At 40.3% G+C, this 144,179-nt stretch overlaps 2 protein-coding genes across 3 annotated transcripts in view; one reads left to right on the forward strand and one right to left on the reverse strand.

Annotated features, from left to right (window-relative positions):
• The window catches only part of smad7 (SMAD family member 7), a 17,773-nt gene extending 7,865 nt beyond the window's left edge, over positions 1-9,908 (forward strand). Inside the window, exon 4 of the mRNA XM_051412646.1 lies at positions 8,994-9,908. Coding sequence (XP_051268606.1) covers positions 8,994-9,532 — 539 coding nt within the window. The 3' untranslated portion in view covers positions 9,533-9,908. The remainder of the gene's footprint in view (positions 1-8,993) is intronic.
• Positions 9,909-47,783: 37,875 nt separating this feature from the next.
• On the reverse strand, positions 47,784-101,089 carry ctif (CBP80/20-dependent translation initiation factor). Of its 2 annotated transcripts, XM_051412489.1 has the most exons (14): positions 100,882-101,089; positions 90,645-90,879; positions 90,242-90,313; positions 87,584-87,706; positions 86,339-86,412; positions 84,760-84,864; positions 84,488-84,566; positions 70,987-71,063; positions 67,140-67,220; positions 62,213-62,834; positions 60,916-61,215; positions 57,253-57,408; positions 52,241-52,294; positions 47,784-51,799 (listed from the first exon to the last, which is right to left on the reverse strand). In XM_051412489.1, the coding sequence occupies exons 2-14, from the start codon at positions 90,819-90,821 to the stop codon at positions 51,578-51,580; spliced, it is 2,142 nt and encodes a 713-aa protein (XP_051268449.1). In that variant the 5' UTR covers positions 90,822-90,879; positions 100,882-101,089; the 3' UTR covers positions 47,784-51,577. The 2 variants fall into 2 exon arrangements, with proteins under 2 accessions (XP_051268449.1, XP_051268450.1); XM_051412490.1 differs by lacking the exon at positions 67,140-67,220 and having other exon boundaries at positions 100,882-101,088.
• Positions 101,090-144,179: the final 43,090 nt, after the last annotated feature.

The following is a 144,179-nucleotide window of genomic DNA, read 5'->3' on the forward strand; positions in this document are numbered from 1 at the left end:
TTAATTGGTAAAGCAACCCTGCCTGCGGAGTTAGAGAGTGGAAAATTACTCAAAAGACATCCTCATTCATAAAAAAAAAAAAACAACACAGTGCAGGCGGAGCTGATGAGGTGAGGTTAGAGATACCATCATCCTCTCCTGTCTTTCCTTTTTCGTTCTCCCTGTTTATTCATCTTGGAAAAAGCCAAGACTATCCAGGCTGTAAGGAGTTAAGCGAGCTGCGACAGCGACAAGCACAAATGCAAACTAGGCTGCCTGCCAGGCTACCAGCTCCAAAGCTCCTCTCGCTGGCTCACGTCATCAGCTTGGAACAGAGCAGAGAGGACGGAAGAGAGGAGGGAAAAGAAGAGGAGAGGAAAAGAGAGGAGAGGAGGAGTGGGGGTTGATGGCTGGAGGCCTGGAGCTGGGTGTTGAGGTGCTGATCTTGGTTGGAGCCAGGGTGAGGGCTTAGCTCAGGGGTTTAAGTTCGCCCAGGAACCGAAGAGAGAGATCAAGAGAGAGATTTGGAAATGGGAGATTGGGTCAGGGTTAAGAGGGCGCTGGATTGTTGGTTATGAATCTGTGGAGTGTTAAGTAATATTTAAACTTGTTAGGGACTAGATTCTTAAGAGCGGCTCAGGTAGCACCCGTGTGGCCAAACGTCCATCTTGTCAAGCTCAAAGAGGTCAAGTTTTTTTTTGAGGTTTGTCTCAAATAAAAGTCCTCTTTGAGCTTGAAAAGACAGAGGTTCAGACTGTGGGACAAAGTGTGGGTGTGACTGTACGAGGGCTGGGTGCCATTTTAAAATCTATCTATGCTAGCTACGAAGTTTTGGTACACGTACCGAAGCAATACTTTGTCCGATATAGACAAGGTTTTCCTTTTGTCAAAAGAATCCAGATAATCTCATATTTTTGTGTTTTTTGTTGTTGACACTTTTTTTGATAATCAGTGATATAAACACATTTCAGTCAGAAGTAATAAGGTTTAATCCACAGCCATAGTGTGTACTTACCTGCAGTCTTCTTTAAAGCCGATTTATAGACGTCTGTTTGTGCCTAGCTCTTATTGGATGTACAGCATTGGTGTGTGTATGTCGGTGGCGTGCCTGCTGGTGCCATCGGGGACTGACCCGGAGTGCCTGTGTGTAAGAGGATCCAGTCGGGCACGTACGCACACACACGCGCATTTTCACACACACACACCAACACGTACACAACAAGCAGGCAGATAGAATGACCTGGTGCGAGCCCTGGCGCACGGCCGACTGTCACACAGGCGCTTCCTCCCACTGCAGGTTAAATTTAGGCTTGAGTTGTATTCTTATACCACCAGCCAGTCACCTCGCTCGACAGACAGTCGGCCAGCCCTTCAGTCAGTCAATTAGTCATCCAGTGAATCGGCTGGAGGTATAACCTTCATCAGGGGCTCTGACAGAGATTAAATTTAGTCTTGGCACCTCGGCTCATTAAATCAAACTAGTTCTGCTGTCATATGGAAGGCCCCAAAGAAACGGCCCATTTTTGGTGCAAACCCAGTGAGAGAAAGGGCCTGTGTGTTGCTTTTTTGAGGTTTAAATCGCTTATCACCAATGTTTAGACACAATTTTATAATTCTTTTGAAGGCGAACTTCCAGCGATCGACAGGTCCAGTCAGAAACAGAGCACCCTCAGTCCCCCTCCTCTCTCTCGGCATTCCTGCCTTGTTTGGGTTAGCAGGGAAAGGAAAGGGCTGCGCAGGATATGACCTCATGTCTTTGAGGAAAAGGCGAGCGGACAGGGAGGCAGCCGAGGCCTCTTCTTGACAGAAAACAAACACTGGAGTGCACCGGCTAGAAGGACGGAGTGTGTGAAACAAAGAAGAAAAGAAAGAAAGAAATTTAACATTTGTTTTACTTCTACAAAGATAGAAATGTATACAGTATGTAGCCAGGTGACCTGCTACTGTAAACTCATTTAAGAGACACTTAAACACCATAAAAACTGTTTCTGCTTTGGTTGAATCTTGGTTGAACAGTAAGAGGAAGGAATGAAGAGAGAGAGAAGATGGCGGCTTTGGGTGGAGGGAGAGATGGCCGGCAGCTCTGCTCTGTTCTCTGTAATTTGGAGGCTGTGTGTTCAGCCAGCGAGTTGAGCAGAGCAGAGCCTGGGCTGCTCCGTGCCGGGCCAGGATCTCTCATTACTCCCCACTTCCTCTCCTTGCGCGGCAGCCAAGCCGCCTTTTGGCAAGGGACTTAATTTTGGTTTTGGCCGTCCTCTGTTCCCCACCCTGTGTCATTATGCTGCACAAATCGAAAAAACAGCATGCGGAGACAGTGGAGGATGGAGAGAGGGGGGAAGAAAGAGAAGAGAGGATAGAGGAAAGTGTGCCCTTGCTTGCTTGTGTAGGGTTTTTGCTGAAGATTTGGTAGCAGAAAATAGCATGTACAGTTAAAAGCATTAGCCTACCTTTGTATGGCCAGTTGATTGAGAGGTGGGTTATGCAGATTTGGCTCCGAGCCAGAGCTGGAGGGAAGCCCAGAACAAGATGAACATTGTTTTGGTTTGCAGTCACTCTGTGGAAGTGAATTTTGACATTACCTCAATGTATGAAGATATGAAAGAGAGAGAGAGAGAGAGAGGGTGTGTGTGTGTGTGTGTGTGTGTAAAGGAGACAGAGGAAGGGAGGGAGGATCTCCCCCCTCCGCCCCCCTTTTAGCAGGATGAAGACGGAAATGGAAATAAGTGGAGACACATTCCTGTAAACCTGTGCGTGTGTGTGTGTGTTTCAGAATTCTGTGTGACACACAATACTGTAGTTTCCACCCTCCCGCCTGCTCATTCATGTAATCAGTTTGTCTTTTGTGTACTGGAGGGGTACGTATATGTGTGTGTCGTTTTTATCTCCACCCTGCCACTAGCCACATCTCTATCATCACAGACCACAGTGCTGGTATAATCACACACACATTCACAGACATACACAGGTACATAATTATTAATAACAGAGCAACAACAGCACAACAAAAGCTTGGGCGAACACAACTGGCTCTGCTGGTTATCTGCCTCTCTGTTTGTGGTGTTTGTATTATTTAGTTCCCACGGTGTTTTAGCGCCACAACAATGTGGGTGATTGTTTCAGCTTGTCTGTCCATCTGTCCGTAGCGCTGTGTGTGTATGCAAATGGTTTAGAGATACCAGGCGTGTGAGTGATCTTCTGACTTGTGTGTTTGCAAAAGTGAGCTGATGACATCATTACAGCCTGCCTGGCACCCTGTAGCCAACTAGCCTGTGTTTATTTGTCCCATCGCCCTGGGAAATCTGGGCTGCAGGGGATCATTGTGTGTGTGTGTGTGTGTGTGTGTGTGTGTGTGTGTGTGTGTGTGTGTGTGTGTGTGTGTGTGTGTGTGTGTGTGAGTGAGGGTCAGCATGATGAAGTGTTGGAATAATAACTCAGCAGGAGTAGGAAGGAGGAGTTACAGGGGGAGTAAAACGTCCTTCAGTGAAATGTCGAGTAAAAAAAAGTGAAAAATCGTGCTGTAGTTTTGTGATAATGTGGAGCCAAATGGAAGATGCTGCCCAATTCATTATGAAGCATTCCTGTATTTTATCTCAAACTGAGAAAAACACTGTGTCTGAGCGACATCAAGGCATGTGGATCATGTAATTATAGCAGAAACTTCCACTCAGACAAAATTATACTGTAGATGGAGGCATTAGGAAAACATGCGCCATTTCTTCTCCTTATCTCCTCCCGGTCGTGGCCGGATGGTTCATGTTAGAGATGGCGTGTCTGCAACTAATTTTCTCTATCTGTGTTTCTGCGAGGAGTCAGATCTGTAGATAGCGAAACTGTGCCACTCCCCTATGTGGTTTTCCTGTCATAAGGGCTCATTTAGGTTCCCTGAAGCAGGGGGGGAAGGACTTCTTACATAACCTGCCACCCTAAACAGGCACTTCCTCTGTCAGCTACTAAACCCACTGCCGTCTATCTGTCTATATATCTACCTATAGGGCTGAACAGTAGTCATTTCTTCTGCACAGTTGTGGTTTTACAAAGGAGGCACGTTAGTAAGGCAAATTAGATCCACCTAGCACACTTTTTTTAGATAATCTTGCTGCTTGATAGACAATGAAAACGGCCAAACATGGCTTGTTTGTGATGAATCTTAAAGGTGAGACTAGCAGCTTGAAGCTGCATTAGCCATCCATTAGCATAACCCAAACCAGACTGTGTACAGTCTTTGGGTTAAACTTACATGGCTGTGTTGTTGTATTGATGTAGGACAAGGACACTCGTCTGTCTTCACTACACAGAACAGCTGACATTTCTCTTTCTGAAGGGTCGCCTGTCATCGAATTTCTTGCAGCAAAGGAAAGTGAACACAACAGGCAACAAGCCTGCTGTTGAGGACTCAACAACTCGACTTCAAAAAATCAATCAGAAGAAATATTTTTTGTGAACACAGTGCGAGAAATGCACACAATGCTTTCACTGCAGACAGAAACACACATGGGGCTGAACATATACGGCATGGCAGAGAGAACAAAAGGAATGCCTTCAGGGTGACCCTTGACCTTTGGAATAGACTTTCTCCGGCTCGAGAGAGGGTGTTGACTTAGAAAATAAGGCACCATGAAGAGTCCTTCCTTCCCCCTCGAGCTGTTTTCTTCATGCCTTCCCCATTCCTCTCTTCAGCCGCTGTGTGTGTCTGATGATGACAGGGTCATTACACGTCTGAGCTGAGAGAAGCACAAACACACACACACACACACACACACACACACACACACACACACACAGGCCTCTCAGGGATCGATACGAGACAGTTCTCAGGAGCCTCCTCACTATTTACCGATGTTAATAGTGTTGTGTCCAGGAGTGAAGGTTGAAAATTGTGTGTGTGCATGAGGGTGTAGGTGTGTTACTGTGTGACTGCGTTGACTTCTAAGTATAGTAGCGACCTGGTGTGTGTGGAGTCAGACAGAGGTAATGATTAACCTTTCCAGACTGTGTTTCTGGCTGTGAGAGAAGCACCCAGTCTGTTGTCACCCCTCCCCCCCCCTCAGCTGCCCCTCCTCCCTTCAACCAAGTCCAATTGTCTCAGCTAGCGTGGCGTCTACTCTTTAAGACCGTGGACCATTAAAATCCACAGGGGAGCTAGCAGTGTATGTCTATTTGCCGAATCTGTCCTCCCCGTGCTATCGTTTAAATATTTTGCATTGCATAGGGGGTTTATTTAATCACAGATATTTACAGTCCGCCCCCACCACCCCCTACGTTGCAGACCATAAGCTGATCATCCATTAAATACCTAAAAAACAAGGAGCAATATGCTGTTTTTGTTTGCACAGTGTTGTTAATGGCTAACATCCACATTAGCTCTCACCAGCTGCTTCTTGCACTTTCTTACATTGCAAAAAAAAAAAATGCTTTTAACAAGGCCTGTTATCATCATCCATGATCACATGATGCGCCAGTATCTTTCAGTAATGCTCTATCAACATTTTAGCTCTCAGCTGCTTCATAGTCTAGCAGCAGGGAAAGTCCTTTTTTGTTTTGTTTTTTTGGATGGGGGTTTATGTGTGGGCCCCATGGGACAAACCAGACTGGGACAGACCAGCAGCAGACAACTGACTGGAGCAGAGCAGAAAGGGCCGGAGTGACAGATGGCCTCAGGCTGCCAGCTAGCCTGCTTATCTCCAGCAAGGAGAAGCCCGAGACACACAGGCTGAAAGGCTGCAGAGCAGACGAGCAGGTGGGGGCGGCAGACAGATAGACGGACTAATGCTTCGATAGGCAGACATCCAGAAGGCACACAGACAGATGTACAGGCTGCATACAGCTCTGTAAGTGTTCAGGGGGCCAGAGCTGATGGAAACACACCGCTCCGAGGACAGACGGACTCGGTGCAGACACTCAGTCGACACTGTCTGACACACACACACACACACACACACACACACACACACCTATGTGAGAAGCACCTGAAATAGTGTCAGACTGTAACATGAGGTGCACGCAGGCACACGTTGTGTTAAAAATTCAAATTCAGTTAAATGAGCCTTGCACTTGGAACAAGGTGTGTTGATACAGGGCCACTCACATTAGTGTGTGTGTTTATATTGTGTGTGTGTGTGTGTGTGTGTGGTTACGTGTTAAGCAGCATTACTCATGAGGTGTAAGCTCATCTGCTGTCAGGACAAGCTGTGAACACAGTCTTCACAAGGCTGCGGCCCACAGACGGAGGAGTCTGCCCGTCTCGCTTTCTCTCTGCTGACATACTGAACAGAAAAAGTTTGGTTTTGTTTACACAGTTTGAGCTGGACAGAATACTGTAACTATATTTATTCTCTCAAATTAGCTTTCAGTCGGTCTCTTATCTAACTGTTCCTGAGGAATGGGAAGAATTCACACTGCTGGACAAAAAAGCCCCAAAATCACTTGACTGCAGTGCTGGAAACTCAAGTACCACACTCAATTCATTTAATCAATTACAAAGTACCTTTACTTGAATATTTTCATTTTATGCTGCTTTATAGTTCTAAAAATGTACTGATAACCCTCAGATGATGTCATGGTGATTTCATAATGCATGGTTATTTCGGTTTGGTCTTGGAGACTTTAAAATTATAACAAAAAAAGTCTCTTTTACAAACCTGGGGGGCATGAAGTCTGAAAGACATTTACTAGTCAGAGAGGATATAACAGAAGAGGTAACTGAGACATTTGCATTGTGGGAAGTGTAGGGTCCGGTGCTTTTTGGAGCTTTACCCACATTATCGAGCATATCTCGGTCAATTACTGACTTTTTCTTTTTGTAATCTGCCTCTGGCAAGACGGCACTTGTAATGTAGTGTTTCTACGTTGCAACTTTTACATAAGAAAAGCGTCTGAATACTTCTTACGCCGCTGCTTTACTACCCTGCTGCTGACCCTTGTTTTTCTCCCTTCAACCCGTAGCTTTTATCCCTCTGTCGCTTTCCTCTCCTCTGTGGTTCTCACTTGCTACCACTCAGTTTCTGAGAGGAGAAGAGAAAGAGGAGAGGCGACGAGGGAGGGGAAGCGGGGCAGTCAGTGTAGTCCTGAATAGCAGGGTGTTTTCAGGCTGCAATGACAGGCTCAGACAGGCAGCCGCTCTAATGACCTCTGACGCCAGGCCCTGTCTCTCTCAGCAATAACAAACACACACAGGGCCCCACAGGTGAGCTCCACCAGCAGGCCCTCTGTCAGCTGTTAAGAAAGTCCAACGCATCTTTCTCCTTATCAACTCCGGCTGTTCCTGTACGTACATGTAAAACAGACCCAAGAGCAAAGCTCGGTCAAGATCGGGGACTCTGTCTGACATCAGCCCAAGACACAAAAGACACTTTCTATCTCTTATCTCAAAGATAAATGCTTTTTTTCCCTGCATTTAGTCTAAGGTAGATAGCTGGGTACTTAGTTTCCCCCAGCACCCCATGAGGACGGATTTACGATAAACTCCCTGAGGCTCAGCTCTGACCAACTTCAAAGAACACAGCCTCTCTTGTTTTATGGAAGGCATGCTTTAAGTCCCCCCCCCCTTTCCCCTCCTCTCTGTTTCTGTCTCTTTTCCCACTGTTGTCTTTTTCTTCCCTTTTTTCCCCCTCCTTCTTTCTGCGTCTAATGAAGGCTAATGACAGGCCGCGGTGAGTCCGCTCGGGCCGGCATAGATCCTGCCGCATTAACGTCGCAGTTTGTCTCAGACGGGACCTTCCAAATTACCGGTTACATTCACAGCTACTGCCAGATGAAACGAGGAAGGGAGGGGGGCAGGCCGGGGTCGGATGGGAACTGAAATGGCTCTGAGAGGGGCTCTGTTAATTTTTTTCCCTCACATATATTTCCCCTCTTCAAGTTTACTTAACCCTTGAATGTGTCTTTCATCGGGGCTGGATTTGAGTGTTTGTGTGTGTGTGTGTGTGTGTGTGTGTGTGTGTGTGTGTGTGTGTGTGTGTGCGAGAAGAGAGGAAGTATAAAACATTGTTGAGCAGTTGATAGGAGTTTCAGCAATTAGGTAACGACCCTAAAAGCACGAGAGGCGCTTAAAAAATTAGAAGAGGAAGCAAAGTTGCAAATATGTGAAAAGCATTCCTTCTCTTCCCCACCCCGCCCCCTCTTTCTTTCCTCTCGCGCTCTCTCTGTCTCCCTCTATTTCCCTTGCGCCTGACTGGCTCCCACTTTTCTAGCTGGGAGCCAGATTTCTGTGGAATAGAGATATGAAGAGGGAGAGGGACGGCGCAGGAGGCACACTAAAGGGAGACGGGAGAGGGAGGGGGCGCTTGGAAACTGGAGCATGGCCAATGCTACACTTCTTTTACGCTCAGGGGAAACTTTAGACTGGAGAGGCCTAGCTTGTCAACGATTCAGACACCAGGGTTTGAGAGTTAACGGCCTGCCTTACTCCCCAGCTAAACACCATGTGCTTCGCTGTAGACAGGGAATGGTTTATGTGTTTATGTGAAAGTCACTCGCTGTTGCTCAGTTACTGCGGCCTCGTATATTTGAGCATGAATTCAAAGATAGTTTTCTAATTTCCTCCAGCAGGGCGAAGCACGTTGCTGTGGAGAGAGCTGATCAGGGCAGTCAGTTGACGTCACTACATTGTTGGCTACGCCGCTACAAAAATACAGCGAGCCAGACAGAAGATAAGCATTTAATGCCTAGACAAATATTGTACTGCGTGTGGACACTTGCCTGCCAGTGTCTCTGAGTTGCTTCTCTTGTCTGAGGTCCAGGAATTCCAACATGGTTTTCCTGTATGGCAGAAATTGAGGATGACAGTTTAGTTTTGGCTCTTGACTAAAGCAAATTCTCTATTTCCCAAAACAGGGGTGAGGAAGTAGCGATGTTTGGTGTAGCCTTTGCTTTTGCACTCATCTTTTCCCCCTCTTCTTTCTTTTACTTTATTAATCTTTGCATTTGACTGTCTAATATTTCCGTGTCATGACGTCTTTACTTTGCACCTTCCCATATGTCTAACCGTCTCCTTCTCTCTCTGTTTCCCTCTTCAGATTCCCTGGCATTGCAGGAGTCTGGCGATCGGGCCCATTGGTGCGTGGTGGCATACTGGGAGGAGAAGACACGTGTCGGGCGCCTCTACTCAGTCCAGGAGCCCTCTCTGGACATCTTCTATGATCTACCTCAGGGGAACGGCTTCTGCCTGGGCCAGCTCTGCTCCGACAACAAGTCCCAGCTGGTGCAGATGGTGCGGGCCAAGATTGGCTATGGCATCCAGCTGACGCGTGAGCCAGACGGGGTGTGGGTCTACAACCGCAGCTGCTACCCCATCTTCATTAAGTCGGCCACACTGGACAACCCTGACTCACGCACGCTGCTGGTGCACAAGGTGTTCCCTGGTTTCTCCATCAAAGCTTTTGACTATGACAAGGCCGGCAGCCTGCAGAGGCCGAACGACCACGAGTTCACGCAGCAGCCTCGCACAGGCTTCACGGTGCAGATAAGCTTTGTGAAAGGTTGGGGACAGTGCTACACCAGACAATTCATCAGTAGCTGCCCATGCTGGTTGGAAGTTATCTTCAACACCCGATAGCAGCAGCCTTTCTCTTCTTCACCCTCCTGGCCTCTTCTGCCTCCCTCACAAACAGACTACACCCACTTTCCTTTTTTGTTCCAGAGGTTCAAACCGAGAAAAAAAAGAACGTTTTAAAAGAAGAAGAAGAAAGTATACGATTCTGACGGACTTTGTTTAATAAATGACTAAGATTTAATGAAATAAAATAAGAAGCGAAAAATGTATTTTATGTTATATATAAATATATTATTAATTGTAAATATGAAGACGTTTTATATGCATCATTATTTATGTATTGTGCAATGTGTTGATGAGAAAAAGAAAATAAGATGCACTTTGCTTAATATAAATGCAAAACAAAGAAATGCCAAAATAAAAATAAAAATACAAATAACATTTCTTGTCCAGTCTATTGATTAATCTTAGGGTTTGTGGTCAGTTCTTTCAAAGCTGTTCTGTTTTGTGCATAATCCAAATTTGATTATTTGTATCGATGCATATGTCAGTTCTCTCAGTTAATTTAGTTCTGGTGACACTGGGTCTTCATTATTACCAAAGTCAGCGCTGGCTTAACTTTGTGCCACTGAAGGACTTTGATGTCGTTGATGTTGTGGATCGTGAAAGCATTTCCCTTTGAGACAAAATGAGTCAGACTGTGACAGAGCCATAACTCACTGTCCCCGTTCTTACAGCCTCATTACGCCTTTTAAAATTGTCTGTTTTTTTGGAGTTATTTCGGGATGAATGTCCCTCTTCCTCTCTGTCATTAACTGACTGATGACATCACAGCCAGGAAGCAGTAATGACAAATTTCAGGAACCAATAAAGTCAACAGAGGGTCTGGCTTCCTGAAGGAGCCTCTTTATTGTAATGGCTGATAAAACAAAGGAATGTAAGGTATCAAACAATCACACAAAGAATCCAGTGCCACACCTGAGGAAATGAACACATACTGGAAAATGTACTGGAAGATTACAACTTCATTTAGATCTGTTAGACATCAGATCGGACGAATGGCATGAGTATGTGATTAGAAGCAATGGGTTATTTATGACCTATTGTATTTCTAAAAACTAGACAAAACAAAATAGATTTCCTTCTGACAAAACCTTTCGACTGTATGTATGTGTGTGCGTGCGTGCGTGTGTCTGTCTGGGCTTCGTCCTGTTGCTAGTCAGATGGGTGTCTGTGAAGAGGATTACAACTGTAAGCCTGCTTTACCCACACACACTGTCTCAAAGACCTACATTCACAAGACCCACTTTCCACGCCATCCAACCCCCATCCTCCGCTCTGTTTAATGGCGCTTTGAAAAAACCTTGAATTTTATCAAGAATAGGAGAGAGAAAACAACATAATTAGTGACAGTGACTCAGTGGTGGAGGCAGGACTGAAATGAAGCATGTATGTGTACTTCCTCCGGGTCCCTAACCATTTTTTTTATTATTAAAGAAGAACCTTTAGAAAAGCCTTTGTCCTTGAAATAAAAACTTCCCAGGCCCACTCTTATTGTTTATTGCCTGTATATATAAGTAATCGCCAAATCATTACTGAAAAAAGACACTATGTTACACTTTAATATTTGTATGGTATTAGCTGACACATATAATTAAATTATTCACACTAAGAATAATAAACAGAAATCCACACAGATTAATACGGCAGCCAATATTTGTGGTTTGAGTAAACGCTTGTCCAAGGACACATATTTATATTCTTTCCCTTCTGTTTTAATAATGATTGTGCCCAGCAGATACATTACTGTGTGTATCTTAGTGTTTACCATAAAATCCAGGAAAAAAAAAACTTCATCAACAAAGAAGATAAAGACTATTAAAATAAAGCTCACCAGAGGGGTTGGGCCACATGGTGGGACCCTGTTCCTTGACATCATGCACTTTAAACTCATGGGTGTCTGCATGCCGTTGCAACAATAATCCCTAACCCTGCTAATACAACTAAAGCGGCTCGAAGCTTTGTGTGTGTGAGTGTGTGTGTGCGTGTGTGCGTGTGAGACAGAGCGAGGAATGGCCTTATATCCATGACTTTTTTCAGACAGGGTGACCCTGATTCTGCCCAGTAATAATTCCATTAAAACTACTACAGATTTCACCAGCATCTCTAGTATGTACATGTAATTAGACATGAAAGCTGTTTTTATGAGCTGCTCCTAAGAAAAACACTTGAGTATTTCATAAGCTTGTTCCAGTACTACTTGACTCAAAATGTTTAAATTTGACTACTTTTAAGAAAGCATATGTATAAAGGTGCTAGCGTTTTTCGTGTTTGAATAAATGCAATTGTACCCCCTTAAATGCAATAGTATTTAATCCCAGAAACAAAGGCTGGCTTATTATTTAAACCGACAATCCCTGTCATTTCATAAAAGGGCATAATAATATTATTAACAGGCACTTACTTAGTTGTGGTGTCTTTAAATTGGCGAAACAGCGCCCCTCTCGATTGTAACGGCTGGTACATGTTGTTCAGTCTGTGTGGTGAGAAAGGGTATTACACTCCAAAAATTGGAGTCAACGGATGTGAAGCAGCCAGGTGAAGTTGGCATCCTTTGATTAGAAAATCTAGATGTCAACTATTAAACAATCCCATGCGGTCAAAATTACAATGGACAGATGTCTGGGAAATAAACTGCGACATGATGTTTGAAACAGCCACTTTTAGGCCTCACACAAGAACTAATTTAAGGGTTAAGCAACATTTAAATGTAGTTAACAGTTCGCTAGTTTTTCTATGTTGATATATGATAGCAAAGGAGAGAAAAAAGATGGGGAATCTCTCAGCAACCAAACAAAATGAATCACATGCAGCAAGTGCAATGGGACACGACTATCACCTGGATATTGACCACTTAACCTGCATGAATGGCGTCAAGATCAAGTAACGTGAGTCCATACACCCTCTCTGTGTCTCTGTCTGTGTGTTTTCTTGGTGCTGGCTTTGTGATGCTTAAATTTGCTATGTATGTGGTTGTTTGGTTTAATGCATTGCGCCTTGTTTGGACACAAAGGCTGCGGTTTGTGTTTCCGGTGACAGACACAATCTATTCAGTCACCTGTTGGCTGTGTGTGGCTGTTTGTAGTCAATACAGACTGACTGAGATGGTGGATGCATGTGAGATGTTTTTTATATTGCAAAAGTAACAAGAATGATGTGTAGTGTTTGTTTGTTTGTTTGTTTGTTGATATGAGGCATCAGCAGTGTGACGTGGACATGGGTAGATGATCATATGTATGTGGATGTTTTACAGTATTTACAATCTTTGAAGTATGAAATCCTCTCTTTGTGTTGCCTCTTTGAAAAGGTGATCTAGAGCTAAAAAGACTGTAACTGTGGAAGAACTGACATGATTTGCTGAAGACTCATACAAGCTTTACCTGAACTTGAAAATGTATTTTTTCTTTGCATGTATGAAGGTTTGTTTGACCCCCATCCCATACACTGCAGTCGATTTAGGCATGGATCACTCTGTAGACAGTATGGAAAGGAGGAAGGCTCAGACCAGTAACTCTTTCAATATCCATATGAGCATGTGACTATATACAATCAACCTGAATGTTTTCAAACCTATCCTTTTACATGAAATGTACTGCATATTAAGTTTGACAAAAATGCCACGTTTGTTTCACCATCTTATTCCACAATGTAATGAAATACTATGCATGCTGGACAGTCCTTTTGTAAGAAACCAACATGTGGTTTGTCTGTGGTTAACACACCCATGCAGTCTATAGCAGTGTGTTTTTATGTATATTTATATGTGTGCGTACCGACTGGGGGGTTGGGAAAATGAACAGCATTGTGCTCTGTAGGTGGGGCCTTTATAAGCCTGTCTACGTGGTTTTGTGTGTGTGTATATGCCCTGACCTTTTCACATCAGGAATTGTTTTTCTAATTAGAATGTCATCTGACATTGAATCTGATGTAAACATCCTCTTGTATGTTTAAATAATGTGTTATAGATGTGTCTGGAATGTGAGCGATCTTAAACTGCATTATTGTTTGAGACATCCTATATATGCAGTATATATAGATCAAAGGATTCTGTATGCTTTGTCCTTGCATTTGCATGCTGTGTGTCATATATTATTTGTGCGTGCAGGACTGTGTGGACATATACATGAGCGCACACACACACACAAAGTCCTCGTCTGTGCCGGTAGACACAAAGCCAGACCCCCCCATCCCCCTCTTCCTCTTCCCTGGGGGGGAGATAAGACAGCCTGTCTATCTGGCTGCTCCCAGCAGGAGGGGGGCTGGGGCTCGGATTGTAGGTTATGGAGGTGATGGGGTGGGGACAGTCTAGCCGTGTTTACAAGCGGGATGTGTCGGTTGGGGGTTTAAAGAAGGGGACAACCACTTCTGGCATTCTTATGCTTATTTCACCCCCCACCCCACCCCACCCGAATGGCCTGAAGTCATGTTTTTCTTAACCTCAATGAATCACAGGGAAGAAAAAAAATCACACTGCAACACAATATGCACACATACTCTGGCTGAAATGAATGTGCAAGCATAAAATGGGTATGTTAGACTGTCTTTGATCTCTTCTACAAATAACAGGCCCCCTTATTAGTATTATTATTTATAGGTCCAGTCAAAACTGCATTGTGGTTAATTAAAAGATTTAGATGTAGTGTTAACCACTGTAACCAAATTAGCTGACAGTAGCAAGAATACAGCAAGCTGATCGTCATTAGAAAAAATGTTCAAGTCCTGCATTTTCCATGTGTTTTGAGACAATATTGTTGTGCCATCACACATGTTTGCACAGAAAAAAACGTGTATAAAGAAAGGGTTGGAAGCCTAACTTTCTTGTTGCATTTGGCGAATTATTTTAGCAGACAAGTTAAGTTGCAACACCATTTCTAAAAAGGTTTATTGGTGGTAATGCAGATCCTCTATTGGTGTTATGTTGATGCATTTGGTCCAAAAAGAGATAATGCAGTAAATAACAAGTAACTGGCCCACTGCGCCCAGTATGTCAGTGTGCAGCCTTTTGACCAGAGTAGAATTTTATGCATTATTGGGTTCAAGAAGAAGTAGTACATCAATCACAATTTCCCTAAGGCCAAAGGAACATCTTCAAATTGCTTGTTTTGTCAGACCAACAGTCTAAACCCCAGAAATATTCAGTTTATTATCAGTAAAGAAAAATAAATGCATCAAATCCTCAAAATTAAGAAGGTAGTACCAGGGAGTGTTCAGTGTTTTTGCTTTGAAAAATGACTAACGATTAATCAGTGATCAAGAGAATTGCAAATTATTTTTCTTGTAATGCCCATATGTCAGTCGAAAACTCAAACGTGGCAGAATTGCAAAATTCAAAGAAAAGTTTCTGTTTTTGGTATGCACAGTAGACAGTAATGTGGATAATCACTGCCAGTTCAGATGTCTCTACTGAGAAAAGATGTTCTCTTCCTGTCTTCATCAAATGTTAAATGTTTATCAAATACATCACCCCTAGGATGAGCCCTCATACAATATCGAAATTTCATTGTTAATTAAAGCTGCTGTAGCATCTTTCTGGCAACATGCAGTCTTTCCCAATATTGACTTTGAAGTCTGTAGAGCTGCTTAAGTCATATGTGGTTGCCAAAGCTCAAATAGGTAAACAACCCCCTCCAACTCAATAATTGATCGTGATTTATTTAAGCAATCTAAGTTTCGTCAGTTCTTTCTTTTATAGATAAAAGAGAATGAATCTTTATTTCATTGAATATTTTGTCAACTGAAAATCTGTCTTTTGAGTATCAAACGCTTCCCCCCCTGTAGGTTTTACAGGCCGAAATCTGGTGGGTGCTTTGTTTAGATGTATTTTAATTAGTGCTGTCAAACGATTAAAATATTTAATCGCGATTAATAGCATTAATGTCATAGTTAACATTTTTATCTATTCTAAATGTCCCTTGATTTCTTTTTGTCCCATTGTCTCATTTTAATGCTCTTATCAACATGGAAAAGTGGATCGACCATTTGGCAACTTTTTAAAAGTAAACTTTCCATTCAGAATATTATTGTCATCCATTTCGGCATCTCGCGCTCGCCATCCACTCAAAACGTAACATCTACTACTCTTAAACAAGTGTGTGCGGCGTGCCTGTTGTTTTGTTTCCGGTCTAGCTAGATCCGGTGTGGTGTTGTAGTTTTTCTAACGTTACTAGTTGTTGCAACAGCATGTGAAAACAACAACAAAGTGTGCTAGGCCAAAAAGAAATCTCGCAATAAAAAAATTGATGCCGTTAAAATGGGTTTGCGTTAACACCGTTAATAACGCGTTTAACTGACAGCAATAATTTTAATTAAAAAGATGATTGTTCATGACCATATTCTTTATAGGCACCCCTATTTTATATATGATACCCTCAACACCGCCACATACATATCACATCACATTAAATCATCCCATATGGCTCCCGCTCCGATGCCCCTTTCCCTTTTCTGTATATTTATACGCATAGTATGTGCGTATTATTACTATGATAAATCAAGAGAAATGTCAGTGAACACACAGAACATGCCCTATGAAATATGATTGATAGGTGCAATATCAGCATGAGACAAGCTTGAGATGACTACAATATCCTTTCCCTTTTCTTTTTCAATTATGTTACACAAGAAGAGCCATTTCCTTGCCTTCCTCTTGATTATGAATTGCACTGTCCTCTGTCCTATTGGGCCTTACTCCCGGCGGCCAAAAACCCCCACAGAGGAACAATGTTGATGTCAGACTCACTGACAGAGAGCTGACTTTAATAAAGCAATGGGAAATTCATTTTCAAAGGAAGGAAGCAGCGTGTGGAGACAAGATGACTCTCAAGTACGAGGCTGAAGGCACGGCAACACACACAAGGCAGGATGCACCAGAGATACCCTGCTCCTGTTCACACACATGAGCACACAGATATGTGTGCAAACTCTGATGTCATGAATTTGTCTGCTCTATGTGAAAGTACATAACGTCCTGCTGCAGTATCACAGAAGAACTTTGCAACATGTGCCCGTATGAGCAGCTGATCGGGCGCCCTGTCTGCCGTCTGTAACGGCATTCCTTCCAGCAGGAGGGTAACAGACAAGGTCGAGGGCTAAACCACCACATTGCTGCTGCTCCCCTCACAGTTTGATGTGAGATGACAAACGCCTGCATGTGGATTACAGCATTTCTGGCATTTTACAACCAGGTTAGCACTACAGCGGCAACACAAACCTCAGCCACAGCCAAAGTTGTTGTCTAAACTTCCAAGTTGTGTTGCATTTTTGGAGTGACAGAGTTTGTCAAAGGAAGTGGGGAGGACGAATGTGGCAAATCGAAGAGCATGTTTTGAGTTAAAAGTTGGTTAATCAGTTAACTGGAGAGCAGTTAGATTTGTTGGTCCTGGTGTTTATGTGTGTGTCTGTGTGTAATGCAGACTTTGTAAGATTCCTGTGTGGACTGGAGTAAATGAGGGCTGTGGAATGTGAGTGGAGGGTAATCATGGCAGACCTACAGGAGTAACCAGATACCGACTGCCAGACTTCAGAGGAGCGGGAATCCCTCCACGCCGACACACCACCTCCTGCAGGAGACACTTTGGCTGGACCCCCCCCCCTTAACGTAAACCTGGCCTGTAGTGTCCAGCCTCCCGCCCTCACCCCAAAAATCTAAATTTTGCATGCTTGTCGTTGTTTGTGTGGTGTGTAAAGCTACAATTTAGCTGCAATTGTTAAACTAAGTTTTCAAGCAAAAACTACCTAACGGTTTCTTTTTCCAGATTCTCAGTTTTGAGGATTTATCACTTTTATTTGTCATAGGTGATAGTTTACTCAATATATCTAGGTTTTGTGATCTTGATCAGAAAAAACAAGACATTTACAATCATTGTCTTGGAATTTTAGGAAGTTGTGAAGGGTATTTTGTTCTAAAATGTTTTGTGCCAAATGATAATTAGTTAGTCTTGAAAAGCTGCAGCCCTACACATTTCTATTCATTAGCTTGGGCAGAGAAATGCCTCTTAGTTGTGCTGGCTCAACACTTTCTACTGCTTTCCGACATCATCAATTATATATTTGTGATAACAGAATTGACTGGATGTGTCATTTGTACTTCAAATGTACAGTCAAATTTAGAAAAGACAGTACCACTTCCAAATACAGCACAATACTAGAGATGTCAAGTTAAACAGCGACCTTGTCCCTGTGCTCTGAACTCCCAGTTTGTTTCAGACTGAGGATGAACTGGGGGCCAGTATAAGATAAATAAGGATGTTTTTGAAGAGTGAATCATGCAAAGTTATTGGAGAGAAGCTGGAAATGAGCATAATAGGTCGCCTTCAACATTTGTAGCACAAACATCTTCCATGGCAACAACAGCACTAATGTAGTTCAAACGGAGTATTTTATACATAATAGACATAATGCACTTTTCAGTAAACTTAAAAGACAAGGCAAACAGACAGAAACACACACACATACACACATATGATGCAAAGGAAATGGTTGATCTTTATCATACTTTCTGGATCAGACCGTGACCCTGCTGTCTTCCTCCTCAAAACATCCTGTCTGACTACAGAGAGACACAAACAAGATGGGGTAGATGATGTTATTTACAATAGCAAAGAGAAACACAAAATCTACCAAAATACCAGAAATAGTACTGGCTCTGATTACTTGAGAACATACTGTCCTTGCATGGCAGTTTACCACTTTTCTATGCATATCCTCATTGTTCATCGAAAAACACTGTTCAATTAGTCAACATTTCCCCAGTTTAAAAAGTTTCCCAAATCCTGAAATGGTACTTCATTTTGCAGAAAATACTGTACAGTTATAAAATGTGTTGATTATGGCAACAAAGGAATGCAAATCAGCATAAATACAGAACGGCCACTTTCTGTTATCAATTCTGCCCCAACTTCATGTTTACTTTTCTACAGTAATGACATTCAATTCATCACCTTCTGCAATGGCAATTTAGAGATGCTTAATTGGCACTTTCATGCCAATTAAGCATCCACAGAACTGAACTGGGAGAAAAAAATCACTAATAGACTGCAATATCCTCTACTAATAAAAGTGGAGTGAGCTTTTAAGAAAAAAAAAAACCCTCATGAAGAATTAATCCCCGAGGGAAAATTTGGCGAGTGTTTGACACAGGCAAGAAGATATTCAACACATACTTAAAGTATGTACACTCATGCACATATGTGCACAGACACACACACACACACACACACACACACACACACACACACACACACACATACGCATACGCATAGTCTATAGTTTGGACTCTTTCTACTGTCTTGTACAGTAGACCCTGGGGCCTTGTTATTTGAAAAGCAAGATCAAAGCAATAGTGCTGATCCAGGCAGGAGAAAGAGATAAAGAGAGCGACGTACAAAGACATGACTATAACTTCTGCTTTTACTCTAATTATCTTCTTGCTCAATGCCAGAAGAACACAAGTAGCACCGAAACTGCTGTCTATTCATCTTGAACACTCGACAGAGAGCTTGGTAAAGATCCAGTTTCTCTTGTGCTACTGACTTGTCTACTCAGACTACAGTAACAATACCAACAGTGCTGATTTACCTCTATGGTTTCTAGGCATGAATACAATTTATTCAATTTTATTCAAGTTATTAGCTTCAGCCCGATACAGTTGAGCTCAATGGACTTTTCATTTTGTGACGCTCTCATTATTGACAGTTAAAGAAATTACAAATTTCAATGCATCTTCTTCCAGAGACTGTGCCCTTAATACTGTGCACACATTGTTCTTTACTTTTTACTGAAAACAAATAGTTTGTCAGAAAAGTGTGAGTGATTTCTGTAGATTGTCCAGAGTAAACCACAGTTTTTGGAAAAAGTGGTCGCTGATGAATTTTTTAAATGGTTCAATGTTTCAGTGCTTCGAGCACCACTAATTAGATTCCATTCAACTCCACTGTATTGAGGTGGAGGCAAAAATATTAGTGACAGATTGCTCAAAACCAGGGGAAATAAAACAAAAATCTACAATTACTAGGGCCTGGTACCGAACTTCAATGCTTTTATGGCTCCGACCAAATTGTGTCGATACTACAGAGTATTGAAAAAGGTCTTGTCATTCGGTGTAAATTTTCAATATCAACGGAGCAAAACTCATCAGCGTCAGTGTGTCAATAAGTACGCAGCAGGCTATCTAACGTTATACCCACTAGAGGCGTGCAAGGAAAACACTACATTTATGCACAGAGATGGTATACACAGACAACTAAGTGAACTTTGTGCTGCTTGCTAGCTAGCCAGTGCAGTTTATCGTCTGTGAGTCCATTCACCACATCGTCCACTGGGATGGAAACCGCGGTGCATCCTCTCCTTGCCAAACCGAGGGGCAGACCGACAGGTAGATGGGGAGAAACACACCGAAGTGGACGCTGCATTGTTGTCAGACCCAGCTGATCTTTAGCACAGGTCTCATTCTGCCACTATTTCTCAGTACCATACACGTCCCCCACACAGTAATTCCCTCCTTCTCTAGTTCGTTTTTTGATTGAACTAGATGTATTGCTGACATATTGTTTGGTTATTTATGTTGCTTTTGACAGTTATTTATAGTTCTAATAGTCTAATGCTGTACAAATATTATGTTTTATTTCTTAAAAGTCCAGTTGTCCAGGTTGAGTAAAGTAAAAACAGTTTCTCCAGCTGCTCCAGGTCTCAGAACACTCCTTTGAAGTGAGTAATTGTACCATAGTGTATAATGTATTTCCTTTTGTTGAAAGGACTTTTTTGGTATCAAAAAAATATAATTCAGGATCCAGTATTGAATTAAAGGTATCGGTACCTGTATTGAAAATGTTTGAATGATACCAAGCCCTAACAATTACATATATTCTGAGCTGAATTGAGCGAGTAACACTGGTTCCTACTGGCGTGTTGTATTAAGGGTTATTTGTAGCCGTAATTTAGCTAGGCTAGTGAGTTTCTTCCAGTCCATTTATAGAGCGCCGTGTAACATCGTTTGCATCAATAGAGGAAATAAATTCCTATGAAGAAAAAAGATTGCCTGACTTTACTGCAGCAATTGACCGGGGGCAGAATTATCTGTCAAGCAGCTGGTGTTGCACAATGTCATGATGAGGTGCTTAAACAGGACAAAAAGACTGAGCTTAAATGAAAGTAGCAGAAAAACAGGTATTGGAAAAGGCAGGGTCAGGTTCTGTAATTGGGTGAGCTAACCCTTTAAGACATCCACTGTTTGGGTGGTTTATAAAGAGAGTTCAGAGCAATGAATCTGTTGAAGTGAAGCCCGAAGGAGCACTCAATAGACACAAAACAAAAATCTTTAAGATCTAATAAGTTATCAATGTCCTACACTGTGCATCGCCTCTCAGTCTCTTCCTCCTCTCCTTTCTCTCCGACGCAACTTCACCCTTCTCTCCTTCACCTCCCCTCCTGTCTCCTCTCCCTCTGAGTGGTCTCTTCCTGTTGCCTTTTTCTAAGCACGAGCCAACAACGCTGACGTACTTCCATGTCGTACCGGGCGAGCTGTACTCTCCAAACAAACATACTGAGGCCGATAGAAACACTGGCAGCAAGAAGATCAAGATAGAGAGAGAGAGAGAAAAAAATCCACCAGGGAGAGATTGTTTGTTAAAACAAGATGCAAGAGAAAGAAAAAGTCCTGAGACTGTTTGATTTAGTTGTGCTGTATGCACTGTACTAGTTGATAGAGATATTGTGGTAGATATTACGCTGATACATAATCGTCAGAACAGCCCTACAGTTTTTATCAAATCATATCGGAATAACCTCATTTTCATTCCTGAGAGTCTTCTTGAACGTTGTGCTTCTGTGCCACTGTACTGTAACTTTAATTTAGTGCTCCGCTGCAAGTCTTGCATAAATAGAGGAACTAGAGATATCGTCTTCGGGTAGATTTAGTCAGAATTTGAAATTCATTGTCCTTTTATGATCATTGTTCAAGATAAGTATGGCAGAATCTGACGCTGCTTTCAGAAGTTAGCGTGAAAAGTTGCCTCACTCTTCAGAGTCTGCTTTTGAGCAGCATATTGACAAACACCTCACTTTAGATTGCCTTGGTCACACTTGATGGAGCTAATCATACTTGAGCAACTGGGTGCTCTTTCATCTTAGGCCCTTTTTTCTCTCTATTACACATAACTCTCTGGTTTGTGCAGCGATGCCTGATATTGAATGGTACTGAATGAAACGTTGGGGAGGGGGGGACTTTTAGCTGAAGTGAAGCAGATGCTGGCTTTCATCCAGTACCTGCCATCATTCATCTGGGCAACAGGGGTTATTGAGAACAATCACAGATGGAGAGAGAAGTGTGCTGACAAGCTTTATATGCGTGATGATGTGTAGGTCTCCCTCTGCAAAGAGCCTGAGAAAATGTTTTTCATTCCAGCTTTCTGCCACTGTTAAGGTCTCACGTTACAGAAAAGTAGACATTTTTATTTGAAAGCCAAATAAGATAAAAACATAGGTCTACTGTTAAAAGCAAATCTTAATGCAATCAAATGCTGTTTTAAAGCGACTGAAGTACTGAAATATGTCTATCCTAAAAGAAGGACGTAAAGAGGAATCAAGACTTGGATTGGCTTGATCTTTTGGGGATGTTTTATATAAACCTCCTATCATAAAGTTCTAGTTAGGAATAGTTTTCATATCAACATTCAATCAAATAACTCTCTGTATTTGATTTAAATCCTTTGTGTTGAGTAGAAAAGCCACAGGGATGAAAACTGAGAGCTTTGGAGATGTTGGAAGGCACCTTTTGACTGCTTGCACTCTTTGAGCTAAGGTAGGCTAAGCATGTCTCAGACCTATTTCTGAACCGAACGCACAGAGATGAAATTGATATTGATCCTCTCCTCTAACTGGCAAACGGCAAACAAGCAGAGCCCTGTCAGAGCTTTCCTTCAAGAAAATCAATAGCTTCATTTCTTACTTGACAAATAGGTGAAAATGACACTTTTTTTTTTTTGCGATGATAGTATCGTCATACAATGTAATCTTAACTTCATTTGTGTACACGTTCAGAGATCGGGCTCTTTTGAGCGCTCTCGTAGACCTGTAATAACTGATGGCAATTCTTTGTTGTAAGAAATATGTGGCACTGGTGTTGACCTTGTTGCAGGTTGCTCTCTGTTTAGTCTGAGAGGAAAATACGGGAGGAGCTGATGGATGATGACGACGAGGACGGCTGTGTAGTAACATAAACTGTGGCAGCGTACAAGAGACACAGTTCCAACTATCACCTTCTTTGTTGACTTCTAATCATTGAAGAACAGTTTTTTCTATGGAGCCTCTTGCTCAATAGTCATATTAGCACGGCTAGTTGAATGTTATTTTCCTTTTTATTACTTTATATATGTTTATAAGAGTTTGACTGTTAATGACAGAAAACAGAGCATTTTAAAGAATACCGAACAAGTCATTTCACATTATACATTTATTTTTCCAGCCTTACCCCCTGTTCACACACAGGCTCAAGTGGCTCTGGTAGGGCAGTCATTTCTTCCCTACATTGTGTTGTGGGTTACTTTTGCCATCATATACAGCTGTTCCACTCTTAAGCCGCACTCACTCTCGTCTGGTTTTCCACTATGGATAATACCTGGTACTTTTCTTTTGGTACCACCTCGGTCAACTTTACAAGCAACCTGAGCTGAGAAGATAGTAAAAGGTGATGTGAAAACATTGCAGACCACTGACCACATGGGACATCCTGCTCATACCCCACATTTTTAAATAGCCAAGCCACCATCAATAGCAACCACAATTTTCTTATATTCACTTGAAAATGGCTGCCCGCAAAACCACGCCATGGTAAATTTGACAAAGTGCAGATGTATCAACCCTTCATATCCTCTGTTATAAGAGTAGCGGCTTTACTTTGTGTGGTGAATATGAGCGATGCAGAGGAAAAGTTGAAGTTGTCAATCTGGCAGTAAATATACAGTCCAGGTTACAGTTTGTCTATGAACAAAGGCTGCAACTTCTCGACCAAAGTAAAGCTCTCGTGTGTTTTTTCCTGGTTGTTTCCCAACTGCGTCACTCGGATGATCAGCTCTGCCTACACTGAGGGGGTACTATCCAAAGTACTATCTACAGTGGAAAATAAAGTAGAGGTTCCAAAAGCAAGTCGAGTCTGGCTGTACCATGTAGCATTAATCAACCTTGACCATAGAGGCAAATGGGCTATAGTCCCCTCATAATAAACACACAATCCAAATAAGCATGAGCCTGTTTTCATAATTACAACTATCTGTAATCTAATGGACAAAAGGGAGGAGAAGACATAGACAGAACAGAAAGGGCTGTGTAAATCTATTTATAATGGAGACAGAAACACTGAGATAGAGCGGCATAGTGTGTAGTATGAAGTTGGTTGTAAACAAGTCTCTGAAGCCCATGACTTCTCAAACAGAGAGCATGAAAACTTAAACATCAGAGGCAGACATGGTGAGATTAGTGAGCAGTGTTGATGAGAATGCGCTGGATTTACTGGACCACTCTAGGCTTGATTCGGTCCCTCCCTCTAAGCAGCGCAAGCACACGCACAGACACAAACACATACACACACAGCAAATCCTGTTCATGTAATGAAATCCCCTTTGTTAGCAGAGGAATTTGTCCACGGGTCCAGGGTCTATCTGGGCAATGTGAAGCCTTATCAAATATTTGGCAACACACCAGACAGAGCTTCTTTGATTGTGACCATGTGGAGAGCTGAAGGGAAGAAAAAACAGTTGGATGGATTAGGGATACGTGCCGGGACCTCAAAAAGGAAAAAAAAAAAAAAAACCCACTGACAGTCCCATCGTTTTCAGCCCCCACCTACGTACACTAGTCTCTCATGCACAAACACCCTTGGGGACTGTGATGTTCAGCAGAAGTTATTATAGTGATTAGAGCAGTGGACACAAAAGGCACCGAAACACACAGTCTCTTAAGCTTTACAGTCCCATCAGACATGAAATCAAAACATGCACCGACTTCCATCAGAGCAGAAACACACTTTTGTTATCTTATTGTGCTCTTGTGCATGCTTGGAATGTGTAAGGAAATAAATGCCCTGTAAAGCAAAGAACACAACACCAAAATATTGATTTATTATAAGTCAACATTTTAAGTGCATTTTTAATTACTCAGTTTTCTGAGACGGGGATTGTTCACAACCTTCCTTTCCTACAATTCAAACTGAATAAAACATGACAAATCATAACCAGAAAATTGTTTAATTTGAGGTTGTTTATTTGCTTAATCTTGTCTAATTCCTCTAAAGTGTATTTACAGAAACTAGAATTATTTCTGATCCTCAACTTAGGTCTAAGTCAAAGCTGGAATATGCAGAAACTAAACCAAAATGGATATTGGAGAGCTCTACTGTTGCTAAGCAACTGCATGCCTCAAAGTCCGTGGAATTTAAACAGTGGAAGGGATCCAATTTTCCTGGGGACTGATTTTAAACATCGCGCCTATGCTAGAGGTGACCTGGACGTAGGAGCGGAAGCCCGCCTGAACAGTTATGTGCGTGTCGGTTTGTGTAGATGTTTGAGTGTGTAGGTTGTATATGAGGTAAAAAAGAAAATCCCACTGCATTTCCATACTACTATATGAGCTAAGCTACAAAGACTAGTGGCCTTGTTACCACTATAAAACTCTCCAACTGGTGTAGAGGTGAAAGAAAAACAGAAGACTGGGAGCTGCTACGCCTTCATTAAAGCCAACTCCTCACATAGACACACACTGAATGACTGTGCTTGGCTCACTCTCCAGCTGGTTTAGCTTTTTAACTGCTTGTATTTTGATCATCTGATTGATAAAGGGCAAACAGGGTTGGAATTTCTTCTTTGTACATTTGTGGCTTGTGTTGCCTCCTCCTTAGTGATGTTTATATACATGAATGAACACATTCTTACCACTCAATCCTCAAGCTGAACTGAGTATATTGAATCATCAGTGTCACTGACTGAATCTGTGGATGTTTGAATTGGGGACTTAAAGCACACTTTTAGCTAAGCAGTAAGTTAACTTTCTCATCAGCTTTTTGAAAGAAAAAAAATCCACTGAAACAATCACGATGGTATAACACCACTGCAGATTACTGGTCATTGTCAATCTTTTTTTCATCGATCTTTTATAAACAGTTTTTAAACTGCATAGGTCTAGTTTTGTACTAAACTTTGAAAAAACCATCATAGGCCTGTTGGGATGACCGCAATATGGAAATACTGCGCTGTTTACGAGCCTTCCACAGCAGATGGCAGTGACACACATCATCACGTCATGTTCAGAATTAGTTTTTTAAGATGGATGAAAAGCATCCCAGTGCGGCTAGGCTGAAGAGACTCAACACAGCAGCAGTGCTGTCTAAAACACATTTCTGCTCCCTTAATTCAGAGCCCAGGATTACAAAAGCACTCAAGAAAAAGTCACGTGACTTCTGCCTCACTCGCACTGGAACCTGAAAACGCTGACTGGTCTGCTAACTATCTCAGTTCACCACACCTGTGGCGTTTGTGTCCTGTGGTTTGCCAGTGTTTTGATTTAACGAGTGACGACTTTTAGCTAAATATATTAACAAACTGTCGACTTTTCGCTGGGAGATATTTTGGGAAATATGCTTATTCACTGTTCTACTGAGAGTTAAATGAGAAGATCGATAACATTCCCATTTCTGTCCACTAAATATGAAGCCACAGCCAGGATATAGTTAGCTTAGCTTAGCATGAAGACTGAAAGCAAATGTGGCTCTGCGACTCTGCATAACTTGTGTCATTATACTTAGAGATTTTGTATGGATTAATAGATATAACATGTTAGTTATCGAGCTAAAGTGCTTGTAGTTTTTTTTTTTTAACCATTCTAACCTTTAAGCATGTAACTACATAGTCAGGGAAAACAAATCTTTGTCTTCAAATCAATTAGATGTATGTAAAATTTTATATTTTTTTTGCACCTTTACGCCTCCTTTTTCCGCCATGCACAATTGTATAATGCACACTTTCACCTTTTGGTAACATGTGTCAGTAAAGTGAGCTCTCTTCAGAATTCATGGTAATGGCGGTGATTCTGTGTCCTACCAGCTGAGCCACTGACAAATACCCCACCATTTACTGTGGCATGCTGAACTCTTACTGAACCAGTGTACCGTTAGTGGAGCTGAAAAGCACATCCAGTTCACAACATTGATTTCACTCACCCAGTCAATTAGCCGGCCAGTCAGTCATCCAGCCTGCCATCCAGTCATCCAGGCGGCTGGTCTGCCTTTTTTGGAACATTTCAGATGGGTGTTTGGGTGTGAGTGAGCATTAGGGATGAGATTTGAAGAAGATTACCAAGGACCAGAAAGCTGCCTTGGGGCTTCATGTGCTTTTCAACCGAACTGCCGCTGTCCCTGCTGCATTAGTGTTGGAAAGATGTGGTGTGTGTCACTCTCTTTCCCTCTTTCTGTCTCAGTCTCTCTCTCATTCGCTAAGTGGTTCAGACATTGAAAAACATGACTGCAGGGGCTGGCAGTGATATCTAGGTCTTCTCTTCTCCTCTCTTCTTCTTCTTTGATGATGTTTAACCATTTGTGGTTTGTGTGGCCACGACAACATCTTATCTGCACCTCTCCTGGCTTTGCCTTTGACTATCCTTTGCTTGCCTCTCATGAGGACATCCTCTGTCTGTCCGCATTGAACTCTGGGGAAGTAGCCGGGTATTGCTGGCCCAGAACAGGACATCTGGCCTAATTATTCATGCTGCTAATACCCTCATCTGGCCAGGGGAGAGTACAGTAGATTACAGTGGCAAAGCTCTGTGCCTTGGGGAGAGGTTTAGTCTGGGGTGACGAGTGTGCTGTTGTTAAAAGGCTTCTTCTTCCCTTCTCTTGTTAGTTATGTCGTGGTGTGAGTTAATAAAGGTGTGGCATTGTGAAGCATGTCATTAGTGGCTCTGTTGTTATGATCATAGGCTTGTGTATATGGGTGTGTGTGGTATCTGTTAAGGAAATGGAGCAACTAGCTGGGTCTAATTTGTTGTTTATTTGGGTGTTGATGTTAATTTGGGCTTGCTCTTCTTCGATGTTTGTACGTGTGTTTATTTATGTTTATGGCAACAGCGACTGTGGCCAGCATAAATACATGATGGTTACAATGGAGTCCAATGGTGGCTTGTACGCATGGCCGCAAAATGGTATCAACGCATCTGTGAAAACTCTTCACTGTTGAAATCCATTGTAACTGAGATTACATTTAACCTGCAAGAACTGATTTTGAGCTGATTGTTGGCAGTGATGAACCTACAGAGAATAATTACCCAAGTTTGCAGCTTCTCTTTGGGTTTATGGAGCTTTATAGTGAGTTTTAACTCCTTGGCTAGCTGTCCGGCACTCAACTTTTTTCAAACTACTGGTTTTGGCTCACTTTAACCACTCTCGTTTTCAGCCTCAGAACCTCTAAAAACCCACTGCACGCCTCCTGCTCAGAACCAAATGGCAGGCACACAGTTAACAAATAGCCTGTGAGCATTAATCAGCTGAAGAGTCAGATATTTCCCTCAGTAGTTGGTAGAGACAAAAACAGGCTAAAGGAGAGTGAATATTGGACTTACATTCATCAGGAGTCCAGAAACACAACTCCAAATTCAAGGTAATGTTTTTATGTAACAGCTGGATATGTAAATAAGCAACTGTTAATAATAATATGTCAATATTGTTTTCCTACTTGTTTCTGCTGGCCCCATGTGGCCAAAATCGTCAGTTATTGTAGGGTAAAGTGTTCAAGATTGTAAGTGTGGTTAATGGGGCAGATCCAGGTGACTTCCATGTGAATTTAAGTGTCCATAGAAAATCAGATTTTGTGCTTGTGTACCCCAGGTAATTTCTAAAAAACTATAAGCTGCGCAGAACCAATTTAGTGTAGACAAAAGCAGAGGAGTTAAGTCTGGTTCTGATTGTGCAAGATGTGACCAAAGCCCCCCACACAGGAAGTGGTGTATATAATTGAGGCAGCTCTTTGAAAATGTGCAGCACATCTCTCAAATTAACTGTTGCCAGTGGAGCGCACTTACCTGTCCTGCTGCCTTCAGATAAGATGACTGTTGGGGATTTAATCAACTGAAAGTGATGGGTCTCACACAGCATACAAACAGCTGTGGATGACAGATACCCCTCTCCCACAGAACAGACTCAGCCTGCCTGGCATTATGGCCTTAATCACACACTGATGTGTATGTAGTCGTGTCTTGCAGTTGAAGAATGTATCAAACTGACAAAGGGAAGCATTGATGTGATTTTGGAGAGCTATATGTGGGAGCATCTTTGTTAAGTAAAGCTGTTTTCACAGCTTTGGTTAGCATGTCTTTCTGTCTATGCTGAGACTGGGTTTGAGTATTTGGAGGAGCAAAGGCTGTGTTTATACCAAAATGACACTGATTGGTACCTTCATCCGTCTGAAGTGTCCTCCCTGCTCATTTTGGCACAAGAGATGTCTAGAGGAGTCATGAAATTACAAAAGAAAAGATGGGGAATCATTGCCATCTCGCTGGTCTTCTCTCTTGATCAGTTTTTGTTTATGAAAGAGGGAAGAATTGGCATTTATTCCATTTTTTGCATCTTATCTTATGTACATGAAAAGTGATGATATATGCTAACACTGATGAAAACAAACGTCCAAATCAGACGGACAGTTAACATGAAATCCAATATGTGGCGAGTGTGCCAGCTAACCCACAAATGAACCCTGAGTGTGACAGAGTGTGAGAGACAACGGAGGAGGAAGAGGGGGAGGAGGAGGAGGAGGAGGAAGATGTGGTGTGGGAGCGACAGAAAAAGCCTGGTGAGAAATTAAGTGGTGTGTGTGTGTGTGTGTGTGTGTGTGTGTGTGTGTGTGTGTGTGTGTGTGTGTGTGTGTGCGCGGGTGTGTCCATGTCACCTCCCCTCTCTGTGCCACAACTTGTGAGGGCGACAGGCTGTGAGAGAACAGGAAGCAGAAGAGACTGTGGAGGTGTGAGTGTGCATGTGTGTGTGATTTTGTGCGTGCGTGGGTAAAAGATGAGTGGACAGACTAGCAGCTAGCTGAGTGGACTAGCACTCTGCTCTTTTATTAGGATCAATATTTTGTAACTCAAGTAACATTTCGAGAAACTTTCCTTTAAACCATGGCAGACATGACTAGATTGATTGGATGATAGACACACGCTGTATTTGAAAATCCAATAGTGATTCCCTGAAGCACCTGGTTGTTCTCTATGGGATCAAACAGCTTTTCACAGAGGAGCCAAACTAACCTTCCCAGTTAAATATTAAAACCAAAATGTTTTGAAAGAAGTGGGCCTCTGAACCATTGCTGAGTCTCCACTCTGCTGTTTGTACAAATTCAAAAAAAGCTGTATTCTTTCAAGTAAAATCCTTGAGGTTATGATACATTTTATTCAGCATCAAATGTTGTTTATAACACTAAGAATATTACTCAGAATCATTTTTGTTAAAAGATGTTAGACAAAAAAACAATATAAACTTTCATTCAAAAAGCATACTTAATCAAACAGAAATCCTTATCAAAAGAAAACTTCAGTATTTCATTCCTTTTACCTATAGCATAGACTCACTGTACGCAGCATATGTGCACAGCATATGTGAACACATCACAGGTCTAAGAGAATTCTATAGTTTGGATTTTTTTTTTTTTTTACCTAAGGTGATCACATTATTGATGTAGGGACATTAACTGAGGCTGCGAGTCCTATAATTGGAGTACCCCTAGCCAGCTGGTTCCTTGTCTAATAAAGATGAACAGCGGCAGCAGTGAGGGCTGAGTTCACTGAGCATTTTAAGCCACAACACAACAAGGAGTAAGTTTTAACTATACTCCACACAGAAGAAAGCATCTTCTGTGTGTTTGTGATGCTTGACTCTGCTGTAGGCCGTCTGGGAGGACACAGTGGAGCCTGTTCACATAAACCACTGCCAAAATTATTGATTATAAGCTAATGCTGGTATCTGCTGCAGATATGGATATTGACATTTGAGAGTCTTTATTTATTTTTTAATAAACACATAACTTAAACCAGGGTTATAAGGCTTTTAAAGACATTTTTAATCTCACATAAAATGCAATTTAATACCTGTTTCATGATCAGGCCTTCTTAGCCAGATTGTTATTGTAAATGAGACTTGGTTCTCAATTGACTTAAATAAAGCCCCCCCCCGATGGAAAACCAGTAGAGATAATATGGCCTGGAATTATTTATTATATAAAATTTTTCCATTACTTCCCAGCAATATCTAACAATAATTCCTCATTATATCTTTAATTGAATTAATTCAAGACGGAAATGGATGTAGCGTGAAATGGATGGATTAACCAATTAAAAATAATTAATTCTCTTAGGTTCATGTGCTACTGTAGCATTAGTGACAGGGTTGGCTGCAGGTCCGATAGTGTTGACTGAAACGTGGCAAAAAGGATCAAACAGCCTCCTGCAAACACAATCCAATGTCGCAACAAGTACTTATAATTTTATAACTTTTATAACATTCCTGGCTGGGCATACCAACTGCTTTTGATTTGATTTTTTTGGCTGGCTCCGACTCAAGACATTTCGCAGTTCAAGAAATGAGGTGTACGTATGTTTATGTTCTTTTCTTCGAGTGTAGAGTTGTAAAATATCAGACTCAATGGTAAAATCCACCATAAAACATCATGTGGTGCTCAGAGAACTGCGATTCTGTATTCATGACCTGCTCCCAACCAGCAGACAGGATACCGAGCGCAGCTGGTAGCCAAGTGTTGATGTTGGTGTGTGTGTGTGTGTGTGTGTGTGTGTGTGTGTGTGTGTGTGTGTGTGTGTGTGTGTGCGCGCACATTGTGGCTGCATCTAAAGTAGCCCCTGTTGTACACTCATGGCACCATGATTCAATTATATAGAGCCAGTGCTTTGCCTGAATATTAATCTGGGGGCCCAAACTTAATTTGTCTGGCGATGGGGGACACAAGCCCATCTGGCTGTATGGTAAGTGTGACTGTGTGTGACTTTGTGTGTGTGTGTGTGTGGGGGGGGGGGGTTGTCTGTCTATTGTGAGACACAGAGGGACCTGTCACCCTGCTCTGAGGAAGACAGATCAGTTTGTAGGAGGCAGACAATCACTGGACGCAGAGAGGCGCACACATGCACACACACACACACACACACAGACTCTAGAGACTGGGGGAAAGAAAAAGAGAATGAGAAATTGTAGGGTAGAGGAAAGTAACAACAATTTTTCAATGCTACATATAAAACATTCATGATTTAAAATATGTAGATCTGGTAAGGAAGATGCAATCCCTATGGGCAAAAAAAAGAATACTGTTAGCATTTTATTTGTCTAAAGATGCTGTAAATTACAATAAACAGTGAACACATCCTCTCTAAATGTGAATCTGAAGCTTCATTTTCTGTCATTCGTGTCTTTAAACTGAACAAAATCTTGTAAATGTTACTTCTATATTCAGCATAGTGACAATATTAAACTCTTTATATACTCAGCTATTAGAAGCATACAGCTGTATGCATGTAAGCTGAACATCCACAACCCCCCCTCAGTCAAGTGGGAACCCCCCTGCTTCGTCCTTGTCACTTTGCCTGCAGTCCTTTGGGACCGAAGCAGCGCCCCGAGGCACGAACGCAACCTCTCCTTGACCTCCCTGTGTGCAAGTGACCTTCCTCCGACGTGTAAGGTTAGCTTTTATACTGGTGCCGAGGTCAAAGGCAGTGACTGAGAGGAAAGAGGCTGAATAGAGGGGAGGCAGAGAGAGAGAGAGAGAGGGGGGGGAGGAGAATGGGTTGAAATAGAGATGGAGATGGGGGAGAGAGCTGGGACAAAGAGCAAGAGTGTGCGTGAGAGACGGATGGGGGTGGGTTGAGGAAGTTAACAGTTCATCCAGCGTGTCTCTCACATTCTGCCTCAGTTATTTATTTTTTGTGCTTTTCTTGCATTGCTCGTCAACAGGAAGCCCGCAGGGCAGAAGAGGGGTGATGATGCAAAGAGACAGACAGAAGCGCACGCACACACACACACACACACACACACACACACACACACACACACACACACACAAATACTCATATTGCAAAGAAGCCGTCTAGGACTTCTTGCATATGTACTGCTAGTGTTTTGATTTTTATCTCTGTGTATGTGTTTCTGTGGGTGATAAACAGTGTGTTTTTGAAAAGGTGTGAAGAAGCATCTCAGGTTCATGAAGAGGTAGAAGTGTGTATCAACTAACTGACTGAGGATATTTCTACTTGTCTCCTCTTTCTCTATCATGTCTGTCTCTGTCATTAAGGGAACAAGTTCTCCCTCATCTAAATCTAACGTTGCACATTTTGCTTCTCATAAATTCAATCTTCTCTCCTCTCACCCCCTGCTCTTTCATCTGGTCTCCTCTTAACCTCATAACTACCTGAAACCTAACCTCCAAAAAGCAGCATCTCTAAGCTCACCACCAACGTCGTAAACAGATCCACCTTCCTTCTCCTAAGTTCTCATCTGATGGTTTATGCTTGAGCTCCGTCTTTGCAGTCTGTGATTACATTTGGGTGTATTTGATACAAGCTCCTACAAGTTTAGGTCTAAATTATTTATTAACATAGAAGGAAAGTTAAAACCTGGAGAAAACATTTTCTTGAAGTACTTTTTGTGTTTCTGAATTCTCCGTTAAAATTTTGTGATTTGTTTTTTTGACGGACCAGACTTAGAGGCATTTGAATCTTGCTTGAGGGCTGCCAGATTTTTTTTTCAATTCATTGATTAATGATTTGGTTTATAAAACATCAGAAAACAATGGAAAATATCCATTACAATTTTCTTGAGTACAAAGGGAACTACTTTGCTTTGTTTGCTTTCTCATTGTCAAATCCCAAAGCATTACATCCATGAGTTGAGTTCTCAGAAGCTCAAACCCAGAAGACAAACAACTAAACATGGATTCTGAATTAGAAAAGCGGTTGTTTTAGCATGTCCTTGAACACAACAACAGAGTTTTTAAAATTGGTCATTGTAACCTTAAAGCCCATTTCAGACCAAAGACCAATGCAACTACGCTGATGTTTCTTACCTTCTAAAACCAGCCACTGGGGATTCACAGGCAATGCCAGCTTGAGTCAAGCTGAGACGGGCCAGTTCTTCCCACTGCAACCTTCCCTGCAACATTCTAAAACGGTCTCGTCTCGTCTTGAATCTTTGGTCTGAACGCCGCTTAACAGTTTTTAAAGGATGGGTTCCATTTTCACTGTGTAAAAATCCAAACCAGTGGCTGCCTGAAAGGTAGAAAAACTGTCCTTGCGGTGCTTTTGAAAATGGTTGGCAGCGATGTTAGGTAAACACAATTTACAGTTAATGAGCTAAGAACTCCAGTATTTTTACAAAGAAAAGAAAATAGTGGCACTTGATTTACCAGTTTCAGCATCTGGTATTCAAGTGTATGGCTTTTGATTAAAGGTCACCTCGCAGTCAGCCTACTTTAAAAGGTTTCTAAATGCACACTCACATATAAAAATACACCTAAGCCTCTGTTAGTTAGCCTGCAGTTGAAGATATGTGTGTTTACATGGATATATCAGCCAAGCCTGGGGCTCGGAGGGCCAAACAGGTTTTTACACCTTTATGTTAATTCTGACACTTTGGTGTTTCCCTTGGCTATGAGGTGAGTGTTAAGACAAACTGGAGTTTAATTACTGGCCTGCCAGTCACTCCCCACACACATTAGACTGCACTGTAAATACACTCAGGAGGAAAAGGTGGCTTAATGTATCACATGGATGAAAGTAAACAAATTGAACTTTCTGGTCCGTCTTTCCTTCTCTGACTTACGGAGATGAGGAATGATTTATGTCTGACCAGTCTATGTCTTCTATTCTTTCCATTTCTTCACCCTGCATTCATCATTCCTGGTCTTTATGCCTCCCTTACCATCCCCCAATCTCACCACTTGCCCACATCTTTGCTTTAAATTGCATGTGTAAGCGGTGTGCTTTTATTAATAATTTAGATCAATAGCATAAGCCATTGTAAGAGGACAAAACGCATGCCGGAGGAGATGTTAGCCACAATGGTTGTGTTCTATAGTGACCGATCAATAACTTAATCAATCTGTCTGGGAGCGGCACAAATTGATGATGAGCAATCAAGTCCAATAATATCTCACCTTAACTAGCGCAGCATGACTGTATCAATAACACACAAATTAGTTTAAAAAATCAATCACGTCTCTCTGATGGTCTAAAGGGTTTGTCAATAAAGCTGATTTTAGTTGAGATGTTCCTCATATTTGTGATTAAGGTGAGGTTTTACAGTTCAAATTGATTGATTAAAAAGGAAAAAGCCAATGACAGCTTTCCAAAGTGTTGGACTAATTTGTTTGTGTTGTCTGCAGCACTTCTACATGGTCACTTTGTGCATTGGTTGTCTTATTATTGAATGTGCACCACCCAAAAAAAATCAAAACAAGTGACTTTGCACCTTTATTATAATGTATTATAGTCTTACCTTTTCTACTGCAGCTATTTTTAAATGCTGAGGCTTGATGTCATCATGTTGTGAGGGAAAACAAACTTGAGAAATGCAGAGTTTTGTAAGCATGTTGACACACTCAGAGGCTGTGAATGACTGGGGAGTCAAGCCATGTGCTTTTCACCTGCACACCATAAAATAACAATGAGTGTTCGTGACACCGCGAAGAGGTGAGAACCAAGCCGATCACCTTGAGTGAGATGGGAAATATGCTGTTACCAAGACAACATGCCTCCTAAACACCTACTGCTCCTTGGAAGAGAAACAAGCATCACCATCACGACTGCTGAACACTTTCCGAATCTCAGTGTCTTACTTTGCTTCTACGAGTTTGTACCCCACACACACACACACACACACACACACACACACACACACACACACACCGATTCACAAACACATCCTACACTCGGGCACGTCTTTTTGTGCGTGTTTGGACCTAGAGCCTCGAGTCATTCTTCTGAGAAGCGTGGCGTTGTTGTGCTGACACCAAATAATGTCACTATTGTTGCGCCTGCTGCCGCCAATCTCGGCGTCAGCCCCAGTGTCTCCAAGAGAGGCTTCGCGATCGCCTGAATGGCACGATGAATGGTCCTTTGTATGCGGGCCTCGTGTCTGAAGTGCAGTTATGGAGGCTCTGGCACACACAGACACACAGACACACACACACACACACTGTTGTAACATCCACTCATCTACTAGATACTTTTGGTAGGTTAGAGGCCAGACTGAAACATGCCTGTGTTTCATACAGATTACATTAAGTGAAACATTTACCAGCACACACACACACACACACACACACACACACACACACACACACACACACACACACACACACACACACACACACACACACACACATATAGATGCACAGATAAGAGACCTGGGGAGATGGATAATGAACGACTTAAAAGAGGTGAGAGATGCTCCAGCCCACACATTGTAATTATCATATATATTGTATTGGCTATTCACTCATGGCTCAATGTAAAAAAAAAAAAAAAAAAAGTACACATTTTAATGAAAAGTGTGGCGCTTGGAAGAAGAGTACCAGGCCATATAGAGTGTGTATCATATCTGATCTCATTAAGCATGTTATTATTGTCATAAAAGAGCAGTAATATACATCGTTACCCCCGGAAGTAATAAAGACACTGTAATGGAAATTCAACGCTTCACTACAAATCTCATTTTTAACATCGGTATGGTGGAGGGCCTTTACCACGTTGACCATGAAATGTAATTTTTTTTTTCTAGTTGAAAATATTTTATTTTCCCCCGCTTAACACCATGAAAAAAATCTTTTCTCACTGCTGTCGCCAAGTGCCCTTGTGTTGAGAACATTATGATAAAAAGGAGAGACACATTAGGATGAACTGTCTGCTCTACCTTAAGCAGAGAGAGAGACAGAAAAAAAGATATATTTTGTTTCTCTCCGTAGGACAGAAAGGAAGGAATTCAGGAGATCCAGAGAAAAAAGGGGGAAGACAAGCAACTGTATGTGTTGTCGATATCTCCACTCTCTAGGCACAATTTGGTTTTTTTTGACACAATAGGGCATTCACTGTGAGAAAGGAACATAGTCAGATAGCTGTCGCCAAGCCCGCTGCCCCCTGGACTGGCAGCGCTTTGGGCACCACGTGACAAACAGGGTGTCCCACTGACTACCCACTGACTTCAAAGCCAGTTGAGGCGTACGTCTGAGTGGCTGCCGTGACCCTTCGCTGTAGTGTGACAGGTGAGCTTCAGCCTGCTGGGCTCCGGGGACTGTGTGTGTGGGAGGACCTGAAACCGAGTCAGTCGGATGGAGTCAGATTTTGGACAGCCAGTGTTGTCTGGATTCCCAAAAGGCATCAGGGCTTATGTGAGCCCACAGTGGGAGAGGATCAAAATGTCAGCAGGAAGCTACTGGGAAATGCAGACGATGGTACACATGTGAGAGGAAAAAAGCAAAACACCTGTATGCTTTTATGTTCATACTGACAGATGTTTTATGGTTTTCTGTCCACACTGAATGTCAAAATAGTTTTTTTTTTTATCAGTATGACCAATCACAAAGTACTGGAGTTCACATTAACATACTGCTTGATGTGATTTGATCAGCGCTTTGAGCACAAATCCATCAACATACCTTTACTGGTTCAGCTGCACTGAAATGCAGAATAAACTGGGGCAGGGAGACGGATGACAAATCTTGTCTTAGAAAGGTTTTGAGCCACAAAACCAGCTTCAATGCTCCTTGTCGTAGACTCTTTAAACCCTTGAAACTCTATAGGGACAAAACGCCAATAGAGAGACTTCCTGTGAACCACCATGGGGCCTTATTTTGGAAAAAATGTTTGGTAGTTAATTGAGAGACTTTTTGATCGCATTTGAATTGTTCCATGAATTACAGAAAATTACAGAAATTGCAGGTTATTGTAGAATTGTTTAAGACTGTGAAAATACGAACCGGCCAACTCTCCTTTTGCTGCAGCTTTCAACATGGCTTGACTTTTTTTAGTACTCGTTAAGTTTTCCCTTGTTCTGGAAAAATGAACTATGTCATGGTGGTGGCCTTTTTTTTTAAAAACAGGTAATTCTTTTGGTGATATAAATTGAAAAGCATATGTGTAATTCATGGCACAATTCAAACGCGATTTAAAAAAAAAAAAAAAAAGAATGATTTGACTACCATTAATGTGTTTTCCACGAGGGACACTCCATGGATTTCTGCTCTATAGTGTGCTCCACTAGCTTCTGTTTACTCTCTCTTTGAGAATTTCTTCTATTTTGTCTTTGTGGACAGTTGAAATGTGTTGCTAGAGGGATGAATGAACGTCTACAACTGCTCTTTTTAAAACCTTAATTGAGGTTAACAAATATTGATTTGTTAGGATACAACACAAATTCAGCTCCATTAAATATTTACCAGCAGTGTATTTAGGTAATAGAGACTAAGTTTCTTTGATAACCATGATTTCCACCAACTCTCTTCCACTGTCATTTTTACAACACTTAAGCTGTAATCTTTGCTGTCTAAAAACGTCTACACTGTTAAGCCTCTCTGTCCTGCTGTTCTAATACAGATATCTGAAATACCCCCAGCCATGACTCGTCCATGGATTTGGATCATTCTGTCAAGCTGGTGATGTCTTTAGGTTTCCAAAAACAGAAATGTTAAAGTTGTAATCCTTAAGATTTAATTCCTGGTTGATTTGGTGACACCCGTGATTACCGTGGTAACAGCGAGTTCAGTTTAATACTCCAGCGGATAGTCCCTTTAGTTTGATAGAAAACAGAAGAGCAACTGGTGTATCTGTTTGCAGTGCAGCCAAGTAAACTCATGTTGTTTTAATACAATAAATAATTGCAACCGTGTTCTGATTTCATGCTGCACACAACGCCATTTGTTTTCAAGGCACTGTAAAATTGGTTAACTTAGAAATGATGTCTTGATCAAAACTGAGTTTATTGTGTATAGTGAGTTCAAGGCTCTATTTTATTTAATAGAATTTAATTTAACAGAGCAATGTTTCAGTCCAGTAGGAATTTCAGACAGACATTTTCAAACCAATCATTGGCCAGTTTAACGCTTTTAATGTGAATGTAGTGGCTTTAGGATGTTTTGCTTTGTTTAACTTAATACAGCTGCAATATAAAGAGAGCAAAGCAAGGAAAACTCCACAAATACCCCAAAACTATATAAAATCATAACTATATAAAAAAGAATTCCTGAATGTATTTAACATTGAATGATTTTTGTGTTTTGATGGTGGTAATTTATTTAGGCTCTGTATGTCAGCCGTGTTTGCGAAAGGCTTGCCACGTGACAGTCTTTGACAGCTTTGTTTTGAAAGAGATTAATTTCCAAATGTATTCACACTAATGTGGACGTGGTCTCAGTCAGTCAGATGGACGGCAGCTAATAAAACAGCAGACAGCTGCTTTACTGCTGCACCAACTTCGGTTACTAGGAGACCAGAAGACTACACGTGTAAAGACGCCTACTGTACCTAATATCTCTGTGTGCCTTTTGTGTTTGTATGTGTTTGTGCTTGTAGGTGCCAAGTGGGCATGCCATTGTTATGTACAAGTAAAAAAGAAACAGGAATGGGAAGAGAAAGAGGGGGTGGGGAGAAGATGAAGGGTAAAAACTGTTGGATCTACTGTAAGATAAAAGACTTCAGAGGAGTTAACCTGCTGGAGTGGAAAGAGACAGAAATAATGAAGATGTTCTGAATAATTCACACACTGGCCAATTGTTTTGTGTTTATTAATTCTTTTTTTTTTTTTTACTGTTCTTTTGTTAGCAGACTTCAAAGCTCAGCAAGTATACTAAAAATGTTAAAGTGAACTGATACGCTTGCAACAATACTCTTAATTAGATGAATTAACTGAGCTCTCAGTTCAGTGTAATTATGCTGCTTATTCTCTTTCTGTTGGCCTTGAGCCACAGCACATTCATTAACAGTCTCCGACCCTGTTTACACTCAGACTACTTACCGAGGAGGTCTGGGACGCATTGGACCACATATCTTTGATAGTGTAAACGCTCACATGTTCTGATGATAAGGACGTAACAGGAAAATACATGATCAATGCTGGGCATGGTGGTTGTTTTTGTGACAGCGGGTCAAGCATAGAAAAATGGAGAGAAGCACTGACGTACATTGTTGGAGTGCAAGTGAGACCAAAGAAAGCTACTCCTATCGTGACAGAGCTGTTTATAAGAGTATTGCTAGGAAGATGGAAGAAAATGGCCAAACCGTGCTGCTTTACATTGTTAACTAACCTACGGTTGCACAACGAGAGAAAGAAAAGGGTGCAGAGGGGCACAACCTGAAGCCACATTGGTGAGGTCCACTAAAGCTTTAAGTGACAATAAGGATGACAAGTTGATGCAAATTGATGTCTATTGCTTTCCTGGTGTCTTCCCAACATCCTCCTGGCCACTCAGCCCTTAACCCCTGGTACCCACAAGTGCACCCACTACAACGTGGCCCTCCCACACTGCAGCACATCCCTGTCACCCCATACTGTCGCCTCATCACCTGTGTCAGTAACACACTTCAACACTGCTTTTTGGTTGATTTTTCAAGGTTGGCCTATTTGTTTACTTACTGCATGTTTACTTCATGCATTCCAGACATTGTAAGATTTGATGTCTTGTTTCAGACATTGCAGTACTACGGTAAGAGCTGTATTCCATAAAAGTCTTTTATATAATAATATTGTCTTGTTTTTGACAGCGTTGTTACAGAAAAGGCGATATATTTTGTCTGTTTATTGTTGCTAGCTTTATAGCATATAAAGTTATATGCCTTGGTTTATTTTGCCAGACTTTTACAAGGTTGTATGTTGATGGTTAATTTTGCAAGCAGCACCAATAAAAGCTCTTAGGTTATATGTTGATGTTTGTTTTCCTTTGACAACTATAAACTCTGTACCCTCAATAGGGAGACAAAGTGGCCATTGACACAGAAATAAACTGCTAGAGAGAGATGGAAGGATGCACCTGGGGATTGAAGGAGAGATGACACGCAGAAAAGGGCCACAGGTTGGACCCGAACCCGCTGCAGCAAGGACTCAGACAGACCCTCTCTTCCTTCTAGTGATGATGTATCACTTCCTAACCAACAGGCCTGCACATTGACAGAGTACCATCCTCCCACTCAACTCATCAGTATTACACAGTGTGTGGCAAACTACATCTGCATGAAGGTTTCATTTCAAGTTTAACTTCGGTGAGCTTTCACACCAAAATTTGAAACGGTTCGAGAGTTCATTTTTGAGGGAACAAACATAACTATTGTTGCTTATTAGTTTTGTGCCCTCCACTTTTATTTAACCTCTGTTGGAGTATATAAACTGCTCCACAAAAGAAACTTGTTATGAGACAGGAGTCGATTTTACAAATACACCAAGAACTGGCATGTTTCTGGTTGGCTACCATGTTATAGGTTATTGGTAGCTACAGTAGTTCACCAAGTAGCTCCACAAGTAATCACTATGTCAGCAAACACCATCTTGTGAGGATACGTGTATAAAGTTTGCTGTACAACTTTCTGGTGTTACCATGGTTTTATATAAATAATAAATTATTAATAAAAAAACACCCATCAGTTCAGTACACTTTCCCTCCACAGCCTTGGTTTGTTACCAGTGGCTAATGAGTTGCACAACCTCACGGATTGAGGCTGACAGAGGTGTAGAGTTTAATCAAAGTCCAGTTAAAGCAAGCACTTACAAATAAATCCTTAGTGATAGTGGATTGTATATTACAACACTCTACAACACGGCATCATTTAGACAGAGAGACTGCAGTGATGCCCGGAACTTGTGGGTGTATGACACTCACCAGTCAAAATCACCCTGACTCACACATCACAAGTATTCACACAATGCCAATACTAATACAGTTTGGATTCTAACAGTTATATTTAGGGGTGTAGCGTGGCCACCAGCTAACCTGACCTTTTTGTAACAACTTGTTTTAGCTCCCAAAATGACTATCTGTCAGTGACTATCTCCACACCTACCAGTGTGTATAACTGTAGCTCTGATGTTGTCAGTTTATACGTCAAATGGTCGACGCAGCTTCAGGCCAACAGCACATTCAAACACGTAATGTAGGAATTGACACAAATATTTTCCAGCTAAACTAAATCTTACTCATCGAACAATATATTCTTATAAAAAGTGGTCAAAGGTCAGGTCATTTGAGTGGTGTGTAATGTTGCGAGATCCTGAAAGCTTTGCAAATTGTCTCAGAGTAGAGAGTAGATTTTGTGACCAACCTGGTGAATTGACCGACTGAGGGTGTGATCCAGCTACTGAGGAATTCACATTTTTAGAAAGTGGCAAATGGTCTAAAGCTGTCTTGTCTACATGTATTTTGTGGGTTTGGAGAAGGCTTTCGAAAGTACTCGTGAGGTAAGCTGTGGGAGGTGCTGAAGAAGAATAGAAAAGAGTCGTATTATGGGATTGATAATATGAGAAATGTTTGCATTTTTAGTCAAACTGGTTTAAGGTATGGATCTAATTCTGATGAGGATGCAATAAGGACTGTGACACAGATTAAATCAAAACAAATCTTGCATTCTGCTGAAATTATTATTATTATTAAATTTTATGCCAAAAACGTGAAAGTTCCAGCTTCGCAAATGTGAGAATTAGCCACATTTTCTATCTTCTATTATTATAATCTTTTAAATAATTTCTTCTTGTTTGTATTCGAAGTTCTGGTGCTCATTGATTTTATTGTTGTTTTTACTGTAAAGCACACTGTAGCTTTGTTTTTTTTTTTAAAGATTCTGTATAAACTCTATTTAAAATAATATTGTTATTATTCTTATTATTAGGTCTTACACTACAGTTAATTGAATATTTAATTGGCAGATACAGCAATAACGAAAGTAATCATTAGTTGCAGCAATCTTGACATTTAACATTTAATTAGTTGCATCATTTCTGACATTAAACAGACCATTGTTGAATAATAACCTAAAGGTCCAGTGTGTAACATTTAGGAGGATCTATTAGCAAAAATGGAGAAACTATGTTTTCATTAGTGTATAATTACAGTACACTAATCATCAGTTGTGTTTTTGTTACCTTAGAAGGAGACGTTTTTATCTACTGAGACTGCGTGTCACCTTCCATGGAGTTTGCCACGTTGAACCGCCATGTTTCTACTGTAGCCCAGAACAGACAAACCAAACACTGGCTGTTGATAGGAACTTTCAAGTTTTCCGCGGGTTTCGTGGCCACTGTAGTTTTTCCTACACACTTCACAAGCCCATTCTCATTCCCACTAAACAAAGTCATTATTTGCAGCTTAAAAATACATTAAGACTTTTTATGCACAGTAATTGTGGACAGAGTTGTTATGCATAAAAACTGCTGTGTGAGTTGTATTGCCGCTGATTATGTTGCCATAAAATGGTACAAACTCGGGTCATAGGAGGCACATGTGCCTGATACAACATATATATGTACGGTTCAGCATTCAGGGATTTGAAGTAGGTTTTGTAGATGACATGTATGTTTGTGTGTTGGGAATGTGTTTTGTGTGTGTGAAGTCAGTACCATCAGTGGCTGAGGCAGTGTCTGTCCACAGACGAAGCAGTGTCTTGTACAAGAGTCCATGTAATCCATTGACCGTGCCCTGAGTTCTTTTATGTGTGTTTTTACACACACAGTATACTGGGAACACGCCTTGCACAGCATGCCACCTCACAAATCAAAGGACTTCTGGCAGACAGATGCAGAGGTTTTTGGTGAAGACACACTTAGGTCGAAATGTCAGTCCTGGCTGTTTTTGTGCTTCACTGCTTTCTTTGATAAGCTGTCCACAGACCTTCGTGTACTTCTTACTGCTTTTATTCCTTTTTTTTCTCTTTTTCATAAGTCGGAATCCAGTCCTATGTACTTCTCTCCTTTTCTGTCTTTCACTTTCGCTCTTGCCGCAGAACTTTCCCACTATCTGTCACAGAAGTTCAAGTTGCCTAGCAACAGGGTCGTGCTTGTCGCAGCAGGATGCCACAATGACATTCGCTAAGCGGGAGCCTGGCAACAAAGACATCAGGTGTTACTTCCCACTGCTTGTCTGCGGACACTTCCGTCGACCTCCAACGGCTGCAGTGTGTGTGTGTGTGTGTGTGTGTGTGTGTGTGTGTGTGTGTGTGTGTGTGTGTGTGTGTGTGTGTGTGTGTGTGTGTGTGTGTGTGTGTGTGTGTGTGTGTGTGTGTGTGTGTGTGTGTGTGTGTGTACAGTATGTGTGTGTTCACTTCTGCTCCAGTGAGCAGCAGAGGCTCTGCTGATGTTACCCATGTCCCTCTCCCATCTCTAATTATGGGGTGTGTGTGTGTGTGTGCACGCATGAGTGTGTGTTTGTATGTTGATTTCTGCTTGACTGATCAGTCCCAGAGTGCAGCTCACAGCGGAAGCTTTGCTCACGCCGGCTTGTCAGCCACAAAGGAAGACACACTTCTGGGTGGCTGGTCTGGTCAGGCTCGGAAATGACAGACACACACACACGTCATTCCTCATAAATTACAGCATTTAGATGAGATGGACCTTGTAAGAGAGATGAAGGAAGAGAGAGAGAATGATCTAATGATTTTCCTCTGTTTGTTTTCTCTGTGCATACACTACTAATTCCTCTCTGCTAACTTCTTCTCTGTCCAGTTTCAGTGTCTGAAGTTTCTTCATTTTCTTTATTTTCCTCTCTCCCTCACCTTAATTCTCCTCTCCTCTCCCTGTATGAAGATCCGTCTGTTGACGTTGGCAGCGTGCGTGTTACTGCTGGCAGCAACAAAGTGAGACTAGCCTTCTGCAGCACACTTCTAAGCCAGGCCACTGCAAAAGCACACATGCTCCTGAGCAACAAAGACGTCATGTTTCCTCACCTAAAAGCAAGCTGTTTTAAGACCTGTCACTGGCAGACACGAGTGAGCGATTCACATTTCTGCTGCAAAAATAATGTTGTATGTGTGACTAGTGTGCCACCCAGATACACTATTGTTGGTATGCTCATTAACGAGAATGCATCTTGGAGATATTCTGTCCCTCTTTGTGTTTTAGCAAACTAATGCATGTCCATTTTTTCTCTGTGTCCATACCGCATAATAAAATTGTGGATTCTGATTGTGATTGCACTAATATTGTCCACAATGCACTGTTCTGTGTACAATAATGTGCGTACTATCGATTCATGGTCCCCAGATGTTACTGACTGTAGTGAGCCTCTTCTTAATTTGTATTTAGTGCTATCATCAGGTCAGTTTTTTTATTAATTCAATACTTTGGATTATCACTAAACACCTGCAAAACTCAGATGTAATTTTTGTTAAGCGCAAAATACCAAATGTAAGTATTCTAACATGCTAAACTGAGACGGTGAACGTGTTTTAAACCATCAACAAAAGCACGTAAGTATGTCATTGTGAGCGTGTTAACATAGCATAGACAATAGTCCAGCCTCACAGAGCGGCTAGCATTGCTGTAGTCTTATCTTATAAACAGTTAAAAAAAAGGGCCAGTGCAGAAAGATGAGTTCATTCTGTTTAAATACAATTTTCTAGAAATCTTCAAGCACGACTGAAAAAGGCGAACTATTTCATGTGAATCAAGAACATTTTTTTATCTGTGTAGATGCTTGTTTCTCTTGCCGTTAAGCTATTGGTGAATTTGTTATATTTACTTATATTGTTGAAAAGAGATACAGACTGATAGGTGCCTTATTTGCCGATTTAATTATTTTTAGGTTAAATAAATATCTGATCCATTCACAACCCTAGAAACCAATAATTTGGTTGATTTACTGACTCAGCAGGTCTTCCACCAGAAAGGCCACTGAAACAGTTCATTCAGGAAGAGGGCAGGTCATGACATCATTTCCTCCACTGCCAGTCCAGGAAGCAGGAATACAGCTTTCCAGTTTCCGTTCTGGTTGAGTTGAGTTTTACTTTTACTTTTCCTAGAAAAACTCCATTTTGATATTTTTTGTGCCAGTCATTCAGTTTCTTTATATTCTGGAGTGTTGTTGAGCCTGTCTGTCTAATTGTGAGAAAAGTAGTTTTTTTTCTTTACTTTTAGCTTTATTGTTCGAGGGTGGGGGCAATGAACAACACATAAAGTTAAACAGCAACAACACTAGTACATAGACACAAGCTAAAGCCAAATACAAAAAAACCCTGTGCCAGATAGTAAATCCTTAAAAAAAATTTGGCACATTTCCAGATTTTGTTGTCACATCTTGATCTTTTTATTTACTTACTTTATCCAGGACAACAGATAATGTCAGGCTCAGTTTGACACTATAAATTTAGTAAAAAATGAAAAATGAGAAGTACTCCATACCGATAACATGGAAGGTTGTAAAGCTGAAGATGGAAATCACACACAGATTTAATGTGGAAGCAGCCATAAAGAAATGGTGGCACTAAAAGTACTAATAAATAAAGAAATGTAGTCCAAAGTCTACATCCGACTCCAGAAGCAGTGCATGATAGCCAGCTAAAATGTCTGAATCCAAATATAGTTGAGCTAGAACCTGTTTTTTGGGCAGTGGAATAAACTACAGCGCAGTAGCTGCTGCTGAGATGGAAAGGTCAAGAGAGCGAGCTAAAACCACTTCGGAGCCCACAGTTATTGATTTCTCCCACAGCAAAGCGTACTGTAGGAAAACATCTGGGGATGCTTCTGTGTGTTTTAACTCCACTTTGTTTTACACAATATCTGGCCTCTGTCCCCTTCGGACCAAACAGAATAGATTGTGCAGTACTCTCCTCTAGTTTGTTTGTGCGCTGATCAAACACCGTGCAGACGGGAGGGCACACACACACAAAAAAGAACCCCATAAAGGTCTAAAAAACACAATGTGTGAGCCATCAGACAACTGACGATACGAGACACATCCACAGGGAGATACTTGAACACAGGATCTGCTGGTGCTTGTGTTTTTTAAGTTTGTAGGAGAGTGTGTTTGAGTGTCCTCCCTCCTCGTCTTTAGTTCGTCATCAAGGCCAGCTGAGATGCAGCCTGCTTTTGTCTGGCTCAAACAATGGACGATACTGGTGTGAGTCTCACACACTCTCTCGCACGCACGCACACAAATCCATTCATCCATCAATGCCAGCAGAGAAAGCAGGCTGAGCTCATGTCATGATACGGCGCCATGAAGCAGGCATAATTAAATTTACCCCTGTAGTCCATAATAGGGCTAAGTGTTATTTACATTATTGATTAATCCGTCAATTTTTTTCTTGATGAAGCCATTCATTGTTTAGTCTATGGAATTGTGAAAAATGTCCTTCACAAACAAATATCTGGTTCTTTGATTTAATAATAAAACATAAAAAATTCTGGTCAGAAGGGGCATTTTGGCAAGAAGAAAGCATCCAAGTGTGAAATACTGTTACGTTTAGCGCCAACAGCAAGCTGAAGCTTAAAGGTCCAGTGTGTAACATTTAGGAGGATCTATTGGCAGAAATAGAATATAATATTCATAGGTATGTTTTGATGAGTGTATAATCTCCTGAAAATAAGAGTTGTTGTGTTTTCGTTACTTTAGAATGAGTTTTCATCTACAGACGCTGCGGGTCTCCTTCCATGGAGGCAGCCATGTTGAACCGCCATGTTTCTACAGTAGCCTGTTTTCACAGCCATTATAGTTTCTCCCTTGCGGTTGGAAAGGGAGCATGAGACCTATCCTACACATTATTCTCATGTTAGTCCCATGTTCTTGTGTTAAGTAACATTAAGCAGTCCCTCCAGGATTTCGCAGACTTTTTGGGGGGATTGTTGCGCCATAAAATTCTCAATTTCACAGCTTTTTTCCACAGTTTTCTGAAAACATTGAGAATAATTTTCTTTTGATTCATTGACTTATCGTTTCAGCTCAGGTCCACATCATTAACTTTCTTGACGATTTGGAATAAAAACAGCCCATAATAGCCTCCTTCTGTCTAAGTCTCTACTCCTACTCTCTGAATTTTCCCTCATTGTGTCACTTTGCTCGCAGACAAATAACACCATCTTGTTGTAATGTGATCTGATTCTAAATTGGAGACACAGATACTGTATCTTACCAGTTTCGGCTCCAGCAGCATACTCAGCCAGCGAGACATCATCCCTCAGGGCTAACATGCCTGTTCAACTGTCTGTTTTCACTGCACAGAGCCAAATTAACCGTGATGCTAATTGCCAGCCAAGGCCGGCTCTGTCTTTCTTCCAGCATTTGCATTTATTCCTCAATCCCCCATACTGTCCAAAGATTCCATCATTTCTATATATATCTATATGTTTCCTCACTTCATCTCCTCCTACATTTATTTCACTTGTCTGTCACCCTTTCTTCCGACTTACTTCTTTTATCCCTCTCTTCTTCCACTAGAGCAGCTGAATGGATTTCTTCCTTTACACTGCTTTTGCTGCTTGAGTTGGTCTATTACTGTACAATATCTTTCCTATTGTCCATTTTTGTATTGTTTTTTTAAAAAAGAGGCGCTTAATGTTTAATCTAAATGAAATGAAACCATCATCATAAATCCATCTGTCATAGACAAAACAGAGAATAAGAAAACAAATCTTCTCATGGTGGCGATGGCAAATTTTAAAGTGTGTTTCACACTGTCAAACACATTTAAATATTCTGACACATGGGATTATGTTGACTGATGTGGACGAGTGCTGAAGGACGTCCTATAGATTCTAGGGAAGGGGTCCTCAGTGGGGAGGCACTGAGAGCTCCCGTCGGGACGCCCACAGTTGGGGGAGCCCCAGGCATGTGTCAGGGCTAACCAAAGGCAAATCGCTGGCCAAGGACACGCTGCAAGACACACGCAGTTGTTAAAATTCTGAAGTGTGGTCTGTTTCTAATGTGTGATGATGTAAAGGAGAAGACATGTAGATGAGGAGTTCCACTGCGCACATATATGAATTGTTAGTATAATGACCTACTGTGGTGCTGAGATTAGCTATGCAGTCTATCTGGTAATGGCAGAGGAAACAGTTTGTGCACCATTGTGTTTCCTTTTCTGATATCTGAATATCCTAATGATACCACACTGACTTCCATGTGACTGTGCTGTTAAGTGAGCAGACAGAAAAACACACCAGTTTGTTCCGTCACATCTTTTTTTTTTTTTTGCCTGTTAGTTTATTTTTCAGTTGCTTAGAAAAACAAAACAAACGAGCTCACAGATGACCCACTATTGCCAATCTACAGCTTGTCTATGCGCCGACCGGAGCATCGTTTTTCAAAATGTATGAGAATATGCAAATAAAGGTGCATCTCATTCAATCGTCGAGTGAGTCATGTGACCCGAGTAGAGGGGTCTAAGGGCACGCGGTCTGGGGGGGGTGAGGGTGGGCTCCAGTGCCACAGAATAGGGGAGGGGGGGGGGTTGATCCCCACCTGCCCCCATCTGCTGTGAGAGCGAGTCGCTCTTTGCATAATGAAACTCACCGATGGGTAATTTTAATTTTCTTTTCTTTTCATAAACTAAAACACAGTAATACCACACTTACACACTTGCCAGCAAGCTAGGTATCACAACTGTTTCAGATGTCTTGAAAACCCACCAGACAGGAAAATATATATAAATGAGCTAAATATAATTTAAATAGAAACCTAGAAATAAAATAAAGACAAAAAAAACAAAAAAAACCCAAAAAAAAAAACCCAACAACAATAAAACAAATCACTTCTTAAGCAGACACACACACTTACAGACGGTTAGGCTGCACCTCCAAAAAACATGTGTGAGCTTTAAATCACCCTTCTCATCTAACTAACGTTCTGAGGTGTGTTTCTACCACACAGGTTCTTTAATTCTTGATGCAAGACAGAGAAAATAATATAAAAACACTTAAAACTGCCCACAGAGATTCAATGGGAAACTAAGTATATGTATGCATGTGCATATGCACACGTGTGTGTGACTACTCCCAAACAATGAGCCAGTTCCTGATAATAAAAAAAATGCATGGGAAGGCCAACTTCTAGCCACACAACCAATTTTCTTGTGTAACATCTCTGTTGCACTATCCCCCCCCCCCTAATTCAATGTTTTTAAATACTTGTAAATATACTGTATGCAGATTATATATAGAGCCCATTTACAAATGGTACATGATTGGCTTGGTACGTCAATATCATAATTCACATGTTAGCTGGAATAAGGGTCACATATGACTAGCTAATGAGGTCATACAATAAGATTTCTTCTTTTCATCATTGTCATCTTCAAATACACAGGTTAATAGTTGTCATTTTTTCTCAAAAACAAAGCAAGATCAAATACAGTCGATATTAAACACTTGCAAAATGTCCACTGCAAAGAATGGCTTGAGTAGGAGAAAATTTCAAAGAAGCGTTTCACTTCTGTTTCTCTGTGCCATGCAGTTTTTTTTTGTCACATCCTTTTTTATCTCTTCAGATGCGTTTTTTTTCTTCAGCAACAGAATGATGTGAATAAGTCCAACTGTTCAGTCCTCGGCTTGCCCTCTGCTGCCACAGGCCCCACAGGCCCCGCAGGCCCCGAAACAAGAGAGCTCCTATAAAAATGGATAATTGACAAGGCCACCAGTCCATTAAAACATCCTAAATCCCTCACTATGCTCAACCTGTTTCTCTCACTACTGGGATTTTTAATATTAATCCACAAGCACTGATTCAAATTCAAACTTTGCTTTTTTTTTTTTTAATCTTAAAGCAAATCGCCTCAAAACAGTGCAAACAAATCAAACCTGTGCAATAAGGCCTACCACTAAAACCTTTATACATACATTTTATCATAAAAACAAGACAATAAAAACATTAAATGATTAAAAAAATAATATAATATCAACAATGTGGTTAACAAAGCATGGACATGCACGGCTTAACAGAGGAGAAGAGACATTCCCCTGTAGGACAAAAACAAAAGAATTATCAGACAGCAGTTTTAATGCTTTTCTAATGCTCCCCCCCCCCCCAACCTCTGCAATATTTCTACTGCTTCAGTTGGCGACACTGGCCCGAGCTCGGGGAGCAGGGGTGCGTTAGGAGTGTGTCGTCTCACATGGGCTCAAGCAGCCATCTGCCACCCTACTCTAGCCAGCCTGATCCTTATCCTCAGTCCAGCCTGGCCCAGCAGGCCCGCTGTCTCATCCCAACAAAAAAGGCTTCCTGCTGGGGGGATGTGGTGGGGGAGTTAGGGAGACAAAGGCAGGGAGGAGCTGTGGGAGCTGGGGAGCTCCACAGCGAGGCCCTTTGACCTGTTCCCTGGCCCGGCGGGGCAGACGGCCCAGACAGACAGCATCGTGTCTACTCCCTGCCGCCGCCTCCTCCTCTCTCTTTTATCAGCCACACAGACCCCAGGGGCTGACGGAGAGACAGAAGAGGGGAGGAGAAAGAGACAAGAGAGAAGGGGAGGGTGGTGGGCAAATGAACACAATGAAGAGACTGACACGGACTACCCTGACCCCCCCCTTCATCTCTGGGTACAGATCTCTCTATTCCCTACGGACAGGCTGCTGCCCTCTCCTCCTCTCCCCTGTGTGACCCCTCTCTTGTCTGTTCCCTCCTTTATCCCCCAGCAGCCACAGCCAGGCGAGCTCCAGCACTCTGTGTGGCCAAGCACGCCCCTACAGGCCATATATATGTATGTATGTATGTATATGTGTATATATATATATATACACACACGTTACTGCTTTCTCAAATGTGTTTCAAATACGCTTTTCATTGTTCCAATGCCACATGTAGTGTTACAGGGCTACCTGTGTGGTGGATAGTGTATGCTTTGTTTGTGGCAGTGGTCACCTATCGTGGCAAAGATTATTGAAAGGTACAGTTAAATAACCGCATAAAGCATGTATTTATTTAATAAGAGAGTGATGTGATTCTTAAATTCCTGCGATTTGGTAAACCTAGAGGAGCAGATTGATGCTCAACTGGAAAATGTTTCATCTGGGTGTCAAAGGGGGGTTTTTGGGGGGGGGCTTGTCTCCTCTCCTCCTGGAGGAGCTGGCACCTAGGCAGTGGTGGTGAGCTTTTGGATGGTACGGTTGTAGTATTGGGTGGTGAGAGCCTCCAGGGGGCTCCAGCGGTGTGCATGAAGCTCGATGACCTCCATGAGGAGAGAGCGGGTCAGCTGAGATTCGGCCGGACAAAGCATCTTGTCCCTGACGGCTGCGAGAAGCTCTGTCATCATCTCTGGGAGCTGCTCTTCCAGGAGACGCCCCATGCTCTGCAACTGGAGAAGAGAAAAGGGACAGAGGGAGGGAGGGAGGGGTGTAAGGAGGCAAGAGGTCAGAGAAAGTGTGTGTGTGTCCCTTACTGACTGCAAAACACAACGTCTGGCACCTTGTTACTGTGGATAGAGTCAGACAGCAGAGGTTCACACACCCTCTGGCCACAGAGCTGTGTGTATGTGTGCCTGCTGGTAAGTAATCAAGACTACAAAGGATGTGGTTGTATTTGTGAGCATCCGGAAACTGTGTCAACCAGAGCTCACCTGTCTTTGCTCTTTCTGCATTGAGTTGGGCTTCATGGGTTTTCAATAGGAATCAATTTGTTTGTTGCATACATTTGTTCAGATGTTTTACTTGTATTTAATGTTGGTGCATGGCTCTTGCACACATTTCAAAAACACAAACATTAACTGTGTGTGTGTGTGTGTGTGTGTGGTCCATACCTCCATGGAACAGCAGAGGACTGCATCTTCTTTGACATCTGTGGACTCTAATAGCTAAAAAGAAGGGGAAGGGACAAGAACAGACTCTCTGTAAGCAAAATGCTACACAAAATGAAATAAAGCAAGAGAAATCTAAATGGAGTAACACGAAGAAGTCCAGCATAGTGAGTGAGCAAAACCTAACAAGGCTTGCAGATATATAAATGTATATTTGGATATAGTGGGTGGGGAGATTAAGCAAATGCAAGTGTTTGTCTGTGTTAATCTGTTCACAAGAGAAGTAAGAAAAGAAAAAGAAACGTAATCCTGATTGTAAATATTTTCTAAATTAACATTTTAAATCTCTGAAGTCAACACACTAGGCTTTCATCCTGGCAAGCTAGCTAACTATCAAGGCTTGCTTTATGCACCCTGTATACACACACAGACACACAGACACAAACACACACACAGACACACACACACACACACAGTGTAGCCAAAAACAAACTGTGGAGCTGGTAAACATGCAAGCTGGCTTTCCCTCCCAACAGTGGCCCCATGCACAGATGGGCATACAACTGGTACTTCCAAACAATGGAGGCAGGGAAGGCGACAGAGGGAGGACCAGTAAGCCTCCCATGCTAGACTATGAGCATCTAGCGTCAGATTACAGCAGAAAGGAATTTGGTTAAATACTCCTTTTCCAGCTCTGAGGCTGTTTCCAAAGTGCTACTTTCATTAACCAGAGGAGGGAAAGGAAGTAACAGGGAGGGTTTTTTTTTTTTTTTTTTCCAGCGTGAGGTCTAATTAAACCTTGGGAAGCACAAACCTTCTGCACAATGAGCAAAATAAGGTATAAATGCAGGGTACAGACACACGGTTATGAAAAAAATAAGTGCAATTATAGAGTGAAAACACAGGAAAAGCTTTTAAAACCCACTGTACACTACCAGATATTTCCTTCAGGAGTTGGCAGAAACCAAAGTTACAAGAGAGTGAATATTGGATTTGTTAGCAAAAAGTGGCCAAAAACACGACCCCAAATGAATGATAATGCTTCTCCATAACTTCTGAATGTGTAAATAAGCAAGTGAGTTTGCCATATCAACTTAAAAGTTGGTGATATGTCAGTTTTGGGTTTGTAAATTGTTTCTGCTGCACACAAGTAGACAAAAAATTCTGGAGTAAACTGAATAGTCGCCGTTTTTCAGTGATATAGAGTGTTGTGAGGGATATTGTGGTGGCCTAGCCAACTGATGGAGCCCACCAACTGCATCCATACGAGCCAAATAACTGAGCAAAGTCTGCCTGTGCTTCATTTTAACACTTGTTTGGTTTGTTTGTTTGTATTACTTCATTAATCCCACAAAGGGGAAATTCCCTTGTCACAGCAGCAATTACGTGAAATAAATAAATACAGATATAAAAAAAAAAAAACTACTTTTGAAACTACAACATTGATCAGGTGTTGTAGAGGCTGACAGCGGCAGACTCATACATACATTGTTGTATACCTCCATACACTTACAAAACTAAAATATGCTTAAAAACCTGAATCTTAACTGAAAAAGTATCAAAGTATCACTATGCACACGCAGTACCAACTGGCCTGTTATTTCCACACTGTGAGCTTAATTGTATTCCACCTATCATTCAGGCCCAGCAGTTGCGCAGACGTCAGCTCCTCAGTATGCTTAGACGGGTGTGGTGACAGTGTGGCTGTTTGATGTGGGAACTCAAGTGTCGTAGTTCCCAGAGTAAGGGAGCTGTGTGACGAGCAGGATTAGCTCATAATGAGTTCTCTGGGGAGCCCAGGGTGAAGTTTTTGCTCACTATGTTTAAAATGGTCTAATCTATACTCATCTATAATCAGCTCTCCTATCCACTGATACAGTTCCCCCCCCCAATCTGTTTTTCCGCCAATGCGAAAGCTCTCCTCAGTTGCTCCTCCTAAAAACTTTGTGTGAAACTAACACACAAACACAGAGTCTCACTGCTGAAGCTGAAAACAGACAGCTCTCTGGTTAGTCATCAGGAAACAAAGCTCGCTGCACTGGGAAACCTTTTGATATACATTTACTGTATTTTCTTTCAAAAGTCATTTGATGGGGAACATCAAAAGCAACAGAAACTAGGACAGCTGTGATCCTCTTGCAACACTGCAAGGAAGAAATGAATCCAACATGACAACAACACCTTGAGTGACTCAATGTCAGAAAAAACATAAAACAGTGAAAACATCCTTATTCATTTACATTTCTGCTAAAGCTTTATCTGTCGTTCAGTTTGACTTCATTACTCAAACACATTTATATTTGAATAAGTTGAAACCTGACAACATACTGCTGGGTGTGCTCAAAGTTAGAATTCTGACTACTACAACTTTAACAGGGTTTCCAATAGTTGCATAGCAACAACATGTCTAGCGTCAGGACCAGCACTTCCCTTAGTTACATTACATAATATTACTCTATTTCTTTTGCATCTGTGCTGTATTTTACTTACTGCTAACAAAAAAGACCTATAAACATAATATAACACACTTAGAACATTCAAGGTACATGTATCTAATCATTATCATAATTATACTGTATATTCTGATTGTCTGATTGACACAGTGTATGTGCATGATATCTGTAGTGTACATCTGCAAACCAATATCCACATGCAAGTCATTTGCTTTTAAATAATTAAAATAAAAACCAAATGTTTGTTTGTTCCCCATGTCTTTTTAAAGGCATGGTATAATAATAAGAATCCAGTATTTTCATCTTGCCTGTGCAGCTTAGTATACGCTGTGCCTTACATACTTTTATGCTACAGTCTGGGTAAATATACATTTTTGATTTGCTAGACTAGGTGTATTTAAAAAGTTTAATGCACATGTTGTTTGGCTCGATCACTGTTCTAAAATTACACACTCACCACAAAGTCTCTTAACAGCCTACAGTAACCACAGTAACATGCTGAAACAGAAGCAAGCCCAATAAACAAACAAAGGAAAGAAACGTTTGCTTCACTAATTTCATATGGTGAGCCTAAAACATTCAGTAGAGTTTTAGAAGTTTAATTTTATTTTGAAGTGTTCCTCAATGCACACGTGGTATGTATCTAATCTACTTAATCTATATGGATTATTAAAAGTGGCTATGATCACTATTTTTATAATAATGTATTGTGACAATGGTACATTGAGTTTCAAGCTCATTGTTTACCTTTCCAGCCCCAACTTTACTGTTTTGATTCAGTCTCCCCGCTCTAATAGCAATGTTTCCAGATGCAGCAGGCAGCTGTTTTTAATGAAAGAAAACCCACTGTACACTACCTGCCCAGCAATAAACAGCTGACAAAGTTAGCAACTATCTGGCAAACATAGTGGAGCACTTAGTAGCTAAAGGTAGTGCTGAGCAGAATGGAGCTAAAAGTAGAGTGAATATTGGACTAACATTTATCAGATGGACACATATTCAACTCCCAAATGAATAAAAATGTTGCTCAGTAACTGCTGGATGTGTAAATAAGCAACCATTTGCTAACACATTTGCCATAACAACTTCAAAGGTGATAATATGTCAGTTTATAGCTTGTTGTGCTGCCCCCAAGTTGCCAAAAAAAAACAAACAAAACAAAAATTCAATAAATGTAGGTTTCACATTTCTGGCAAGTGAGTGTAGTGTGTTATAATTTATTTCAGCGCCCACTTAGTCAAGGATTATCTAACCTGGTGCTTCTCTGTGGATTGTGGCATTTAAAAAAACACTATTTAGTTGTGTGAGTCATGAATGGATGAGGTCATCGCTCATTAAGTCACTCTGTCTATATGTACAGCTGTCATGTATATCCAAACACACTTCCTAACACACCTCAGTTGTTACCTAATCCTGTTCTGCAGGCGACAGCCATACACACACACTTGTATATGCAAACAAACACACACACAGAGGCGAGTTCACGTTATCGCACAAAGCTTGTAGTTGGAATCTGACAACTACGTGTTGCAACAGGATAGACAAAACAGCCGATGGATAAAAATCTGTAAAATGGCTCTGGGAAATAGAGATCGTCGAACAAGCATATGGACTAGCAACCACAAACACACACATATAATTATACAAATATTTTGACATTGTTCCAAGGTGTGTTCTGACCTCAAGCATCATAATGGTAAAACGAGACACTGCTGATGCTGTGATATGGAGGTGTGTTTCGTGTATTTCTGACTGGTTACACTGTGCGTCCACACCCTCGGTCATGTTGCCGAGCCTTCTAACAAGCTGAGATTGTGCCCTGGGCACACGCTCAGACAGGGTGTGGATGGCATTAGTTGTGTGTTGATTGTTGTGTTAGCGAGACGTAGGGTGTGTGTTGAGAGCCAGACCGGCAGAGGTGTGGACGTGGGCGGTCAAACTACCAGGCACGTGCCTCAACCCTGCAATTATTTCTTCTCTACATCTCAAACTACACATTAAAAACAATTTTCACTCCCAGATTCTGTCATCTCCCTCTCCCTTCTCTTTTCTCTTCTACCTGTCATGCCATGAGTAAACTTCCTCTGCAGCAACTGTCAACTTAACCACAGTCTCCTCTGGTTCCTCTCACCTCTTCTCCTCACCCTCATCTCACTCGCTTCCCCTTTCAATGTCCCATCTGTCGTTAAAACCACTTCTGTATCGTTGTGTGTCTGCTGTGGCTGCCCTATATGGTTTCCATGGTGATCATGGGAGTGTGTTTGTAAGAGAGCATGACCAACTGATGAGAACTTAACCTGGGGTCATGCATTTTTCCTGGAACTGATGGTGTCCTTACTGGTTGCACCACTAACCAAACCCCGCTGTGGTGTCTAGAGTCTAGACTAGGTCTGGCCAAAAACAGGAAACGCTGGCTTGCACGTATTGATCTGAACGGACAAGATATACAGACGCAGCTGGACAATTTCCTCTCACAGTAGCACAAGGATGTAGTTGATCGACTGGTTATTGACATTCTTATTGATTTAAAAAAAACAAAAAGGTGTAGATCTGGATACAGACCTCTCGTAGGCAGGTGTAGATGGGACACACCAGCACTCTGAATGGCTCCCCGGAGCTGCTCCTCATGGTACCAAACACCTCACACAAGAAGGTGATGAAACCTAACCACCTCTCCACATCTGACTGCTGGAGCTCCTCTCGACGGGAGAAGTCCCTCTGTGTGGAGGATTGGGGAGAAAGGAAAAAAAGAATACAGATTTAGTTTGGAAAATCCACTGAAACACTACAGTCTATCCAGTTTTTGTAAATGTGTTAAGTAAGTAAGCAAGTAGGCGGTAGGTAAGAGGATATTTAAGTGTTTCATAAATTCATCAGCAGTGGTGGTAATCACTATTAACATCTCTGCTATCTCTCTGATGGGAGTTTTTGTAGGTGGCACATGTATTAACCTTGCAGCTTAAAGTACTTAAAGCCAAAAAGCAGTTGAAAAACACATTAAACAAATTCATGAATTTCTTTTATCTGCCCGAAGTAGGGGAGAATATGTTAATTTGGTTTGAAAGTGAAGGGTAGTGAGCTGTGTCAGTGCTGTAAAAGTGTTGGGGTTAATATGGGTTAATGCTTAATGCGCACTTGTAAAGATGTAATACGCCAGGTTAAACTGAAACTTTATTAACAGTCACAGCGACTCACTATACCTCTCATTTTTTTTCCTGCCTGTTAATGTGGACTGAAGTGCACTGGAAACCCAAGCGGCTTATATTCTCACAGACTCGTACACTGAAGGCCGCAGATATATGCAGCCTTGAATGGATCCGACAAAAAAAAAAAAAAAAAACTCACTCGCACTGTCGAAAACAAACATACCACGCACACTCAAAAACAAGTACACGCACCTCTCACACACCTCCAAGGACACCGCCGCAGTATTTGACACTTAAACAACAAGCCAGCAAAATAGCAACATAGACACATATAGCAAAGTAGACAAAAACTGAAGCATTAGCTAAAAGAGAAGTCAAGCTTATATGAGAAAAGAAGATGAGGAAGGTGCCAACAGCATTAGCGGGGCCACATGCTAAATAAACAGCATCTTTCATAGGTAACGGTCTGGCTACGTTTAAATCAAAGCAACAACAAACCCTGATGCTGCTCTGTTAATAAGCAGAGCGGTCACAGACTAATTGCCCCCACATTGAGATCCAGGGGTCTGGAAGCAACATCAGTAATGACAGCCTTCATGAGCCCACTTATGACATTTAAAATGTTTTAAAGCAAGAAAGCCAAAATGTCAAAGACAAGGAGGGGGTCCATGCTGGCTGGGAAGTGGGAATTAAAGTGAGAAATAAAAGAGGAGGAGGGACCACACAGCTGTGAAAAAGGGGGGGAAATGAATAAAAAGCAGAGAAAGGGGTTCAAGGGATTAAGGCAGGATTCGCTTCTGCTGGGACTATAAAAAATATCAACATCTAAAGAAAGAGGTGTTTCTATGGAAAAACACAAAAACAGAAGGGAGGAAAAAAGGAAAAGTGTAGGAGTGAAGCCGAAAAGAGCATTTGCAGGAGAATTAAACAAGAGTAGGAGTGAAGGGAGGGAAAGGGAGAAGACATGGCCAGGCAGCAGGTGGGTTAACATTTAGACCTTGAATGCCATCTCAAGACAGCGTGTATGTCTTGTTTGCCTTCCGCTAGACTGTCTGCCCCTCTTGCGAGGTTGTCTGACTATCAGGATGAAGCAAGGGGTGAAAGGGAGGAGCGTGGGTTAGAATTAGAGAGGGGAAATGCGCAGGGAGAAGTAGCGAGGCACTGGCCCGTGTCGTTCTGGGTGAGGGGAGGCGATAAGATGGGGGGAGCATGGTAATAGAGAGCTCATGAAGGACAAGGAGGGGGAGAGAGGCAGTGAAATATACAACGGCTGAGAGGATGTTTTCATCGTGGGTGCAAGCCTGGAACTGTGCAGTTAAGTGAAGGGGGGGGGGGCAGGTCTCTCCCTCCCCCTCCCCTGGGTATTTAGATTAGCTACTTTGCTCACTGACATTTACTGTACAACATCACACACATAGTTGGCTTTCACCTAAAAGTGCTTTCTCATAAACCTAAGGTTGGATGAAACTACTGAAATTTCAGAGAGGATTTTGTTAAAACATACAGTAAAAAAAATATACTGGTTTGCCAGTAAACAAACACACAAACAAGCGCTGCTAGCTTAAAATGGGCTTTTAAAGGGTATTCAGAGAGCATATTGTTCACAGTAATGTATTTCTTGGGATACGATTTGGGTGGAAGCTCCACAGGGAGGGATAAAAAAAGTAAAGCATTAGGACTTAAGTGAAAGAATGAAAGGTAGTATACAAACATTCTCAGGTTCATTATTTCTTCATCAGACGATAATTGATTTGGTTCATTAATTGACTAATTAGTCTATAAATGTCATAAAAAAAGTGAAAAATGTCACTTATAATCTCCCAGAGCCCGAGGTCGATGTCTTTAAATTGACTATTTTCTCCGACTAAGCCAAAGATATTTAACTTAATTTAGCTGTAACAAGAGCACGTTTGACCTTCTTGCACAATAAATGACCAACGATTCAGTATTAATTGGCGAATAATTTTCTGTCGATCAACTAAGCGTTTCAGGACTAATTGTGACTTAATTGTAAATCAATTGTTGCTGATAGCTTATTTGTGGACTAGTGTGTGTCCCGTGAGAAATCCCACTTCAAGCTGTAAGGGAGCCAACATACTGAATTGCGAGAAATGGAACTGGAAAGCAACCATCACAATATGACATAGTATATTAAAATATCAAAGTGCATGAAAGCATTTACAGGAGATAATACTTTTTGTTCGAATTCAAAACTGACACTAATAAGATCCACTGAGATTCAAAACAGTGGTGCTGCACAGACAGCAGTACAAACAGTCATATCACTGTGTTCATTTTTTAACCTTTGGTGTAGCTCGTTATAAAGACAGCAGCTTATTGCTCAATCCGTAGCTAGACTCCTACAGCAACAACACAGTGGTGGAAAAAATACTCAGATCCTTCACTTAAGTAAAGGAAAGTCTTTGAGTAAAAGCACTTAAGTATTACCAGCTACATTTAAAAGTCGATGTATCCAAACATCTTATTTTTCTTTTCTTTTTTTCTTAAGATAAATAATATTTTTTTCAGGATTTCAGGGGCTTTCCTGTTTCTTTTTCATAACCTGAGACAGTGTAATCGACCCCAACCAACAGTGGATCTTTAAAGCTGATGCCGACGTCAATGTTCCTTTTTTAAACAAATATTTTTGATAAAAATAAATATTTTTGATTAATAATCCCATTAATTATTGTCACCAAGAGTGAGACATTTTACAGTATAGGACATATTAAGCATATTTTGGGCATTTCTGTACTCCTGGCCAACAAATACCACGACACAAATACGTGAGGTTGGGCTCTAATATTCACGGCATCTAAACGTGATCTTTGTAAGAGAAAATTACACCAGCTTGGCACCCTTGGTATCCATTTATCACATCTAGTCAACAGGGAAGTGTGATTTAAAAACTATGGAAAGCAGATACATAAAATTAATGAGACTGTTATACTGAAGTCTGACTTATCTGAATACTAAAAGAAGAGAATATTGAAGAAGAGACGAGGAAAGCTTGAAGCGGCACAGCCATCTCTCCTCTGCTGCACCTGCAACTAATCGATTCCCTCCCCAGCGCTCTCACCTGCAGCATGTTGAGGAGCAGCGATCTGAACTTGGTCCCCTCCACCATGAACAGCGCCATCTTGTCACAGAGCTTGGCAGCTGTGGCGGCGAAGCTCCTGTCTGACACGGCCTTGGAGTAGATCGTACTGACCACCTGAGCCAGCGTCTCCTCGGACCGCGCCGAACACTGAGCCTCCTCCATGAAAGAGGCCAGCTGCTGCTCCACCCCGCTGCTGTTGCTCCTCATGCTGTTGAGAAGGTCCACCAGCCGGTCCATGCTCTGTGATCCGGAGCCCGACGCCTCCACGCGTGCCTCTTCCTGATGCAGGACGTGATAAGGCATGAGTGGTAGGTGACAGGTGATGGTACAGTATTCAATTTCAACATAGGTTTGTCCACAACCAAGGAGGTTTTCTCAAGGAAAGGAAGGAAACATGAAAGATGTAAGCTAATTTTTTCACATTTATTACCATGAAGCAAGTCAGTTTAGAAAGTATGTTTATCATAGTTATAGGGTGACTTTTTATTCCTTAAGGAGTTGTTGCTCTAGTTCAAAAAGCATTGATACATACAATGGACAGACAGATTAAGATTATAATCAGACTGCTCTCTGCTTTCCTGTCAATGGCACATGACAAGAAACCCAATCAGTGGCTTGAGTAATGTAACCAATATGCTAGATCTGTGTGGTATATGAATTGTACAATGGGATAGAGAAAGCGCTGCTTAAATAAGCTGCAAAATAAAATATATATAGAATTTTCCTGACATCAGTAGAGCCCAATCAAGCAAAAGCTGTTTCTCAGACTAGATTTGTTGATTCACTGGTGTCACTGTGGATATGTTTATTAATTCCTGCCTTGCGACCTGCTGGGGAGTCCCATGCTGTCAAATCAAACCACCCCTGGTGGTAATAAGTTAGCTGCAGAAAGAGGAAGCTGAGAGCAGCAACACAGTCGGCTGACTAGCCAGTTTAGTGCGCACAGTGGAAAACATCAACAATTGTTAGGCTAATAGTGATTTAGTTTCTTCACGTTCTTAGTGAGAACATGTACCCTCTCCCCGCCAGTCTGTGTGTGTCAATCTGAATGCTAAATAAGTAAATTAATGATGAACTAAAAGAGAAGAAGAAAGAAAGGCAGTGTAAGAAAGGTGTGTGTCTACATTTCTGTATATCAATGCCGGTATGTGTGTGTGTGAACATAAAGAAAGTATTTATAAGACTAAGGGGTAGTGTGTGTGTGTGTGTGTACACATACACATTAGTCCTGACTGCCTTAATATGGACTGACAGGCACTAAGCAGCTTTTCAGTACCTTGTCCTTTAGTCTCCTCCTCAGCCTCTCCTTTGACGACTGCAGCAAGCTGATTTTGGGCTGCTCCGACTGGCCCTCGTTTGCCTTTCCACTTCCTGGTGGGTTGGGCAATTCCTTATTAAATGTCAGATCTGGGAAAGCATTTGTAGTTGGTTTTGACTCAGATTGGGGTGATTCATTGAGACTCTTACTGCTGAAGTCTTGGGGTGGTCTGATCTGTTCGTCACCCGGTTTTACATTCTCAGTCTCTCTGTCTTTGGTTGTTCTTGGGGGTCCTCCTTTATCACCTGTAGCGTTTGTCTGTCCATGCCCCTGACCTTTCTGATTGTGGTGCCAACGCCGGTTCTGGCTGTATCCGTGGTGTGGTGGTCCTCCTTGGCGCTGCCCATGTCCTCCTTGATACTGACGTGGCGGCCTACCAGCACTACTGTTTCTGTTATCTCCCAGTTCTGTTAAATTCTGCTGCTGTTGGTTTGGAGACTGCTGTTGGGTTTGGTCCCTCTGGTGCTGCGGTGACTGTTGTTGTATCAGCTGAGGTTGGTTCTTTCCTCCCCCTCCTCCTCCTCCTCCTCCTCCACCTCCTCCTCCACCTCCTCCTCCACCCTGAGGCCGCTGCTGTCTCCTGGAATGAGAGGAGGTTTCAGTTAGCTTCATGGTGATGTAGCAGCAGCTGGCTTGTACCTTCAACTGCTCGGCAGCACTCTGACTACACCTCTGTGTCACACTGGCACCATGATGGTCTACAGCCTCCTCTCTGCCCCCCCGAAACATTGAATTTTCAGTTTCTAGTCACAGTGACTAACCAGTGCTCTTCTGTAAACATTACTGTGACACAGACACAAACAGTATCATCTAGTGATAGAATCCAATAGTAACTAAAAATTAAAAAGCCAATGACTGCTTACATGTGGATGCACAGTGAGTTTTCCTGTCCTGCATAGCTCTGTCCTGTTTCTGCACTGGATCTGGGCTTGACAACCCGCTGACATATGGTCCAGGGGATTACCCAGGAGGCAACCTATTATCTGCCTGAGCCTGTGAACTCGCAAAAAAACTCAACTAGCAGCACCTAGCAGACCTTTGTTCAGATACACTAAACTCTTTAAGAGCTTTTTACAACGTGAAATTGCGCAGGCCATGTATACATGCTTAATGTGTTCTGCAAAAGCAGGAAATCTAGACCTCCTTCAACAACAAATAAACATGTAAGCAAATAAAGGGGATTTGCATCTTTTGGGCATAGGGATGTATATAACCGGATCCAGGTATCTCCACTGTAGCCCTTCTGTTTGAAATCAGCATGAACTGAATTTAAGAACTTTTCTGAATTTAAATAATTATAGTAAATATAAATGTTTGATGTTGAACCGTATGTGTTGGCAGACCTTTGTCTGTCTGACTAAAAGACAGAATCGGGCCTGAACACTTGACTTGACTGGAAACACACTGGAAACGGTGTACTTGACTTGAAAGATGACATTAGTCCATTAAAGGACCAGCATAAAGTGTTTAGTGGCATCCACCCAGTTTTTGGTTCGTCCGTTCTAGGGTACTGTAGAAACATGGCTGTTCAACATGGCGGCAACCACAGAGGGTGACCTGCAGCGCGAGTAGATATAGAAACAACTTGAAATACAGCTCTAAGGTAACAAAAACACTTTTTTTTTTTTCCCCAAGTGATTATACACACCTATGAATATTATATTCCATTTCTGCCAATAGGTCCTCCTAAATGTTACACACTGGACCTTTAACACATATGCGCAGAAACAAACCAATTTCCAGCCACACGTACCATGTACTTTAATGTCCACAGAGAGTGAGACTAACAGAAAGCATACAAACTTTGACTGTTTAGTGAAACGTAAAAGCATAGTATTAAGCGATATTCGTATTAGCATAGCATGTAGCCTCAATAATGATTAGGTATGTCTGTAAATGCACGGTTTGCCCGAGACAGCTATAAACAGTGCTATTGAGTAATGAAAGAAAATAAGTTAGTTCTGTGTACATATGCACTCAGTGACAATGCAGTGCGGGTCTTTGTAAGTTAAAACATTAAAAAATGCTCCAGAGTTCCTTGCAGCTTTTGTTCCTCTTTGAATATTATAGACAGTTTATTTAATAAAGAGATCACAAAAAAAAATACACAAAAGCGAAACCTGTGACATCCACAGGGCTGTCTAAACTTTGTGGAGGCTGGGCTGATGAGCAAAGAAAGTCAATTCACTGAGTTTGTCAATGCCAAGACTGCAATGTGGGTTTTCGTCATCCCTCACAAAAGCTTTTCCTTGCACTTTTAGTTAGTTTAGTTAAAATTAATTTGCAAGCCAGACATTTCTGAGGCTGCATTAATAAAACACAAACTGTTTTACCTTGTGAAAGAGACCTGTGTGGCACTATCACACTCAAAAGTTAATCTCCTTTGTAAAAATTTTCATTCCACCCTTAATAAATATAAGAACCTTGGAAATGTTCTATGAGCTTAAAAGAAATCGAATATATTCGTACGTGCAGGTTAAACACATTTTTGGAGAAATATGGTTGGACTATGACTCTGATGATACATGGTAGGGACCATGGATTCTAATTAATAGGAGCATATAAAAAAGTGAGTTTGAGGCCATAGTTGGGATATTGTTGTATTAAATTTCTTGATATTGTAAATGTTATGGTCTCCAACACTTGTACATACAGATGGGTAACAAGTTAAAGGAAAAAAAACGTAATAAAAAAAATGAGAAGGAGAACATTACAATTCTTGATATGGTCTGGGTCAACCTCAAACCACTACAGAGATGGTGAAGTGATCTCCTCTAGATGACAATGTGTTCCGAGTGTCAGATAACAACCTAAGAGAACACCTATTTGGCCGACTGTGTTAGACAGTAGGCGGGTTCCAGACCTCTGAATCACCACTCAGATCTCTGATTTCTTCAGCAATTCAAATACGGTCTGGTGTTGTGTGCACTGATGGCTGTTTCCACCAGTTGGAGTAACAGTCGACCAAATAGATCTTAGTAGATAGAATCTAGAATGGGGACATCATTTTCCTAAGTTGCTAGTTAGCTACCTAGCTAAATTCATGATAATACAGACAGAAAAATGCAGACAAGCATGCTTGAGCTGGATGCAGCTGTACAATTGTCATACAAGACGACATATATAATTTACATATTTCTAGAGCAACTATTAGTTGATCAATTGTTTATTCAATCAACAGAAAATTAACATGCAGCTATTTTGATAATGGAATAATCTTTTTAGTATTTTTTTTCAACAAAAATTCCAAACATGATGGTTCCAGGTTTTAACATGTGATAGATGCTGCTTGACTTTGTCGTATAGATTTTCTCTGAAAGCAATTGGCAGATTAATTATTAATGAAAATAACTAACTCTGTTTCTTTGATCATTGCAGAAAAGGTAAGTTAACAACACTGGCAACTGCTACTGCAGCTTCTGTGTCAACTAAAAATGATGTTGGTTAAATGTTGATATATTTTTTCTTAATTAATTAATTATATAATTTTTCAAATGAGAATGCCAACCATTGACCATCAAGGTTATTCAATGTGAGGATTTACTGTTATTCTCTGAATATTTAGGGAATTTTTACAGTTTGTCGTGCAAAAGAAGCCATTTGAAGATGTCAGATTGGGCTCTGAGATGTTGTGATGCGCATTTTTTCATTTCATAGACTAAATGATCAACTGAGAAAATAATCAGCAGTTACTTGAAGAAGACCTAGCTGGATTTTCTTGAAATTGTCATCCATCCATATATGTGTGTGTGTGTGTGTGTGTGTGTGTTTGTGTGTGTGTGTGTGTGTGTGTGTCACGCTGGCAGAAGCACACGAAAGTGAATGTGTCTACCGGGCATATTTATAGTCTTTTTTGCACATGTTCATTTGGTTTATGTGTCGCCTGGCCCCTCCACTCCACTCTCTCTGGGAGGTTGAGAGACAGTTCATCTTCTGGCTCTCTGCTTTTACCAGCCGACCTCCAACTCTGTGCAAGTTTTCTCAGCGTCTTTTTAAGTCAGTTGTTCATCAGCTTGACACAATTTTTTAATCACATGGTTCAGCTCAGCTCTTCTATAGTACACAATGATAAGGGAACACCCTCTTGTCAGGCAATTGGCACCACACTTCAATGACTGTTTTTTAATTTTCTACAGCAAACTTTTAATTACTACACAGCTGCTTATTTTTTTCAACCAATGTTTTACATAATCATAAAATAAAGTATAGCAGCCTAACATTGACTGACAGAAATTGTGAGATCTCATTTAAAATGACTGCAGAGGGTGAGGTTTCATAATCTTCTGCAAAGCCGTAGACTGCTCAGAGACACACCGAGTCTCTCTCTCAAACATACACATTCGCTCATCTGATGATTAATTTGATCTCTACACTAGCTGTTAGTTTAGGCTCAGCTCTAATAAGCCCTTCTCCTGATCTACTGGTGATGTGGAGAGGTGAAAGTGAGACAGTAATAAAATGTTAATCATATTTAATGACTGCAAGCTCTGCAGTAGCTCGAGTGTTGCTTGGATTGACTATCCAGGGAGATCATCGTCTCTGGCACGTTCAATCATCTAACCAAATGAGAAACTGGTGGGGTTTGGTTTTTTTTTTTGGTTGAGGTGAGGAGCCTGGTAACATTATGGTAACAATCAGAATTAAATTAAACTTTGATGTTGTCTGGCTGGGTCCATTCTACCTACATCTTATTTTCAGCATTCTCTTCAACCATTTAATGAAAAACAAAAAGCAAGAGAAGCACTTTATCCTCGTCTCACCAATTATCGGCTGACCTTTGGAGGCTTTGCAGAGTAGAATAAATCAAATAAATCACTGTGTCAAATGTCGAAAATGTATTCAGGTCCCATTCTCTGCTCAGGATCTGGCTTATGTTGTCACTAACCTGGCTGAGACTTGTCGTTTTCCCTCAGGGCCAGTAGGCAGAAGTATGGTTAACTGGTCTCGGGTGAACTGATCAATCGCTCTACAAGCAGGAGAGGAGGGTATGCAACAATGCAGGTGAATGGAAGGATGGAGAGACGAAGAATAGATGAAGGGTGGAGTTAAGTGGCCGAAATTTTTTTTAGGGAAATGGCAGGTAATTTTTGTAGAGACAATGAAGGAGGAGGCGGGAGATTGTAGAAAATAAAGTGGGGGAAAAAGCGGGGAAGCAAAGAGGGAAACAAACAAAAAAACTACAGGTTGATAACTACGTCATTCAAACATGCACAGAACAACAGGAAGTGGTAACTAAAAAGGTGAAATGAATTTTCAGATATGATCATGGGAGGAGGTAGGATATTGGTGATCGATCATTGCTGCTGCTCTGGATGTACGTGTACGTGGATGGAGAACTCGTGGACCCATTGGACCATTGGTTGACCCAGACTAGCAAATCGATTGGCCCCGGGGAAGAGAAGCCTGCAGGATAGACAGTCAATAACACAGCCAGAGCTTCACACGCGCCACAACACACTGGTTTAATGGACTGTGGGAAGACTGGAAGTTTTGACTGCCTGACTGCACATTTACATTACTCTTTACACTGTTTGTTGTTGTTGTTGTTTTCTTGCAAGTTTTAAGATTAAAAACTCAGGACCAAACTGAATGTGTGTGAATACATGCATGCATAAACTGGAGATTACGGTCAATAACTTTGAGTCATCATGGCTGGAAGATATAAGCAGAAAGGCAGGCGGTTTATCGTAGGTGCAGTTAAACAAGCAGACCTGCTGTGTACTTTTACACAGTGCATAAATATACTCATACAAACAGCAGACGCTATTGGGGGCTCAAATTATATTTAAGTACTTGTATGTTATCGTTTCACTTTGTAACAACAATATGTGGAAACTGTAGGCTAAATGTTAAAATTATATTTCCTCAATTGCAAGTCAGAGAGAATAAAGTCTAGATGTGTAAAAGCTCCTCAATAATGAACAGATCTTCAGTGCGTATTAGCGCCTTCTTTGCCCCTTTTCTGTTTGGAGTGGAGAGCGGTAAGCAGCACATTCCAGTAAATCACAACTAATTTCAGCCCTGCTTGACGTGCATACTAAAGTAGAAACACATGCACTACCTCCCCTTTCTTTTTCTTCCTGCCACAGCCAGCCTACACTTTTCCTTTACTCAATCTCTCAGTCTCACTCTGTCTCTCTCTCTCGTGCTTTATTCAATACAACACTCAAGCTTTGCACATACATTATAGTCATATGATCAATATTTATCTCCATATTTCATCATCGGCTTCCAACAGCTTTACTTTGAAGAATTTTCTTCACCCAGCTGTGTGGATACATCACATACAACACACCACAAAATATAACACAAATATAACATTATCTCTGTGGTTTCTCATTACAATTAATATTTATTGACATATCGAACGGATTTGCATGTTGTGTAGTCAGACAAATGCAGTTAATGTATTTGATGAGCAAACATGCTAAGCTTCATAAAGGACAGTGTGGAGTAATGAAAGCTGAGGAAGCCATTTTGTGTGCCAACTGCCAACTCGACTTCATTAACCCGTTTCCACACTTTGATACCAAGTCTTTTATACTAAGTCTTTTATACTCTGCAGGGTCAGTTGGCCACGTTGGATAGTTGTGATAAACCTTTCAAACTTGCATAAAAGCCTTCCTAACTACCAATTATTATGACATTCTACCATACCTTGTTTTTAAAGCTAAATGCTGGTATTGCGCTACAGGATGGCTCTGGCAACAAAGAATATAATAAGAAGTCATTTATCCCACTGGCAATGGGCAGCTCAATTCTGAAAGACTTCTTGAAAGAAATATTTTTTTTCCCCAATCGTGTTTTTATTATACTGTGCATATTGTATTCTGTCACTATTCACTGTGTAAATGACCTGCCAGATGGACCAGAGCCAAATTCTGTTCACCTTTTATGAACAATTAAGTTGTATTCTACTCTACTCACTTCTGTCTCTCTTTGTAATTGTTGCATATTGTAAAAAAAAAAAAAAAAAAAAAAAAAAGAAATCCCAGATTCCTGCAGAAATCTCTCTGATGAATGATTCAGCAAGTTGTTGACATGCATTGTGAGAACAGGCACTTCATTTCTCTTTCCTTCTTATCCTCTACCTCATCTCTCCTTTGATATTTTTCATCCCCACCCTTATTTTCTCCATCTCTGCAGTGCAAATATATTTGGGCAACCTGTGCAATGGCTCTCTCAAAGAGATGAATGCTAACTCAATGCTAATGTTGGGTTCACATTACATTCGACAGCATGCACTCAACACTGAAGCAAGTTTACAGGAAAAGATTGGTAAATACATTGAAAATGTGTTCAAAAGTCGAGGACCATTGAGCAGACCATTTTTCGTCTACTGATATCACAGGTTAAACTCTTTCTATCATTATTCCTTTTGCAGTATTTTGGAATTAGTATTTTCCCGCACTGCCTGAGCATCTTGTGCGGTGTCTTGTAATGCTGTAATGTTTCCGATTTTTCTTTTTCTATCATTCCCAATGATACAAAAAGGATTGGCATGAGGTGTCTGAAGAGAAAGTCATGCAAGACAGTACTTTTTCCTAACATTACTTGTCCTTGGACTTCAAGTTATCCTGGTATGCTTTGATGCAAGCAATGCCTCTGTAACACAGAATGGTCAAAATATTTGGTCGATGTGTAGCTGATCCTGTGCAAGTCACTAGCTCTGACGTAAATAAAGAATGTGAATGTGAATATTTCCACCACTCTGTCTGACTGTTGACTGAGTCAAAGTTTCACTTCATAAGAATTCATTAAAAAAAACAAGCGGATCTTGGTAGTGGCATCAGACATTTTGGCTACACTCAACTTACGGCTCTACACACAGACATATGCATACACCAGACGTACACACACATATATAAAACTTAAATACAAACTGACAACATGTGCTTGGAAGCATACAAAAAAAACAAGATGGTCTCTTGTTAATATTTCCAGTTCACAAAACAAATAGACTGAAACCTAAGCATACTGATGTTGATCCAAGTTTATATTTTTGTTCTTTTCTTTTTGCCAGGCCTACACTGCGCCCATCACACATAAACACCATAGCTCTGGACAGAACCAATTGTTCTCTGTACTTAAAAACAAGGATGAAAGTGCTTTTGTCCATTTGGTATAGCTAAATTTTCCTCTTTTCAACTACAAATGCAACCCAAATATTTTCTCTTTGCCTGTCTCTTAGCAACTGAAGAGCAGTTTTCCAGTGACATCAGGGCAGGGAGCGAGAGAACGAGAGAGAGATGTTTTTTTTTTTTTTTTTCTCTTAAGGACCTGGTTTCAATGAAGTCAGACTTGGGTGTACAATTGGAGCAGATGTGCCAGTATAAAATTTAGTGCAGAGTTGGGAGATTTGGGACAGGACCATAGGTTAAATGTTGCAAAGCATGACAAGTAAATCCATAATCAGAAAAAAAAAAAAAAAAGACAGCTCCAGTTTTGTATGCAAACACGGGTGAGTGAATAACTGGCTTAAATTTTGTTGAGTGACCTATTAAACGTGAAAAAACCTTGAATGTCTCCTCAGTGTTTTTTCTCTTTCCTGTCTGCAGTGAAGTGTGGAGCCTGCATTCCTATCTTGACATTGCTTTGGCTGGGGAGAGATGTTAAGGCTATAGGACTGGCTGTGCACTGACATCTGACATCAACAGAAGAAAACACTCCCTCTCACTGAGGTAGAGATGTGTGTTGTGTGTGCCTGTGTGCAAGATTGCATGCATTATTACCGTCGGTCATTCCTCCTGCGTCGGAAGAGCTTTTTGGTGTGTGCGATTTCAGCCTCGTTAGGAAGGGGTGGGAAGACCTGTTGGAGACAAATCAAAGAGTAAGAGATGGTCGCTAGCAACATAGATCACTGTGGAAAGTATCTATAGAATTCGTCACCACTATACAAGTAAAAGGTACATAAAGTGCTTGCTTTTCTACTAAAACAGACACATTTTAGCCTTCTCCTTTATGAAAAAAAAATCAGCAGAGGAATTACTGTTTATATCGCCATGGATTTAATTTAGCCAAAGATATCTGCTTCATTCCTATGAATGTTTTCCCTCCTCACTGTGCTGCTGCTGAACTGGCAGGCTGCATAGTGTACAAGAAGAAATGTACTTAAAGCCCCCTGTATAACAGAATGTTTGAATACATCTTCATGTCTAACAGATGCCAGTGGATGACTGCACTATTACCATAGCCACTGACAATTCTAAATTTTGATAGGCTGGCAGGTATGGATTAACCTTTAATAAACAACACTTTATAGTGTATAAATGTACATACTCAGAATTCAGGGCATGATCATGCAAGTGAAACAACAAGTGCAAAGTGGCACACGGACTGTGCGGGTGTCTCTAAGCACATGTACTATTTTTGTTCATGTAGGTGCCGCAGTGTAAAGTGCAAAAGGGCTGGGTGAAGTGTAATATAGATCTGAGGGCATGGTGATTAATAAGTACACTCTCAGCCAGTTGCATCTCTGGTCTCATAGCTCCGAAACAGCCGTGCCAATCACAGTGTAGCAGGACGACAATAACACACAACGAGCATATAAGAATCTGAGAGGAAAAGAGGGACGGAGATAGAAAGTAAGGTTGCAACTAATGATTATTACATTATCTGTTGATTCGTTTCATTGATTAATCATTTAGTCTGTAAAATGTCAGAAACTACTAAAAAATGCCCATCATAATTTCCCAGACATCTTTAGATGTTTTGTTTTATTCGACCAACTGTTGAAACCCCAAAGATATTCAGTTTACAATGATATAAAAAGCAGCAAAGTCTCACATTTGAGAAGCTGGAACCAGTGAATGTTGGTCCCTTTTTGCTTTTGTTTTGCATGACAAGAGGCTGGCTAAGAAAGTTCATGACTTCCATGAATCAGTAAAATTTCTATTTCTCCTGATTTAAACATGAATTTGAACTTCTGGCACAGCCTTGTAAAACATACTCCTTCCTGTTTAAAACGATGTTGCCTAGCAACCTAAGTTACAGTAGTTCTTAAGTACAGGAGCCATATTTAATGATATTAAAAGAATATATTAAAGAATATGATCAAATTAGTTATTCAGGTAAATAAACAACATATTTTTAATTTGATTAAATATGGAATTTTGTTGGCTTGATGCCGTGTTATATCATCATCCAATGTACAACTTGTTGAGTATTATTCCCTATTTATATAGATCCCTTCCCGTGAAAAGGAAATGATACCATCTTTCATCCATTAAACATAAGCCCTGTCAATCAAACCGCACACACCCCCTTCACTCAGCCTCACTATGTGCTGCTGTTACCATGGTTATAAGTGGCCTAGGTCCACCACTGTTGAGTACAGAATACAATGGTGTATAAATGTGTTGTCTAACTGGAGTCCAAGACATGCTACAAGCAGATACTGTGTATAGCATAAGCGTCTACCTGCTCCATCAGCAAAGTCCACTTAAGTCAATGTCAGTCGGAGATCAGGGATGAACGTGCTGTACAGCAAATAGTTACAGGCTGATGCAAAACAAAAAGCCCCAAATTTCCCCAAACCCTTAACCAAATGCATTGTGCAAGAAGGTGACCACAGTCTGTGAGAGGGAGGCGGGGCTCTTTGCACTGTTTGCTCTTTGGACACTTTAATTCACTTCTTCCCTTTTTTTTGTTGTTTTCTTGATAAAGCAAAAAACAGGAACCAAAGAGTTCGATCTCATCTTCTCTCTCATCTCTCATTTATCACCATATAATGCCATAATTGTATAATACTCTTTACTGAATCAAGAAGCAGTCGTGATGCCGGTTCAGATTATTCCAATCTTTTTATACCCCTACACCTCTCTTTCTTGTTTGTTCTTCAATTAGACGGTGCTTTTGTTTTTTCGTGTGCGTTTTTGGTTTCTATTGGTAGAGAAGTAACAAGAGCTTGTGGTGGATTTTGTACACTTACAAGAAAAAGTCAGGTTTATTTTCCCACTGAGGCTTACAGTTAAATATAAGAAAGAAAAAAAAAGAAGAAAATGAGAGTTATGGGAAATCGCTGTAAACTGTTCTGTAGTGCTGTAATGGCTTAGGGTCATCTTTTACTAATCCACAAGAACAGCATTCATACTGTCCAGTATTCTGTATAGACACCATACCTGCACAGCATCGTCACCGTTTTGCATGAATGCAAACACACACACGAGTCAAAATTCTCTCCATAGATTACTCAGATTTTTTCTCTTGCACAAACACACTGTACATTCAGACTTTCCAGAAACACATACTGTATATGCAAATGAGTTTGAGAGAGAGAGCTTGATATTTGACACTGCTGCTCTAACCTACTTCTCTCTTAGAGAGGCTGCTGGGGGATCGTTGGGTTCTGATTGAATCCAGATGCGAGAGGCAGAAAGTGTGTGTGTGTGTGTGTGTGTGTGTGTGGGTGGGTGTGTGTGTGTGAGAGAGTGGGGGGGTTACTGTATTCATGTGGCACAGTAACATCCAAAAAAGGCAGACAAACACATCCAAACTGTCTGTTAGTACAAAGTTTTACTCTGACCAGAGCAATTTAAAAGACTTCACGTATAAACCCAAAAGTATTAATATCAAGGAAATTCAGCTTTTTTTTCCAGGCTTTGACTACTTGTCTCTGGAACGGTCTGACAGGGAGAAAAAGTAGGTGGAGAAAGAAAAAGAAAAGGAGGAACTGTTGCATGTTTAGCTACTGTAGTTTTCCTCTAGGATATCATTAGCTGTAATTCTGCCTTCAAATGGTAACCAGATGACAGTGAGCAAACACACACGCACACACAAAAAGGAAAAAAGGGTCGAACGATACATATTTTTACCAAAACCCTTACAGTTGTAGTATTTTTCCACCACTAATTCAGATTACATTAAGGCAAAAAATTTAATTAAAAAATTGCTCTTTTGAACTGTTCAAATCTACATCAGCAGTGCATCATAGGACCCACAACTGTGAACAAAGTTTAGAATGCATCCGACAAAAAAAGGAGAGGGAGGAAGCAAGAGATGTAGAACTGTCTTTGTGGCTGAAAGGGAGAGAGCCCCTGTGTGTGTGTGAATATGCTATCTGCAGGTAGCAGCCAGTGCGGGGTAGATCAAAGAGAGGCGTGTGCTGTCCTGGTCCCCAGCCAGAGGACCTCTCACCTCGCGGCAGGCAGCGCGAGCCCTGTGGACGTGACAAGGATGGCGAGGGGGGTTGATTGTGTAAGTGGGAGGGAGGCTCAGAGCAGATAGAAAAAAGGAAGAGATTTTGTCCGTGGGTTTTGTTTATATTTGTACGTTTGCAGGACGAGTGCAAACAGCAGAGACTACAGTATAAAGATAGTATTCCTTTAGTCCTAAGTTGTATTCAAATAATTTAATTGGTGTGACTGTGTTGCTACAGTTACAGATGAGGATATAAAAATCACACAAAATACCGCACAGCAGTTAATAACACTATGTCATGACTTTGTAACAGTAGAAAATTATCACAGCCACAATCATTTTATCCTCCATCTTGACAATCACAAGCTCAACACTAACAATTACCCCATTAACGCTACAAAGTAATCTACCATCAATGTATGTTGCACATATTTGATTGGCTGTGGAAGAGATTAATGAGTAGATGAAAGTTGTGGGAGCAGAAAAGGAAAGGGATGGATGTAGACGTTTTTTTCGATAAAAAAAACAAACTGTTATGACAATGTGATTCATGTCAGGCTTGAAGAAAAGAACCGAATCAAAATGCAGGAGGAAAATGACTGGAGCTGTCAACACAGAAGGAGAAGCTTTGCATCTGCTTGTTGAGGGATTATAGGACCAATGATGAGGACTTCAGACAGTTGAATGTCAGACAACATGCATGTTATTATATCCTTGAGACAGTTGGGGATGATGGAGCGGGTGGTGTTATCAGATTAGTTGAGCTAATTTCGGAAGGCAAGGCTAAAAAGTGAAGTCTATCACTGAAAGATGGCAATTTTAGTTTAAAGAGATCATTTTGACAAGAACAACAACAAATGTGTTTGAATAACTCGTATATCGGAGCTCACCCGACAACCAAAAAACAAATTGATTTTGCTGTCAAGTGCAAACTGTTCAACCCGGATTGAGGTGTGTTTGTGTGTGCATTGTATTATGTGCTTGGGTGTGCACGTCTGCCTTGAGAGGAAGTTGACATACCCCGTAGCATTCCAGGGAAAGTCATAGGTCACTGGTAGAGGCTACCTGGGATGCTAACAGAGATGTCTCCTTTTTACAACCACACACACATAGCCACGTAGCTCCCAAGCAAAAACAGAAACAAGACTTGCCCCTGGTAGTATCTAAAAAAGAGTTTATTTTTCCAAGGGTTTTGCCAGAAGGGTCGAGATACCATTGTTGATCCATTCATAACAATGACGTTGCTTTAGTGTGAGAGGGGTATAAGTAACAAGGAAGGAAAGTAAGGAAATGAGAAAAGCGAATAGGGATGGAAATGTGAAGAATAGAAACTGAGAATAACGATTATAGAACTTTCTCTGTAATAGCATAGAAAGTGAAGTGCATGTCTTCCTGTCCCTTCTAGTATATAACAATTCTGGTATGATGCTCATTCAGTCAGTCCATTGTTTCTCTCAGCTTATTTATGCTGCGAGGGCCCTCAGCCAAAAGCAATAAATTTAAAACTGCCCCAGGGGTGGCATTACAGGACAGGTTGTTGAGAGCAGAGGAGAGAGAGAGCAAGTATGACGACAAGAGAGAGAGACTGTAAATACAAGATAGCGAGCACGTAAAATACTGAGAGGGATGCAGAAATACATAAATGCACAAATAAATAATGTTGCATTGTTATTTATGTCTCTTTTCTGTGTCCATTTGCTCATTAGTTGAAGTTCTGTAACTGTGATAAAATGTCTTTCATTTATTATTAGACACAGCTATATGTAACTATTAACTGTGTTAAAAGACAATTTAAACTCTTCACCACGTGAAAATGTTCAACCAGATGTATTTTTAATGTAGCCAGAGGAAAGTAATTTGTCTAAATTTGTGAAAGGTATACCAAATAAACTGGCAACTCAGTGTGCAAAAATATTTTGCTCTACTGTTGAGTGCAGGTTTGTACAGATTCTGTAGCAAATATTGCCGCCATGAATTTACCTTCAAGTTACACTCTCTGATTTGGTGCCCAATAGCATCTCCAAAATGTTAAACTTTCTTCTGATCTCAGTGTGTTGAAATTAAAATTATTAAAAGTGACATTTTGGGATTCATAAGCACTACAGGGGGCTGTAATAAGATCTGTTTTTTTTCCTGAGGATTAAGCGACAGGAAGTGCTACACTATTCGATATTGGCTCTGACGTGCTGCTGTCATGCTGTGATCTTGGATATGCCTTGCTCCTTCTCATGTCAGAAATCAAGTTAACATTTAGAATTTCTCCAATAGTTTTTCTGTCAAATCCCTGTAGTAAAGGATTTGCTCCATGTTTCATGATCCCTATTTTAGGCCTTTCATGTAACTTAGGCTGCAGCGAAAGCCAAAAGAAGAGATTTAAAGCTGCCACAGTCAGGTACGGTGGGTGATCAGTGATAAGAGGCAAAGATTTTAGGTCCTGACATCCATGTCTTATTTAATAAGTGATCTGAGGCCAGGGCCACAGCAGAGCACAGACAGGCAGACAGGTACATCAAAGAACTCGGGTTCTAGCTACAGGAGGAGATTGAGCCATTGTGGGATCAAAGTGTCAGAGAAAACGAGGAGAAAATCTGTAGCACCTTTTATAGAAATGTAATCACGCGACAACCACTGCTGCAGCAGCAGGTGTCACGTGCTTACAGCTCTGTTTTAGCCATCTCTCTAAATGATGAAAAAAAGACTGCAATCATATGTGCTGTCTGTGTTACATTACAGTCAAAGTCACCTTATCTTCTCTGCACGATCAGTCCTAATGCCTCGTGTGTGCACATGTGGTCTGGTTTGCATTATATTTGTGAAAAACGACTATTCAATTACCCTATTCTTGTGAGGACATTTTGGCTGCTTCATACAGTGAAGCAAGCTGATTTTACTACTATATTATTACCGTAAATTGACACCGTGGGCAACAGTCAACCTATCATGAACATACTACGGATAGAAAATGAACTTAATTATGGCACAGGCTTGAGGTTACCTTGTTTCATGGGATTTAACACACCACTAATATGTCAAGTACTGTATAAATCAGTTCAATAATTAAAATAGAGGAAAGGGGAAAAAGGGGACAAAAAATGAAATGTTATCCTTCTTTCTGGCATTGTAATTTCACACCATCAACTGTTTTACAATTCACATTTCATTATTATGCATTTGTAATAGAATAACTTTGGTTAATCTTGTTTTTCTGCATTTATTTACATATTCTGGTTGTCATTCAGATGTGACAAGTCACTCATGAACTATTATTAAACACTCTGTGGAATTAGTCACAAATTTCCCAAGGTATCCTGCTTTCCTGCATGTACTCAAGTCTCCAGTGTTTCTCCCATGATTGAGGCCAGAGCAGAACAGTGTGCAGTGGTGATTAAGCCAGTATGTGTGCGGTTAATAGAGTGCAGGAGCCAAGTAGCAGTAGGACCAGGGACAATAGCAGGAAGAGACCACAGGGAGGGGGCTGCCGGTCACCATGACCCTCTGGATATTGTTCTGCTGCCCACCAACATTTGAAGGATGGAGGGGAGGAGTGAAGGACGACATGAGGGGAGGAGGACGGAGCGTAATGATGGTGGTCAAAGAAGAATAGGGAAAAGGAAACAGCAAATAGGAAGAACCAAAGGGAGACGAGGTAAAAGATGATAGAAGAGACATGAAGAAGACTAACGAGTGTGTTTGTGGTGAGTAAAATTCTAAAGAAAAGGTAAATGTGTAAATACTATGAGTGGAATGCAGACAAACTGACAGCTGACAGACAGATCACCAAAAAATCCCAGCCCGCCCCCAATGTCCCCTCTCAACTGGAGTCCTGCTCTGCGGCACGTACACTTCCAGACAGAGGGGCCAACCAGTCTGTAATATCTCAGCTCCAGACTCCGGCTTTGTTCCCCTGCTGGATGGCTTTGTTCACAGACCGGATGTCTCCTAAATGACTAGCCGCTTTTTCCCTCTCTACTTGGTCTAACCCCATCCCCTTCTGTCCCTTCTCTGGTGCCCTCCAGCCTTGAAGAAATGTTGTCACCAATGGCGTGGAAGCCGTGAATCATTTTGAAATAAAATTCTATGCATATGGACACACAGTTATAAATGTAGTTTATACTTGCATCAAAGAGAAATCTGATTTATTCTAGCCAAGTTTTAAAGAAACAGAAAGACATTTTGGGAAATCAGCTTTTTGCCCTCTCGCTGAGAGTTGGATGAAAATATAGATACCACCCTCATGTCTGCCCAGGAAATATGAAACTACAGCCAGGCGACAGTTAGCTTAGCATAAATACTAGAAGCAGGGGAAAACAGCAAGACCAACTCTATACAAAGCCAAAAATATACACAAACACTTCTAAAGCTCACTATTCAACACATTATTTTTTAGTTGGTTTCAACAAGCTGAAGTGTAAAAACGGATTGACAGAGCCGGGCTAGCTGTTTCCCCCTGCTTCCAGTCTTTATTCTACTTCATTCTACTACTTATTCTAATTCGCCTGGCCGTAGTTTCATATTTAGCGTACAGATATGAGAGTGGTATCCATATTTTAATCTAACTCTCGACAAGAAAGTGAACAAATGTATTTCCCCAAATGTTGAACTATTCCTTTAACACACAATATGGTAATAATAACATTGTTTTACACTGTTTAAAATATTATATTCTACTACATTTATCTGACAGCTATACTAGTTACTTTACAAATCAAGATGTTACATACAAAAGATATGACTAACAGAATGAACTGAATAATAAATAATGATGCATTGTAAGATATTAACCACCAGTATATACAATCTGAGCTTAAAGGTCCAACATTTGGAAAGATCTATTGAGAGAAATATAATAAAACATACAGAACTGTTTTCATTAGTGTATAATTACCTCAAAATAGAAATTGTTGTTTTTGTTAGCTTAGAATGGGCCTTTAATATCTACAGACACCGTGGGTTGCCTTCTACAGTAGCCCAGAACGGACAAACCAAACCGCAGTTTCTCCTTTGCGCTTGGAAGGGGAGGGTGAAGCGCATAAAATGTTGCTTAAACATGAATGGATAAATAATAATAATGAGCTAATGTTATACTATATAATAGTACATTAGATATACTATATACACTCACAGGGGCCATCTGCATTGAGTACTTTTACTTTTGATCATTTTAAATATATATATTCCTGATAATACTTATATACGTATTATTACTGTTGCTGTTAAGTAAATGATCTGAATATTTCCATTACTGATCTTGGCAGCCAATATATTATCTCATGGGAAAGAACATCAGGTCACAACAGTCATACTATTTGTACAGAAACAGAAGCACCCACTCGATTTCAGATGAGAAAACTCCCACAGGTAAGAGTGTTATGATGAAATACAAAACATTATCAAAATGGGTCTAGAAAGATGTGTGTCCATCACTAACTGGTAACACATTTGTCACAAACATGTTTGAGATTTGTTATATCAAAATAAATGGCATGCCTTTAACACATACTCACAAAAGCTTTTGATGTGTGGATAAGCAAGCGTTTGCTGGCATTATTTCAGATACAGTAAGCGTTGAGAACGCCCACATATACCCACACACATGCACATAAGTTGTGGCTGTCACAACACTGAGGATCATGCTGACATGATCGTGCTGATGAGCCAAACAGCATGTGAGTGAGATCGAGTGTCCACGCAACAGTACAGTATGTGTCATGAAGGAGGGAATGGTGAAGGGGGTATAGAAAATCTCCGGTCTCCTGGGGAAGCCATCACTAAAATTTGACAAAAAGTTGTCATCCATTTTCAATGTGTTTTTAGGACTGTTGGTCAGAAAAAAATCGACTGTTTGATGATGTTGCCTCTGGCTTTAGAAAATCCTGATGGGCATTTTTCAGTTTCATGGTGTTTAATAGACTAAATAATGAATTGTGATATTTGAAAAAACAATAGGTATGTTTATTAATAATGAAAACAATCTTTACTTACAGCCCTAGACTATATTGCATTATCACCTGGACTCTTTCTTTGGGATGAATTTTATCTTGTGGCTTAAATTGGTCATATATCACTTTACTTGGAAAATGTAATATTCTTACAGCTCGAGTTTAAAACACAAGACATCAGTTAATTAATCATAAATCTGTATATTATTGTGTATAATAAATTCTGGTTGTTGTCATTTAATATCTGGAACTGTTATAAATAATATTCTTATTCTTGATACTGTGTTGGTTTATGGGACTACAACTGGCCATTACTAAACAAGGACACTGCCTTTGCCTGCAAATTGGAGGGATGATGTCTGGGACACATTTCACATCCACTTAACAAAGGGCAACAGGAAATCAGCTAGGTTACCCAATCTGTAAACTTTTTATAATTAAACCCTTGAAAAAAAAGTGTTTTGTCTGTTTCTTACTGAAAAAAATACAGTTTACTACGTGTTTAAAATAAATTATTATTATTATTATTATTATTATAAAAATGATTCATGCCTTGGCTCTGAAATGACACACTAATCACTGTGATTCTTTAAATTGCCTCTTTTTCCACATTTTTATCGACTGCACTATCAATATTTTGGAATAATTTGGATCAAAGTTTTAAAAAAACGTATTATATTTTTAAATTTTTTTAAAATGTGTTTTCTGCCTCATTTATTTTATTTCAGTACTGTATCATCTTTAATTGTTCATTTTGTGTAAAGTACTTTTGTCACTTGTCATTTGTTTTATTACTATCATATTATAATTATCATTATAAATTGTACACACGTTTATGTTTGATATCATTCACACATTGCTGTTTGGCTCTCTGACCCCTGAATGCTTCTGCCATCACAACCTGACACTGGACGTGAAGGCAAGGTTATTGTATGCGCAGGTTTAAATTCCAGAGAGGCCAGTAGAGGTGCAGCAGAATCTGAGGGCAAGAGGAGGAAGCCCTTTCTCACCGAGTCACACACCCACGCACGCACGCACGCACGCACGCACGCACGCACGCACACACGCACGTGCACACCCACACCCACACCCACGCAAGCGCGCACACACGCGCACACACACAAACGAGATGTTTTCCACATCCCGGGGCTATTTGTAAGTCTATTCTGGCTCCTGGAAAGGGGAAGTGAATGTTGGCTGGACGTGTGGAACGTAGACGGGGACTTTGGATGATGTAGCCCTGCCGTACAGTAGCTGGAGGTGATGACTGGGGTAAAACAGACGTGTTACTGTTTTTGTTTGGTTACAAGGATTATGAATGTATAAAAGTGGGATGGTTATTTTCATGTTTAAGATTATGTACTTAGAAACATTCACAATGCACAAGTAAAGCTTTGACCTTGTGTCCAGGGTGGGACAAGTACTTCGATCCTTACTGCATTCAAATTCATACTAACTAAATACTATACTAAAGGTACAGAGGTTTTGACAGCAAAATGTACTTAAAGTATAGTAAAGTAAAAGTAGTGGTTCTGTCACTGATATACTACTATATATTATATTATAGATAGTATATAGATCATTTCAATTGATTTTAACTACTTTATATACAGTTACAGGTAGTGGTTCCCAAACCTATTTGTCCAGCCCCAGGTTATATTTAAATGAAACAATAAGTTTGAAGTAGCATAAAAAGGAAATAAAGATGAATTAAGTAAAGTACACTGTACTTAACAGTACTTGAGTAAATGTACTTTGTTGCATTCCATGTGTTTAAATAGGAACAAGTAAAAATCCCCTGCCACTATTGTACTGGTTACTTATAGTAAGGAGAAGGGACATGTTCGTATGACAAAACTGAAAGTGCCAGCAGAAATGAGAGAACTTCACAGCCACACAAGCACATCCAGTATCAATTCAAAGCAGCAAACCATAGTAAAAACATTTTCTAAATACAAAACAAACTCTCTCACACACACACACACACACACACACACACACACACACACACACACACACACACACACACAGACACAGACACAGACACACACCACACCACAAATTCCATGGCATATTCTGCAAAGTGTGATCTGAGTCATTTACCACACAGTATCTCCCCATACACTCTGTACGAGTCCAATACTAATATTTTCCTATATAACTCTGCTGCACTTTGCACATACAATAAGAAAGCAGTAGCAGTGCAGAAATGACAATAGACAAATAAATTTGTTAATGGTTTAAAATGCAATTAATGTTTCATCCGTTTAATATTAATACAGGTTACAATTAGCTTTGAAACTTGGAGGGTTGACTAGACACAACAAATAACTTCTGGAGATGCTCCATACTCTTGATTGCAAACCACTCCACTTCCGTTCAACTGATGTCTACAGTGATTGTGGTTTGAGTGCTTTATGTTACAGTGTGGTCTGTCTAAAACTACTGGCCCTAGAAGTAGAAATTGGAAACTTAAGTGCCCTTCCAGTTGTCTTGGGGGCTATCCCGGACCAAGGACGGTATTATCAGTGGTTGGCCTCATTGGAACGAGAAACAACTGGGCATCAGCGGCCTGGCATCACCACATAATACCCACCACAGACAGAATGTGGAAGATAGACTGTGTGAAAATGACTGAAGTCAGAAACAGCTAAGGAATGTGAAGGAGACAAAAGACAGAAAATGTGGCAATCATTCCTCAACTCTGTGTCTCTGACCTTATTGTGTCCCAGTGCCAACACATATCCGATCTCAAGCACACCAGACAAACGCAGTTGACCCCATCTTTCTTTTGGCTCTAACTGAATGAACGGAAACGGCAAATCTTGGCTCAAGAACTATACAATGAGGAAGCCATCTTGGTAGCGCAACTAGGCCCATTTTGGCTGAAACTCGAGCAGAGGCGAAACGTAGCTCAGTTTCTGAGCCAAGAGGGGAAGGAAAGAGGAAGACACTGTAGCTCGAACGCTATGAAAGATGGAAGGCATTTTGGCTCAGAAAGCAGGGAAGGAAGAGAGGAGGGTGACATCGGTGACCTAGAGTGAACTCTGCCACCCCAATGAATCACAAATCACCTTGGAAAACACAATGCTTAATACCTTGTGGCCTGCGATAGTATACACAGCTGCAAAATTAATTTTTCCCCTTTGTTGATGCCAGACACATTATATAAATAGCTTGAGACTATAAAATGTATGTACAGTACAGAGAGGGCATATATGCTCACTAGATAATTTCTGTATCTTCAATCCTTCAGCCAGTCTCCTAAAGTCTGAGTTAGCCAGATTAAGCGAATATTTTCAGTACAAATTTAAGTACAAAATTTGCCCTTTCTTTTACCAACTATCCACTGAAACACAGTGCAATAGACAAACTCCGACTACAATAGCCTCATATTAGCTTCAGGCTGAACTATAGAACACATTTTTGTGTGTGATGTTTGTATTATTTTGAAATACACTTGTCAAAAAATGTGTACTTAAAATTTGATTGAGAAACAGCCACTGCCTCAGAAATGAACCACCTACATTACTTTGCTATAGGCTTCAGTGACTCAACCTGTAATTGTTATGCATACATTTAACCACCAGGGGTCACTGTAACCTTTTTATGCACTTTGAGTTTTTGAGGTCCAACTCACTTCAGCATGTGACCAGAAGGTGTCACCAAAGGCTCATTTATAATCAAACAGTCTCCTATCCATCATAACATAAATGCAATCTATACATAGTTAATACATAATATATGTATTAACTGTTCTTTAACAGAAAAGACAGATTTTTCTTCTAGAGCAGGAATGCTGATCACTGCTAGTTTTTTTTGCTGTAATGTTTCATATTCTGGTGATTTTTGCATGGACCTGACTTCATCACCCATGCTCTGTTCATTACACGTGTTATTATTCTATTACGCCAACAGGGGTCGCTCTCTAACAACTAATAAATTATTAGGTTGCTGTTTGGTGAGAGACTATGTCTGTAGTTCATCGTCCACTGGGTCAAATCAGTGTTATCGCCACAATAACTGTTTTACCATAATACACAAGGCTGCTAGTGTAGTAAAAAGGAGTATATTAAAACAGGTTACATATCAGAGTGAGAAAACAATCTACATACAAGCATTTAGTTATACAAAAAGAGAAAAATGTGTGACTTACAGAGCGCAGATGGGGTAGGAACCTCTCTATGTCATTCATGTCTATGCCATCATCTTCCTCAAACTTGTTTTTGTTCATCCTGAAAGAGAGGACGCATCAGAGAGAGAGAGAGAATCAACAGACTGTAACCATCAGGGATCAAAAAGTGATAGGGGACAGTTCTAAAGACATAACTGAGACAATATGGGATAATCAAAGCAATACTGAGACAGGCAGCACCAGTAGAACCACATACTGTAGATAAAACCTAAGATCCAAAGCCCAGAACTTACCCCTCTCTGTCAATGTGTGGCAGGTGCTTTGGCGTTCCTCTGAGGTGTTTCCTGTGGAAATGGCTGAAGTCCAGCTTCTCTGGCTGCACGTCCCAACCTGCACCTCTATAACCAAGAGACAAAAAGACAGATTTAAGGTTAGAGACAGCTGAAAAACAAGAAAAGACAGCATCCGATCATCATAATCATCTTGGTCATCTTGTATTACATCAGAGAGCAGGTAATGGAGTGTCTGAGCAGTGCTAGATAACCATCTATCATGGAATTTGTTCTTGTTACTCATTTGCTTTAAATTACATCAAACACAGGTCAGGTCTGTGGTGAGGTGTAGGGGGACAGCTACATTTAATAAAAAGGATCTATCAATCACTGACCACATGATGCTACAATAGACTTGTGTCACCACTAGATGAGGCTGGTGGACAAGATTGACTTTATTCACTTCGATACAAAAACTGCATAAAATACATATAAAATGTTTGTTCTTTCCAAAAAATAAATAACTTGAGAGGCACAAAAGCTTTGACAAACAGAACAAACATTTTTTAGCAAGCTTCAGAGCTGTATTGTGGTATTTTAACAATAGGTGTTATTCTACTGATTATATGTTGAATTGCTCCTAAAAAAGACAATATTACATCCATTTGGCTTACACCTTTGTCCACAGACAATGTTTATTTGACCTGTCCCATACTGTAAGACTACAATGTATGGCTGACCTACCAACTCTACCAAAACTGAACCAACAGATAACAATTTCTTTTTGAGGCCCTGAGCCATAGCAAAACTTTCAATTGTAAGGCTTTAAATAGAAGGGCATAAACATTTCCTAATTAAAGTCATCAATGTCCTTTTTCATTCAAGATTCAATCCATGCTACTCTTCACCTCTGTGGGCACGCAGGGAGAGTTGCTTACATCATCCTACTGTGCCGGCTCCTTCGCTCTGTGCTCAGACGTGCCAACGTGGCCGGAACTGAAGCTGCTGTGCAGCTGTTACCATGGCAACCTGTTCCTCCCTCCACTGTAACTGATTTATGTCTCACTTGTTTCCTTTCCTTCTCCTCTAACTTTAGATAGATATGTAGCTCTTGTTTGAAAGATCCTTTAGTCATACAGATGATACTAGAACTAGATTTCAAACGCTGAGGCTCAATGTTTACAGAGGAAGCAGACGAGCCTCCATTAGCTAGATATAATATAAATGTGGCTGTTGGCAGAAAAGACATAACAAAACAGTTCTCATCATCAGCACAAAATCACTATTTAGCAGTGCAGCTTCTTGATTAATTTAAAATTCATCTTGGCTGTCATGTGATGATCCTAATTGTATTTCATGTTAATATCTGTTCCTTTGATACCCACAATAAAGGCCAGCAATTATCTAGGTCTTTAAAATTAAAGATGGGAAACATGGTTTCGTGTTAATGAGGCTAAACCAAATTAGAAATTTGGACAGCTGACATCAAATTAACAAACAGAACTACAGATGAGCAAGGTTCGTCAGGTTGAGCAGGCTGAAACGAAGTCAAAGACGGTGAGAAGAGCGACTGAAAGAAATAGGACAGCAAGGCACCTACCCGTGTGAGTCCATTGTGTTTGCTGCCCATATATCTGTCCCCAGGATGTCAAAGGAGCCATCTCTGTTCCCGTTCTAGACAGCACACAAGGAAAAGGAAAGTATGTTAGTATGTTTCAGTATGACTACAAAGCTTTTAAACTTTTAAACTGCTATTCTTAAAAAGTGGATTACTTTTTAATTAAAATAAGTAAGTAGGCTTCTTTCCTGCCTGCCTGTGTGTGTCTGTATCTGCTTGTCTCTCGCTCCCTTGACACAACTGACAAACATGTGGAATAATGACGTGTTTTAATCACAGATATATTATAGATAGTATATCTATATTTGGGCCAATTCCCCATCTGGGTCTCCTAACACCCCTACATTACTGTACATTTTCTAATCCTTGTATGTTCCTGGTGTCTTCATCTGCTACATATAAGTTTGTGGTCTGTCATATGTGTATGAATATACATTTACAACCTCTGTGTCAAAACAAGCATCAAATCTATTATCCATGTTATTATTAGTCATGCTAATGATGTTGACCTTCTTGACACGCTGGAATGGCAATATTGTTGCTATGGCATATATGAATATCTGACTATACCACACGCCCATTCTGTTTAAGGAAAGAACATTAACCAGAAATGTCAATTAAAACTGGCTGGAGGGGGGCTTTAAAGGTCCAGTGTGTTACATTTAGGAGGATCTATTGGCAGAAATTCAATATAATATACATAAGTATCCATTATTTCCATTAGTGTATAATCACTTGAATGAATCACAAAAGAATCGTTGGGTTTTCATTACCTTAAAATTAGTGATTTTTATATACAGAGAAAGCTGTGTTCCATGCCATGTTCAACAGCAATGTTTCTACAATAGCCCAGAATGGACAAACCAAACAATGGCTCTAGAATGGATCTAGATTTTCCCTGTGGTTTATCCTACATGCTTGGTTGATGCGAGGAGTTTCCGTTGTTTGCAATCTGCAACTTCATTGCTAGATGCCACTAAATCCTACACACTGATCCTTTAACGAGGGTGAAGATTTGGTTTGTGGTGACATGCTGTGGTGCTTGTGGACAAGATGACTAAAGACTCCCAAGGGAACAATACAATGAGCATGGTTAAAAGTCAAGTGCCAGATGTAGCCAAATCGGTCCCTCAAAGTCTCTCCAAGACGTTTCCTTTCATTTCTTTCAGAGGTGATCAAGACAGCAGATAAACATACACACAAACAGACACACAGATTTATCTGTACCTTTGCAGGGCCTTTGAACTGGTTGTTTCTGCCCCTGCTGCCGGAGCGTGAGCCGGATCCTGGTCTAGACCCTGAGCTGGGCCTGGAACCTGTACTGCCGTTACTGCTGTGTTCCCATTCGTCCTGCAGAGTTCAGAGAGGGGATGGAGGAAAAGGACTGAGTAATGAGTACTGTTTTATTCAAAATTCTGTGCGTTTTATTTTCTGTCATAGTGTCTGTCCTCTGTGTCCCCCTGAAACCATAGCTACAATAAAATAAGTCTCCCAACACTTTTTATGTTTCAGTAAAACTGGATGGTCCAAATTAAAGCTGACTGCAGCTTGGCAGAAGTGTGTGTCCATGATGTTTATCTCTAACATAAGCTGATAATAATAATAATGTTACATGTATTTTAACGTGTGTTAAAACGTCTTGTTGTCTTATGTCTGTAACTTTTAACCACCCCTACACTGGTTTCAGAACATCTTGCCAAGGCACTGTTGCAGCTGAAACTTGGTGCCAGTTGGCTAACACTAGCACATTTACAGAAGTGTTGATGAATTTGTCCTTATAAATAAATGACAATGACATGAGCTGGTTGATCTGCTCTTTTGTCAGTGGAGGCTAGTGTGCCATTTCTTCTGCTTTCACACGTTTTGCGTTAGGAGGTTAAACAACATCCTGTATTGTATTTTATTGCTAAACACAAAGCTCTTAATGCAATGCACTTGGTTAGTACAATAATTCAGAGCATAGCTGTTCAGAGCTGAGATGATGGCGCCCATCAGCACAAGTTTGTTCCTGTTATTGCGGGATTGATGACTGTTGTTGGTCATTTCAGACTTTTACTAAATACTGCGTGGGAACACACACCTCAAGGGTCGACGAAACTCTAGTTTCACTGCCAAATCTGGGATGTTATACTGCCAGGAGTTAAATGTTAAAATAAATAAATAAATAGATGGATAAATAGATGGGTGGGTAGACAGAAAGCAGCACTGAAAATGAATTGATATAAATTCACGTCTCTCTCTTTAACTATTCGGGATCACTCTGCTCTCTTTGAACCTCTCACCCATGCCGTTTCTCCCTCACCAGTCACTTCCTGATGAATCTGATGAATTACCAATGAACCTCTGATGAGCAATACTACTCTAAATCACTGCAGACTGTGCAGTCAGAACAGAGCAACACACACACACACACACACACACACACACACACACACACACACACACACACACACACACACACACACACACACACAACACACACACACACACACACACACACACACACACACACACACACACACACACACACACACACACACACACACACACACACACACACACACACACACACACATATATATTTAGCAGACTAACTGACTGATAATTCTTTTAGGATTATTCAATTACTGGCTCCAGCCTCACAGTATCCCATGTCCGTCATTAAGATCATACTTTATCAGCAGCAACCACAAGCAAGCAGACAATTATGAATGGCTGGTGTTGCAGTCTTTTCTAATCATACACTTGAGCAGCTGATGGAGAGGTAAAGACTAATCCGAACATACAGACCTGAGAGCAGAGCAAACCTACGCTTTAATGGATGTGATGCTTCGGTGACCAGAGGTTCTATATGAGCACAGAAGACAACATACAACATGGATGTGGCTGTAGAATCAGGGCTTTAGTGGAGGGTAAATGCACGTCAACGCTTCTGAAATATTGTTCACATTTACTTTTTATGGGGGTGAAACGAGACCCTACTCTCAGTTTCTACAGAACACCAACCACCACCAACTTGTGTGATGCTCATTTAAACCAATAAACCCTAGACTGGAGACACTGTCATGGATCAGATGAATGAATTAGACTTCAGAGGAACAACGTATGACATTTTCTGAAACGTGCTGCATCAAATAGTATCTGTCGAACACAAAACCAGGAAGTAACTAGGCAGCAATGAGCACTTTAGTGTCATTTGTGTTGTTTTAACAGGCCCACTTTATCTACCATTGAAGTTCCAAATGTTGTAAATTTAGAATAGTTGTAATTATACACTGAATGTCAGATTTTGCACCCAGTCCAATTTTTTAAAATAGAGCCTTATTACATCCTCAGAAAGTAAGGAGACAGAAATAGACAAATTCAACAGTGGAGATTGCAAAGAGGCATATGGAGAAAGGTGCAAGTGATTTAAGGTTTAAAGGAAAAGAGGGAGAGGAGGAAAATAGATAAAAACTGATTTTATAAACAACTCGGAAGAATGGTCATGGAAGGAAACAAATTCTGAGAAGGCAGAAAACCTGTTGACCTGTAATTTAAAACTTGTTATAAAGTTTTTTTGATACAGGGACTAACACTATAAAACATTATTAAACATATACTTTAACAATGAATTCCCCAGTAGTCCCTTTTTTATTTTGTCCAAACACTACTGTATAATAAAGGCCGTAAAGACTGTACTTGATTGGGGATTGTTTTTTGAGATAGAGACGGATAGGATTTGTATTCATCACAGTCCTTGTGAAGGAAGGTAGGGTACATTTTACCACCAACATTTTTATTGCCACTTCAACCCTTCAGGGAACTAGAGAGTAAATTATTATACAATTCATTAATCAAGGTGTTAAGCTGTGATAAAAGCACAATGGTGACATCCACACTTACTGGCTTGAATGAGCCTCTCCCCCGTGAAGACGTCCAGCTGCCATCTTTCTTGTTGTTACAGTCATCTGTCCACTGGAGGAGAGAAATCGGGGTAATAATAAGTGTAAACAAACCTAAAAGTAAAGTAAAAGTAACACACACAGTGGACAAACTACCTCAGCAGCATGAGCAGCATGTTGCAGAAAACAGGACAGTTGTATGGCCAGCTGCAGGGTTGGTGGACCTCCATATTTATCTATGTCTACATACACATCACAACAATAGGGGCAACTGTTCTGATGCAGGCTGTAGGCTGCCAGCATGTCAGAGAGACCACCAGAACCTGTACTAAGCATAACCACTGCTGCTAACAGATATGGGACTAATGAGAGCATTTTATCCATTTAAGTAATAAGGCTCTGACCTGGGGCACCTTGCCACCATTGTCCAAGTCCAAGTCTCCATCTGCCTTGTCTCCCAGAAGCCCCTGCACCTGGTACTCCAGCACATAGCTGTCGATGAAGCGCTCCAGCTCTTCTATCTCCTGTGAGCGCGTGCTCCCAGCCTCAGATGATGCAGATGCCACCGACGAGTTCTCCATGACAACCAGCGCTGTGATGGGTGGAAGGGGAGGAGGGGAAGGGAGGAAGGAAAGTGACCTGTGCACAGAGGAAGAAAAAGATAGAGAGAGGAGTGAGATAAAAATTCAACATGACTAGTAGCATTCATCTCCTGTGGCTAGAACTTTTATGGTTTATGTTTACAATAGGACCTCCAGCATCAACACTACAAAGACATGACTGTCAAACAGACATAAGGTGAGATAAAGTCCTAGAGGAGTGGATAGATTAGGTTATTTTCATTTCTTGTTGCCAAAACAGTTATGGCAGCAAAAAAAAATTATAATTTTTTTTTTTAAAAAAAAAAATAAAAAAAAAAATATTTAACCACAACCTGTTGAGTAGAGTACCAGTAAAGCTGTAACAATTAGTCATTTTATCTATATGTTGACTGACAAAAAACATGTATCTGCAACTATGATGATAATCATTTTAATACTTTTACTAGCAAAAATGCCAAACACTCTCTAGTTCCAGCTTTTTAAAATGATTATATGCTTTTGTTTGTCATACATGAAAGTAAACTGAATATCTTTGGGTTTTGGACAGTTGGGCTGCTAGAAATTTGAACAGAAATTTTTTCACTATCATTTTAATAGACAACATTATGAATCGATAAAGAGAATGAACATTACTTGCAAGTACCAGCAATAACAAGAGGCATTTCTCTCACCTCTGCCCCCCTCAACTTCCCAACACTCAAAGGAGGCACATAACCTCACCGCTGTCAACAAACGTCCATATAGCAACTACTTGCTTCAAAAAGTGTCCAACAGCAGGTACAGGTTGTGTTTTCACTCAGATTAAATCAAATCCATCTTTTGAAAAAAAAAAAAAAAAACCCAACTCTGACTCATCTGTTAATTTCTGTCAAAACTCCTTCTGGTGTCACCATTCATACACCTCTCCACATCTATTTCCCTCTTTGTTTGTCCACATCTTACCCACTGTCTCTCTCTCCTGTCAGTGTTGTGTGTGTGATCACCTGACCCCTGGCCAACAGGGAAGCCGCTTCCTGCCTGTCTGTCTATTGCCACTAAGCTCCTTTACATCATGGCTTGATCACCAGCCATGCAAAGAGGATTTATGGCCCTGGAGCACGCAGAATGGTATCTGCTGAGCCCTGGGGACTCGCTGGGGAGCCCGGTGCATATGCAGCCAACAAGTCAGCCACACAAAGTTTAAACCCTTTGTTTTGGTTTTGACCACTAATGCCACAGTAGCAGGGGGGAGTGCAATATCCTAAAGACTCTATTTTGTCTATTTGTAACAGGTCAGATCTCACTTACTGCTGCTGAGATCACACCAACTACTTCAACAGGACAAAACAAAAACATCTTTACACACCTTTTTGCGTACCAATAACAATAAAAACATATTTACAACTACTGAGTTAAATTTAGTACCAAGAGCGAAATGCTCCATTGGAAGATCAGATCAGACCTTAGGGTCAGCCACAGGACAGCACCCCTGTTGAGCAAGAGACTGAAATCTCAATCAGTCTCTTGTTCAAGGACACTTGAGCACATCAGAATCTCTCTACTCGTCACTACTCGGCTGCTTCTCCTTGTGTACAGTAATGACTATTGCTTTAATCGCTGCATACTATGTGGCAGGGTCAACATGTCCTAATCTGACCTACTGTAGTGACAGTAGTATAATCCTTACGTTTCAACAGTATAATCCATCTATCCATTGATGCCGGGGCTTTGATTAGCCTCGTGATTTGCAGTTAGTGTACAACTTAAGCATAGGTACCTTGAAGACATATTTTACCTTCAGACTTTACCGTCTCCCATTTTGGACTGATTAATTACTTATTCCCGGTGTTATTAAGACTCGAGATGCTTTCAGACAATTCAAATTGCATTTGAGTATCCATGGTCATTTGAGAGACACAAGACAACTTCACATTGAACTACTGCCCCAGTTTTTGCGTCCTATTCCTGTTAGATCGTGTGCTGCCCCAAAATCAGACCATTTATGTCGCAACAGCAACGTCTGCCCCAGCTCAGCTCAAAACGAAAGAAAATCTTGTCAAATTATTCAAGTCAGGCCACTCTCCAGTTCGTCAAGCCTGGTTATCAGATTGAAGCTGCCACTTCATTTCACTTCATTCATTTATTTGACTTGCTGAACAAATCAGAGATGTGGGCAGCGATTCAGAGGTCCAGAACCAGCACTAACAGCCTCCTGACACAAATGTGTACACTTGGCAGACAAACATCCACAAACGTTCACATGGGCAAACTTTATAACTCAAGCATCTATTTTCAGTTGACCATGCACTGTAACACTGTGCAGTGTCTTACTTTATTTAACCATACTTTACATATACACTAAGTTACCAGTTTATGAAGTATTCCTGTACAATGTAATGCAATAGCCCTGCACTACCTCTTATCTTAACAAGGGCGATAGTATTGATTTTTTTCAGGTGATGATTACAAGAGCATTGACACAGTTTGAATGAATGGAGAAGCTTTCAATAGTCTGGATGTTTGCAACACACTGATAAATATTGGTTGTGGCTGCAGCTCATTCAGATGTCCTATGCTCGTCCTTGACATGTAGTATAGAATTACTGCCTGAAGGGAAACTGCTGCCAATAGCCATTGACCCGTCCATTAATGCAACTCTCATCTACTTCTCCCTCCTTTTGTCTTAGTATCTGTATTTTCTTTTTTTAGCCTCTGTGTGACAATTTCATAGTAATTAATGTGCAGCACCAACAAATCACAAGGCCTGTGCGTGCATTAAAGTCACCCTAAATAACATCATTGTCAATATCCAAAGTAAACACTGGTTCTGTATCATAGATCTGACCCAAAGTCCTTTCTATCCTGCAGTGTTTCCTAACATTGTGTGGTAGTTATATTTGCTTTGCTTTCAGTTCAATAACGTCAACAGCAATGTTCCTCTGGTATAGGAGAAACAAATTATCAGTTTGATGTTCCAGGCATGTGAGAGTCAACAAACCAAACAACCATCATCCCTGTAGGGTGCAAGAGAGGCTGGGGGTGGGACTAAAGAAAGGATTTTATCTCACCCAGACAAAGAAAAGGCTACTGTATTAAACATAGATGAGAAAAACACAAATAAAGACAGCAGGCTGTTGGCCCTTCTGACTACAAAGAGACACTGACTCTGCAAGGTCAGGAGCACAAATAGCATCGCAAGGCATCTCACATTTACCACACACGCACGCACGCACGCACGCACGCACGCACGCACGCACACATTAAGACAAAGCAATGATATGGACTCTCACGTTACATGATACAGATGCAAATGATGACGGAAATCATGAACATTCATATGAACTGTTTGCATTTTAACTTTGTAGAAATGATCCCTCAGCCTTTACCTACACGCTCCAACACAAAGAGAGGATGAGTTAGGGCTGCAAGTACATTTTTATTATTGATTAATCTCTTATTATTATTATATCAATTCAAGGAAATGTGCTTCAATTCTACACAACAAAGCCTGTTTACACATGTTGTGGGGTACTACAGCACATTTAAGAAATTTAAGAAAGCCCCGTAACTTGAGGCAGCGTCAGTTGGGGCTGAAGACTACAAGTCTGAAAATGAAAAAAATCTGGGGGTGTTCAGTTAGAAAGCAGACCATGTAGGCCATTCATCTCTGCTTTAGGCTAGAGTTATCATGACGTCGCTCATTGGTTTGTGGAATACCGTTTTGAAGCCTCGACTTTGGTCTTATGGCCATCGCTATGTCGGCTTTTCCGAGCCAGTGGCTGCCACATACTGCCAGTTGAGCTGCACTCATTGGCTGCACAGTTTCAACTCGTCCGTAGCAGGAAACAACGGCGGCTCGCCTGGTCACACGCGTTCTTGTATTAGAGATAAACGGTACATTCAAATATTTTATAAAATACAGGAGCTGGAAACAGTGAATGTTTGGCATTTTAGCCTAAATAATTACTTAAGCGTTTAATCAACGAAAGCCTAAAACAAATTGTGGAGTGCAGACCAAGAAAGATAAAGAGACTCGGTCATTGAGATAAGTGAGTATATCTAATGAAGCAATTTGTTGCAGTGGTGTGAACATTTTTATGACCATCTGTGGTTAGTAGCACTGGCCTTTGTCTGTCTGTCCCACTCTCCTTTCCCTTCTCTGACTACATCTTTCAGACCCCCTTCCCACACACCCCTACTCCTCCCCTGCTCCTTCCTGTCTCCACCCTTTTCGCTCTCTCTGCCTCAATTCTACCGGCTGTCCTAACAAAGGACTGCCTGCCACACTATCCTGGCCACACTTTTAGCTTTACTGTTCTACTATAGCTGAAAAACCGGCATATCAGAGTCCAACACCTTATTAACATCAAAGTTGACTTCAACTAATACAGTCTAATACAACAGTTCTGCAGTAAATGGTTCAAAATGGTTTTGTTTAAACTGTTTTAAAACTATATGACTAAAAAAAATAATAGAAACACTTCAAACACAGTATAATTCAACAGCACTACAACTGTAGCAGCCAAAATGACCATAAAATTGAATCAACACCTCTTTCAAACTCAGACTTCAGACTTAATGAAGGTAGAATTTACTAAAGGACTGTTGAATTAGACTACATTAGTTTTAGTGTACCTAATAAACTGGAGTGTATGTGAGCCGCTGTGGGTTTCTAGAAATGTGAGCAGTGATTCAGAGGTCTGGAAACCAGGCTAAGAATATACAGAGTAGTTTATTGAGTCAACTGAATGGTGCACTCAAACTACATGCTTGGAAACCGGTGACAGACAGTGACCCTACAGGCCAGCAGAGAAAGATCAAGACTGCAAAATGCAAAGCAGCATGTACTACAGTATTATGAAGCTGAAGACTGTGCCCAAAGCCCAGCACCATCCAGGCAGATACTAAAACTGGCCAGACAGACACAGCATGGCACTGGACAGCACACTGTTTCTTTGTTTCAGAGGCACAAATGCCAGTTGACACCATCCGAACTTCATAATATATTGTGCCTTCCTGCTAAGATAATCTATACATCTGACACAGTCTGATGCATGCATGCAAAGGGAAAAATAGCTTTCAAAAAATGCTGTTATCTTCATTTATACTCTGGATAATGTAAAAGAAGTGCCTGCACATACTCACTTAGGTAGTTCAGAAGGCATGCAAAGGTGAATGGTGTTAGAGCAAGGTATGGTATAGCAACATCCAGAACTTTTCTTAAACTACCTCATTTACTTTTTTCTCTCTCTCTCTCTCTCTCTCTCTCTCTCTCTCTGAATAGACTCCTTACAAATCATACTGGCTGATTCATGGCATAGTAAAATAACACAACACAGATCATAAACAAAGTAAAACAAGCTCTGAGCCATCAGCGAATTGCAGCCTTTGATATGGTTACACAACAACCAAACAGTAAGAACCATAATCTACACAACCCAAACAGAGCAGAACATGAGCTCCAGTCTCCCAAGTTGGGAGTCGTAGTCAGTGTTCTCACCGCATGCAGCGAGAGCTGCTAATACGTCTAATCTGGTCTACTACTGACTGGCTTAACAAACTCACACTTGGGTTTAAATACAATTTGGAGTAATCTATTTTTGAGAGCAAGATAGTGGCATGGTCTCTTTGAGTCTTATCATTCAGTTTACATGCTAGCATATGTGAGTATGTGTGTTAGCAAATAAGTTAGATTGAGCAACAAACAGATTTTGCTGCACAACTCTAATCTTTTGCAAACGGCAAAACGTCAGACTTGTTGCAACTTTGTATATCTAATGCGCATATTGATGCAAGAAAGTGGCACTGCAGAGAAACGTTATCCATCCAAAGTCCTTTGGAGTATACTCCCCCAGTACTACACTACTGAACATGTAGTACGAGTATGTGACACATTTAATTAGATTTGGACAAGATTTGTATAGCTGCTCTTCTTCCGTAGAATGAATAAAATGCAATTTTTAAACAAGTGGTGCTCCTACAAAATGTTGCTGAAGCAGTGGCAAAGTTTTCAACTCAAAGTGTTTCTGTTCACATTGCTGCTGCTCCTTCTTGCTGTCCTTCTCACTTGCAAGGCGGTGGATAAATATCAGACTTTATGTAGCCAGTACCGATCAACTAATTAAAAAGAACTCCTTAATTGACTCCGATCCTATTCAGCATGAAGTCTCAGGACATCCAGAGTGTCATTGTACGGTGCAAGGGGTGTGGCTGCATGGACCTGAAATCAAAAGCATCTCTTTATCCACAACATCAGAAGCTAATCGTAGAAATCAACTGCTGCACTTGCATGGAGAAAATCAGGCAGTATACATGAAAAATGTCACTGAAATAAATGCAAAAACACATAAAACCTCCTCTGCTGATAGAACAATAGTAGCTGTAAATGAGAATATGGCGTTTACAGAAAGTTGTAACAGGTACAATATGTGTTCGTAGAGCTAAAATTACAAACCACCTTGAAAGGAGTTTGCCGCGATTCCCACCTCCAATTCAGTGAAACAAGCTGCTGTGAGTAAATGTGTTTACTCATACAGTGTGAACTGAATGGCCTGAAACTAAATGAACAGAACAGTAGAAGATAGCCTTCACATACCACAAAGGGGGGTCCAAGGGTATGTGTATGTGTATGTGTGTGCGTACACTTAAAACAATAGACCCATTGTCCCTCTATGCCCCTGTAGTGACCTAATGGGAGAGGATCGGGCCTGTGCAGTACTGTGAAACTGTTTGGACAATGAACTAACAATGCTATTCTGTCCAGATCCACACACACAAATGATCAAGTGAGGGTGTGTAATTCAGCTTCACAACATGTATGGAGTGCAGGTAAGTTCTGAGCCCTCAGAGCTGAATGGCAACGAAAGTGAAAAGAGAGGCAACAAAGGTTAGCAACAGAGCTGTGGTCATTACTGGTTAGGGTTGAACACATGAGATGATGACAAAACAACAGAGAACAAAAGGTCGGCCATAGAAAGACCACAACTGTGACAATAGTCCTGCAATTACTTGTTTCCAAAAGATAGAGGCTATGTAATTTGCTAGAGAACTACTCTGCATTCCTGCACTAAGCTAAAGGCCTTATGTTCTCAACCATCACCTGATATTTCTCCTCTCACAAAGCTATCGTATGCTTTTCCTCAATCGCAACCCATGTGATCCCCCCTTTTCTCTTTTCCCACTCACTCATCCATACACTTCGGGCACCGTAATGAGCAGCCGTTCCCACTGAAAAGAGGATACATTTCTGCTACGCAGGCTGAGTCAGGGTGTTCCAGTTTTCTGCAGGCTACTCCCACTCTCTCCATAACATGCAGCTGTGTTCACTCCTCCTCCACATTCTTCAAAACACTGCATGCGTAGAACTGGGCATGCGTGTCAAAGCCCAAAACACTAACCCATGAGGGACAGAAGAGTTGCATGCTGCTACTCAAATCTTTTATTTCCTGTCAATGTTTGATCTCTGAGCAGTAAGTGCAGAGTTCACAGCTTCATTCATTCATCAATTAATCCCATCAATACAGCACTCATGTGCTGGGACTGCAGATCACTGGGGCGATGACACTGCACTGACTCCGCTTAGATGGTCCAAATTAGCTGAATTTCAGGCCAAGTTTAAACATCAGCAATACTAATTCTTCTATTACTGTGACAAGGTCATCGTTGTTTTTTGTATCTCATGGCTCAACAGTTAACTTCAAAGAGTAAATCGGACTCTTTGCTATGATGTATTTAGAAGAGGTCCTAAAAAATGAAAGCTACATGATAAGGGTGCACCAACAATTGATCAAGTACCTGCTATTTCACAGATTAGATCATATATTAGATCAGTTTAATGGGAGAGGATGTTAACAGAATGCTACTTTCATTTTACATACCACCTTTGTCATGAGGTGATTAAGCTGTTTAGTCACCGAGCACACATCAACATGTAAGGTTTGGGTAAAACCTGATTCATTTATACATGGATCAGTCGTATATGATGTGCATCCGCGAGAGCGATCTATACAAGTCAATACAAAGTCAGAATAAAATGCAATAAATACAATACAAACTGGCGATCTAAGAATTGTGAATCTGAATAAGACACAGAACATCTTAATGTGCATGCCAAATATTTCCTGACTGTAACAATACCTCATGCCACTGTCACAACATGATGCAACATGTATGCAACATTAGCAGGGTCAATCACCTACAGTGCTTTACTCTGTGTTAATAAGTATTAGTTAATGGAACAACCTCACAAGTGTAAACATCTTATCTAGATTTCTAGATTGGTCAGCTGTTGCCTCTTCAGCAGTGTCACCAGATGGGTACATGTTTAGTGGCTTCTTTCACACTTACATCCTTACATACACTTTTATCCATGCCCTAAAATGTCCTACAAGCACAGGCCCCTCTTTCAAGCACTGGCACTTTTTCAGTTACAAACAGTCATTCTCCATCTCCACGATGGCCAAGTATGTCTTGGCCCACGCGCGACCAAAATAGGAATATGATTACATTCCATCTACTGACATTTAATTCAGAAATAATAGATTTTTAAAAATTATTTTCTACACATTTGACAGCGTCCTGTTCATAAAAAGGTAAGTGAGTTAACAAATAACTTCATCAGTCTGGGTAGACTTTATATTCTAGGCACTTAGCCAAGTTAAATGACAATACAATGAATACAGGGCTCAGGATGAGACACTGGCTGAACCTGACTTGCAACTAGGCAGACTGATGAATTAACATGTGCCTCTACTTGAGTCAGGCGGTGAGCTTGGGAAGGGATCATACGCTGTGAATTAATCAAAAGGAACACATTTTCCTCTCAGCAGGACTGGATAAATTGGATTATCAATTCATTAATCCATTCTCCACCAGAAAAAGGCTGTCTGTCTAGGAAAAATCATGAAAGTGAGACATGTCTCATTCAAGTCAGAAGGGTCTCTGTCTCTGTGTGACTTGTGGTGGCACGCAGACATTCCTCTACCTCGCTAAAGTCACTGTGATCCAATCAGTCTCTGAACAGTAGGAATCTCAGGAATGTTATGAGCAAACCGAACTTAAATATAACCTGAAAACAGCAGTCTGTCAGAACTCCTAGCATTTAGTTATGAAAGTTTGTAAACTTACAACTGAGTATTAATGTATTATTGCATTATTTTTTAACGTGGCAATGACAGTGTTATTTAGGCACACATTAATGGTTTTAGGTTTGTCCCATCTGGTACTAATGAATCAAACATCACGCACACCAACTACCTAAATAGCTGCTTGGATTTGTTTCAGCTTTCAGAGGAGATCCGGACGGATCCTATGTAACCTGTGACTTCAAGGTATATCAGTGACTTCACTCTGTTCTGCCACAGGCTATCAGCAGCTGTGATCCTCTCTTTGTTGTTAGGGTCAACAGCTGAGACAGGCTGCTGAACTGCAGCAAGCTCAGCTCCTTTCCGGGGCAGACTGACACCCAACATTTTGAACGGCCATTCCTGCCAGCCCTGCCCTGCAAGATACTGAAACCAAACTAATTGAAACGGGGGCGATTCAGTCATTAACCTTAGCTACAGTTTGCCCCTGTTTTAACACTCCTATAACCACGCCCATGCTGTCTGGGATGCTAGCACTGTGTGTATCCGTTAGCCAAGTGTTGTATCTTCACAGGACGTTTGTAGCAACGTTATCCAACTGACTGCACCACAATGTCCCCCCTGTCAGAGTAACAAAGCCACATCTGGAGGCGCCTCCACACCCTGGTTGGTGCCCGCGTATCGCCGGTAACAATGGTGACGCAAGCTTTGCGGCTAACCAGCCGGGCTAACGTTAGCTAGCTCTTTAAGTACAACAGTAAACAACATGGCCACGCATTACTAATTCAACTCGCCCTCCCGTCAACTGCGCTATATCAACAGGTCTGCCCGTTGAAGGGAAACCATAAAGCAGGTCACTCGCAGCGACAACTCGCAGCGAATCCAGCGCATCTTATAAAACTGTTATCTGGTTACCACGGTTATAGCACTCCGAGCGACAGACACCTTCACCGGCTTAAAATGAGATAAATCCTCACCCGAAGTGAGATTCTGACTCCTGGGGAACCCGGGATCACCTCCTGAGATCAAATCCGCCTTGTCATGGGTGCGTTTCTCAAAAGGAGAAGTGGGGAAGAGGATTAGCTGTCTGGTGGTGGCTAACTCCGACGTCCCAGACTGAGGAAAAAGGGAATGCAGGAATGTGACGTTCAGTCCGGTTTGCTGGCAGCGCTGACACGTGCACTCAGGAGTGAAGCATTGTGGGAAGTGTGGTTTAGTATTAAAGTGGGTCTTGTTTAAGAAGGTGGTTGATTATTAACTGGTTTGACTTGTTACACTATCCACTATAGGTGCCTCCCTAGCTGCAGGGCAGTTTTAATACAGCACCAGGTAGGTAACTAAAATTTAATTAAATAAAAAGAAATGTTAGCACAAAACTCATTTTATCTAGACTAATTGTATTTTTAATTTAGAAAACAATACTTTAAAAGAATCACACGAAAATGTTTTTTTGTTTTTTGAAAAGATGGGTGTACATTACACCTCCATCATTAGTTTAATGTCATTTCTTGTCCTTTTCTTTCGTTTGTTTTCTTTCTTCTTCTCGGCAAATGAAGGCACACTCCAACAATCTGGTTCTAGTTACTGAGTTTGTTTCTCTATTTTGTGTTTTATTTTATGTGTCCATACCAGGAATTGTATTTATTTTGTCGGTCCTTATTTGCTTCTGTGTTATCTGCTCTGTTACTTTGTGCTATAACTTCACAGAAGAGATTTGGCTTCTACTGTAGACTCTATGAGAATGATTGTTTACATTTGTATGGACCTTTGTACAACTCAGTAAAAAGAGAAAAAAGCCTCACACAAATCTTTATTATGTAAATCCATCCATAATCCATAATTGTAGCCCAAATAGTCCTGATGTAAATTACAAAAATATGTTATCCTCATATGTATTTATATAAATTGTGAGGTTATAAAATTGACTTTACACACATCTAAATTGACAACTAACAGAATCATTTTTATCTTTTAACTTTTTTAACTTTTTCTCTACATAGTAAAATGTGAAATTCGAATATAGTGCCAAACATTGAGACTATTTTATAGCATATCTGAAACTCTAAAGCTTTTCTGCATATTCATTCAAAATATGCAATATGTAGGGTTACAGGCCCTAATGTGACAGTAAAATTAAAAACAGTGCAGTTCCTGTCACTTTTTTGGCCTCGTGGCTGCAGCCACCAGTAGCAGCAACTGTTGGAATATTTTGATCACTAACTTGTGGTATTCTTTCCTTTATTTGTTACGTCCACAAAAATGTGTGTAAATAACTTCCCCTCTTCTCTTTCTAAATAGTAGGTCCACCTTGTTGTTAGTTAAGTAATTAATAGTTAATGGAGTAGTTGGCTAATAAAACACAGTAGGTATATGGCAGATCTGAGGTGTAACCATTGACAGTATACATAGGGGTGTGACTAAGGAGGGAATGTTTTGGTGCCACACATGTGCAAGCAGACTTTTATTAAAATAACCATTTTAAAATAGGTTACCTTTCATTCATATTTCTCAAGCTAAAATCCTGCCGTAATGGCTCTCACAGAATTACCAATACTCAAACAGTGTGATTACAAATTCTGCTTAAGAATCTTTTCAATGTAATCACGACCCCTTGTGGATGATGTGAAAAATGCAGCTTTTTGTGTGTGTGTGTGTGTGTGTGTGTGTGTGTGTGTGTGTGTGTGTGTGTGTGTGTGTGTGTGTGATTCTGTAGATGTGTGTACATATGTGTACATATTATGAATATACCACATATACCTCAGGGTCCTTAGTCAGTATGGTAGACAGCTGGATGATAGAGCTCAGACAGATTGACTGACGGATAAACCTGCATGTAAACATAACACAGAGCTTCCAATAGCCAGTTAGACACACAGGAAACAGACAGAATGACACACAATACGGACAGATGAACTAATTCTGTATGAAAAAGCAGGCAGATACAGTCTGAAAGTGGACTGGAAGGCAGACAGCTGAGTGGAAAAAACTTCCCCTCTGCTCCAGATGGCTACAGAATATGTTCGCCACCACAGTCAGAGGCTAATTAAGTATCATGGTGTGATGGAGACTCCAGCAGGTTACTACACTCCCCCACACCCATCTTTTTCTCCTCAGTCTCCCTTTCCTCCCCACTCCTTTCTCCCAGTTCTGTGTCTATCCTTAGTCATCCCATAATTACTTTGTTGTCCTCTTCACATCACCCGCAGCACCACAAGTCCTCCATTTCCCTCCCATACTGCTGTGCGTTTTCTCTGTGCAGATGCTTCATTTCCTATCATCTCTTCTCACATTAACTCACCTATAGCTTTCTTCTTTTGATATGTGTCTGGAAATAATAAAACCTTTGATGTTCTGTCAAAGCAAAAATGTTAGAAAAGTGACAGAACTTAAATAACTAATTCTCTGTCTTATAAATCTTATGTTTTAAATCAGTGATGAGGTTTGAAGCTTGTTTGAAGCTAATGTATATAAATTGATAAGATTCAAAGTAATTTGCCCTGTTGCCAAGGAAACTATAATGTTGAACTGCTATATAATTTCAATATTCTAAAAATGTCAGCACTTATTGTAGGGCACGCAATACTTGAAAAAATTGAAATCCTTTAAGATTATTTTTTACTTCTTGTTTTCCCTGTTCTTAGCATTGTATGTGTATCTAATAATATTAAAGACACCCACAGAGGAGATAGGATTTAAATATTCTCTGTGAATTTATACTTTTTTTGGACTGTTTAGTCAGAAATGGATGTGAACAAGCAAGGTTGTGCAAATCTTAAAGAATAATGGTCTCTTTGTAGGCAGTGCCAGCAGAATAAAAATGCATTTACATATACACATATATCATGTTACGAGTTTATTTTGTCAGTTCTCTTTTTGTTAATGTGAACTTTGCTGTGAAATATCAATTTTAATGCTAGTTTGACAGTGGTACAGTACATGCGGAGGAGAACGAGAAGAGAAAGAGAAGCAAAGCCTGAAATTGGCTGTGCTCCTCAGGTTGCCCTGCACAAAGCTGAATCCCCACCAGAGGGATGGTACCAAGGCACCAATTAGCAGTGGAGAGGGCGCATGATGATATTTCCGTGTGCTTGTGGCCGGGGCAGCTCCGTCTGTGTGTTATAAAAGGCAAAACCATAAACATGGAATTAGACAGTACAGGCCCCACAACTCTTAAGGTCACAGACTCTCCCCTCCTGTGGCTTGTGAGAGCTACGGTGTGATATAAACAACACTGGCCAGCAAACTGTTATTACTGTACTTGCTGGTTTTATAACAGGGCGGCTGATTATTTGTGCTTGTCAGTATGTGAAGTTCATTAGGCCAGCGGCTCTGATGCAGTGGTCTGCTGCCATTCTGCTCTTTTATTGTTAGGTCGAATGGTTGCAGGAGATAGGTGTGGGAGAAAGATCGCAGTGAACTAGATAGAGAGAAACTAAGTGGGTGGAAGTGACTGAACATCTCTTTGTATAAAACAGACACAGGCTCACACACACACACACACACACACACACACACACACACACACACACACACACACACACACACACACACACACACACACACACACACATTAACACTCAGACAAATAAACACACTGAAATTGGCCTGGGTTCAATTTGTTGAGTAACAAAAACATGATAGCTTTCTAACCAGCAGGTGGGGGCAGTAGACAGATCATAGGACTGTTGTACACTGAGCAGTGCTATTATAATGTGCTTTAAGTCATAGATCCACTGTAACCTATACAGGCTGGAAAGAAAATCATGAAATACTTAATCTAATGCTACTACAACACAATATCCCTGCAAGTACTGCTGTTGTGAGACTGTCAGGAATTTATATAATAATTATGTGGTAAAAAAAATAAAATAAAAAAACATTAACATAGATATATATTAATTTTAAATATTCCCTACAAATGTTATTAACAAGAAACAGCCTAATTACTGGGAGGGGATTTTGCTTCCTTATGGGATGAATCCCCACTCAAGCCTTAGCAGTTTTAAACCATTTAAACCATCACAAGTCTAACCATTTTAAGATCCCAATATCACAGTGACCACAGTTTCTTATTCTGTAACAGCAGGAGATACCAGACAGAACAGTAAAATAAAAACTAGGTGATAAAAAGAATGTTTGTTCAAATTTGGTTCAGTATAACTTATTCTGATTTTTTGTTCGTAAATCCCATGGAATCATAAATGTAAAGCTGTAACTAACAATTGTTTTTATTATTGATTAATCTATCTATTAATAGATAATTCTTTGGTCTTTAAGATGTAAAAAAAGGCAATAACATCCTAGAGCACAAGCTGACATGTCTCGTTTTGTCCATCCAACAGTACAAAACCCAATGATATTCAATTTACTGTGATGTTAATCAAGAAAAGCAGAAAATTCTTACATCTTTCAACCATCAAATATTTGGCTTGAAAATGACTAATGATAAATGATTATCAAAGTAGTTTGATAATTTTTTCCTATCTAATCTATAAACTGACTAATCATTGTCCTATTTTTTTCACACACAAACAGGGATAATTTAAGTTGCAGGATCATCCTTTTCTAATAAAAGATCAACTTATTTGCTCTTTGCTTTGTCCTTCAGTTTCCCTCTGCAGGAGCAGAGGGGCCGCCCTGCTCTCACCCCCTCCTCTGTCCTGTCCTCGGCAGCCTGACGCTCCCCCTGCTGTTGAACTGCGGTAGAGCGTGGACCGTCTGAGGAGTGCGTTGACAGCTCCGGGCCGTGTGTGCGCCTGCCTGCATGTATGGTGAGCACCCGTTGAGTAGGTGGGTCTGCTGGAAGGGAGTGGGAGAGGTGGGAAAAGGGCAGATGGAACACAGAAGGAAGTTCACCAGCGACACATAGTGTGTCAGAAAGTGGAGAGGGACGGAGAGGGAGGGGTTCAGAGAGAGGTAGAGGAGGCAAAACTGAGAGAATGAGGGGACAGATATGCAGAGAGAGAAAGGGTGGCGGGTGGTAAGAGGATGAGGGAGGGCAAGGTGGAGTAAAGGATGGAGAGGGGAGTAGGAGAGGTGAGAGATGTGTCAGGTACCAGAGGGAGAGGTGAGAGAGACGGGACGAGCAGCAGGGGTAGGAGGGAGGGTGACAGGTAGGGATGGAGGGTGGAGGAGTTGGGGGGTGATAATGATATCAGGTGCAGGAGAGTACTGGGATGGGTGGATGGTGGAAGGACAGGAGGGAGGGAGAAACACACTTCTGTGACCTTCAACAATAGTTTGATAGTTGGATGTGAGCAAGAAAGTAATTGAAATATTCTCTCAGAAATAGAGGTTATTTGTGCTCCTCATCTTTTGTCAAAATATAATTATTCATCTGACATATGTTAGAGGGGTTGTGGCTTGGCAGGGGACATTACTGATTCTGGGCTTCCCAAAACTGCTATTTGAGAATGTTCAAAAAGAGATTAATTTGACTTTGAACCTAGCACTTTTTATTCTCGGTATACGAGTACCTGAGAACACTCCAAAAATTTATTATTTTTAAAGCCATAGCCTCCAAAAATTGTACAGTGGAGAGAGAGGATTTTCTCATGGAGAAGCTCACAGCAAAGCTGCAACTGAAAACAGACACATTTAGGAAGAAATGGAAACCACTTGTCTTTTCTGTTGTGTCTTGAATCAAAAGCCATATTTGCACTATAATTATACCTCAAAAATAAGTAGTTAATAAAAAATATATCATTAATAAATTAATAATATCATTAGAGCACTGGTTCTCAAACTATGGTACGTGTACCACTGGTGGAATGTGCGCTGTCCCAAATGGTACGCAGAATAATCTCTAAAATATATTTTTTAAATGAAGCAAATTAATTAAAAACATATACAATTATGAAAATACTATATATTTCATTTTAAACTATTAGGGCACTGAATTGAAAAATTTTATTTTTTTTTGCATTTCCTTTAATATTTGGTTTTATTATGAGCCTGCTACATAGTCACATTTATACACGTAGCACATGCATACATTCATGGTGAGTTACTAGCTGAGATGTGATGGCAAGATAGTAGACGAGGTAAAATTAATCGTCCAAAAACACTGTGGCTCCAAACAGGAAAGTGTAAAGTGTGGAGCAGGGGTACCCACCAAATTAGTTCTGGTTCTTGAACCAGTTGCATTCAGGATTCAACAACAATCAGCAATAAATAATCTTCTTATTAGTTCCTGCTTGAACTGTCGGTTGCTAAGTAGGGTTGGCCAAGGCAACTGTATTTTCTGTCACAAAATAGTTAGAACATTTTGAGAAACCCTGCATTAGAGTAAATAAAAAGTGTCCTCTCAAGCATTTAATTGCTGTGTACAAGATGTCTCCTACTTCACTGGTTTCAAATTTCCATATCACATGTGTATAAGATAAGATAAGATAAGATAAGATATGATGTACCTTTATTGATCCCCTTTAGGAGAAATTCAAAATTGACACAGCAGCATAGGGGAATGTAGTGTAAAAGATAGAGTACAGAAGTAGAGGTACAACAAGATATCACAAAATAAAATATTACAAAATATAATAGAACATATAAGACTATAAATGAAAGTATATACACTATGCAATATTCAAGTAAGAATGGTGTGCAAATATTTTATCAGCTTGACTAAAACCTAAACTGTACATGTGGAAATTAAATATAAATAGTTGTGCTAAAAGGTTGTGCGTTGTACGTTGGAGTTTAAACCAGTCTTAGTCAGCGGGGGTTGGAGGTACTGGGTGCTGTGGCGTTGTGGTCTGATGGCAGATGGTACAAATGAGCCTCCAAACCGCTTTGAGGCTTGGGGCTGGGTCAGTCTGTGGCTCAAAGTGCTCCTGAGATGCACATTGGACCAGATTGATGAATGTCAAAACAGTCTTTTAGTATGAAACTCTGCATAAGTCATTCTGCACATTGAGGTGAGGTAACAATTAGCATTTTTTAGTGGAAGGGGGGCTGTAATAAAAAGTTGATCCCAACCCTGCTACATGCTCAATGTCAAAAAGACTTAAAACGTACAAACTTAAACATAAAAACTCTCCGGATCTGTATTCTCATGTAACTCAAAAACAGACACTGCCCAACACTATGTAATGTGTTTGTTTAAATCTATTAAACTAACTTTTTTGTCTGAACATTTATGACAGATGTCGATGACATGTTTCCTGTTAATTTACGTCACCCTTTAGGGATTTTTCATTATCCCCTGTGTCAATGTGCTGGCAGTTTAATCTAGTCTAGTCTTTCTCATTTATGGGTTATGTAGGGGCATTACGCTGTCTGGACATGAGTAAGTGTTGGAGTCATTAGAGCCATTTGGAGACAAAAGGAAAGTTAAAAAAACATTTGTGGAATGGCAGTTACAACGCCGTGTTACAATACTCCAAATTAAATGTGTATATGACCTCCTTTCAGAAAGCATGCTATAATTGTTTAACTTCAATTTTAGGATTTCCTAATATATTTACATTGCACAAACTGATTACCAATAACTTGTGAAGATTCTCTCTCTTCCTGATTTAAAGTCTTTATCAATAGTTCTCACACTGTCTGTTGGCCCTTGTTTGCTGATAAGAATGTGGTCTGGTATGCTGTCTGATTAAAAAGTAGCTTTTTAACAACAACCCTTTTTTTTATCTTACAGTAACTTGCTTTCCCATGCATATTTCTTTGCATGATGTGGCTACATGTTTCCACATTCACCCTTTCCTGTGCGGGGAGGGGGGGGAAGCAGGAGGACTCCAACTAGGGGTGTTAAAACAGAAATCTCAGCCCACTGACTGACCTTGTCTGAACTGTACAGTCCACACAGTGATAGCATGAGGTGCCTTCAGGTCAGAGTATGGTGTTAAAATTACCCAACATAACATCTGTGTGTGTATGTGTGTGTGTGTGTGTGTGTGTGTGGCTTGTTTGTGTCTTGTCTGGGAGTGTGGGGGGGGGGGATGAAAGGAGTATGTCTGGTTATACTGTGTTCATGCCCAGCCAAACTACATCCCACTCAAGGCTGAGAGACTGTGGGCTCCTCTGGACCTTTTTTTAATTAAAACTCCTCACTTACTTCTGTGTGTGTGTGTGTGTGTGTGTGTGTGTGTGTGTGTGTGTGTGTGTGTGTGTGTGTGTGTGTGTGTGTGTGTGTGTGTGTGTGTGTGTGTGTCTGTGAGCATGTGTATGTGTCATGGCTGCAATCATTTTAATGCATTCAGTTCTCACAGAATATATTTATTTTCCAGACTTCTCTAATGTAGACATGTGAGTGTGATTTGTATGAGTGTGTAGTTGTTAATGAAGTCAAATCTTTAATAAATAGATAAAAGTACAACTGTGCCTAGCTTGTTGCTATTTGTGTTTATTTGATAAGCTTATCATCATGATCATTGTGGTCCTAATATCCAACATAATCAAAACAATTAATATTAGAAACTGAAAGGAAATAATAGTACATTGTAATAAAATTAATGTGCAATAACACATTTATTATTATGTATATCCTTCATTTCTTTTAGTTCTTCAAACTTCAGTGACACCTGTCAGTTAAGTTTTGTTTCATTCAGTTCTCCAACGCCTTAAATATCACATTATCTTTTGACAATTATTTGCTCTATCACTCCCTTTGTAAGTTAGGTATGAACTATTTTATAACACTTGATATTTAGTTGTGCGGTGAACTTTTTAACTAAAGCAAATAAAAGTTATAGATCAAGCAGTGTCATTAGATTGTTCCCTTGCACATTGAACTCACTCAGGTGAGCTCTTACAGCTGAGAGTTGCTATGGTATTCTCTTTAGTTACTGAACAGTTATTTTTAAAACCGTCTGTGCGTCAGTGTAAGACACACAAGCTTATATGTCTCCTCAAAGGAAATTTAATTCAAATATGTTTAAAGGAGTTTTAAATTGAGTTGGAAAATGCTTAAAGTTTTTCTGTACACTGGTTTCGGATTTGTTTTAGTGGTGCAGGGGAGTAGAGGGTGGCATGGAGGCTTTAAGATGTGGCAGAAATATATATACTGATTTAATTGCAATCAATCACATATATCAATATTTGCTTGGAAAAAACCACAAATTATATTTTGACTCAAAAACATTACATTATCGTAGCGCATTAGTATAGCATTGAATAGAAACTGAAGACTATCACTTAGTCTAAAATGTGGCATCATTAAATGATATGTGTTAATTTTAGTTTTTTATTGAACTCCTATATAAACTTTGTTATTATAAAAATAAGAATGATGAAATAACATTTTATAGCAATGAGTTGAGTTTTAACCATTTTTAAAATCATTTCACAAACTTGCTTCATTCTGACTATTAATTCACATATTTATGTCATAATTTCTTATTTATTTCTTCAACATTGAACACTTTGGGGTTTCATACAAGAGATATGGCTACTATTATTAACTCTGGACAAAGCCTGAACTAAGTACTGAAGCACCTGTGGGGCGTCTCCTTAGATTCAGACCCCTAATAACAGCCCTGCAGAGACAAGTGTGCAAGAAGCGTGTGTGTCTGTGGTTGGCCTGTGGCCGTCATGGTGAGGGGAGGTTGGGGGCTGCACTGTAGCTGTGGCTAAATATGTGATCAAGAGTACAAAGTAGTTGTTTTTTTGCGCTGGTATATGTGAGTATGTATCGGTGGCTTCAGTGAACCACCCCCATACAGTAACGCATGATGCTTTGTGGGTCGTGTGTGCAGCAGGCACGGGGTGTGGGTTTCTTTTCATCATGAACAAATGGCACAAAAAGACACACAATGTGGAGGGAGACAACAATATGCCTCCAAGTTTCACATTTATGCTTTGTAAAGAAAGAGATAAACGCACACTGACACGACGTGCAAGCAAGCTGATTGGTGTTTATTGCCAATAATCGCTGGTTCCAATCATTTGACAGTCTGTGTGTGTGTGTGTGTGTGTGTGTGTGTGTGTGTGTGTGTGTGTGTGTGTGTGTGTGTGTGTGTGTGTGTGTGTGTATGTGTGTGATTGTGACTCATGCTGGAACATGCCTGTGTTTCAGATTTCTGAGTTTTGTAGTCAGTCACGTTCTGTTTGTTGGCAGAAGTGGCAGTTTCATCATCATCACGAATACACACACACAAATACACACACACACACAAACATACAAACACAGTCATCGGGTTTAAACGAGGCCACATATATACTTTTCAATGTACACAGCATTCAGAAAAAATACATTTATCACAAACACTGAAGAGATTTCCTTGATTCTACTTCCCTCTAAATACATAGTCCCTATGAAAGCTGATCACAGTGAAGTCTGTAGATTATCCAGAGTAATCTTCTTTCTGGAGAGACGTGCCGCTGTTGAATATTTTTGATGAAGGTATTTTTTTAATGGTGTGAGCAGCACTAAGAAATTTCCATTCACCTCTTGCCATGCTGCTGGAACATACATTTTCTGAAGTACTGTCCTTAAGTATAATTTTACTACTAACTGTATCGTTCAAATTACTTCCAACTTCTACTTCCAAAATGCTAAAGTGTCAATAATAATTAACCTATAATATAAGTATATAACATTCATTACTAACTACACTTCACTTTTGATACTTTAAGGGCATTGTGCTTATCATACTTTTGTGCTCAAGTATGAGTAAGAATGCAGGTCTTTTACTCCTCATCGACTATTTTTACATTGTGGTGTTGCTTCTTTTACTTATGTATAGGACCTTGAGAATTCTTCTACCACTGGACACAGATATCTCAAAACCTGGACAAAAAGATATGACACAAGGTAAGTGAGGAAATAGGTTGTGTTTTTGTAATTTTGGTGAACCAACCTTTAAGATTACAAAAAAAGAAGAAGAAAACGATATACAGTAACTGGTTACACTTCTGTAGGCAGGGCCATCTCATAAAATTTGAAAAATGCTTTTAGATTGTGAGTGACGCACTGAAATATTTCTTTCACTCTGGGTTTGTGGAGAGTGTTTTTAATTCGCAGTTAACCGTGTGGCTGCAGGCCGAGTGGCCACTGCGGTGGAAAGGCAGCAGTCAAGAGTCCCTTTTTCATGACCTGTTTGGGTGAGGAACTCTGCTGACACACAACCAACATTTATGTGCATACAAATACACTCATGCACAGACACGCCCATACTGCATGTGCACATATACGCACACACAGTAACGCACACATGGGCAGACCGTTTGATACTGGCAAAACTTGCGTGTAAAAATGCACAAAAACATACAGTGAATTCAATGTATGCATAGATGTATACAGACACGCATACATGCCCACACCCCAACACACACACACACACACACACACACAGACACGCACACACACACACACATATGCACACACATAGACACACGCACAGTATTTATTCTAAGAGTGTATCCCTCCCTGATGACCGGTTAGGGTAAGGAGTGCTGCCGGCAAAGCGGACCAATCCAAGTCATTCTACAGTTGATTTACTGTCCCACCACCAGTCCACTACTGTATAATTACCCTCACACACACACACACACATACACAGGCGCACACACATAGGCACAGAATTGCACACACATAATTACACGCACAGTCACACAACACAAGCACGCACTATAACTGTTCACTCATATGTACACACATGGATAAAACGTGTAACACAAGGGTAGAAAAATAAACAAAAAACAATGCATGGACAAACATGGCTGCTACACTGACACAAATCCCTAGGTTGTTTTTCCTGTTCTAATTTTATGTACAGGGTTTCATTATTGCTGTGGAATCTGTATGTGTGCACTCAAATAACAATTTAAATTATTTTACATTTTGGACATTTTTTATTTCTATATTCTGGTTAGTCAGAAAATGATGTTTATCTGTGATTATGCAAAAACAAATCAGTAACATGTAATTTAGTTTCATATCCAGAATCCAAACATAATTTTTGCTTAAAATAATATAAAAATTGAAATAGGATGAGACAACTCATGGAAAATGGAAGCAAAGAAACTGAATAAATACCTGGAATTTAATCACTACTAAAATAAGGTATCACTGCATTGAAATATTTTATTTTTAAATTTTTTGTGGTTTTAAAAATCCCCTATTTTTATTTTACATGAGGTAATTTAATTTTAATAACTTGATTTTATGTTTTTAAAGGTTTATACATTTTTTTTTTTTTTAAAGGCTTGTTGCCTTTATTAGATCAGCAGGATCGGGTGAGAAAGAGGGGATGACATTCAGTAAAGGGCCCCAGGCTGGAATCGACTGCAGTAAGGACTTGAGCCACATTTATTAAATTTAAATTAGTTTCCTTAGAAGCAACAGTTTTCAGATCAACATGAAATCATCAAGTAGCTTGTGTTTGATTTGTCAAAGTCAGACACCAAAATTCAAAATTTGAACATCTTCACAGAAATTAACTAAATATTATAAAACAAGTATGGAAAGTTGATCCTAACCCCCATGTGTTGAAACATAATCTGAAAAAAAAGCATTTACATTACTTTAATTAATCTACATTCTAGTCATCAGACCTATTTATATTTATTTGAGTCACAGATGTATGTGGTCTTTCCCTGCATGCATGCACTGGGTGGACAGCAGGTTAACAGAATGGACAGAAAAAACACAACCCATCACCGGATGAAAACAGATCCATTCACACCTATTGATCGTCCAGCTCACTCAAACTCCACACAGGAGGGACCAGAAACAAGATTTTAATCCAGGACCAAGCTCGCTAATAATTTTTAATAAATAACCGAAAAATGTGTGTAACTATGTGCGCTGCACAGTATCTTCCTTATCTTTAATAGTGTTGCAAAACAGCCACTCCACTATAGCGGTTTTCCCTTCTACTCATGTAATTTTGCCCTTGTCCTCGACTGAGCCTGCCTGCCTGCCCCAGTCCGATTTGTCACTCTCAAACCTGCAATTGTATTCAAGGCCAAATATAGGGGTGGGAATGCTAGGGTGGGCTGTCTATGTGTCACACAACAAAGCTTCGCACAAGGGTGTAGCCCTCTCCCTTACATCCTCCCACCTAACCGCCCGGCATGGCCAAGTTGTTTGCATGGAAACGCGTCTGTGTGTGTGTCTGTGTGTGTGTGTGTGTGTGCACAGTGAGGTCCAAGCTCTCCCCACCCTCCTCTCCTCTGGTGAGGCAGAGAGATTACTCCCTCCTCCCTCCCCTCTTTTTGCTTTATTTGCAGTGTTTCTCAGAGATTCGTGTCCTGTCACTCCTTCTGTCTACAACATTGACCTTCATCATCTCTGTTTTTATCTGTACTTCTCTTCCATCCCTGTTCTTCCTCTTTCCATTTCAGTTTCACTTCCTTTTGATATCCATGCCAAGTCACTTGACTTAAACCAAATTTATAGACAATCTTCTAGAATTCTGTTTAACTTTTTTGTTGCCTCCAGAGCAAATGAAATAAACACCAGCGGGGAAGCGCCATCTTTTTGATGGGCATGTGATTTGTACAAAGTTACAAGCCGTTGTAAGACATGAATTGGAAGTTCCCTATTATTACATGGTAGAAAAAATGAGTGGCCTTTAATGTTGAGAGATGGAAAGGGAGATGATTATGGTTTATGTGCTAGGGCATCCCGATTATATGACCGCAAAAACCCATGCTGAGTCACATAGGTCAAGATAGGATGTAAATGAAACAAACACACACAGACATAGAAACAAACACACACACACGGCTAGAAGCGGCGTGAGACCTTCTCAATGATAATTTTATCACAGGAACGTGTAATATTTTTACTTGTTCACCTGATTTGCGTGAATAAAAAAAAATTAAAAAACTTTCAGCAAGGCAATAGTCTGATAAAGATTTGTTGACCAATTTGGGTGGCATACTGGAGCGGCTAAAAATAAATTTTCTGTCATAAGCTGGTTTCGCAATTACAATTTTACTTTTTAGTTTGTAGCATATAAACAATAACAATTACAAATTCTGTACTTTAACAACAGTTAAACAATGTTTGCATATTTTATGTTTTGTAATTATGGACCTCTGCATACACATTTCATATAATATTACACTGCACATTTTTTTTTTTACAGTATATTGGGGAAGTACTGTATACTAACATTGTATGTTTGTTCATATGACACGTAAATTATGTTGATTGCATTTGTGTTTGCATATGAGCAGCTGTAAAAATAGTTTAGCTCAATGCACTGCTGTATTGTTTTGTATTGTATTGTTTATGCATATTCATCCACAAACCTGCATCCTGAAACAATAATTTAACATTAAATATGTTTCCTCTGAACTCCAAACGTGTCATCTGTCACCTGAAATCCTTTCTTCAACTTCCTCACATGAGCTACATCTTGGCATCGTTTTCACGTGGGTGTAAATGCAAAAAAAAAAAAAACCTCTTCTTTTAAAGCTTTTTAGAGCACGATTACAACTTGTCTCTCAACACAACCAACAGGTTTCACTTCTATGCTTAATTCCAGTCCACACTCCCTGCTCTACACAATGAGACATCAGAATAATTTGTCTGATGAGTAGGGAGGCACATGGCGCTCCTCACGATCAAGTGGCCCTCCACCCCGTGATGATACTCTTGAAATATGCAGTGTGTGTGACAGCGGCTACACCTGTGACTCACCTGTGCGTGTCCGCACCCCTGACATATCCCTCACCCGTCACTCTCCCCCCCAAACCCTTCCTACACACACACATACATACATACACAGGTCACCAACACCACTGAGGGCAAGGGAGGGGGTTCAGTCTGGGTTGAGGTGCAAGACGCCGCCTGCGTGCTTTAATTTTCACCTCCCCCACCATGATCCTCTGCAACTGGTGACACAAGTGGCCTCCTGCTGCACGTCTCTGCTGTTTTTCCTCCTCTCCTGTCTGCCCCCCGATTCCTGCCTCTTCAATTTTCTCCAATCTCCAGCCATTCTTTACCTTTCAAAGCTTTATATTTTAGTGTGTCTCACAAAAGACAAGACACAACAAGTCCTCATTCACGAAGCAATATGACAAATGGGCGGCAAACATTCAAAGTATTAGAAGACACAAAGAAGGGATCTTTGGCTCATGTTTTTCTCCGCCTCTCCTTTCCTCTCCTCCCAACTCATCAACTGGCAAGGTTACTTTTGTGAATATGCAGAGAGTTGGATATTTATTTTTTTGGTCATTTGTATACACAGTGTTTCAGTGCATGTACACATTCTTCATATCTCTCAAATGCATTTATGTTTCCATACACACGTGTACATGTGCATTTATGCATGCCTACACGCATGTACACTATTCAATGGGGCGTGTGTTTTTGTGTGTCTCTCACAATAGTCATGTTTTGAGGATCTTCAGCACTGTCTGTCTGTGTGTGTGTGTGTGTGTGTCTCATCAGCTGATGAGGTGTTTACTAGGTTCTGTCTCTAGCCTGGAGGGAGCCCAAGCACACTCTAGTCCCAGCCACCACACACTAGAGTAATTGGCCTTTTCACACTGCATAAGCTTCATTACCTGTACCCCCATTTGCAATGCAGAATGTAATGTGCCACAGAGTATATGGAGTGAATACATAAACAGTTTTGGTTCAATTCATTTTTGGGAGGGTTTGGGGTGCGGGGCTCACAATGAATGATTTAGGGGGCCCGCTAACTGCAGCAAAATTTCTCTCCTGCATTTGTCATTAGGCTGGTTGAGTTACTAATGGTTCAGTTTCAAATTGTTATGTATGTCTGAGTAGGTGTTTGTCATATTTCACCATGAGAAAGACTGTTGAGAGAGTCAGTGAGTTATTCAGTCAGTAATTTGAGGGGTAACAGTGAGTTTCTCTTTTCCGGAGAAAAACTATAGCAAAGATTATGTTTAACAAAAGTTAGTCTGTTATTGAATTAAAAGAACATTGGGTAAATGAAGCACAGAATAGCTGCATTGTGAATAAAAACTGGAAGGCACTAATTGGTTTTTATAAAATCAAAACCGGTCATGATCTTTCACCTTTAACCTATAAAACAAAGGTTGCTATTTGTATAAGTGAAAGGAGAATTTTGATACAATCATTTTATTTAATTAAGTTTCTGTGGGTTGCAGTTTTTCTTTGTCTTGTGTGCTCTCTGCTCATTCTAACTACTAGGTTCTTATTTAGTTTGCTCTAAAATAAACTTCTGTTTTGCTACTGGAAGCATAGGAACTATAAAACAGCAAGAGGTTAGAACCATATCAATTTTCAGTCCTAAAATTTAACAATCTAAAATACTGCTTTCCCATATTCATCTTCGTAGTCTCTGTTGTATATCACTCAAGAAATGTTTGTACTATACTGTCACTTCCTGCATACAGTATGTTCTATGTGTGGAGCAAAACACCGTTGTTATTCAGTATGCGATACTGAAACAGTGTTGCCAAAATCAGTGAGACATTTTGTATGTGTGTTTCACTTTTTAATATCTTAAATCTGACTTTTATTCTCTTAGTACTAAACCACACTGACCTACATGTTCCATCAGCGTTGTGAGAAAAAATAGATGGAGAGTTGTGCATAAAACATAGTAGAGATACTAATTAGATAGAATATTTGGAGGTACTTGTATAATTGAGTACTTCCATTTTATGCTACTTTACACTTCTACTCCACTACGGTTAGCCGCAGTTTATCATTTTTTTAACAAACAAACAAAATGTTAGATAACCTTGTAAATATAACACATTGTTGCTCAGATGGTTTTATTTAAATAACTGCTCAATGCTCCAAAATGACAGATTTGAGTCTAAAATATTAATATGAAATTTGTTTTGCAGAACTTTCTTTTTTACATACAAAATTTGGCTCATGCACTGATGCACCAGTATAAACAATATAATAATATCATAATAATATAACACTGAAAGGGGTGCAACAAGTACTTTGGATAGTTTAGGTACATTTTGCTGATAATACTTCTGTGACATAACTTATTTCTAATGTAGGGTTAGTATTTTTACTTGAACTCACCACGGTCTCTATTACAGTTCACTCACCTTTTGCACAATTAACTGACTGTTTCTTCATCTGTAAGTGAACCTGTGCTGACTTCCCAACTTCATACTCCTGCCCTGTAAGGCGACTTGATGAAACTGGACTTTGCCAGGCTCATATCGCTGTATCTTTACCACCTGCAGCTTCCACACAACAACCAGCTCTCCACAGATGTGATTCTGTCACTTTTTGTGCTAAGAATACACATCTGGATGGAGACAACCACCTGAAACTGCTGCACATCATGCACGTACACTCTGGCCCCACAAGACTACTCAGACGCTTAACCAACGATGTCAGCACATCCGCTTCTTGATGCCAAAGATCTTTATCTCCTTTACAATATTTACCAACCATTTTTCTCCTCTTGGACAGTATTCTCAAAGGGGTTTTCTGCTGCCTGTAGCTCACTAGATGTCCAAATACCTGAAGAACAACACATGTATTGCCAATTATGGAGCTTGCATCTGGTTTAGTGAGCCTTACAGGTTAAGGAAATGTCTTACACTGTAGTAACATCCTGACAGGCAAAAAGAAATTTACAGATTTCTATCTGGAATACTTAGCCATAGGCCCAGTATTATGTCAACACTTGTCCCACTTCCTCCCTGGTCTTTTCCCATGTCACTTCATAACATCATACTCCTCTCCAGTTATGTCAAACATGGTCCAGCGGCGGAGGATCAGCTGATCTTAGATTCAGAAGTGACCTCATTCCACTGTCTCAGTGCTGAAGATGTACAAGATTTGCATACAATTGTGCACCATTTCATATGTTAAACACTTAACATTTAAGAACTGTACTTTAGTCCATTTCTTTTTGCTACTTTATACATTTCAGAGGGAACTGTAATGTAAACATAACACATTATTAAAGATTGAATTAATTGTTTCCAACCTTTTTGGCTCGTGACCTTGTCGTGTTTAACATTTCTGTGAGCTGTTAGCAGTTCCACCAAACCACCCCCACCAAACGTTCAATAAATGAATACAGATGTGTGTACAAGAATACGGAAGCCGAGAACGGCCATGGATTTTCTTTATTTTTTATGCACTGTTATATTGTGATAACAACTTATTATCTCGTTATCTCAATATAACAAAGATTGTTTTCTCGGATAACAAAATAAATGAATTCGTTATAATGAGAAAAACAATCTTTGTTATATCGAGATATAAGAACACTGCTTTTTCGAATCCCCTCAGATTTGTCTTGTGACCCTTTGGTTGGGGCCTAACCCCTTGGCTGGAAACTACTGGACCAATAAAGTAGTTAAAACTACCTGCACCTCAACTACAACAGTAAAATGCTGCTTACACATTAATACAATCTAAAACATTCAAATATTGTCATATATGATAATATATTACTCATTGGGGACATCTTTCTTTTGACACTTAACTTAAATTTGATTTTGGATACAGGACTTTTACTTGTAACTGAATGTTTTTACATTATTGTTTTGGTATTTAAGGGATATGAATACTTCTTCAATCACAGGTTAACCCTCATGTTCTTCAGTGTCAGTGAAAAAATCCCCCACTATAAACAACTCATTGACTGTCTTTCCTGTTTTTGATTGGTTTTTACCGAGTACTTTTCGTAAACCCTGTGCTGCACCATTAACACTATACAACCAGTCTTCCTATAAAACAATGACAGGGACAATGTTGAGGGCATATGTGACTGCTAATAGGCAGAGGATGTGAGGGTGAGTAGCCGGTGCTATTTTAGTCTGAGCAGGGATAACTGGCTGGACTGTGAGACAGCCGGGAGGCGCAGTAATGGTCAGCGTCTCTTGGGGGTCTAAGGGTGAGGTCAACACCACCGGGCCGTGCCTCTGCTTCTCATGCGGGCAGGAAAGGCATCGGAAGGGGAGGGGTGGACAGTGGGGTGGAGGGATGAGGACATGGAAAGAGTAAAGGGAAACTGGTGAGAGTGTGTGAGAGTGCTGGCTGCTGCGCACACACTTGGATACACCTGCATCAGGACACACACTAACACACACGTATCAGTTGCCTGCTGTGAAGTTTCACCCTACAGGAGACAAAGAGGAAGTGCTTATGCGTCACCATGGCGATAACCCTGATCAGATCTTAGTTTCATGTGCACCATGGCAACCAGTGAAATGTCCCACAGCCAAAATCAGACATTCTTAATCAATTACTGTAAGTAGGTCTGTTTAATGTTATTCAGTATGTGTTGTATGTGGAGCAGCCAAACAAAACTATTAAAGTTGAACTGAAATTGGAATCATCCTCACTTTGTGTGTAAGGTAATATAAGCTACAATGATACAGCAGAAACTGTGCATATTTTATTTTTTTTTTATTTTTCAGTTACTATAACACTGCACTGCAATAAAAGGGGGTACTACTTTCTCTTTACAACCTTTAATCCATTCTTGTCAGACCAGCTGAGTTTACGACCCATCTCTTTTCTTGTATACAGCCCATCAGCCCAGAGTTGATCATGGGTCCCTGCTTTAGTCCTTAGAAAGTGAGTCAGTTTTTCCATGGAATATATTTCCTCAACAATGTCCAGCCACTGTACTCGACATGGAATGTCACATTCTAGCAAGCTGCTTGTGATGGCCTTTTTACATGCAAGTATCAAGATTTTGAAGAGGTAGACATCATCAGGTATCAATCCAAGATACACAATCCAGGAGTCCCTTGGGATCTTGTAGCATAAATCTTCTCACGAATCTGTTCCAAAATATAACCAGAAAACATGGCAGTGATTGCCATTCATTTGACCACACTGTCTCCAGCATTGCTCCTGATTACCCAAGTGTTTATTTTGTGGGGTTTATTCATGTGGGGTTTAATAAAAAAAACATGGATTCCATCTGAATTCCCTCTGTCTTTTAGAACTAGTGGAAGATTATTATATTCTACACATCAGTTTAATGTTCAATTCTAGTTTCCATAACCTTTTTGTAAACTACTATACAGTTTAGAAACAATATTCGAGGGGGCTTGTTTGTTTGCACTTGTCAACACTTCCGTCACCTTCTGCTGAAATTCCTTTTTTAATTCCTGTATCATACAAATATCTTAGATGTAAATAACTGTGCATATGTTTAGGCTTTTAGCCTCCGGGTGACATTTTCTCTCTTAGCTTCTCGTTACTATTGCTGGCTAAGTCTTTGTCCCAATCAGACAACCTTCTATAGATTTCTCACAGTTGGGAACAGACGTCCACATTTTTGACATCCACCACATATATCAAATTATGAAGATGTGCAAAGTTGGCTTACAAATAGCTCAAGTAGATTACTTATAGTCGTAGCAGTTGCTTGATGTTTTTATTATAACATTTCAAGAGCTCTGATGCTTCACTTATCAGTACGCTGATGCAGGCTATTAATATTATTTGCATTATTCACAAATCGACACTAAACCAGCTGATTGTTGGTGAGATTTAGTGTTGAGTCTGATTTATAAACATGAATTAAAATTGTATATAGGTGGTGCTATCAATGCCAAAAAGTAACTAGAACTTTTCAAGTAAATACAGAGTAAAAAAATAAACATGAAGGATATATGTAGTGATTTATTAGCAAAAATTAATTTAAAAAATCTTTAAAATACACATTCAAAGAATCAAACATTCACAAACAAACAATGCATACTAGATCTTTTCTAATCTAAAGGGGCCATCATATACACATTTTTCTCATCTCAGTATGCAACTCAGACACGAAGTGGAAAGGCCCATCTCATCATGGCCTGACATGGCCTACCCACAATACTGACCCAGAAACTTTCTCATCCGTCTACAAAAACGCAAAAGACAGCAAAAGTCACATTGGGTTTTAAGAAGAAACACAATCTCAGTCTTATGAAAATATACTAATCTGCAGGTGGTTATAGGACTTCCTGATCAACGACTCAGCAGCTTGCGCAGGACAGAACGTATGATACCTATCAGACCATGTCTTTGTATTCTCTTGTTTGAACAACAATAATCATGCCTTATCTATTACACTGTTAAAGTTTAGAAGAGGTAATAAAACACTTGGTGGTCTCATCACCACCACAGATGAGCCTGGTGAGGAGGCCTGTCATGCATCTAAATGTGCTGGTAACCTACGGAGCTGCACAGTCTGAGTAAGTGAAGAGCGGCCTCTCTTAAGGAACAAACTTACTTATGTCTTTGAGTCCTGGCTATGGCCATCACCAAACACCTGAAACTGAAATGTGTTTCTTCTGATGAAGCTTACCAGAGGGACCTCCCCTGGTCCAACAACCAACATCTTTTCTCAGAAGAGATTTGGTAGATTGATGGAATACAGATACACTCATTTACCTTCGCAGTTTCCACCATGTAGTTGGTTAGTTAGTCATTATGAGTTGTGCAATAATGTAAAAGCAGGATATTTCTGTTGTCCTTGGTTGAGGTAGAGCTCATTTATAACTAGGACTAATGATTATTTTTATTATGGAGGAATCTGTTGATTATTTTCTCCATAAATCGACTGATTGTGCACAATTATCCAGAGCCCAAAGAGACGTCCTTGCAAAGCTTGTTATGTCCAAACAATTGTCCAAACCTTAAAATGATTAACAATAAATTTACATGATTAAAATCAACAAATCTTCACATTTGTGAAGCTGAAACCATGAAATGTTTTTGTATTACCAATGGCTTAAATGATTATCAATATATAATATCAATATTTTTTATTAAGATTATTGTACTTGTATAAACTGTTGAGTAGTTTATTTTATAAAAAAGAATCCTATTTTATAAGCTATTCATATGTTTTGAATGTAAGATCTTAATTTGTAATGTAACAAGTAATTAAAGCTTTCAAATACATGTTGTAAAGTAAGTTATAATTTCTTCTGAAATAGGGGAGTAAAAGAAGAAAGTTGAACAAAAAGAAAACACTAAAATCTGTACTTAAGTATAGTACTTGAGTATATGTACTTTGTGATATTTCACCACTGGGCCTATAAATAACTATATGGTTTTTATTATTATGTATGAATATTTATTTTTACCGATTCATACCGATTGGATGTTAAAAGAAAAAAAGAGAGAAAAAAAATAAAATAAAAATCTTTATGTTTCTTTATCCTCCATTAAAATATTTAACAAATTGTATAACCTGACCTGTCAAAATCAATGCAGGTCCAAATCCAGAATCTAGATCCAGTGGTATGCTTTTCCCAAAATATGTGTGTGAAGGTGTTTGTATGTGTGTGTGTGACCGTGCATTTGTGTGTGTCAGTTGATGTGTTTGTGGTATTTAATGGGGTGGTGAGAGGCCCAGGAAGGATTTTGGTGGTCCCAGAGTGGCCTTTTGTGCCGTCGGCCAGAGGCTGATGCCCAAGGAAGTAAGCTGATTAGAGCTTGTTCACGCCACACAATACAGCTATGACTGGAGCAGACACCACAAGGAAATGTGTCTACCAGTGAAATGTATGGACTAACCGGTATACAGTTTGTGAAATAAACATATCTCATTTCATATGTCTCATATAACGTATCTCTGTAGGGTCTGGAACTTATAGGAAAACATCCCTATATACATTGCAGACTTGCAGTATGTCACCATGGTTCTGTTGTTTGGTTGCATGTTCATTTCTTATCAGCTGAAGGAAAACTCTCTCACCTGTCACTCATATAGACTGGCTGAGTGGGTAGAAGATGGGAGAATGTAATCTTTTCTTAAAGCCACCTACTGTGTGGCATTGTCAGGGACTCATGCATGGTATGTACTGTATGTCTAAATCTCATGTATATGCAGTATACACAGTTCCACATATAAGAATAGCTTCTAATTTCTTTTTCTCTCAGAATCAGTTCTAGCAAATGAACATCCAATAAACAAAGCCTTAAATTCAAAATTGTACTTAAATAAATGTACAAAAATATTTTCAGCAAAAGGTACTTTTATTATTATAGTTTTCTTTTATTATTATTTTTATTATTTATTGTATTAAAAGTAATCATGATGGAGAATGGAACCCTCAGAGTATTATATCAAATAGTTAGTTTTAGTTTTACTTTAGTGTCATGACAAAGATTTTATTTTTATTTTCATTATATGATTCGTTGGTCTGATTGGTTTAAGTTTGTTTGTGATAGACAGATGGTTCATCCAATCACCTGCCAAGTATTTTTTGCGCCTGGCCTTTTCCAAACTGTTTCACATGACAACTTCCCAGACAAATTACGCTTTATTTGTCATTGCAGGCATACTACAAAATTACAAAATACACAATTTCAGTGACTAGCAGCAATAAAAACAAGATGAATAAACAAGATAATAGATATAAATGGTTCTTTGCAACAAAACTGAATTTTAATTATATGACAGTAAAGCATATTTTATAAATCATATGTCTTTAAAGGCCTTAGAAGGAATTTCCTTTTTGTGTTGATTCTGGCGGCCCCTGTGGATAAAAGCGGTAGTGTTTATATTGCATTGTTTCATTGATTTCAATGGGATTCTGAACGAATCCAACCCAGCTGCCACCTTCAAAATAAGGGCAGGCATTCAAAATAACTATATAGAAAGATCCTTCTTCTCAGTGATGGTCTTATTTATTTATGTAGGTCATATTAAATTGAGACTGTTTCATAACCAGTTAAAAGCTCCAAGTAACTCAAGTAAAGTACAAGTACCTCAAAGAATTATACTTACTATTATAGTAAATGTATAAGCCCTCAGCCCTCACTGCCACTCAAACTCCAGGGTCCGTCTCTCACTTCACAATCCTCTAAGCTTGTCTCCCATGCTCCAGAGTGTCTCTCAAACATGGCCACTGTCCTTTAGGTGCCTCTGCTTATATTTCAGCTCGTTCTTTCAAATCACGACACTTTCCCAACATCTATAGCAGCAACAGTAAATACAACAGCCTCAGCTGTCCTGGTAAATGTTGAACTTTTTGTCATTATTACAGCAGAGTTGCACATGTCAGACTCAGTTTTCCCATTTACTTGTTTTTGTTTGACACATCAGCTGTATACCCATGATGCCCCTTCCTTCCCTCTTTATTTCCTTCGACCACAGCTTCTTCCTGTTCTGCTTTCTTCATTTTCCTCATACAGCCACACACATGCAAAGATCCAGTCCCAGCTGCTCCATACAAGTGCTTTCTTTTCTCACATTATGCTTCAATCATGATCTCTATCCATTACAGACAATCTCATTTTTCAAATGACTCAGGGTGTGATCACACCTATTGACCTTATGCAGCCTGCTCATTTTTTTGTTCATGCATCTTCACTTATATCTTTTAACTTCTAGTCACCAAAATGGTTGAAGGTTTTTCCTTGATTTTAAAATTATTACCTCCCAAGAAAATATAATAAAAAAAGGAGCAAGATTTCTTACCATAAATGAAGTTTGATTTTAAAAAACAGACCTGTGGATAATGAAACAATTAAAATGACATTTATTCTAGCCCTGACCACATCCTCCTGCAGACTCTGTCACTCTATAGTAATCACCTGACTTTCTCCTTCTCTCCTGACAGACAAGAATAAATCATTATGGCCTTTAGAGGGTGTGAAAATAAAGTAAAACCAATATGAAAATTTATCATTTATTCTCTGTATTACTCTTTAAACTATACCATAAGGACATCTGTCTAAGTGCATGCATACGTAGCAGATAAAGTGCTAGAGTAGATAAAAAGCTGTACATAACAGGTTGTATAACGTGTATGCAGAACACGACCTATGTATGTGTCAGCAGATTATGTGTCAGCAGATTATGTGCCATACTTGGCATTAAGCCAAATGATGTCACCATGGGCAAACAGACAATTTTAATTTTAAGTTTGTCACTTGGAAACGTGTAAAATGGTATAATGTACTTTCAATTATTAAAGACACTTGGTTCAACGCAGAACTTTGTATCAGGTTCTTCAAACGCCGGCAAATGCTTTGTTACTTGAGTGTAAATAAATGTTTTCCACCCGAAACTGGATTTAAAAGACGATCTCAGGATATTGCTTAAAGTAGCTTCCTTTGTGTTGTCGATGTTTCTATCATAAAAATATTTCAAAAGCACCAATGCTCAACATTCTGTAAGGCATGAATGTTATTATGTCTTGCCCTCTGAAATTATAAACTTAGTTACCAATCTCTTAGCTACATCTAGCTAAAACTAATGCAGTCAAATAGAACAAATGTCCAATGAGAAAGAGCTTGATGGTAGATAACACAAGACAGAAAATCTGTCACTGTCTCTTCTTTGATCTTGCTACATAACCTGAGAAAATACTGTCTCGTAGACTGTAAGCACATATTGTCTAGCCCGCTGTGAATACTTCTCTCTTGTTCCGTCTGTTATTCAAGATTGTGACACCTGATATGAGTGAGGCCCAACCTCAGGTCCTATAGGGGAATGTACTCATTCTACTTTGACACTGAAGTGTTAAGATGCGTCACAGATTGTGGTTGAGTTTGTATGGGAAAAATAGTCTGTACCTTTGAATGAATAAATAATTTGAAACTCCTGCCATTTCATAAGTGTATTAGAAAGTATGATATTTTCCTCTGAAGTGAAGTGGAGTAAATGGTATGAAAGTATTTTAAACTGTGGAAAATCTGTAAATTATCATCCTTTAAATGCAAAATTGTACTTAAGTGAAATAGATGAGGCACTGAACCTTTTATAGCTTTTAATTCCAATCACATACAATGAATTGTACTGTTATTTTCTTGAACCAAGTGAAGTTTGAGGGAAGTGTGAAGGAAATTTCACCTGCTGATTCTCATCAGTCCCCCATGACTCATGGATGACATTTCTAAGCATTTCTTATCAATGTCCACCCACCTCGGGGTCCAACGTCGCCAAACTCATAGAAAAACTCTCCTACAGATCGCGTATGGTCTACATACGTATTTGCTCAGCATTACCTGATCATTGATCCAAACTGAGTAATTTAATGGTTTATTGTTGTTCATTGTTAGGGACATTTTTTTTTTTCTTACTCTGTTTCAGATATAATCAACTTCAAGCTCAGTTACAGAGCTGCACCGCTGAGTCTTCCTGAACTCTAGGATCATCTCCACAAACGCTGAGCCACCCTGCTGAGTGTGAGTTTTGTGATTAGCAAGAGTGAAATACCAGTACCATCTGTCGAACTGCCAAGCTACCTGACAGCACATGACGTCTGTGATCGTGGGCTGACATCTTCAGGCGTCTTAGACCAACATGTTGACGGTTACACGCTTGTTTGAGACCTATGATGGACTGATGACCTGTCCAGGGTGTTTTCCTGCCTCTAGCCCAGTGCATGCTGGGAGAAGATCTGGCTCCTTGCGACCTTGAACAGTGAAAAATGGATTGATCATTTTGCTTACCTCTTTTGGGGGTTTCGCTGTATCCTAGAAACCTAGAACACCAGAAAAAAATTGCATACTAAAAATAACTGTAGAAACTATAACGTGAACAAATAACGTTTTTACATAAAGAAACAGTACATTTGAGTAAATGATACACGTAATTACCTTGTGCCTGAATTGTTGGTAAAGTTGATGACCTAGACCTGATGATGTCATAAAACTATCATTACTATCCTCATATTAAGAGTAATCTAATTTGGATGGTGTGTGGGCAACTATCCACATACTTCTAGCACTGAATGTTAAAACTGAATTCTAATGTGAAGCCCACTAGGTAAAAGATAACAAATTGCTGCATGATCTAAATGCAGATTTGTGCTTTTCAGATGCCATTAACCACGTTAACCATAAGGTTAAATGTGATGTACACTAATGAGCCATAAGCTCTGTCCTCTCTCTTATAAAATTACCATGTAAAACTGATAACAAGCCCAGAAGGTGAGTAAACTGTTGAGTGTTCAAGAAACACAACAACCATCTGCGATGCAGTTTCCTTTCCACCTCCCCCAGTTCACACACGTCTTGCAACTTCCTTCTGTGTATGTGAAAATGAGGGCGATCGATTGAGCTGGAGCTGAGCGCAGGGAGATGTTGATGGTGTGCGGCTGGGCCCTAAGCAAGTTGTTGATAGGTCGTCAGGTCACATACCCACCCACTCCTCATTTCCCATACTGCACTGCTGACATGGTAGAGCTCAAACCAGTGGTAGGCGTTGCTTTTCAAGGTGAGGTTTGGGGTTAAGACTTGTCTTCATTATCTGCAACTTATTGGTTTCAGTTTTATATATATGTGTATGTATTTTTGCTGTTGCTGTGTTTCACATTTTGTCAGCAACACTTTAGGGTCCTATGAAAGTGGGGTAAAGGGACAATGCTTATATAGCTGACTGTGTTTGTGGGCATATATGTTTTTAAAAAATCCCTCTTTTTATATTTTGCATACAATTACAGTTCCTCTGACTTTTTCCTTTCACTGAATGAGAAATCAACACATGCAATGTGAAAAAGTCAAGTCTCATAAATAGCTACAGAAATATATTCAATGCCATGCAATGTATGAGCCGTATTAAAATATTGCCCTTTGATAAATTAGAAAACACATAGTGTTATAGTTTTAAAATGTGCATTTGATTTTTGACGTAATATTTCCATTCTATGCTACTTTATCCTTCTACTGCACTACATTTCAGAGGGGGTACTTTTTACTGCAATACATTTGTCTGACAGCTACAGTTACTAGTTACTTTAAACACTAAGATTTCTGTGGACTGTCTGGCCACATGCGCACGTTAGTGCATGTGAGTCCCTCCATTTCCAACTGAGGAGAGTGACTGAAATAGATGTTTTTCTTATCTATGTCCATGAATTAAGGATTTATTTCAACCATACCAGAATTGGTGTTTGTTGGAACAGCGGAAAGATGAACAAAGACGGTTTTGGTGAGTTTTATTTTGTTTCTGTCCACTTTGAATAAAGTTACAATCTTCGGATGGTATGCAACATAAAATGAGTATGGTGGCACTATCAATATTATGGCTATACTTGTTTTCTTAATGGAGTCTGGTCGGCCGTAGAATCCATTGTTTTGGTTTGAAAAGCTTGTTCTCTAGTGTGACATCTAGAGGCAAGTGAATTTATACATACTGTATAAACTTTAAAGAAAAAAACCAGTACTTCTCAAGCTTTTTTAGCTTGTGACCTCTTGGGGTCAAGTTGGGGGCCCTATTCACGTTTCAGATGTCTATGAGTTGTTAGCAGCTTTCCCAAAAAAACAATTCTCCTCTAAACTTATCATATGGTTTCATTTAAACAGCCTGAGGCCCAAACAGGTACAGCTCTCCAAAATTTCACAAAAAAGCATTTTTAATACTCTAAGTTAATTTTGCTGTTAATACTTCTGTTACTTGACTTCTAGAAGCAGTACTTTTACTTTTAATGGAATAATTCTTAGATTGCTGTACTGGTACTTTCACTCAAGTGATCTCTGAGTACTTCCTCGCCCACTCTGAAGTAGACATACTTAACTGATGTAGTACAGCAGAGTGTGCAACACACAGTTGCCTGTTCTGACAGGCAGGTTGTTACAGCATATAAGATGCAAGACTGCTTCCTTGTAATTGCTCAGCCCAGAGTCTTTTTATTAATATGAACTTTTTTTCTGCATTTCAAAGATAAAAAACACACTGTGTATATTTTTATGAAACAACTAAAAGTCTACAATGCAGCAGTGCTGTGCCAAACCCTTCTGCACTTTGTGAGTAGGACATAATCTTCCAGTTCCAGTGAGTGCAAAACACAAAACCATTAGACACCATGTAAACCTTTAATCGGCCTCAGTGTGTCTGCATGTGTGTATGTGAGTGTGTGGATCTGTGTGTGTACCTGTGTGTGCACGTTGAAGGGGAGTGAAGCCTATTTTTAAATGATGAAAATTGCTTTAAGGGCACACAACAAAATTGGCACCCACCACTATCACCACAATTGTTCTTGCCATATCCAAAAAAGCCAATTTTGTCAATTTTGTTTGGCAGCATCAGGAGGACAGCCGCTGCTTCATGGACATTTATTATAAAGCTGATGGGAAGTGTTGAAGCTACGTCAGCAGATCGAGTTCGGGGGAGTCTCAGAGAAATGAACGCAACTCTAAGAGCAAGTTCCTTTTTTCGTCAATGAAAGACACAAAAACACTGGGCGACTTCTGGTTAACTAATCCCTGATAAACAGAGCACAAACACTGAGTTGGTTTTGAGTATGAGCTGTTGTTGTGTGAGTCAACTCCTCTGTTCTTGTGGATGACTTTTTCTTTTTCATCACTGAGTCATCTTTTCATACAAATGGCTGATAGATTATTTATACAGTAATTGAATGAAGTGCTAAGTATGAATTTTATGGAGTTCTGTAACTTTGTACTCTAATTAAGACAATGGATTCTGAATGTAATTGCGACTGTACGTCTTCAGACATGTTTATTTACACTAAAGTCCAGCGCTCCAGTCCTTTACTCCTACCAACTCTGTTTTGTGATCCCTCTCAATCTTCAGATCATCTCATCATCTAGTAGACCTTCATATTGATGCTTCATCCATATGTGAAATAATTCTTCCTACGCTGAGATTGTGTACAGGGAAAGGTTGTGTCAAAAGTACATAAGTTTGAAATAGTAAGCGAAAGATTTGCCAAGGGTAAGAGATTGCATAAAAATGAACACACTGAAAGAGGTGGGTAGAGGGTAGCAACTGAGAAAAATAGAGACAGATGGAGGGAAGGAGAAGGGAATATTAGATGTAGAGAAGAGCGTAAATTAAGAAGAGATGGGTGGATGGATGGATGGATGGATGGATGGATGGATGGACGGATGAGGGGAGAGAGGGAGGGAGCAATAGAGAGAGCCACAAAGAGAAAAAGAGAGAGGGATGAGGATGAAGTGTGAGTTTGGCTCAGTGAGAGCAGCTGTATAGAGGACACTGTGGGTGGAAGTGGTAGAGTCGTGGGTGAGCTCAGAGTTTAACTGCCAACCCTCCCTGGTTTCACAAACTGTCCGTCACACACACACACACACACACACACACACACACACACACACACACACACACACTTGAATACATACATGCTTACTTGCACATACATACACACTTGCATGCAGAGTTTTAGCTTGACAACCTGGAAAACTTTCCATCTCGTTCCGTATATGCTAGACACGAGTGGAATCTATCCCTGTAATGAGTAGTATGCTTTCTGTGTCACCCTGCTCACACTGGGTGTTACATTGGTGGAGACAAGTGTGTTATAACTACAGTCATGAAAATGTTGGTCCATGAAAACGAGGGAAATTCTGTTGTGTGGTTGTTTTGTTTGATGTTTGGAATAGTTTGTAGTCGACAACATACATGACTCGGGTCGGAGGGCGTGGGAAGGGTGGGGGTTTGCTCAGCTTCGGCCTTTTTGCACCAATGTGCGCAGTCAATTGTAGGGTGCTTCTTCTTGCCGAGACTTCTACTATGATAAATAATGAGAGCAACGGATCCTGAAATAGAGTACCCCCCCTCCCTTGTCCCTGTGGTCCGCTCTTGTGAAGCTCCCGTCCAGCCGTGACTTTTCCAAGCGATCCCCTCCCTGCTGCCTCCTCCGTTATGGTTAGCATGCCGGCTAAATCTGTAGCCATGCGTCTGTAATTAGGCTTCGCCTTTACTGGATTGAGTGCTACACACTGGCAGCTGGCAGGCCGGGGCACTGCAAACACACACACACACACACATGCACACACGCACAGTGACATGCATGGACGCATGCACGCAGGCACACATTTTATCTTGTTTAAAATAAGTGGCTAGAGGGTACGCCAGGACAGCACTGTCAGATGGCTAAAAAGGCGGTGAAGTGTTGGGGTTAAAGAGAAAAGGGAGCTAATATGGAGCAGAAAATTCTCATCATCACCCATGTCACCTTCTTCATCCCCTGTCCCATCTACATTATCATAATTCTCCATCAAGTGCCTTTCACCCTTTTATTTCTCCTCTTACTTTATCCCCATCTTTTCCTTACTACCCCTCCCTCACCCCTCCCTCACTCCACCTGCCTGCCTTTATTTTTCCCTCCCCAAATGTTTTCTCTCATTCCCAATTCTCCTCTCTCACCTCCTTCCCTGCTCAACCCATCCCATCCTAGCGCTATTGAGTGTAGAGTGGGCAGGTTGACCTGGCAACACTAAAAACCACAGTAGTTATGAGAGCTTTTTACTTCCAGCTATATATATTATCAAAAAAAAAAAAAAAAAGAAAGAAAGACAGAAATGTGTGATGTTACCTCAGCCCTGTTGCCGCCCAGTGAGGGGGCTCCAGCGCAAGGCAGCATGCACATGCAAAAGCACATGCTGATACACACAAGCACAAACACCTGCAGGTGTGCACACTTTAAAACCACTGCATGTAAGTCAAACAACGTTCCCAGGTTGCACACACACAATCGCCTCTTTATCTATTGCTAGTCCTGTTTCACTCAGCACCTAAACCAGTCAGACAATAAACATTGGCTTCCATAATGAATGACAGTCACCATGTGTCACATAATGTGTCAACACACTGATAGGGAAAATTTAAAGGGGAAAAATAAAATAAAGATTTTAAAATTTACGAGATTACGCTAAAAAATGTATTGAACTCATAGGGGCCATGTTTCTGCACTACTTCTGCTTTTGATTCTTTAATCAACCTCATCTTTAAAGACATATGAATCTTCTAATTTAACTCTCAGCAATAAAACGAATAGCTCATTTCACGCAACATATTTCTTGTATTAACAGCCTTCATCTCAGCATATCTCATTCGGATACTTAAAATATACAATGAGGAATGAAATACTCTCATTTGACTAGCAACACAAGGCACTGTATAGTACTGCCCAATAAAAGTCAAGTATCTTCCTCAATCAAACGACCATGAAGATGTTTAAATAAAACATTTCCTCTCCTTTCAACAGTGTGTTTTTCCTTCTCACTAGCATGGCTTGACACCCGTAACTTGTGCTTTTGTGGCCTATAACTGCCTGCTTGTTTCTGACCAGGGCCTCTGATTCCCTGTTGAGATGAAAGGCATCAAGGCCAGTCATTTGTGTCAGCGTGTGGCTTCATCAACCCTGCCAGGACGCTCTTGAGCTCCGCTGGTCCCTGTAGTCACATGCCCCACCAGTGGCATGACTATTTTAGCTGCTCTGAACTGCAAAACCCACAATCCTCCACTGACCAGCGCCCTCTCCTCTCTGCTGGCCATAATGATTATGTGGATATTGATAGACCAGGGGGATTATTATCATTCACCAAATATACTTTTATATTGTCCCACATGTGACTGGCTTAATCTGGAAAACAGTAAACAAGTAATCATGAAGAAGAGCAGTATCCTAAGCTCTCTCTCTCTCTCTCTCTCTCTCTCTCTCTCTCTCCTCTCTCTCTCCCTCGTTTTTGTTACATCCCCTGGGACTGCAGTATGTATATTTAGTATTTTTGCTGAAGAATGTGTGGCTATACTGAATCAGCCAATCATAATCAGCAAAAGCAGTCAAAACAAATTGAAATAACCTAAACAATATGATGAACAGTTTTGGGAAATGCAGAAAATTCCTGAAAAAACTTAATTTATTGTCAAATAAAAGTAAAAAAAACAGTAAGATAAATCTCTGTAGACGAAAAATCTTGGCTTTTCCTTTTCTGCTTTTTTCGTTTTAGAATACTTCATCTAAGTTAATACAATCAAATTTGATGTTGTGTGGATCCGAGGTCAAAACCATGCACTTTAGTTTGGAGAACAAAACATCACATTCTGAGTCTAAATAAAACTTTTTTAATACAGCCACTCATCGCTGTAATTTTGGGCCAGCGGTTAATTAGACAGCTGTGAATCTGACTTGTGATGAACCAGCACTGCATGCTGCATAATATAAAAATATTCTATAGTATGTTTCTAAGTCAATTAAGCTTCAGTGCTGCAACACATTTTTAGTTCAGAGTTGAAAAAAACAACAACTGTGTGATTCTTCACGTGTCTAACTGAGACCTGGTGTTTTACCACTGACAAAATATGTCAGTCTGTAGTAATGAATACAGATTTGTACCATCTCAATGACCCAAAAAGAATAATTTTATTGTACCTGGAACCCCACAATTTGTTGTGTAGTGAGATTAGAACAGAATTACCATTTCTTTGGTTAACCTCTCCAGTGTAAGGGTTTTAGTGAAATGTCTTAACATAAATAAATATAAAATCTCTTAACCGATAGTGTAATCACCAGGTTTCATCTTGTCAAATAATTTGGTTTATGACTAAAATACCTGCAAAATGACTGTTCAGTGCTAACAAGCAAATGTTAGCATGCTAACACGCTAAACTCAGATGAATGATAAGCAATCCATAGCCCCTAGCTTGGCTGTAGACTCTTAGTCTTGTTTCAATTTACACAAAGACTGCTTGCTAATAATTTACATAATATTTAAATTAGCCACTTACTTGTAAAAAGCTTGGGAGATGAGATGGTCAGTTCTAGGCTTGCCTGTATTTCTTTTCAAATTGAACACATAAGAACATGCTATTTAAAAAATATGTGGGTGTATGTTATGATTAATGTTTTTCTTTTGGTTTTGTTTCACCACTAACTAACTAACTAACTCAATTATTTTACATGAGCCGATGAGAAGAGAGCAGAGTTGCGGCAATGAACTTTCCCTTTTACTTTCATTCTCAAAAGTTGTTGTCTCATCTCCACCAGGGGGATGTATCTGCTGAGACCTACAGATGAATGCTGTTTCTGTTTAAGGGCCCAACTGAGAAAACCACAACAGACTGATGGCAGGTATCGAGACCTGCTGATAACAGACACCTTAACCTTTAAAGCTGTCTCTCTCTCTCTGTGGAGAGGAATGGATCCTACACCACATCCTGTCAACCCCACGGCCTTGACGAGACTGCTGCAAAAACAGCACGCAATAAGCAGAGCAAAAATGTGGGCCAGCAGAAGGACTGAAACCTCAAGAAAATGCTTTGTGAAAGCCCACTTTTTTTTTTTTTAATTCATTGAAAGCGAAGGAGATGAGCATGGAATCGTGTTCACATTTCTTGCTGATTAAAAACCTCGTCGTCTTTTTAGTGAAACAGCCACACTGCCTGTCCCTCACTGATGGCGTTATTGCCCACCCAAAGCTCTCCCACCTCCTCTCTCAGTGGGTCAGCTGGGCCCAGGGTGTGTGGGATGTTGCTGTATGTTGAGGGAGAGGGAAACTGTGTGAAAACTGTGTAGGAGAGGCTAAGAAAAACATTACGGCCTGGCAGCAGTGTGGTAGGGAGTGGAGGATGAGGAGATCAGGGGGAGCAAGGGAAGGGAATGCTGGGGGGAGGAGAGGGGGAGTGGAGTGCATGGGTATGGGTATGACAGAGGGGAAGGTAGGAGTGTGTGTTTGTGTGTGTGCATGTGTGTGTGTAGGGGGTGGGGGTGGCTGCTGAGGTAATATCTCTGGGAGTGTGGTTAGATCATATTCCGCTCCCTGTCTTCTCATGCTGTGGGTGGGGCTTTGTGGTGGGGCTGGCTGGAAGAAAGGGAGGGGATGGAGAGACAGAGAAAGAAATAGCAGAAAGAGGAAAAGAGGTGGGGGAAGTAGGAATGGATATGGTGAAAGAAGGGTGGAGGGGGTTGAAAGATGGGCAGTGCCGACAGTTCTCACTAAAGCAGCACCAGCGTTACGCCCCTAAAGTGGCAAGACTGGTTCACACGAGCTCTTCTCCACCTTTTTCTTCTATCCGTTCCTTTCTCTCGTTGTCTGTCTCTTGCTTTCTCCCACTTGTTAACTAATTACATGCTTTTTACAGTTTAATTTGAAGGCAGAAAAACTCTGACAATACTAAAATGAAAGCAGACAGACACTTACAAGCTGGCAAAAATCCTTTAATTTACTCTGTTTCATTTAATATACTGAATCCTACTACAGGTACTTCAGTATATGCAGGCACTTTTTGTAGATGACCAAATACATGTGGTAAGATATTTTTAGCCATCCTTGCGCCGTTGCTGTATGTTGGTCGGCCAGACCATAACTTTGGTCCAGATAGAAATAACTCAAATATGTGACTGTGGTGATCCCCTGGCTTTTCACCTAGCGCCACCATGAAGTTGACATTGGCGGTTTTAAGGGAAATGGTACAACAGGTATGGATCACCATTAAATTTAGTATAGACATTTCTTGAGATAATCGGCATTGGTGCTCACAAGGCCGACAAGTAAAACATGTCTTCAGACACATTTGCGTTATGGAACAATGTTAGTGAATTTTGGGAAGGTGGAGCAAAAGTTAGTTTCAAGTGCTGTACTGTAACTTTCAAGCACCCTGCTGTAAACGTATGCCTGACTTTAAAAAATAATTGTACATTGATTTTTTGAGGTTTTGATATATTAGCTTTATATATCGACAACAGCCATTGAAAATCCCACATCAGTCGACCACTAATAGACATTCAGTAATTCACTTTTCATTCAGTGCCACCATCAGGTGAAAATTTTAATTTAATTTGACCAATACATTGGTTTATGACCAAATACCTGTCTCAGATATACTTAGTGTTTAGCTAAATGGTAAATGTTAGCTTACATAGACTATACTAAGATGGTGAATCTGCTAAATGTTACCTGCTAAATGCATGCTAACATGCTTTCAATGACAATGTTGACATCCTGTTGTTAGCATTTTGCTCAAAGCACCGCTTTGCCTAAGTACAGCCTCACAGTGCCACTAGCATGTCTCTTAGTCTCGTTTATACTGATTAAGGGTGGCAAGATGTTTCTGAAATTAGATCATTTCTGCCTGAGATGAAAGTGAGTACAAATTCTTCCATAACTAAATGTCTAAGCTTCTTTATTGAACTAAACCTGCAGTAAATACTGCTGTGTTTTGTTGTGAAATATATCTGCATTTGCTACATTTGGTGTACTTGGCAGGATATATGCAGTCATTGTGTGGAGGGTTGCCAGTGTAGTGTCAGATATTATATGAAGGATTTTGGTACAGCAAATGGTAATCCGCACTGAAGACAGAGGAGGTCTACCACTCTCAGTCCATGAGCTGAATAATAAAGAAGCCACAAATCCGGCATTCCACTGCCATTAATTTTGTTACAGACATGCTAATGTATTGTATACTTAGTATTTGCTGTAAGGGTTGTTTGATCTTGTTGCCATGTCACAAACTGAACAAATAGAGGAAGAGCATCTACTGAAGGAAATTCCCTATTTTTTTCTTATTATAGATACTGACTTTCCTGGTTGTCTTTGTGTTGAAGATTTGATTTGAGAAGTTGACCCCTGCCTGTAGGGTTGAAACTAACTCTCTGAACTACACCTATCTCTACAATTTTGCAGAGATGAAAGAAGCAAGTACCTGGACATTTTGAAATAACGATTATTCTCTTCTTGGTCAGAGAGAATCCCTAATATAGTGTCATAATGTAGAAACATCAGCAGTACAGTACAGTCTTGGCCAGCAACTCACAGATTTATGCTGGTTCCCCTGTTAAGGTCCTCAGCTGGTTTAAAAGGTAATTACAACTCACAGTCTCATTAGAACAAGATCAAGTTGCAAATTGCCTCCTTCCTTAACGTCATCTTAACAACACTGGATAAGGTAGATCACGGGGAAGCCTATGTTCAAGTAGTTGATGTGTACAGTAAGTTTTCCTACCTTTAGCTGGTGCATACTGATGAAGTGACTCATTTTCAGAGACCCCAATTCATATTCAATCATGAGCTTAATTTCCATGGCCAGTAACATCCTCTCTGGCTTTTGTTCAAGAGTTGGACAATGGTGACAATGACATGCAGTGTAAACCTTTAATTGAATCTCACATAATTGTTCATATTAGCCAGTTTTTAAATGATCAGGTCATATGGGAGATTTCCATGCCCCTTGGCTCCTTCAGTCCTCGTTCAGAGAAAGATACAGCTGGCTATGAATGTGTGTTCTGCATTGCATACAGTTTAATGCAAAGATATGCAAAGACCTTTGTCCCGGATAGAAGAGTCCTTACACAGGAGACAAGTGGTTATCCGGCCAGAGGACAGGGACAGGGAAAAGGTAGCCTACCAGTGCCTCTGAAGATGTGACATGATGGTGGTGGAGAGTGGTACCACTCTAACTCAAAAGCAAATAAACATATTTTCCCAAAACGTTGAACTGTTACTCTTATCGGATGGCCTTCGGCTTCTGAAATGAATATTTCAAAGCCTGCTACCAGTCTTTTGGTAAAGTTAGAAAACCTGGTTTTGGTATCAGATACAAACCCCGGCTTTTCCAGAGATTAATGCAGATAACCTGTACTCCACCGTCTCCATGGTGACCACAGCCACTAAATGGTTGAGGGAAGAGGTTCCACTACTTTCAAAGCTGAATTTTCCTTGAACACATAATGAGTTCCATGTGTAAATGATGAGTTCATATCAATTGGAGTGCAAGGTCAAGGGACCTTGAAGACTTGAAATGCAAAGGTTTGAATTGCGCTTTTTTTTTTAGAGTATGAGTGTGTGTCATACTCTAGAGACTCTGAGTACTGAGTACCGATGTCCACTTTTGCTTTTGTTTGTGTTGTTCATATTCCATTATCTTTTTCTCTATTCTGGGCAACGTTTCTGTTGGTCAAAGTAAATCATTCCAACATAGACTCTGTTGAGACAACGTTCTTCAGTTAAGCTCTTTAAGACTCACGCATTTTATCCTCGCCTATCCCCTTCTCTGTCTTCACCTCTTTCTTTCGAGCAATGTTGGCTTCCTCCCCATTTCTGTTTTGGTAAGGCATCTTAAACTAGTTTTATGATTATCATAGTAGCCCATTTATAGTTGCACCTATGGGAATGTTTCTTGGTGCCATCATCCGGTCAAATTTTTTATTCATCCAATAGTTTGGTTTATGACACAAGACCTGTAAAATGAATGACATTCCCGTCAGCCTCAGCTGCACTTTATGTTTAGTGTTTATTTGCAAATATCAGCATGGTAACATGCACAACTAAGATGGTGATCATCATCATCCACCATTGGTAAGGTGGTAATAGATGTATTTGCTTCATTACATTAACTTTTTATTGGTGAAGAATTGGTGAAGAACGTTACATACTACTTTTGTTAGACCGCACATTGAGAAGAACACATTAAAACATAACATTAGGTGAATCGGGGTAGGCTGATAACCACATGAAGAGAAGAGGCGGGATGCTGAGGGTTCAAAATCAGGCAGGCCGAAACCTGAAATCCGGACACTGATTTTAGGATGGTTCATTATGCACCCCTCCGCCTACCCTCCCACCCTACTCCCAGAGGAGGTGGAAGAGGACAAAGAGGTGGTAGATGTTTGTATCTTGGGCGTCAAGCCACATATGTTTGAAACTCAAAGCAAAGAGATTTGCCGATAATGTTGGAGATGTTGTTGCGAACTGACACCTCCCACACACACCTACACACCTCCGACCCATGTTCCTGCCTCAAGTTCTAGTTAGCTTGATGGACCAATTTCTACTGAAAGAAAGATGGGTGGACATACAGTATATTTGCCATTTAACAGATAGAAAAACAGACAGAGATCATGGAAAAGAATGTTTTCATTCCATGTGACCTTTATAATAATTACACTGCTGTCAATCTGTGATAAAAATCAGAGGCATTTGCAACTTTATAGCAATTTCTGTAGTTGTAAAAAGTAACACAATGACACAATGGTGTGGTACACATTTTTAAATATACATAATATTTCAAAGTAATTCAACTTACTTATTATCAATAAAATCACATTTAAGTGTAAATGTGTTAAATCACATGGTGTTTGTGTTGTTTTAAATCTATTTCTCTACTCTTTTCTGTAGACACCATATTTATACTAAATTTATACTAACCGCCGCATAACTCTGCTGAAACATGTTGAAAGAATTTTTGACTTTTGCAAGTTAACACGATAAACCTTTGGTTGGATGTCAGGAGAAGTGACCATTTTATTCCAGTAGATTAAAAAAAGAAATATATGACAAGAACAGAACTTAACCTATCTTCTTTAATATAACACATATATGGAAACATGTTTTTTTATGCTTTTAATGTATAAGCATTAGCTTATCTTTAACACGTCTTTGGCATAACACAGTACTAAATGACCACCACTTAATGATTGTCCATATAACTACATCTGCTGTTCTTATCACTGTGTGGGAAGAGGAGAAGAGCCTAATACAAAATCTCACAACACAACAAAAGCTATTCATAAAACAGATTCCATCACCCAAACCATGGCCTGTGAGCAGAAACAGGTCTATCTGACAGATTTGGTGGCTAGGATGGTCACACCCACTCCACAGGTGGCAGGATGAAAGCAACAGCAGCTTGTGGGTGTAACTTAGAGTTGTTGCTTTGTGTACTGCAAGCCTTTTTCTTCACTGCATTCAAAGTACCCTGGACCCCAGCTTCATGTATAGCACAAACAAAACAGCAGGTTAGCAGACACACTCAGAGACATAATTAAAATTTCCTGATTCTAATCAGCATGGAGGTAATGTTTATGTATGCCGTAAACTTGTTTATACAAAAACAAAATTTGCACAAGATTATTCACTTTTAATTTGTCAAGAAATTCAAAATTCTCAAAACTCAGCCTTTTCTCTGCTGCACAGCCCTTGAAGTGTCTCCTCTTGCTTAAGTTTCTGAGAAGTCCCAGTAATTAACAGGGTGGTAAACCTTGCCAGCGGATTTATTCTAATGATGAACCACCCCATCATATTGTTCTAAGGAGCAATGTGAAGAAGTTTTGGACAATTGCAAAGATTCATGATTGGACTTCGTATGAACTGTGTTACAGCCTTGTATTTTGTGTACCCTTACAGAGATTTTATAGATTACTTTCTCTGGGTTACTCTGATGAAAATAATGCAGTTCACCTAAAAAAAACTGTAAATAATAATAAGACAGAATAGTACAGCTGATATCTAAAGAAAAACATATGACTCATGGGAAAAAGTTCAACATTTTGGAAAATGCTCTTGAAGGTCAAAATTGAAAATCGTGTTAGCTTAGTTTGAAGGCTGGAAAAGGGTGGCAAAAGCTAGCCTGGCCCTTCTGTCCAAAGGTAACAAAATCTTGTTATATTCAAACGACAACCTCTGTGGCTGGCAAATGAAGCCAACACAGAAATAACAAAGACTACAGTTCCTCCGACGGCCACTTGAAGCTGGCTACAGAAGTGAGTCAATTTCCATAAGCCCCCATATTAAAATGCCCAAATTTACAGCATGTTCACAGCCTGGTACAAAAAATGTTTTTGGCAGCTGTACAGGGGATAACTTTTGTGTATAACTCAACTATGTAAATTATGTCAAGGCTTAAAAGTTATACATAAATAAGGGCATAGTCGCTTTGAGTGACAGGTGGATGCCATTGCAGGCGGCTTTTGTCAGTAACAAGGCTTTATTCAGCTCACCTCAGTTCCGCCGATGCTCCACGTCTTTGCCCACCTTAAAGCCTTAACCATTTTAATTATACAGTCTGGTTATATCTTATTTGTTTAATCCGTACAAAAACCAAAGTGTAAAAATGACAAGATGTTGTTTTACTGCTGGACTATCTCTTGGCCAGGAGCAGTGTTGCTTGGCAACCTCACAGTGACAACAAGAATGCAATTAACCCCCATAAAACCACAACCTGTGTGACCAGATTTTTACCTTTGCACAGAGCCAGGCTAGCTGTTTCCCCCTGCTTTCAGTCTTTACGCAAAGCTAAGCTAACTGTTTCTTTGCTGTAGCTTCATATTAACTGACAGATTTTAGAGTGGTGTCTATGTTCTCAACTGGCTCCCAGTAAGAAAGCAAATTATAGTATTCCCCGAAATGTCAAACTATTCCTTTAAGAAAACCCTGAATCTAACTCTTTGCATTTTTGAGATGGCTTTGCATGTTATCCTGAGCAAACTGATCAACTGAAGTCTTTGGGAGCATTCATATACTGTCACGTATGCAAAGATTACAGTACTTTCTTTCCAGTAATAGTCAGTTAAATTGCTGTTGTCTGGCTTTGCACTTTGCAGCCTGTTCATAGCGGAGGGATATTATATATATAAAAAAAAAAATTATAATGACAGTTTGGGATCTGTGTTTAGGGCTTAATGATCTGAGTTCTTAGAAGTGAGGACTGTACTTTTGGTTTAAGAGTGCACAATCTGAAGAAACTTCACCGGAATAAAACAGATTTGTCATAGACTATCAAGGTTTTAGCCCCCCCCCAAAAAAAAAAAAGAATCTAGCTGCACAGACTAAAAAGCACAATGTTGCAGGGTTTACATTTGCTTCCCTGCCCTGTTGTGTGTGACTCGGCTCAAACTAAATTTTGACTGAGCAAATTTGCTCAAACTATTTTTGAGCCACGTGAGAAGACACTGCACGGGACAGGACACAAAATGATCAAACCTCTGCTGGGTGTGTATATGTGTAAACAAATGCGGTGTAGTTGAGGCTGGGCTCAGATCCTGTGAAAGACAAATCTATAACAGAGGGCAGGGCTATTGTATTCTTCACTCACGCTGGTATGTGCTAAGGCCTAAATTTAGCTGGTTCAAACCTTAATCTGTCTGCTCCTTGCTGGGGAAACTTGGAATTAACTATCGTCAAACTCAAAGCTAAAGTTGATTTTTCTAGTACAAACCTGCCAAAACAATTTTTGTATTTGTATCCTGCATTGTATCCAGTATTTTCTTTAATGATGTCTGGAAAACCCGTATGATGCCTTGATGGCATGGTTTGCATAGGAAGCCCAAATATTTTCCCTCCTCTAATGCCAAATCACATCACGCCGACTCATTGATTTGCAATTTACCTTGTAGTAACAAATGTGTAATAGGACTCCTGGTTCTTCCTGTGTGGAGTCTTTATTTTCTTCCAATGTTTGTGTGGATTTCCTCCTACATGCAGCTCAGAAAGTTTATGGCACTGGTACCCAACCTTTTTTGGTTTGGGACCCTTTAAAATCAATCGCAGGTTCAACCCTTTTATTTTTAGAGGCCTGAAATGGTAACACTATCCAGTATTTAATAGTTAGAAGTTTGATCCAGACTGAAATTTCTCAACAACTATTGGAGGGATTGCCATTTAATTTTGTACAGACATCAATGATGACCAGAGGATGAATCATACTAACATTGGTGATCCCAGTGGAGAAGTTTTTCAGTGATAAGTCTCAACAAATTTGGTATGGACTTTCATGTTCCCCACAGAAGGACGAAACATTTGTCCAGTAGGTAGGGAACAGTTCCAACTTTCCAGAGGCTTCAAAGGCTGCTACGCACCAAAAAAAAGAAATGTGTGCATATTTTCACGCAAAAATGATATGTGGAAAAGGTGTGCATCCAGCTCACACAAGTTTTTCAGACACCGGAATTGACAGTGCCAGATGGTGAGATTACGAAATAAAGCTCTGTAAAACACAGATGAAATTTAAAATCTGCATCAAAACTACATTTCATAATGTATATGCCTACCTCCAAGTTTGGATATATGCATCATTATCACCACTACTCGTATAGGCTAAACAAATACACTAAAACAAAATTAAGACCTGGCTGACCGGACATTGTGGCCAAGTCGTGCGCACTGGAGACGCGGCTTGGTCCTGGTGCAGACTTTTCCCCTTGTGCCCCTTTCACCACCAGCCACTGTCACTCTTAAGAATGAGTCTAAATAAAACAGCACAAAATACATTTGGCTAAAGGTATTTAAATACTGTGTGGATGTGCTTATAATGTAGATAGTGTACGTTTGGTATTTGGTCCTGCCGGTTTCTCTGGCATCTGTAGCTGCATTAGTGTCCCCCTCTGCCTTTGGCACAATTCCAGACTATGATAGCTAGTGTGAATATATATATATATATATATATATATATATATATATATATATATATATATATATAGGAGTGGGTTTCACAATGTTTTCACATTGTCATTTGATACATTGACTGTTTTTCACAAAAATATTTTCCATAATTTATTAACTTTCCAGCAAATTTGGTATGTAGATATGTATTACTTTATTTGCTAAATGTAACAAAATCATAATCTTTTCTTTGCACTATGTTTGAGAATCATTAGACCCCATGTCTGCTGCTCTCATATCACATAATGTGACTTTCAGCAGCATTAACATCAGTGATTACACCCTCTTATTATATTCCCATTACGCAGCATTATGGGCTTCAGAGCAGCACAATGGTTCTTACGTCTTGCCAGGTACAGGTTGGTACACTGAAGCACACACCCAAATACACTCAGATACTGTCACCGACTCTCTATCACACGACCTTTTCATTTCTCCCCTGATATGTCTATTGTTCAATACCTGATATGAACCCCTCCAGCTCCTGTTTGGCACAGGCAAAGACCCACCCAC

Source organism: Dicentrarchus labrax, unplaced genomic scaffold, assembly GCF_905237075.1.
Source record: "Dicentrarchus labrax unplaced genomic scaffold, dlabrax2021, whole genome shotgun sequence".
In the NCBI taxonomy this organism is placed as follows: domain Eukaryota; kingdom Metazoa; phylum Chordata; class Actinopteri; family Moronidae; genus Dicentrarchus; species Dicentrarchus labrax.

What these genes read in the sequence shown, in the direction of transcription:
- ctif (XM_051412489.1), bottom strand. Translation starts at nt 90,821, where the DNA reads ATGGAGAACTCGTCGGTGGCATCTGCATCATCTGAGGCTGGGAGCACG. An exon ending in TCCTACCCCATCTGCGCTCT is followed by an intron (nt 71,064 to 84,487) that starts GTAAGTCACACA and finishes TGTCTCCAACAG; the next exon opens with GTCTTCCCACCCCTTCCTAA. An exon ending in AAACGACAAGTCTCAGCCAG is followed by an intron (nt 62,835 to 67,139) that starts GTTAGTGACAAC and finishes CTCTCATTCCAG; the next exon opens with GAGACAGCAGCGGCCTCAGG.